Source organism: Papilio machaon, chromosome Z (assembly GCF_912999745.1).
Source record: "Papilio machaon chromosome Z, ilPapMach1.1, whole genome shotgun sequence".
NCBI classification, from domain to species: Eukaryota; Metazoa; Arthropoda; class Insecta; order Lepidoptera; family Papilionidae; genus Papilio; species Papilio machaon.
In genome coordinates, this window is record NC_060016.1 from 6,219,069 (window position 1) to 6,363,247 (window position 144,179).

At 32.4% G+C, this 144,179-nt stretch overlaps 9 protein-coding genes and 2 non-coding genes across 15 annotated transcripts in view; 6 read left to right on the forward strand and 5 right to left on the reverse strand.

The window, feature by feature from the left end:
• The first annotated feature begins 7,461 nt into the window (after positions 1-7,461).
• Positions 7,462-23,368, forward strand: LOC106717296 (roquin-1). The gene is made up of 16 exons (XM_014511116.2): positions 7,462-7,571; positions 11,817-11,979; positions 12,412-12,601; positions 12,974-13,137; positions 13,566-13,703; positions 13,938-14,045; positions 14,197-14,530; positions 14,754-14,894; positions 18,030-18,150; positions 20,439-20,725; positions 20,861-20,924; positions 21,171-21,373; positions 21,559-21,656; positions 21,870-21,926; positions 22,805-22,891; positions 23,180-23,368. Exons 2-16 carry the CDS (start codon positions 11,818-11,820, stop codon positions 23,246-23,248), a joined length of 2,223 nt encoding a protein of 740 aa, XP_014366602.2. The 5' UTR covers positions 7,462-7,571; position 11,817; the 3' UTR covers positions 23,249-23,368.
• A 7,436-nt stretch (positions 23,369-30,804) lies between these two features.
• Trnat-cgu lies at positions 30,805-30,876 on the reverse strand. The gene has a single exon. It is a non-coding gene; the product is annotated as a tRNA-Thr (tRNA).
• A 273-nt stretch (positions 30,877-31,149) lies between these two features.
• On the reverse strand, positions 31,150-31,221 carry Trnat-ugu. Its single transcript has one exon. It is a non-coding gene; the product is annotated as a tRNA-Thr (tRNA).
• Positions 31,222-34,825: 3,604 nt separating this feature from the next.
• On the forward strand, positions 34,826-43,249 carry LOC106716997 (neural cell adhesion molecule 1-B). The gene is made up of 13 exons (XM_045686233.1): positions 34,826-34,875; positions 35,606-35,759; positions 37,450-37,622; positions 37,745-37,858; positions 38,149-38,349; positions 38,638-38,792; positions 39,113-39,257; positions 39,485-39,636; positions 39,819-40,032; positions 40,280-40,495; positions 40,622-40,783; positions 40,964-41,055; positions 43,091-43,249. Exons 1-13 carry the CDS (start codon positions 34,833-34,835, stop codon positions 43,196-43,198), a joined length of 1,929 nt encoding a protein of 642 aa, XP_045542189.1. The 5' UTR covers positions 34,826-34,832; the 3' UTR covers positions 43,199-43,249.
• Positions 43,250-45,225: 1,976 nt separating this feature from the next.
• On the reverse strand, positions 45,226-46,524 carry LOC106717194 (succinate dehydrogenase assembly factor 3, mitochondrial). The gene is made up of 3 exons (XM_014510930.2): positions 46,410-46,524; positions 45,983-46,168; positions 45,226-45,550 (listed from the first exon to the last, which is right to left on the reverse strand). The coding sequence occupies exons 2-3, from the start codon at positions 46,157-46,159 to the stop codon at positions 45,380-45,382; spliced, it is 348 nt and encodes a 115-aa protein (XP_014366416.1). The 5' UTR covers positions 46,160-46,168; positions 46,410-46,524; the 3' UTR covers positions 45,226-45,379.
• A 2,201-nt stretch (positions 46,525-48,725) lies between these two features.
• Positions 48,726-54,607, reverse strand: LOC106717300 (serine/threonine-protein kinase prp4). Of its 4 annotated transcripts, none has more exons than XM_014511130.2 (10): positions 54,508-54,607; positions 53,104-53,150; positions 51,799-52,915; positions 51,528-51,665; positions 51,145-51,438; positions 50,892-50,980; positions 50,277-50,423; positions 49,856-50,124; positions 49,193-49,569; positions 48,726-48,972 (listed from the first exon to the last, which is right to left on the reverse strand). In XM_014511130.2, exons 2-10 carry the CDS (start codon positions 53,112-53,114, stop codon positions 48,766-48,768), a joined length of 2,649 nt encoding a protein of 882 aa, XP_014366616.2. In that variant the 5' UTR covers positions 53,115-53,150; positions 54,508-54,607; the 3' UTR covers positions 48,726-48,765. The 4 variants fall into 4 exon arrangements, with proteins under 4 accessions (XP_014366616.2, XP_045541949.1, XP_014366615.2 ...); XM_045685993.1 differs by having other exon boundaries at positions 51,528-51,668; XM_014511129.2 differs by having other exon boundaries at positions 51,787-52,915.
• Positions 54,608-57,127: 2,520 nt separating this feature from the next.
• Positions 57,128-66,882, reverse strand: LOC106717278 (importin-7). The gene is made up of 14 exons (XM_014511090.2): positions 66,782-66,882; positions 63,991-64,542; positions 63,640-63,824; positions 63,300-63,473; positions 63,074-63,219; positions 62,190-62,993; positions 61,893-62,116; positions 60,218-60,394; positions 59,942-60,078; positions 59,649-59,851; positions 59,403-59,545; positions 58,403-58,514; positions 57,743-57,886; positions 57,128-57,249 (listed from the first exon to the last, which is right to left on the reverse strand). Exons 1-14 carry the CDS (start codon positions 66,863-66,865, stop codon positions 57,194-57,196), a joined length of 3,141 nt encoding a protein of 1,046 aa, XP_014366576.2. The 5' UTR covers positions 66,866-66,882; the 3' UTR covers positions 57,128-57,193.
• A 1,975-nt stretch (positions 66,883-68,857) lies between these two features.
• Positions 68,858-79,764, forward strand: LOC106717290 (phosphatidylinositol 3,4,5-trisphosphate-dependent Rac exchanger 2 protein). The gene is made up of 19 exons (XM_045686028.1): positions 68,858-69,260; positions 69,411-69,566; positions 69,816-70,007; positions 71,892-72,043; positions 72,264-72,425; positions 72,509-72,864; positions 72,939-73,129; positions 73,407-73,563; positions 73,887-74,080; positions 74,762-74,877; positions 74,956-75,327; positions 75,684-75,849; positions 76,190-76,374; positions 76,480-76,691; positions 77,200-77,296; positions 77,423-77,609; positions 78,335-78,457; positions 79,024-79,159; positions 79,607-79,764. The coding sequence occupies exons 1-19, from the start codon at positions 69,143-69,145 to the stop codon at positions 79,737-79,739; spliced, it is 3,405 nt and encodes a 1,134-aa protein (XP_045541984.1). The 5' UTR covers positions 68,858-69,142; the 3' UTR covers positions 79,740-79,764.
• Positions 79,765-86,151: 6,387 nt separating this feature from the next.
• On the forward strand, positions 86,152-88,188 carry LOC106717215 (probable NADH dehydrogenase [ubiquinone] 1 alpha subcomplex subunit 12). The gene is made up of 4 exons (XM_014510949.2): positions 86,152-86,266; positions 86,571-86,696; positions 87,133-87,325; positions 88,117-88,188. The coding sequence occupies exons 1-4, from the start codon at positions 86,165-86,167 to the stop codon at positions 88,146-88,148; spliced, it is 453 nt and encodes a 150-aa protein (XP_014366435.1). The 5' UTR covers positions 86,152-86,164; the 3' UTR covers positions 88,149-88,188.
• A 2,759-nt stretch (positions 88,189-90,947) lies between these two features.
• LOC123723468 (LIM/homeobox protein Lhx6-like) lies at positions 90,948-110,626 on the forward strand. The gene is made up of 3 exons (XM_045686131.1): positions 90,948-91,082; positions 99,864-100,186; positions 110,398-110,626. The coding sequence occupies exons 1-3, from the start codon at positions 91,047-91,049 to the stop codon at positions 110,624-110,626; spliced, it is 588 nt and encodes a 195-aa protein (XP_045542087.1). The 5' UTR covers positions 90,948-91,046.
• Positions 110,627-127,626: 17,000 nt separating this feature from the next.
• LOC106717322 (protein apterous) overlaps positions 127,627-144,179 on the forward strand; it is a 20,455-nt gene continuing 3,902 nt past the window's right edge. The window contains exons 1-3 of one of the 2 annotated variants that reach the window (XM_014511168.2): positions 127,627-127,799; positions 127,947-128,203; positions 139,188-139,390. In XM_014511168.2, coding sequence (XP_014366654.2) covers positions 127,687-127,799; positions 127,947-128,203; positions 139,188-139,390 — 573 coding nt within the window. In that variant the 5' untranslated portion in view covers positions 127,627-127,686. The remainder of the gene's footprint in view (positions 127,800-127,946; positions 128,204-139,187; positions 139,391-144,179) is intronic. The other variant, XM_014511170.2, reaches the window with a different exon arrangement.

The window sequence follows — 144,179 nt, forward strand, 5'->3', positions numbered from 1 at the left end:
TTAACATACTATAGCAAAACGTGTCGTGACAAGTTTTCGTAAGAATTTTTTCCGTCTAGCCCCCTTTCACAACGCGCGATATGGAACTTCGTTCCAACACAAACCGGTCAATCCTAAGATTTACCAACTAGGTATTAAAGTGGTCAATGTTCGAAAAGTTACGTGATATTTATTGATTGCGAGCACTTGGTGAATAGAAAGAACTTTAATCGAATATAGAATAAATGTCGATAAACAATCGAACAACACTATGATTTTAAGAATATAGACATTAGACACAAATAAAAGAAACAGAGTTTACTTGTACATACCTCAGATGAAGAATTATATAGATATGGCATGCGCGTTCACCCGTAAGGGACAGATAGAGAGTACTATAGACTATACCTATATATAAGTAAAAGGATTGGGGTTACCAGTTATTTGTTTTGTCCCGAAAATGAATAATCCTTACTAATATTATAAATGCGAAAGTAACTCTGTCTGTCTGTCTGTCTGTCTGTCTGTCTGTCTGTCTCGCTTTCACGCAAAAACTACTGAACCGATTTAAATGAAATTTTGTACACAGATAGTCTAGAGCCTGAGGATGGACATAGGCTACATTTTAACGCGAAAAAGGGGTTGTAAGGGGTTGAAAGTGGGGGTGATAGTTTGTATGGAATTATCGTCATTTTTACAGGTAGAAGATTGAAACTTATTTTCAAGGCTAATTTGATAAAGATAAATATGAAATTAAATTTTTGGAAAAATTTTACCCCCAAGGGTGCTAAATAACAATAGGGGATGAAATTTTGTTTGGCAATATATTCGGTTTTTGTGAATGTTTTGTTTAATATGCTTTGCTGTAACCCTTACCAATATTTAGTCTAGAGCCTGAGGAAAGACGTAGTCTACATTTTAACCCGAAAAAGGGGTTTGAAGGGGTTGAAAGTGGGGGTGAAAGAGGGGGTAAAAGTTTGTATGGAATTATCGTCATTTTTACAGGTAGAAGGTTGAAACTTATTTTCAAGGCTGCTAATTTGATAAAGATAAATATGAAATTAAATTTTTGTAAAATGTTACCCCCAAGGGTGCTAAATAACAATAGGGGATGAAATTTTGTTTGGCAATATGTGAGGTTTTGTTGAATGTTTTCTTTAATATGTTTTGCTATTACCCTTACCAATATTTAGTCTAGAACCTGAGGAAGGACATAGGGCACATTTTAACGCGAAAAAGGGTTTGCAAGGGGTTGAACGTGGGGGTGAAAGTTTGTATGGAATTATCGTCATTTTTACAGTTGGAAGCTTGAAACTTATTTTTGAGGTTGCTAATTCTATATAAATAAATATGAAATTAAATTTTTGTAAAAAATTTACCCCCAAGGGTGCTAAATAACAATAGGGGATGAAATTTTGATTGGCAATATGCTCGGTTTTGGTGAATGTTTTGTTTAATATGTTTTGCTGTTATCCTTGCCAATATTTAGTCTAGAGCCTGAGGAAAGACGTAGGCTACATTTTAACGCGAAAAGGGGGTTATAAGGGGTTGAAAGAGGGGGTGGAAAATTGTATGGAAGTATCGTCTTTTTTTACAGTTAGAAGCGTGAAACTTATTTTTGGGGCTGCTAATTTGATATAAAGAAATTAATATTCAATATTTGAAAAAAGTTTACTCTTAAGGGTGCTAAATAACAATTAGGGGTGAAATTTTGTTTGGGAATATTTTAGATTTTGTTGGATGTTTTGTTCAATATGTTTTGCTGTTACCGTTACAAATATTTAGTTTAGAGCGCGAGAAAGGATAAAGACTACTTTACAACGCGAAAAAGGGTTTGTAAGGGGTTGAAAGTTAGGGTGGAAATTTGTATGAAAGTATCGTCATTTTTACAGTTAGAAGCTTGAAACTTATTTTTGAGGTTGCTAATTCTATATAAATGAATAGGAAATTAAGTTTTCGTAAAAATTTTGCCCCCAAGAGTGCTAAATAACAATAGGGGATGAAATTTTGTTAGGCAATATAATATGTAAGGTTATGGTGAATGTTTTTGTTTAATATGTTTTGATGTTACCCTTACCAATATTAAGTCTAGAGCCTGAGGAAGGACAAAGCCTACTTTTTAACGCGAAAAAAGGGTTATAAGAGGCTGAAAGTGAGGGTGGATTTGTATGGAAGTATCGTCATTTTTACAGTTAGAAGCTTTAAACTAATTTTTTAGGCTGCTGATTTGATATAAATAAATATGACATTTGAAATTTGTAAAAGTTTTACCCTCAAGGTTGCAATGTAACAAAACGGAATAGGGGATGAAAGTTTGTATGGGAAGATGTTTATGTGAATATTTTGTAAGTTTAATATTTTTTGGCATTTTTTATAAGTTTAAGTAAAAAAAAAACAACAACAACATAATTCTCGACCCGTAACCCAGAGGGGTAGGCAGAGACCCAGGACCTACATATGGCGCGGTCCGGGCACACCTCTTTCTATGTTCTTCTACATACATCAAAGCATAGCACGTTGTTTAAATAAAATAATTAGCTCAAAAAAAATGCTACCCAAAATAGTATTTCACGCGGACGAAGTCGCGGGCACAGCTAGTTACGATATAATTTAATATATACCAATTTATATATTCCCAATTATATTGTAATTAATAAATGTAATAAATATAATAAACAATGCGTAATTTTTGTTTATGTGACTAAGATTACATAAACAGATTTTTTTAGTAATACTTAGTCAGGTCATAAATTCTGTTACATGTTTAATATAAAATAATTGAAACAAGTTTATTCATTATGTGACCATTTATATACCAAAATGAACTTAACAAAACATAGATTCTTATGACACTAAAGTTTATTCAAAATGACATCCGTGATTTTGAATACAGGCCTTCAATCTGCTCGGCCAGTCGTCTATCACAGCACGAACGAGGTCCATGTCAATATCGGCGGCTGCCTTAATCAAGGATGTCTTGAGTGACTCCAAAAAAAGAATTTCCCGATATTTTTTTCCCGCGTACCGCTTCAACAAAGCGCGGCATCTCTTCAGTCTTAGGTCCATTAGACGAGCATTCAAACGATGTCCTATTTTTCTTCGATATGCACGAAGCCCTAAGTCTTCATAAAAAGCTACAAAAAACATACCAATATTATAGTCATATAATTTTAAATTACTCTGTATATCATTACAGTGAACACTACATGTAAAACTACTTAATATTAAACTATTTTGATTGTAATTTCTAAGAAACAAAATTTACATGGGACAAATTAAAAAGCATACTCTTTAAAATCAACGGGATAAGAAAGTATCAAATATTTAAAAACACAGCATATACCAGAATTAAAAACTCCTTTTGAAATCTGTTGAAAATAGTATAAAAAATGTGAATTGTTTCATTTATATACATTATACATACTATAATTTATTTCCCCTAAATTCAGGGTAATTTTTACAACAAGATGGTGGTATTATTTTTACGGGTAATAACCAACCAATTTGAAAAGAAGTTTAATATGGCCGCTTGTTTCCCAGATCTACAGTATATTATTTGACACAAATGACATCTGCGTTTGGGCGCATAATGTTCGAAAAATACTATTTTATTTTAGCTGATTTTACCCGTATTTTAACATATTAGTTATTACAAAGACTGTAAAGAACAACTAGTTTGTATTTTCTTCCTTATTTTGTATGAATACATGTGAATAAGTGCGTAGTTTCAGTACTTACGAGTGAAAGGTTATGTTTTTCTCTTTTCGCTCACTACGGCTTTTACAACCGACGATACAGCAGTATACCATGTTTTATAAACTTTACCTTACTAAAACTGTAATATCAAAATATTTTTGCACAATTACAGCCACTAAGTACTCACAATTTTCGAAAAATAGCACGAATGTCAAACTTTGTTAGGGACAACCTAGGTTGTTTGTAGGGGACAACCTTTGTTCCAAACAAAGCCCAAACCCTGGTACGCAGAAAGGGACGGAAGATAGTTATCCCTGTCTTTGTCACGTCACAGGAATTGTGTATAACTGTATCTCTCTCACTCACGGTATTATTATTACCGTGTCATAGACTTGGTACATACGGTTTGAAAATAAATAAAAATTAAGTGTCAAAAAATTAACTTCGCAACTCGACGTTGACTTTAGGGGTGTGTTCCGATATGCACTGCGACCACCGTAGAGTGTGACGTCAATTCAGTATACTGTGAAGCCGTTCCTTTATAGCCAGTTGTACTGGTTACGAGTTAAAACGGAACGCAATCTCGTATACTGTCAGCCGCATTTTTTGACGCGACATTCAAATGAGTTTATTCAAGTTTTCTAGTACATTAAAAAAAACTGTTTTGGAGTACTGTCTAATTAAAAATATTTTAATTAATATTAATTATAAATTGAATTTATAATGTAATAAAAATAAGTACTTTTTCATAAAAAGAATATGTTTTTCATTATCAACACAGTCTAATAAGGTTAATTTTTGCAATTCTTCCATTGTTTTATTTATTAATCCAAACTAATTACAGAACTTTAACATTTCTGATTAAACTGTAGTTTTGTTTATAAGATGTGAGGCACTCGGGTGGTTTTGACTGATCACGTGATCAAAGTACTGCGAGTACCTTACCTCGAAAACGCCAGTGCTCACAGTAGAATATGGCGGCGATTTATGACGTCATATATTTCCCTAGGGTACTGCAGCAGTATACTGGCAGTCCATAACGGAACGAATTTTTCTACAGTGATAGCACTGTGCAGTGCTCGCAGTGTATATCGGAACATACCCTAGGTTTACCACATAATGACATTTCGAATAGTGATGCAACGGAAGTGTCTTAGCGGAACCAGAAACGGAAACAGATGTTAAAAATAAATTTTAGCGGAAACGGATGCAGAAACAGAAGTGTAAATAACGTGAAAAATACACATTTACAAATATACCTAGTCAGGTCATAAATTCTGTCACATGCTTAATATAAAATAATTTAAACAAGTTTATTCATTATGTGACCATTTATATACCAAAATGAACTTAACAAAACATAGATTCTTATGACACTAAAGTTAATTCAAAACCTCCGTGATTTTGAATACAGGCCTTCAATCTGCGCGGCCAGTCGTCTATCGCAGCACGAACGAGGACCTTGTCAATATCGGCGGCTGCCTTAATCAAGGATGTCTTGAGTGACTCCAAATTGGGATGAGGCTTTGAGCACGCCTTTTCATCCAAGTGTTGTCATATCTTGTAATCTAATGGATTCAAATCTGGACTGGAGGAGGGCCAGTCTTCGTGCCGGATGAAGTCGATTTCACGCACCGCCAGCCAGTCTTGTGTGCTTTTCGCTCTATGAGCTGACGCCGAATCTTGTTGGAATACCCGGTGCCTGTTATTGAACATGGTATGAGAAACAGGTTCCACAATGTTCGTCAGGACTGTATTTTGATACACAACTGCATTCGTTTTTACACCTTTCTCTCAAAAATGTACCTCTTTTAAGCCCCAATACGAAACTCCCAACCGTACTATGAGCGAGGATGGAAAATGTTCTGGTTGGACACGCGGAATACGGTTGCTTGCTTCTTCACTACTGTGTGCGGACACCTTATCATTTTGTTTGTTGTAGCTCTCTTCTACGGTAAAAATTTTTTCATCCGAAAAAAGAATTTCCCGATATTTTTTTCCCGCGTACCGCTTCAACAAAGCGCGGAATCTCTTCAGTCTCAGGTCCATTAGACGAGCATTCAAACGATGTCCTGTTTTTCTTTGATATGCACGAAGCCCTAAGTCTTCATTTAACACCCTTTTCACCGTGGTTCTGCTTAACCCCATCTGAAGGGCCAACAGTTTCTGCTTACGTTTGGGATGTCTTTGAATTCGCGCCCTCACAGCTTTTATCACTGCTGGAGTCCTAACAGACCGAGGGCGACCACTTCTTGACCTGTCATCTACACTAGAGTCTTTATTGTATCGTTTGATGGTACGATAAACGAATCTTTTGGTTATATTCAAATTTTTCAGTATGTCAAAAATTTTAATTGGCGCGTAACCGCAACGATGCAACGCAATAACTGCAACACGGTCTTCTTTAAGCGTCCACTTCATATTTAGAAATGAGTAAAATTCTAAAAAGTATACAGTTTTATTTTCATGAACAATTCGAAATTCGAATTCAATAAACTTTTTCGTGGCCAGCATTCTAAAAGAAAAGTTTTTACTGTGTGACAATACTTATGACCTGACTGTGTATATTTTTATTAAGTATCAAATACACCAAATCTAGATTAGAAATATATTTAATCATTAGGCGTCGGTGGCTCGTGGCACTTGACTTGCAATCTGCAGGTCCTGGGTTCGAATCCCGCCATGTACCAATATGTTTTTCGTTGTTTGATTTACATATGTACATTTATCCGAAATTCTTACGGTGAAGGAAAACATCGTGATGCTGCCTGCACATATCTGAGAAGAAATTAAATGATTTGTGTGAAGTCAACCCGCTCTGGGCCAGTGTGGTTGACTATAGCTTAGTTGTGACTACTGAGGTAGGCTCCGAGCACCTCAGTAGGGAGCTGATAATAATAATGATGATGATATATTATATGGTTAGCAGATATTCAAAAGTACATTTAATAACTCGTAAGTGTGAAATAGTCACATTTTGACAGTTTACTCCAGCAAGATATTACGCGCTTAAATTCACGAAAAAGTACGTAAACAAACAAATGCGACAAGTGCCGAAAGGCCGCGCGCGGACTGCGCGTCTCGCGCCTCGCATTTTCAACTCTCAGCCGTCGTAAAGTTCCGTTTTATCTCCGTTATAAAAGTTGCGGAAACAGAAACAGAAACGGATGTTGAAAAGCGTGCGGAACTTCTGCACTTGCGGAAACGGAAACAGAGGTCCGTTGCATCACTAATTTTGAATAATTGGAAATTATCGTCAACATCAGTTGTTTTGACATGCCTGCCAGGGTTTCCAACTTATGGATTTGTCCCAAAATTGTTATTATGTGAATCGGAATTTATAAAAATATATTTTGCCATTTTCTTTACTTAATCCCGAAGATCCTTTGTGGCCACCATTTCACAAACTAAAACTACGTTCTTAGTTTTTCGATATGTTAGATCTAAGACTACTATTGAATGAAATCCGCAACTTTCTATTCAAATTAATATCAGTCTTTATTAATATTTATGAACTATACACCACAGATTGTTTTGGCTTCCAATAATTATCATATAAACCTCTCCCAGTAAGTTTTTAACTAGTGCTCTTTTTTAAAATTAACTATAAATTCAATTTTTTTCTTCTTCCTCCCCTTCTCACTTTCGTTTCTGCCGAACATTTTCTATAATTTGTACTCGTTGCAGCAAATCTGTTAGTATTGGAATGGATTACATTGCGTTTAATATTTAAACGCAATTTATAAAAAAAACCGTGAAAAGAAATATTGTCTATGTGAAGGTTGCTGACGGATCATGATTTGATATTTATGATAAGTTATTATATACTCTTTGATTTGAAGTGGATCCCAGCCAAATGTGTTATTTTTGTGATGATTGTTCGTTTTATTTTTAAGGTAATATTGAAAAGCTAAAAAATGAAAGCGCAAGTTATTTATAAACTTTTCATACCATTGACAGAAAGTGGTAAATCGCAGTTCGCAATGTAATGTTTGTCCAGTTGGCAATTTTCGTCTGACAATATTTTATATAATTTTGTTAATTTAAGCTACAATAATTTTATTTTATTAGACAATTTGTAAATATAATTAAACTATAGCATTCGTTTGATAACATATTCAAGGTATTCTTATCACATTCCGAAGAGGAACGTCATATGCACGAATAAAATGCCTTTGACGTATTATCCAGATATACAAAAAAAGTTTACGCTTATCCTTAGTAAAAAATATAGAAACAATAACCCAAATTCTAGGTCGACTGGTTTGTTCATATGATATTTATTTAAATAGTCAGGGATAACTACTGCCATATAACTAACTACTTCATATATCTTGATTACAGAACGGAATTAATTAATTTTAAAAATATTGGAAGATGTTTTTAAAGAAGGATCTTTAATGTTACCTATTTACCAAAGGAATCTTAATATTGGGAGAAATTCTTTCGTTTACTTTTACTGTATGCTTCACTATGTCATAACTGCTTTTTTTAAATTGCTTAAATATATAAATTATATACAACGATAATGCATTATAATGACATCAAAGAACCCCTCTTCCCCAATCTTTAGTCATAACAACTAATGTTTGTAATTACAGACAAGTGTTTTATGTTCAAGGTTACCAAGAACCCCTATAAATTTAAAAATAAATCTGTAAATATTTTTAATTATAGCTTTTTATCTACAAGCTATTCTAAAAAAAGGCAAATGCTATTTATTACAAAACGTTAAACTATTCTCATAAAATGTGTAACATTTGGTTTGCAACACAATATGCAAATTTTATGTTTAATAATTGGATTTAATTTATCTTAATAAATATTATACAATGGTGATCATTAAGATAAATCCAATAGCAAGGTTAAGACAGGACAATAAATTATTTATTGATGTCTCCTACATTTTAATAAACAATTGTGGAGATAAGAGATTGATTTATAAAGTAATGAAGTGTGTTTAATGTTTTAGTATTGATGTTTTAGTGTATAAAAAACTAAATTAGTAGCCTATGTATGTCCATGCCAAATTTCATCCAGATCCGTTGAGCCGTTCTGGAGATACCTTCAAAAACATCTATCCATCCAAACACATTTATAATTTTAGTAAGATTATTTATATAAACAAAATGTTAGAAACAATTGTACTAGGCTTACATTATATATATAGATAGTGCGATGAAGGTGACAATTAGTGTAGAGTGAAGTAAATCTACACTTATAGAAAGTGCCTAAATCTATATAAAATGCCTGAGATCGGCAGTTAGTTCTTATAATTGGTACCTACTATTGTCATATGTGAGCCACAAAATAGCATATGTTATGTATGTTATAATTTTATTATTGGTTGCAGCTTATATTGTATTATTATGCTCTGTTGTATCATTATGTCGCACATGTACTACATGTGATGTGACTAATAATTACGTCTCGTCTTTTTGCTAGTGCATATTTTAATTGATTGGCAATTTTAGATAAGCTTTCAGAATTTCTTATTATATTCCAGTAAATTGCTTTGAGTTCAATTAATGTATTACATTTATTAAAATACTGCCTTTTGAAAAGACATCAAGTGTGTGTAGTGCGACATTCCTCTACTCTTATTTTCCCCTTCCTACTATTTCCTTCCTTGTCTATCTTTGCTCTGTTCATCAACTGCTGGCTATGCGAAGTGTGGAAGCAAATCTTTGTGTTATGTTAGTTTTTACTAAACTGTATCTCTTTCGCTAGCCTTCTTTCTCTTTTGGAGCTAGTTACATGGTTTGTGTTTAAACTTCAAGGCAACGATAAGTCGCTTTTTAACGCCTTGTCGAGTAGTAATGCGGTGCGAGCAGAATGCGAGAGTTATTCACTTAGTAATATTATCCGTCATTGTAATTTGTCATTTCATAAAGCATGCCTAAGCTGAGCTGTTGATTTAACTGTAAGTTTAGGAAATAATGTGCTTCTAGTATTTACTTTGTTGACATCTGTTAGATAATATATTTAAATTTGACTTGATCTACTATATTCATATTTCTTTTGTTTTTATTTATTAAAATCAAATAAAAAGATCATCACACAGAAGACATTGCACTACATAAAAACTGATTTATTCTATACTATATGAGTACATACCTATATGTTTAAAGACCAATGTCGATAATTTTTAAAACAAAAAAAAAAACAGTAGAATGAAACCCATTAGAAAAGGAGGGGGATATTATAAACATTAAAGGAAAAATAATTTACGGGCGATCTGAGGTCGGGAAGGGGTTTGGGGGGGAGCTTTTAAGGGTAAAAACGGTTTATCTCGATTTCCGGCAAAACTAAAAGTCCTATGGAAAGAAGTTAAATGCAAAGTTGTAGGTAATAAAAAGATCTAAAACTTTTGTATTTACACTTTTTTCATATAACCTCAAAATTTATGTGAAAAATTCAAAAAAACAAGTTTTTGGTTTTTTATTTTTATCTTTTACATAAATTATTTTTTTTCACAAAATTTGGTAAAAACTTACCTTGTCATGTCCCGAATACGCTTGTAATTAGAAACATTCATTTTTTCACCTTATGTTGAATTAATATCGAAAAAGGACCCTAATTTTGAATCGAAAATTCATCCGTCAAAATATCAGCTTTTTTCAAAAAGTTGGTATGCTTTCAGTTCGTTAAAATCTCTACTTTTCGATGGTGAAATAAAAATTTGTACCATAGTAAATCTTCTCATATTATATACAATTTTGAGCTATTTATCAAAATTCATACTTTAATTACTCGAAAAACGTAAGATTACATGTTGCATTGATAAAAATTAATTGCAAATAAAAATGTACTAATATAATTAACAAACAAATAAGCAGAGTTGGGCATTAACTCGTTAATCCGTTAATCGTTAATTAACGAAGTTAACATTTTGCTTAACGGATTAACTTTTTAGTTAACTTCAAAAAGTGTTAACGCTTTTGTTAACTTCCGTTAAACTCAACTTCCGTTAATAAAAGTCCGTTAATCGTTAAATTAGAAACTTATAGACGTGCTGTCATATTGTTTAAATTACGCGCCTCACCACGCTCGTAAGTTGACAGGCTAACGGTTGTTACAGCTGCTCCGAAATAGTAGGTACCTATGTATGTAGTAAGACCCAGACCCGCCTAGCCCCTTCCCCCACTACTCTATGTAATACCTTGTGATGGGCTAAATGTTTTCGTACGTCACTAAGATAATTTCAGAAAAATACTACAACTTTCTTCAAATATTGTAGATGTCTTATTAAATATTAATTTTATTAACTTATTTGTTTGTTAATTATATTAGTACATTTTGATTTGCATTTTTTTTTTATCAATGTAACATGTAATCTTACGTTTTTCGAGTAATTAAAGTGTAAATTTTGAAAATAGCTCAAAATTGTATATAATAATTTAAAAAAATTAATTAGAATATTTTCGATTTTTTGCATTTTCTGATAAGATTTAATATGGTACAATATTTTTTTTTTTCACCACCGGAATGTAGAGATTTCAACGAACAAAAACCATACCAATTTTTTGAAAAAACTGATATTTTAACGGATGAATTTTCGATTCAAAATTAGGGTGCTTTTTCGATATAAATTCAATATAAGGTGAAAAAATGAATGTTTCGAATGAAATAAATTACAGCGTATTCGGGACATGAAAACGCAAGTTTTCACCAAATTTCGTGAAAAAATAATAAGTTTTGTAAAAGATAGAAATAAAAAACCAAAAACTTTGTTTTTTGAATTTTCACATAAATTTTGAGGTTGTATGAAAAAGTGTAAACACAAAAGTTTTAGATCTTTTTATTGCCTACAACTTTGCCATTTAACTTTTTTCCATAGGACTTTTAGTTTTGCCAGAAATCGAGATAAACCGTTTTTTACCCTTAAAAGCTCCCCCCCAACCCCATCCCAACCTCAGATCACCCGTAAATTATTTTTCCTTTAATGTTTATAATATCCCCCTCCTTTTCTAATGGGTTTCATTCTACTATTATTTTTTTCACTTTTTATTATTTTAAATAGCTTCTACACTGGTCTATTATGTAACTTATTTAGAATAAACTTAATTAATATCTTTAAGTTCTAAGTATCCCTTTTATGTTTCAGTTCATTATAGATATGTTAAAATATATTGTTACAGAATGCCAATTCAGGCTCCGCAATGGACGGACTACCTCAGCTGTCCAGTGTGCTGCCGAGAGTTTGGTCTTCCTCCCCGGAGCCCCATTAGCTTAGGATGTGGTCATACACTCTGCAAACAATGCCTCAAAAATTTACACAGAAAACAATGCCCTTTCGATCAGGTACATTAATTTTATAATTATGATCTGACGCAGCCATAAATCAATTTCATAGAGCATTTTCATCCAAAATAAAGATATTCTAGATACTGTTAGAGATAAAAATCAACACTGTGCCGGTGTATCGGCGCAGCACTAGACTACAGCTATCTGACACTTGGTTTTGGGTAACTTTAGCGCGCAATACGCTCGAGATGATCTTGACTAATAATTCTCTAAAAATACAGAGATCATGAGATTATTTTTTGTATTTCCACCTTATTAAATTATATTGTACAGACAAAATAGAATGTTATATTTTAACTAACCGAATTGTTTATGAATAAATTAGGGAAACTTAGTTTTGCTACTAAAATAATACTAAATACTATCAGGTACATTTTATAAAGTAATAATTTCTAACATGAAATAAAAATATCAATGTATACATTTCAGACCGTAATCCAAACAGATTTGGAGGAGTTGGTGGTAAATACAGCGCTGCTTCAGCTCGCCGGGTACCGGCCGCCAGCGGTACCCTACCATCCGCCGTGCATCCAGGCCCTGCCGGAGCACGAGAGGAGGGCATACGACTCTATAGTACGCTGCTTAGAACATCTCGCACTCTACCTCTATTGTAGTAGTGGTAAGCATTTCGTTTACTTGAATCTCAAAAATAAGGCTACAAAGAGAAGGCTAAATAGAGAAGAGACTTTCTGTTACAAGAAGTAAACCTGCATTCACAAGTCAGTGGTCAACTCTGAATGTGGCTGAAATAGCTTTACTTAATTTTTTTATCTACTTAAATATTTAATACTAGCTTTTACCCGCGACTCCGTCCGCGCGGAATAAAAAAAATGCACACAAGATAAAAAAGTTCCTATGTCCGTCTCCTAGTTCTAAGCTACCTCCCCATAAATTTTCAGCTTAATCAGTTTGACCGATTTTGAGTTATAAATAGTGTTACTAGCACGACTTTCTTTTATTATATAGATTAATATGATTTGATGATTTTCAGGCAACAATGGTATGACCGGTACAAGATTATCAAGGCCCATGCAGCGTAAGCTGGTGACCCTGTTGCAATGTGCAATGACTGATGAAGAAGGCAGGGGGCGAGCGGCGCGCGCTGCCAGATCCTTAGGCGAGAGAACTGTGACTGAACTAATATTACAACATCAAGTAAATAATACATTTTATTATGAAGTAATTATAATATTATTAAGTATATTATAAAAAAATGAATTTAACAGTTGAATTTAGTTGTACATAGTTTTTATTGTGATGTGATTGTGATATAGTGCCATCAAATGATTACGGCGGCTCGGAATATCGTACAGAATGCAGTGCAGAACGTACGCGCACGCTTTCATACATCCAAGTAGCTGCAAGCGCATGATTGCTCGGTTAGCTAACCAAGAGTCCCATAAAGTTTGATTTTTAAAAAACTGCTTGATATTAACGAGTTTATTGTTTTTTCTTATATTGTAAATATAAATACAGTTTTAAAGAATTTGAATTCATTTTGCTTTTTTTTAAATATAATAAATAAATAATAAAAGTATTGTTGGTACATTATGGTACTAAAATCTTCCATTATATAATTTCAGAATTCCCAACAACTAAGTGCAAATTTATGGGCGGCTGTGAGAGCTCGTGGCTGTCAGTTCCTTGGACCTGCAATGCAAGAGGAGGTCCTCAAATTAGTATTGTTAGCCTTAGAAGATGGTTCAGCGTTATCTCGAAAGGTTTGTACTTTTTGATTACTTAAAAACTTTTAATACAAAACAAAAATACAAAAAATATATATATATTAATCTAAATACATATTGTTATCCCATTCATTGCCTTTACCAAAACAGAGACTAAAATATGTATCAATACTCACAGTTATATTATCTGTAGAATTGAACACCATGATTTCCTGTTGTGTATATGACCTACTGTTTTTTTTTTCAATATTATTATATTTTATGTTTCAGGTTTTAGTGATGTTCGTAGTCCAAAGATTAGAACCTCATTTCCCTCAAGCTTCCAAGACTAGTATAGGTCATGTTGTCCAACTACTCTACAGGGCTTCCTGCTTTAAGGTAAAAATAATCATATAAATATAAATGGTATGAAAAATTAATCAAAAATGAAAATTATTATCTACATTAAATTACAAAATATTAGAAATTATCATAATTATTAATGACATACAAATTGTTTGAAATTAATATTATATATGTCACATTACAGGTATCAAAACGTGAATGTGATTCATCGTTGATGCAATTAAAGGAAGAATTTCGAACTTACGAGACATTACGTCGCGAACATGATGCTCAAATTGTTCAGATAGCAACGGAAGCCGGTTTGAGGATAGCACCTGACCAATGGAGCGCTCTCCTATATGGTGATACGGGGCACAAGAGTCACATGCAAAGTATCATAGACAAACTACAAACACCACAGTCGTTTGCACAATCTGTACAAGAATTGTACATAGCGTTGCAAAGGACAGGAGATATAGCACAACTGGTTGCTATGAGCCGGCATCTCAATTATCTTGCTAACATTGATGTAAGCCCAGGTTAGTTATCTTTTACATTAAATTTAACTTTACGCTTTAAAAAATAAAATTTACACTCCAAGTAAAACCTATTCAGACTATAATAAACGAATTTTTTTTATCAATAAATAGATAACATATATTAATTTAGTACATCTTAGTGATAAGTAATTTGTTATTGTATTAAGAAAATATATGAAACAACTGGAATAAGTATAAATGTACAAAAAAAATACATTTTCAGAAACAAAGAGCCCTTCATGGACACAATTATCAGAAATAATAGCCTCGATAAAAGAAGTGATATCCTGTCTGCATTTTTGCCACCATATAACTATTAGAGATGGCAATTGTGCTCTCAGACACAATGGAATAGATCAATCGGGTAAGGTTTTATTTGTTATTTTTAGTATCCTTACATTATTAATCCAACCTCTTTGGTAGTGACATCAAAGCAGCTGGCATACTACCAACAAGCTAAAAAAATAATTAAAAAGAAGTTAATATGACTGATTGGATTGTAATTAATATAAACTAGCGCAATTGAAAAAAAGCGCGGTAACTTTCGAATTGGGCGGGTGTTTTTTCTTTGGCTGCTGAAAATTAAATTGTAAATATTTAGTGTTGTTACTTAATTTTTAATACTAATTGTTAATAAACTAACTTTAATTGTTAATACAAACAGTTCTATAGTATAGAACAATATAAAAAGATTTAAAGATCCACCATAGCAAAAACCACACATAAGTATATCCCCCCTTCTTTAATAGAAAAAATTCTGGATAATCTCGCACCACCTTATGTACCAGAGCAAATTAACTTATGCATCTACCAAGAAATTGATAGCATACCTTCAAATCTGAATAAAACAATTTCTCTTTTGGAATTGAAAGCCGTTTTATCTAAAATAAAGGACTCTATACCTGGACAAGATTGCATATACTCTTTTTTAGTAAATATGTCAGATATATCTATTATGTACTATTTAAAACTAATCAACTCTATTATTATCTTTGGTAACATACAGTGGAAAACTCAGTTAATATTACCAATATTAAAACCAAAAAACCTCCATCAGATGTATCATCCTATAGGGCTATTGTAGTTAAAAAATAGATTAGAGTGGTTTGTTGAAAACAATAATTTATTGGCTCCCAATCAGTATGGTTTTCAGAGAGGAAAAGGCACTTTAGATAATTTATCAATTTTTATTACAGATATTTTAGCATTTCTAAATATATCATCAGCATATGATAAAGTCATTATCCTATACTTTACAGGAAATTGTTACAATTCAAAATTCCAACATTATTATCCAATTTCATATTAAATTTTTTTTCCTAAAAGAAAAATTATATTAAATGTACATGACATGGACTATAACAAAATACAAAGAACAACCTTGACAGGATTGCCTCAAGAGACCATCCTCAGCCCATTCTTATGTAATATATATACAGCAGATTTGGAAACAGCACTTGGTACCACAATCACAGTTCTTCAGTATTCTGGTGATCTGTTGATATATGCTACAAGCAATACGGCTACAGAGGCATTTGCTCAGTTAAATATAGCGATGGAGGCACTTAAAATTTGGCTAGATGAGAATGGATTTGAAATATCTGTACCCAAAAGCTCTGTAGTTCTGTTTTCCCGCATGAGAAATCCTCCTAATATCTGTGTTAATTTTAATGATTAACCCATACCTATGAAAAAACAAGTAAATTTTTTGGGAGTTATATTGGTCGATAAATTATCAGGTTTACCACACTGTTAGTATTTAGTAACAAAAATTTAGTGAAAAACATTTAAGTGTTTTGAGATGTTTGACAGGTGTCTAGTGGGGTTCCCATCCTTATAATTTAAAATTATTAATATAATGCATTAATCAGAAGTAGGATAGAATATGCTACATTTCTACTGTTTCCCATTTTAAAATCTGGCTTTAAAAAGATAGAATCACTTCAATCTAAAGCACGCAGAATAGTTACTGGTGCAATGAAATCCAGTCCTATAAATGCCCTACAAATAGAATGTTCAGATCCTCCGTTAAACCTTAGATTTCAATACCTTTCAGATAAATTCTTCTTCCGATGTTTGAAATTATCGCAACATCTCTTTAATAAAATTCAATTTCTTAATGACAAGATTCCAAATTCTAAATACTGGTCACATAAGTGTGCCCCACACTTAATTGTAAGCTTTCAAAACTATCTTTTAATCAATGCCCGATGCGATACCCAGCCATTCAGGTATCAAGGGCAATGAAAAAGTTGATGACATTGCTAGAGAGGCTGTGAAGTGTGGTGACATTGCACCTTTTACAAATTTCTTCCAAGATTTAGCAAATATACTGAAGAAAAGCCTATTTGAGGAGTGGAATAAATATTGGCAAGAAATCCAAAAACAAAAGCAAAACTATATTCTGTGTTGGCTAAAAATATTGTCCAAAGACCTTGGTTTTTTTACATTAAATTAAATAAATCAGAGACTAGTGTAATCATTAGAATGAGACTGGGACATCACTGTACACCTGTTCACCTGGTCAAAATCAAATAGATATCTTGTGGTACTGGAGTGAGGGATTTGAATCACATATATTTTTTTCCTGCCCTCTTTATGATAGATCTTCCTTTTTGAGCAATTTAGTTGTCTTTAACGTCCCATTACCGACCTCTGTTACATGTCTTTTATACAAATGCATCAATAATATTTATAAATTGTTATCAAAATTTATAAATGACAATAATATTAAAATTTAACATATCGACGCTGGAAAGCATAAACGCTGTAACCCTTGAAATCGCGAATATGTTTTTCACACGTTAATAATTTCAACCATTATCAAACGATAATGATTTTATTATAGGTTAGCACAAACTACACAACATTGCTAAATACCGCATGCTTGTAGGCGTATCAGCTCACGAGTTATCATTTTTTGGCTCTCCTGTAAAGTTCATACTTTCGGGGTTACAGCATTTACGCTTTCCAGCGTCGATATATAATGTACATAATATTAGGGATGTTAACATTGAGTAAAAAAATCGATTTTTGTAAAAAAATTAATCGTTCCATAAAAATCGTAAAAACACGTATAATAATCGATTTTTTCATAATCGATTATTTTCTTAACATCCCTACATAATATCTTTATCTTGTATATACATATTTCATTTTCTCATAATTTATTACAATTTATGTTTTTGTTTGGTTATAAATAATATTAATTTTATTTTTTTATGCATGTATGAAATATTCCTTATTCAGGAAATAAGGAATATTCTCTTTTCAAATTTCTGCTCCCATATACGACTTTTGCGCGAATTGGTTCCCGAGATTTTATACTTCTCAGTTGCTTGTCAGTGGCTGAATACACTTGGTGTGAAAGCCAAGAACAGAGAAAAAAAACGCGTAATTTGTTCTCGCTCTTTTCAGTAAAGGTTTAGTAGGTGGTATTTTCTTTAAAATAAGTAAAAAAAGCAAACAGTTGCTCAAAAGATTAATATAATTGTTTTAGGCAGGGGTATTAATAATAAAATAAGTTACAAAATGCTGACCTGCAGCGATTCAGCTACTAGAGAGTTTTGTCCGAGACGAAACTTGTGTCCTTATTTACACATTGAAGATGAATTTGAAAGGTAAGATTTTATTCTTAAGTTGATTATTATTTATAATATAGTATTTAAAAAAGATTTTGAGTATTTATTTTATTTGCATTGTCGAAAAATATGTTCGTGTACAGTTTTTTCTTAGATTAGGATTCGTTCAGTTCGTTCGGTGTCAAGCAAATTACCTCTGTCTATTTTTAAAACATTTAAGTGCTTTTCTATACGTTCTTATCAAATGAAAACATAGTAATACCATCAATAATAAAGTGACAGTGTTATCTTGCATTAAATCAAAGTAACATTAAAATTTTAAGCTTTAATACGTGTGTGTAAAACACAAAGAAACTTATTCAAAAACAAAGTTACTGTTACAATTGAGTAAATTGAATGTCAAATGTGTTTGATTTTTAAGAATATAACCATCTGAAGTATTCTGATAAGTAAATAAGCAGTGTTTTTAAATGTGATGTCAAAAAGATTAAATAGTGAAAAAGGCGGTAAATACCTCAGATCATACACCATTCATTCATTCATTCGCTTCAATAATGTTGAGATGGAATTAGGAGTAAGTTTTCGTTGAACAAACAAAAGCTAATTTGGCGCAATTTGTAGTGCATAGCACCTCTAACGATATTGACTAAGTTTCAAGACCCCGCACGGTAATGCTTTAGGTGTGTTTTTTCACTTGGATTTTGTAATAAATTAAAGTTGTAGGTATTGAAAAGATTTAAAACTTTTGTGTTTACACTTTTTTCATATAACCTCAAAAATATGTGTAAAATTCAAAAAACAAGTTTTTGGTTTTTTATTTTTATCTTTTACAAAAATTATTATTATTTCACGAAATTAGGTGAAAACTTACCTTTTTATGTCCCAAATACGCTGTAATTTATTTGATTCGAAATATTTATTTTTTCACCTTATGTAGTGGACTGTTTTAAATTAAAGTTCTTCTTGATTGGAGATACTAACGCCTTTATTGCTCCCAAACGATTGGACAATTTTGACAATCAACAAACGATATTTATACTAGTTCGCCGCGGCTCCAGCAAACGTAACCCTGTGCTGCACCGTTCTTTAGCGGGCAGAAGTTAAAACGACGCCGCGTCTTTCGGCGTAAGCCGACAAAGGATTCACAAAGAATCCCGCCCTTTAGCGGCCCGCTGTGGCGGCACAGGATAAACATTGCCGACCCGAGGCGCGGTCCTTGAACTCTTAAACTTGTTGCGAGGTGAGTTCAAGGACGGCACATGTAACATGCGTTGGTAACTATGTCGCTAACACCTTATATTGAATTAATATCGAGATAACAGCTTAATTTTGAATCGAAAATTCACTCGTCAAAATATCAGATTTTTTCAAAAAATTGGTATGCTTTCTGTTCGTTGAAATCTACTTGGGGAAAAAAATATATATATACTAGCTGTCGCCCGCGACTCCGTCCGCGCGCAGTTAAAAAAAAAACTTAATTGGGGTATGAAAAATAGATAAAAATAAATGTAGCTTATATGACACGTTCGTAGATTTACCATAGCAGCGCCATCTTTTGATTACTTACTCAACCCAGTCGAAAGGTATCGACATCTGTTAGAATCATTTGGAGTTAACAGATAATTGTGACTGTCAAATAATAACAGACAAATAATTAGCAAATTAGCAATCCTATCTCTCAAGTTGGATCGAACTGCACATGGTGTTTATTATAATCGGTTAAGTGGTTTAGGAGTCCATTGAGGACAAACATTGTGACACGAGATTTATATATATTAAGATTGTACCATAGTAAATCTTAGAAAATGCGAAAAAGTAAAGATACTCGAATTCAATTTTTTTTTAAATTATTATATACAATTTTGAGTTATTTATTAAAATTTACACTTTAATTACTCGAAAAAAGTAAGATTACATGTTACATTGATAAAAAAAATTGCACATCAAAATATACTACTATTATTAACAAATAAATAAGTTAATAAAATTAATATTTAATAAGACATCTATAATATTTGAAGAAAGTTGTTGAATCTTCTTTAAATTATATGCGGAGATGCCTCTTTATAACTATCATAAAGAAAGTATGGATGGATTGTGTGAAGGAGGATATGCGTAAAATGGGGGGGAATTCAGATATGACGGCTGACAGAGATGTATGGACGAGTATTACATATTGTGCCGAACCTCTGTAGGGATAAGAGGAGGTTGATGATGATGTAATAAGAACAATTTTTTTTGTTTTATATGTGAATTTTTCGACAATCTCACGGTATTTAAATTCATTAAAGTATTATATTTCAAAAGGTTGTATTATTTATTTTTAGGAGTGAAGGAAACCAAGGATTAGTCAATAACGACGGGGCAAATAACCACACTGTACCGTTGGCAATTCGGATGCCAGCTCCAATTCCAATAGCGGCAATGCCACAGCGGCAAATGACACCACAGTTTGTGCAACCGATACCACTTCCGTTACCGTCGCACGTGCCACTGACACCCATGCAACTGCCGGCAGGTGTGCCATTGCACCCCCACGTACCCTTGCCAGGACATATGTACGCGCAATACCCTGTTGCGCCAACCGTACCGCACACATATAACTGTGTACGGCGTAAGTACTATATATTTATTTATTTTATACAATTTATTGGAAAATGATGAAAAAAAAAATCGTTCTTATCAAAAACTTACAAATAGTAATAAACTTTCTTCTTGTGTAATTAATATAATGATGACTTATTTCTAGCAGTTTCTGCCGTTCCCTTGATGCAGCCAAATGGTGCTGTGATGCAGAACCCGACCGGACCTATGTGAGTTTGTTTACTGTTTGTTGATTGTTAGTCCAGAGAAGGAGCTTAGAGGCACAAATAAGGAAAAGGGTGCTTCAGAATTACATATATTTTTGTGAAAACTTTTAATATGAACCCTTTCTTTTAAATATTATCAACATTTCAGTGAACATTTAGCCTTCTAATAAGAATATTATGAAACAGTTCATTTTTTGTTTCAGAAATGTATTTAGGCGAGTTGTAATTACAAATAACTATTATTTTTAGGTGGTTTAATCCTTTTTATGCGGGTTATTACCCACAACCGGACGGGAATTGCTATCCCGCTCCAGAGTTTGTGCCGGGGGGCGTTATGGTGCCGCCTGGTGGATATCAAAACGTCGAAGCACCGCAGCCATCGGCTGGGGGAAATGCTTTTGTCCCTCAGCAGTATGATCCAGCAAGAACTAGTCCATACAGTATTGATGGTGGTGAGTATTCCTGGAATCCAAATAATAATATTTACGATAATAATTTGTTTGTTTGTCTGTACATCTTTGGTGATTTTTGATTGAAGCTCATATTTTTATCAAACAAATGCACAAAGCTAATGTAACCCAATTTATAAAAATAATATATAACATTATCATAACGACCAGTGAAATTTTGGTTTCAGGTCAAATGGAGTGCTCACCGGATTATAATGTTAATCCGTTTAGCTTTCACCAAAATAATGTGAATCAAGTCCAATCCACGTGGTCACAGCCTAACAACGTAAGTATTTTGTTTCAAACTCTAGATTTCCATTGCCGAAACATTCACATTGTCATAGATGTAGAGCATAATTTGAAAGACTAGACTACTTAATAATTTTTTTAATACCGCGCGGACGGAGTCTCGTGCGGCAACTAGTAATGAAACATCTCTAAAGACATGTATATTAAAATCTAGACTTATGAGATTTTAATATAGTTTGTTTTATTACAGGTGTATAATTTTGCTGATGTGAGAAATGCACTTGATGCACTAAGTGCGGTGGACGAGGTAATATTGCTGTTGGCGACGTAGTTACCAACTCATGTTACACGTGCCGCTCTTGAACTCGCGTCGCGACAAGTTTAAGATTTCAAACAGTTATCGTCGGTTCTATGTTTATCTTGTGGCGCCACAGCGGGCTGCTAAAGGGTTTCTTTGTTAAATCCTTTATCAACCGATACAGAAAGACGCGCATTGTTTTAACTGAAGCCCGCTAAAGAACGGCGCGGCACAGTGTTACGTTTGTTGGAGCCGCGGCGAACTTAGTATAAATAGATATTGTAAGTTGTCAAAATTGTCCAATCGTTTGGGAGAAATAAAGGCGTTAGCATCTCCGACCAAGAAGAACTTTCATTTATACAGTCCACTACAATTGCCTTGTAGTAGATGGTCACAGTAGTTAATTGTTATTTTTTCCATTAAATCCCCACATTTTGTACGTGAAGTAAAAGTAATAGTTACGAATTTCTCTTCTCTTGTATCTATGGTAATATTTGGAATGTACTGAATTATTATCTAAGGTTTATCTTTTTTTTTTGGTTTAAATTGTTTTACGATACTCTTGATTGCTTAATTAATTCGATATAATTAACAGTCGCTGTTAGGTAATCGAATAAGTGATATAATTTTATATACAGTCGAACCTCCTTAAGCGAAATTCTCGGCTTAATGAGAAACCTCTATAGATTAAAAAATCGCGGTCCCTTAGACTCTAGATTATCCAGATTCGACTACAGACGGCTCTATAGTCCGCCTTATTCCTTGATAAGTAGAAACAGTGTTAGATCAGTTAAACATTTTTAATGACACTTGTAACATGATGAATTGTATGTAGTTATTGATATAATGGAGTAAATTAAAATTGAAAATACATTTTTTTTTCATAGATCTTCGCTGGTCCTCCAACATCAGCGACAACAAATAACTTGGTTACTACGCCCCACATTGCAGCTGACCTCGACGGCTCTGATGATGTAAGTTATAAAGACTATAACTTCATATAACCTGGTAGTAATCATCGTTAACGCAGATTAAGTGAAGTAGATATATAAATTTCTAAATAAAAATATGTTTGTTTCTCTCATCCACTGTTGGTGTTACGTTGGCAGATCAACTATTTTTTGCTTATAGTTGGCAGATCTGAGTATAAAATTATAAAAAAAAAAACAGTTTTGTTTGTTTCTATATTTTTCGATCGCACAGATTTATATGTCCGACATAACCTAACAATTATTTTAGTTGTAATTTTTTTTAATTTACAGCAAGAGTTAGAAGAGGAAATGCAAGCGTTAGAGATACGTATCGGTGCCGTTTTGAAAAGCGCCGAATAGATGCTTTAAAATATAATATTTACAGCGTGCCCGGAGATTGCTCGCACAATCTTTGTTAAAAACGTCCTTTGCATATGTTTTATACAAGTATTTCGACAGTGGACATATTGATATTTAATTGAACATATAAACAATATTTTAATTGCATTATATATCGACACTTATTGAAAAAGTATCAACTTTAAAACTAACAAACTTTTTGTTACTCTTCCTGTGTAGTGTTACAAGTTTCTTTGCAGGGTTTTAAGTCTTTATATTTTCGGAAATATAACTTCTTGTTTCATCGTATTACCGGACGTCCGGACACGTTGTATATCAGGTGTATAACAACAAAGGCAGATCTAAAAAAAAACGTAAGATGTAGGTATTTTTAAAAGAAATTAGTAAGACTGTAAAGTGTTTATACGGGTACTATTGTAATGTATTCCATTGAAAGTGTGATATTTAAAAGTTGGATTTTATGAAAACATTGTATGTACATTACATTAAAAAAAATTTAGGCTCTGAAGCACACCTGCCTTTGTTATTATATACATTGTGAGAAAAACTCTATTTTGTGTATTTAAAAAAAAAAGAATGAATTAGAAAATTTTCAATTTAACAAGAAGTGGAACAAATTTTAAATTAAACTATTGTATTTGTGATTTTGCATGATTACAAATTTTATAATTAATAATTTTATGATATGTTTTATTTGTTTTGCCTAAGAAAGAGAATGTCCTATTTCTATGTCATAGGTAAGTGAGATTTCTTAAACAAGAAATGTTGAAAATCTTCCTACTAGAATAACGGACGAACGGATAATAATCTTACTAATATAATATATATTATATCGTTAAAATTCTGTATAACAAATATATAATTATATGATTTCCGGACATTTTTTTATAATTTTCCTATGAATTCTAAATTTTTATGGTATCATATTTCATATTTAATAATTATTTTTGATTTTTTTGAATGAGTCCTATTAGATTGTTTGTTTCACATTTTATTAACTGTAAACAAAAATAGAATTTATTCATTAATTATTTTTTAACAATATTATAAAATGTATGTACATTGAATGTGTCTTTATAATTCTATTGGTAAATAATAAATAAGTTATTTATTTACCTTTAATAACTTATTTTATAAATGATAATAAATTTAAAAAATATTACAGACTAATTAAACGAATCAGCTTTTTATTATCTTAAATTAATTCTGTTAAAGCTGTCTTTGCGCTGAAATATTTGAAATAAACATTTAAAAAAAAAAAATTGTGATTCACATATTTTTTATTCGAGATTGTTAACCTAATGCGTAATAAAAAAAATTGTTTCGTTAAAACTTTCATACACGATATAGACTGAATTAGTTCAGATATATTAAGTATTTGTTTGTATATATTGACTTACCGTGGATTTCTGAAACCAAAATCTTTGTATGAAACATATTGTCATCCCCATCATCTTTGACAAAACAACTTTCTTGTGTTTTCAAAGGGGCTTTTGATCTCAAAAACCCACGGTTAATGAACCAAATTGGCTTTGCTAGGTCTGGAATTAACGCTGCTATAGCTTTCATTTTCAACTACATATGTAACAAATTTTTATTGATTAATAAAAAAAAAATATTATATGATATAATTTAGTTCCTAGAATATATAAGAAATTATAATTTATGCTTGAAAATGAATTGTGTGTATGACACACTTATTTGTTTTGAATGCGGTATTTATAATGGTTCAATGTTACTTTTTACTTGGATTATAATTAATTGATATAAATTCAATTCCTCCCACTTGATATAGTCAATACGAGTGTTTTCAATAATCTTAGATGCAGTCCACACGAGTGTTGCGGCGACGGCGTGACTTAATAATACAGAAAATTATAAAAACTTTAAATTTTCATTTAATACATTGAAAGTCATACTCAGTGTTTTCCTACAAATTAACCGTCTCAACGTTTAAGTTGTTTTATTTTTATTTATTCGTTTGTTGCTGCGCGTGCGCCGCAACATCGCCGCAACATCGCCGCATTGTTAGTGTGGTTTCTCTTGTAATTGTCAATGGTTTGCTGAACGGCAACAGTTCTAGCAGAGTCCTATTTGGTCAATGATTAATTATAATGATAGGGTTATTTACTTGGTATATTTGAAGCGAGGTTTAAGGCTGGTGATACATCTATATATTTCTCTATGTACAGATAAAAATATATTTTTAAGATTATAAAACAGAAACAATCTGAGAGATTCAACTCAACGCCAATATAAATATCAATTGTATTATTTAGAAGCGATATTTGTGAATCTGTGACCATGATATAAATATGCGTAGATTCAACTTTAAGTAACGAATGTAGCTTGTCTGTTTGAAATTATAAGTAGCCCGAGTAAATGCTTTATGATGTATAAAGATAGCAATCGATGTTTTTAACTTCAGACTGATAATATTAATATGTTTGTCGAAACATTAATTATATATTATTTGATCTCAGAGTATTCTGTTAAGGGTGTTATATAGTGGGAGCGAGTTTCTAGTTGCGGTCGCTTGTAACAAACCATCTTTGAACTCGTGCAATAACTCTATATAGTGAAGGATGACGTAACGGAATATTGCACAGAAATCTGTCCGATAGATCTGTTATTTATAATATGACTATGAGTCATCATTTTGTATAGTATTTGCCAAATTTATTTTGGTACTCTTCGTCCTAGAAAGATATTAATTTATAAAGAAAAATTATTTTATAAAAGGTCTGTTTAAAGACCCGAAAGATTCGAGCTGAATTTGCATGTTCCGTATGCGGAGTGATTCTAGACTCTATGTCGAACCTCGAAAGCACGGAAACTGCACATTTACTTCGTGATTTCGAAAAAAATTAGACTTAATAAAATATAGAGAGATATATTTATTTGTTTAGTATAAGTTAGTGACTGTTCCAAGTTCAATTTTAATAGTTCCGCTTTATTTCTTTTTATTTAAATTTCTGCAACACTATAGTAACATTGGATTGCACTTTTTATTAATAATAAAGCTACGAACATACTAAAATTGTAGGTAATCCGTAAATTTTGCATAACATCGATTTTTCTTGTCCATGGTCACCACAATTGTAATTCTGAACTATCCGTTACTTTTGTATATTTGTTATTTTTTTGTGAACATAACTTTATAATTAAAATATTTTATAACAATATTTATCATTATTATTGTTTTATTTTCATTGTTTAATGAATTCATAAATTGACGCTTTGGAAATGTTTTAATTGCATAGACATTCGAATATAAAGTGAAGTGGTTTACTTTATGTATAACACAACCACAAAAGACTTTTTAATATTTATTTAGCCTAATTTATTTTAATATTGAGCGTGGGGTTGTATCTTTTAGTCTTATTTTTATAAACAATATATAAGAGTATATGTAAATTGGAGGCGCAATAATGTCCCCAAATGTATACTTTCGTCTGCATTTGTTTAAGAATGCATACAAATTCTTCCTTTTATAAAATATTTATAAATAACGTTTAAGCAAAGAAAAGCAATGTAAATGTATTAGATAAATATTATTCATATATGTATTTAAGCTATAAAACCTTGTACTAAGTTTGTGATGTATTTTTAAGAAGTCAGTACAACTAATTATTTGATATTAGACTTTGTAGAATTCGCTTTTGTCAGAAAAGAAATATTAAATGATTGAAATGTACAAGGCGACATTTCGCCACACATTATAGAACTGTAGTAAATGCTGTTTGTTGATGTTTAGACATTCTTTACTAGAACGGGATTGTGACCCGTGTATGTGATGCATTTTCCTAATGAGTTTTTTTTTTTGTAATACTTGTTTTGTTTTCCAAGCTGAAAATTAAATGTTTTGATTAAAAATTTATGTTGTATTTTTTTTCGCCGTCCTCAAGTACATGGTATTTCTTTAATTACCCGAAAATATACATAGCGTTACCTATTGCCGGTACTGATCATGTTTAAGAAATAAAAAAAAAAACATAGACCAAAAAAACTACTTTTTGGTCGATTGCAAAAAATATGATATTGTGCGCTACGGCTTAACCATTTTCATTGATAAAATGAAAAGTATTGTCTATTTTTTTACAGTTTTTTAATTTAAATTTGTATATCAACAAAAACTTTATCATTGACTACCTTTTACCCGCGACTCTGTCCGCGCGGAATAAAAAATAGAAAACGGGGTAAAAATTATCCTATGTCCGTTTCCTGGTTCTAAGCTACCTGCCCACCAATTTTCAGTCAAATCGATTCAGCCGTTCTTGAGTTATAAATAGTGTAACTAACACGACTTTCTTTTATATATATAGATGAGTAAGATAAAAATAACGACCATACATTTAAAATCATAGAAGTATTCTACTTAAGTTCCTTTTTTCTTGATACTCAAAAATTAACCCTGTATTTTACTGTAAACAAGTTGGAACGAAAAATTTCTCGCAAAATGTACGGTGGTGGATTCTGCAGCAGCGTTACCTGGGCTACGACAGTTATTGCATAACTTATTGAAAAATCAAATTGATTATTACCATCATAACTAGGAATAATTTAATTTTTACACTTTACTACTTATTTTTTTTTCCACAAAATATACATGTATGAAGAATTATTTATAAAGAAGAAACAGTTACGTTTATAAACAGTTTACGCAAAGCTTCGTAAACAGTTTAATACAATTGTTACTGTAAATAACTAAACGATTATTAGACTCTAGGCTGGTTCTAAATGCAAATAGAGAGTGATTCACGTGTATGACTCATCCAAGTTACCCCTTGATAACGCACCCCTGACTCACAGCTTGTCCCACAATAGCATGCTTTATGAGCGTAGGGTATAGTTTCTCACTTTATAGGTAATCTTCGTAATTAGCAATATAACTTTATGAAAATTAAATGATACAAATGTTGAACAAAAAAGAGCATAACTACAAGATTACAGCTACCTATAGAATACTCCGTCTTCAGCGGTATTTACAACAGTTATGACTTGCCTTCAAGATTCGCAATCATAATGCATCACAATCAATCCGCGGTTCCTCCGGTATTGCGGATGTCCATGGGCATCGGATCAACTAATAGATGGCGAACCGATAGTCATTTGCTCCCTTCTTTTATATAAAATAAAAAACAAAACATTCATTTAAATATTTTGCTAAACTTTTTTGTGTTGGTCAAATGCAATTTGAAGCATCAATGGCCCAATGACAATGTGTATGGACATCCAACCACATGCGATTTGATTCCCACCATTCGATTTATACCCAGACATGCTAGCAAATCTAGATTTTGGAACAGCTTTTAATTTTAATTAATCTCTTATTATAAAAAAATGTGATTTTATATGAATAATATTAGTAACTAATAATATTAAACTCTTAATTCTTATTGCTGTTAACATATGTTTTACTAGTTGTCACCTGCGACTCATACGGCGCGGAAACAAAAAAACTTAATTATTAGCCAATGTGTTCTAGACTATGTTCTACATCTATGACAAATTTTATCGAGTTCCGTTGAACCGTGAGATACCTACCATTAAACATCCATCCATCCATCCATAAATTCAAACATTCTCATTTATATTAGTAAGATTCGATCATTCTCATCCGCAACCGAATATTTTTAGAATTAGTTTTCGATGTTCATTTGGCACGATATTATGTGCGTCTTTTACTCTGTCGTTAAAACAGCGGATTAATTAAAATTTTAATAAAAAATAGTCAGATAATATGCATACACATACAGAGTCAGCTTCAAAGCAAACCCCCTTACGGTAAAAAGTAAATAAACTGCATGTGTACATGAGAAACGAAAAAGTTTAAAGGCCAGGGCAGGGTAATCAGGTGTGCGAAGCGTCTCACGCCCTTTTAAACAATCATAACACGTCTAAGAGAGCAAGTCTGGGTACATGAATAGTGCGTAATGCGTACAGAACTTTACAAAAAAGTAAATATAACGCAAAATATGCAAACCTATGAATACACGAACTACCGCCAGGCTATATGTTCCTTAATCAGTGTCTATGTTTTATACATTTTTGTCTATGAATAAAAGAAAGGTGAAGGTCCATGAAAACAAAAGAAGAATAATTAATGACGAACTACAAAAGTTATTTATTTGTAGTGCTTTTGTCTAAGGAATATTTTTATAACCGTAAAATACCTTTTGCGTTTATACCAAATTGAAAACTACTCACGTTTAAACTTTAAGGCCGGATTCCAAAGTGCATGATACTGTGGATGGTAACTAACGTTTTTATGGTAGCGACCACACAACGCGAGTCGGTGCGCGACGCGCCACTGACACCACCTTTAGCGAGATACCACACGGATGGTGCTTTGAAGGTTAGGTGCTGCAATGGTACAGCTTTATGCCACACGGTGTGTCAAAAGTATTTACGGAACGCATCTCGCGATGAACCCACATCCATTTTTATCTGTGAATAAACGACACAACAACAACAGGTCACGCTATATCTCAAGGGTCCAGTTCATCAATTACAGATGTAATAAAGTAATACAAACAAGATACATACATGCGGCATGTTTATATGGCTCTTTACATGTATACAGACTCAAAAATACGTTTAAGCTTTTTTGATAATGATATGATTCAAACATTAAGCAAAAAAGTAACATTTAATAAATTAAAGAGAATTTTAAATCCTTTTCTCTGAAATTACTGGTGAGACAAACAGATGTCATTATTAAGATACTAATGTTATAAATGTGAATGATGGATGGATGACACAAGGTATCTCCAGAATGGCTCCATCGATGGATCTCTCTAATTTGGCATAGATGTAGAACATAATCTGAACGATTACATAGGCTACTAATTACGTTTTTTTTTTAATCCCGCGCCGACGGAGTCGCAGGCGACAGCTAGTAAAAAAATCGTTTATTCCAAGCCTGTGCCCATATTTTGTTAAGAACATTATATCTTATAACCACGATTTATTTGCGTTGCTTGTAAAGAAATTCCAATTTTGAAAAGTCTTGTCTATCTGTCCGCAAATTGGAGTTTGATCCGGGTAATATACAAAACGGCTGGAGTAATTAAAAAAGGATTATCTTTTATTGGATGGTAGCTTATGAGTGTGGGAGTAACAATAGCTGATTTTTTAAAATTTCGCGCTGACAAAGTTGTGGGCGAGCGCTATTACTACCTCCTATAGAAGCTCGCTATTTGCCCTGGGATCGATACTATCGGGAACATTTGCGCAGGTCACTTCGTTATTTGCAAATAAGCTATAAATAGTATTTTTTTAAAACTATCAAATAACTAACTAAAACTATATTTCATATGCTGTGTTGTATTGACTTATTATTTTACAAAGGTTTTGCCCCAGCTTTTATATTAAACAGAAGGTGCTATCGATCTAAGTTACTTTTCAACTTCAACTTTGAAGTGAAACGCCCTGGAAGAGTGGATATCAATCTCAAAGGAAAGAGCGGTTTAAAAATCAATAGAAATTAAAGATAGAATTTTCACTTTCAGACAAAAGTTATCTATATAAGGCACTGTGGGCAAAAAAGCACGTGCCCCCTGTGAGGTTTGAACTCACGACCCCTGGTTTACGAGACCAGTGCTCTACCACTGAGCTAAGAAGGCCTTACTCGCGCTATCTAAATACTAGAAATAGATTCTTCTAACTTTTACAGATCAATACAATTATATAAACACTGAAATATCCCTATAGTTAAGTTTCCCTTGTATTTTCTTTAATTTTGACTGTAAACCAAATAATAAATGTTTGTGGTTGTATTGTAAAGGACGGATTTCATTAACGTAGTTTTTAATTGTTTAATTATGATTAAATAATAAGAATAACATAATTTACATCTAAAAGAAAATAACTTAGATTAGCATGAAAAATAATATTGATGCCCCCTGTGAGGTTTGAACTCACGACCCCTGGTTTACAAGACCAGTGCTCTGCCGCTGAGCTAAGGAGGCTTCGATAGCTTTAGTACAAAATGGGATATGATTGATAGCTTTTATTACTTATTTAAGCTTATAAATCTTGTAATTACTTACAAAAACAGACGGTTTGCACTAAAACGTAATGTACGTAGTTTTGTAAATTAGGAATCAACGCTTTCATTGTCACAAATCTTAAATTAAATTTTATTAAATATAATGCAATAATACCAATTAAAATATCGACTTAAAAATACCCTATATAATACTCACTTGTAATAAATAACATGTCGATTAATTTTAACTCTTTGATGTATTTTGATGTTATTGTATTGACTAGCAATCTGCAGGTCCTGGGTTCGAATCCCGTCATGTACATGTAATGAAAAATGTAATGAAAAACACATGTAATGTGTTTTTCGGCTTTCGATTTTCATATGTAAATTAATCCGACGATTGTACGGTGAAGGAAAACATCGTGATGCAATCCGCACATATGTGAGGGCCATACCAAGTGGAGGTCCGTGATTTCTGCCTGCCCCTCTGAGATACAGGCGTAAGTTGTGGGTATATTTAATATTTCATTGAATTCAAATTGTTCAATAACCATCAAATATTTCCGGAATATGAAAAGACGTAGTTTCTGATTAAATCTCGAGATGTACTTGTTTTACTGACCCTACTCAAAAGCCATTATACTGTAAGTACCCACATGTATATTGTGTTTTGTTCTAAGCACTTTTGATTCTTATAATATAGAGCTCTCATGGTAAAGGGGTTTGTTTGAGCATTCTATACATATACCTACTTTATTTGGCCCAGTCTTGGCACATCTCTGACAACTCTTTTATATCGGTCTCGTAGAACGCTCTTATCATCTTGTTAGAGTGCGTGCAGAATTAATTTCTAAAAGTAGTCCCGTCCCATATTGGATGTCAAAGTACAAAGATAATTCGAAGGTTTTCTTAATTAATATGTCATAATGGTAGGCATTTAGCTTAATGTACATGCAAAACTTTAAAGATAACGCTACAATTAAAATTCGTTTTTGTCATAGAATAATGTTGGAAATAATAATGTTTTAGAGATAACTGAAATGTATACAAGAAAATAATCTAAATATGTTTTTTTTAATCGTAATAAATGTAAAATATGAAAAGCTATTGTTTAATATGCGATGTTTTCTACGCTAAGTACTTATATTTTCTGACTGAAGTGTCCAATATTACAGCGTCTCAAAAGGCAAGATAAGTTTAAGGGACTAAGCATAATATAACATTAAAGTCCAAAATCACCTTTTGTCAAAACACGTAAACCCACAAATGTCAGACCCATCGCCCCGGTAGCTAACGAACTTTCAGAAAAATTGTCCAACAAGAACTTTTAATTGTAATTGCACGAATGCACATCTAATGAAAAGGGTTTTAATGAACTGACGATATGCGACCGAAGGGTAACCAGAAAACGCCCCCAACATACATAACCAACATAATTCGAACCACTCTTTCATTACTTTGGTTACTAATCAGAGACCATCTGTTATGGACGCTTCATATCACAGGGTTGTACCAATTTAAAGGTATTACGTCATTAAAGTTGCTTTGGTAAACAATATTTTATTCGGTAGTATTTTAAGTTCATTAGGATACGAATATGACGGTGACTTGGTGTCATACGGTAGTGAAATAAATATGAACCCTAAGTTTACGCGTAGCTAAAAAAATATAGAATAGGACTATTTTGAAACCGAATGGACATACGTTATAATTATCATTTACTAGCTGCTGCCGGTGACTCCATCCACGCGCAATTAAAAATAAACTTAATTAGTAGCTTACGTGTTCTTTTAGACTATGTTCTACATCTATCAAACTGTATAGTTGATACTGACGTGTGTAGGCAAATTAACTGTCAATTAAAAAGTACAGTTCTCAGTTTTGCCTACACACGTCAATTTAACTGTATAGTTCGACTGTTCAACATGTCCAAGTTCGATTATAAGAAATTTGAATTTGGAGTGCCAAATTCCGAATTTGATTTGCTAAATAGTATTTTAATTAATATTTTCTGCCGAAAATCAAAATAGTAATTTACTAGGTGTGGCCCGAAACTCCGTCCGAATTTAGAAAAAACTCAATTTGTAACCAGTGTTGTGTTCTCCTAGACTGTGTTCTAAATCTATACCAAATTTCATTGAGATCCATGCAGCCGTTCTGGAGACACCTTGTAACAAACATCCATCCATCCATCCATCCGAACATTCGCATTTATAATATTAGTAATATTTATTCGTAAAGATCAGATTTTAAAGTAACTAAACTTATTATTATAGTAAAACTTAAATAGTTACTATTCAGAATAATATATTTTTAATGAAAAATATTAAAAAAATATTCGGTCTCCATACTAATGAAACTGAAGCCTATGTTACCTGACGTTAAAGCAAAGCAGCATAGGTAAAAAGTTTATTTGAAAGTAATCTTTCGGCGAGTTCACTCGTGGTGCACTATGATAACATTTTGAATGAAATTATTTTAAAATAATTTGGTTCGTGATAAAAGGTGAGATTAATAATACTGTACATTTTATAATTAATTTTTTTTTTAATATAGTAATACGAAACATTATTTCAATTGTTTTTAATTTTTTTATATTAAATAAGATAACTGATATTAAATAAAAAGGGAGCTTTTGGAAAACTTTTCTTATTTTGGTCTGAGCTGTGCGATTTTTAATTAATATAGTTAAGATTTGTTTAGAAATTAAATTAATATTAATTCTTAAAATTAATTCTATAAAAGTTAAACTAATTTTTATTTTTATACATTAACTAAATTGTCATTTTTACAGTTGTGTTAAGTTAAAATATTTATCTTAGTCATTTTCTTTTAAATTTGTACAATTTTCATTACACATACAAACGCGTTATTTAGTTATTTTATTTTATCTGATGTTATTTATATATTTTTATTAATTCGATAATTCGATTCTCAGATCATATTATGGATTCTAGTTTATTCATATTTTTTTTTAAATTAACTGTATCCGTCGGATTAGAGAAATTGTGAAGCCGCGCTCTGTTCTTATTTATAAAATACATATTTGCAAACACGTTATCTTCCAATTTTATCGCTTTAAAATAATTTGTGTCCAAATCTTTTGTTAATTATATCGTAACGCATAAATGATGGCCTTTTTATTGAATAAAAAGAAAGAAGAAATAGTTTTTACTTGTTAATTGGACTTAGTAAAAGTACTCGGAAGGCGCTAAAAGTTTTTAAGTGTTCTCTAACATTAGCTCAGTTTCCCTTTACTGAGGCAAAACAAAATATGACTCACCCCAAAATAAGGGAGGTTGCGTGTACAAATGCACTTCTTTAGCTCCGCTGTAACTTGAACCCCAACGCCCTCCTGGCGCTTTACTAATTGGATTACAAGGGAAGTTGAGCTTAGTGGACGGGAGATCATTTTATGCTGGCGTTTATTTTAAAGTTAATATGCTGTGCGTACAATTCTTTATTAAATTGTTTGTGTATGATTCACAGTTGTTGTTGTCAAAGATATGATCGTAGAAATCATACTAAATGATATACTTCATTTTATTTTTGTTTTTGTTGCAGTTCACGATGATATTCATGAGGGTTTTCATGTGTAGTATTTGGTTTGTTGGGGCGTTTTCTTTAGAAGCGGGTAAGTTTACAAAACAATTTTCATTTCTTACTTTTTGTTACTTTTTCAAATTATAAATGCGCATGTTTGCATGAATATTTATTACAAGGAGCGAGTATGCGTCATGGATCTGGGTAAATCTTTCTAATATTATATAAATGTGATGGATGGATTTGTTTGAAGATACCTCCGGAGCGACTCAATGGATCTTGATGAAATTTCACACATATGTCATACATACATCTGGAAGAACATATAGGCTACTTATTAAGTGTTTTTTTTTAATTCAGGACAGAATCTCGGGAGACAGGTACTCGGTACCAGCGGGATACGTTCGTTTTTTTAATATATATTTACTCCATAATTCTGCAGCGGTTAACTTATTGAACTTTGGTACAGATATAGAACATAGTATACTTCTTCTACTTATTCGTCGAGTTAACTTAAATTCCGCGCAAAAATCTAGTATAAAATAAAATATACTCGTACCTCAGAATAATGCTTTAGTATAAATTTAATTGATACAAAAACTTTTTTTCCCGACTAGTCGGAGGACAACTTTTTTCGCGAGAAAATATTTAACTATCTCTGCCACTACATAAATTAAATATTAACTTACTGGTCTAGTTTTAATTTGATGTTTTTGAAATATTCTCAATATAGCGTGATTTATTTAATATTCACGAGTCGGTTTTATTAGTGGTATTTAAATATAATTACAGTAAGGAAACAAACGATAATTACGTTCCAGATGTGGTGGTGTTAAGGGCGGTGCGTGGGAGAGACGCGAGGCTACCGTGTGGCCAAGGAAAAGTATTTCTAGACGGACCTGATTCCTATGTGCTTTGGCTGAAAAATGACAGAGATTTTCTATATCGTTTCCCCAACGAAAATTCTGGGAGCAGGTGAGCACTATAAGAGAAATCCCAAGTAAAGCAAACTATAAGAGAAGTCCATTGTTATAAATTTTAAAATAAAAATTAAATCCATCGTAAATAATCATAATTTAAGTGTTTTGTTTTTGACAAAGTACACTAAAAATTTAAATTGTTAAATCCTAATATAGTAAAAGAGATTTGGGTAGATGTTAAATAGGTCTAACGGTGGGTTTCCACTGCAATGACTCTTACATAAATACATATTTTTATCCCTTACATTCCCCTTGACAAAACAAATACTACTACATACACTATGTATTAATAACACGAGTGAAAACTAACTCTAATGTTCTATTTACTATGCACAAAGGTCTTCACTTATATTACTCGTATAGTATTAATGTATCTCGTCAAGGTGGCAAAGGTGTTCATTTTCCCATTACATATCGTAGTTGAGTGTTGACAGCTACTGCTTGATAGAAATCAAATATATTTTATCAATCTTAATAACTTTAACTAGATCCAGCACGCTTTGCAAATTCTTGGTAATCTAAAAAACTATCAAAAAAAGCCATAGTTGAAGAAGTGACATTAAAAACGGTTTACATAAAAACCCTTACGTCCTCCTCCTTACGTCCTAATTTCCTTCATTTTTGTCACAATTTGAATAATTGTTTAGAGACGCATATGGAAAAGCTTACAAATAATTTTATTCATTTTAAGATTTTTTTAAGTTTCAAACGTGTTAAATACACATATACACAAACGTGTTAAATACATATACACAGTCTTATATATAAAATTTCCATGACACAATGTTAGTTACCGTACTCCTCCGAAACGGCTTTACCGATTTTTATATGCGTATGCAGTAGGTCTGAGAATCGGCTACTATCTATTTTTCATACCCCTATTAAGTTTTTTTAACTGCGCGCGGACTGAGTCGCGGGTCAGCTAGTAATTTTGTTAAAAAAATATTTGATGATTAAAGATTTAACAAAATTTGCTTAGGATCTTAGTCTGTAAATTGTTCTTAAGACATCTCTAAATTCATAGGATATTCTAAGCTTCTTTGAATGCAAGAACAAGACAGTGTTAACCATTTTTTCATCATATTACATTAATATTTTTGTAAAATAACCAAGACTGATTTTTATTACAATGTTTTAAAAATGTTTTAAAATGTCATCAGAGTATTACGGTAAGCATCGTTGTTTGAAACCGATAAATCGATAGTGCATGTCGCTTCACGGCGAAGGTAATGGGTGACAATTAGGTGACAATTTATCCACCCCTTGTAAATCGTTCCACCCACCATTTATATTGGCAAGATCGTAAGGTCAAGCCGTACAACCCTTGCATCTCATTAACAATTGGTCAGCTTTCAGTTTAAGGTTAATTTGGTACAAGGGCACTGTAAACGCTTTGAAAGTTTTATGATTGTGGTGCTTGTAGAAAAAGAACAATGTAGGTATATCATTGTGAAGATTAATATAAACCAATCTAATACCTGCATTTACTTATGATTATTGACATTCCTTCTCTCCTATAATGACTCTTATAAGATCGTAGCGGTGTATTGCGTGTACCATCATTTGTTTTTCTTGTTCTATGTAAATTTCCTTAGCGTTCTATTTACTTTCATTCTGTCAGACTAAAATTATTATTTTTTAGTTTCAGTTAAAAATTTTCATTTTCACTTAAGCCCCCTTTTCAGGTCACTAAACCAGGACCGTATTTTCGGAACGTCCTGTGAATCCGGCTCGTGTCACGATGACACCTCACTCTTGCTCAAGCGGGTGTCTGACCAAGATGCAGGCATTTACAGATGTCGAGTGCATTACCAGGCTTCACCTTCTCAGGACTATGTCATCGACGTGAGACTGGTTGGTGCGTATACTCAATTCTGTACTACACGTGTGCAGGGCCTTCTCAACCCGGGACTGATGATAGGAATTTTATTTGTTTATAATTTTTTTTTATGTTATAAAACCTTTAATGTTTTTCTACAGAGAGTCCAGGCATGCCAAGAGTATACAGCAACTCAGGAGTTCTAATCAAACAGGGATACGTCGGCCCCCTCAGTCTAGGGTCTGATCTAACACTCGTCTGTGAGGTTGATGACGGTAAGTCAAGACGTTTTCTATTTCTTACCAGAAACACTATTCTATTTATTACCAGACATTACACATTTAATTCGATTTCAAAACATGCATCACATATTTCTTTTGTTAGCACCCTATTAGGTTACTTATAGGTTATAATATGCTTTTGAATTACTTCAACTGATATTATCATCTGGTCATCATAATCATTTCCCATTTTTTTCTGCTTCATATTTTGTTCGGACTTCCTTTGCAGTCAGACTTTGCTAAAGGTTTCGCCTAAATAATATTGATAATGATAAAATTGCCAGAACAACCGGACACACTGGTATACTGGCGTCGTAACGGCGTGGTGATCGAGCGTGCGCACGAGGCGCGGCCGGGCGTGCTGCGGGCGGAGGTGCTCGTGAGCAATGCGACGCGCAGCGAGCTCGATGCGCATTACGAATGCCTTGCGCAGAACGCTGACGTTACCGAAGCACTCACTGCCAGTGTCGTTATTAGGATGTACTGTAAGTTCCAGTGCTTCTTCAGCTGGCAGCTTAACTTTTCAAATGTATTGAAAGGTCATGATGATATGTCGGTCTTGGCGCTGGTGAAAAAGCTGTTCTTATATGAGTCATCTGCATGTAAGAACACTCTCCACGACCAGTCGGAAGAATTAAAGACCATTGGTTTCTGACTCTGTATATAACATATAAACAGAGATAACAATGTGTTTTAAACGGGAATTTTGGTCTCTGAAACAAAAGTGTATATTTTCTAATGAATAAGAATTTTTTATACATTATCTGTTACAGTGCCGCCCATTAGTGTAGAGATCCGTTTGAACCACAACTTTAACTTCGAGGCGGGGCAACCCCGAGTAGTCGACTGCGTGGTGGTAGGTTGTGTGCCACCTCCATCGATCACTTGGCATCTAGGAGATAATCTGCTCAGACCCAGTGTACACAAGGTAAGCTGTTTCCAAAGTGAGTTTAAAACAAAAGAAAAGTAACTACTTAGTCATTAAAAAAAAACAACAATTGACTGAACCCGGCAAGAATTCGAATCGAATTTAGCTTTATTAGATTTGCTCTTCATGATCCGTTCATTAGGTTAGTCCAGAGATTGTTTCAATGTTGTAGACGTAACTGATACATACGAGTAACGCAAAATATTGACATCTGAACTCCAGGCAGACAGTGACAATTTCAATTATGGTAAAGCTTGAATTATATGTAATTGGAATATAAATTTGATTGCATGGTTTCCATTCTGTACTCATTGCTGCAGGAGTTACATGACGGCAACTACACTGTGTCCTCGCTTACTTTGGCGCCGTCGCTGAGAGACAACAAACGCAAGCTAGTGTGCAGAGCTCACAATTCCCATTTGCCTGATGAAGTGTTCGAAGACGATGTCACTCTGAATGTTGGATGTGGGTGAACGATATTATGCATACTTAGAGATACCTTTCCAGTATTGATTTTTTTTTAATGTTCTTAGTTCATTTTCGTTTTGACATCAATGTCTTCGTTTTTTATTTTTTCACATTTCCTAATTCTAATTTAATTTATTTTTTATACCACGCTATTACTTTATGTACTTGTTTATTGACAATAAGATTATTACCATTACATATTATATAACGTATATTATGCTTAGATCGACCGTTGTGCTTAACATCTCGCGAAGAGACAGTGGGCGCTGTCCAACGAGAAGCGGAGACTTTGACGTGCATCGTCGAGGCTTCGCCAGAACCTATTCAATTCAGCTGGACTTTCGCTGATTCTAAAACTTTATACACCAGCGTCAAAGTAAGTTATGCAAAATATTTATTCTTAAAATTCTGGTTAAAAAACAGAAGTACGTTTGTTGCACCAAGCTGTTTAGAAAGTGTTTCAAATATATTAAATTTCTACAATTTTTTTTATCAATAAGGATAAATAAATTTTCATATTCTTTCTTCATTTAGATACCATCTTCCTATTGTTAACAGAAAGTACCAGGACATCATCATCGTTACTCTTCAACTTTAACATGGCTACCTCGAGACGGAGATTTCGGACTGCTTTATTGTCGAGCTACAAACAGTTTTGGAGAACAAAAGAAACCGTGCACTTATTCGATAACATCTGGAGGGCCGCCTCAATCCCCGGACTGTAGTATACTACGTTCATATCCCCACACTGTACGTGTTGAATGTCAAAAAGGTAAGTTCTTGTATGTATTTAGAAGTTTTTTTTCTACAGAATATGGGGCAAGAATCATAGTATGCGTCAAAATACAGCAGTGTAAGTGCTAGAAAGAAAGAAATAATTTAATGCATTCAAGACAGATTGTTATCTAGCACCATTAAAATCGTTACTCTTCACCGCTTCTTCTTTGACGCCCATTACATAAGATTGTATACTAATAATTTCACCAAATATGAATTAATGATGCTACGATTAATTTTAGGATGGGATGGAGGTCGGCCTCAAATCATCCATTTAGAACTATTCGGCAGCGAAGGAGGACTATTACACAACGTCTCCAATTCGGCTGGCCATTTCCACTTGTCTGATGTGGAGGAAGACAACAACTTGACTGCTATACTATACGCAAGCAACAATAGAGGAAGGAGTTCATCTAAAACTATGTACCTTCAGGCTGCCTCAACGTTAAATGCCTCAGGTACTTAAAAATTATCAATTATACAACATTAACAATTAACAAGCATGATTTTAATATCATATGTTATTAGATTGTGATTTTTTCCTCATGTTTTAGTTTGAATTTAAAACAAACTTTTATTTTAAGCTATAACAGAACATCCTACAGTTACACTGAAAGGGCAGTGGTTGCAAGCACTGGCGGGGTTGTTAACTATCATTGTAATCATCGCCATAGTTGGCGTCTGCTTACGGATGAGGTGTAAACAGGAAGACTCGGAGAGTCCCGACCTGGTTCTCCGTTCTGACGGTAAGAAATAAAGTTATTCTTTATTATTATAAACATTTACCAACACAGAGATATTAAACGACATTAACAATTTTATTAATCTAAAGTAACGATAAGTTTTTAATGTCAGTGAATGTTTGCTTTTTCTCTATTTATTGTAAAATGCCTTGAGAAATATATTTTTTTTCTTATAAATTTAAGGTGTATTCCACCGTGAACCAGATTTCGAACGTGAAGAACGACTACTCCGTACGACTAATATTACAGTCAACCAATTAGCCGCTTGCCAAAACGTAAGTACTCGCTGCCGAAGATAGCTACTGAAGCTTCACTACTCCTAGTCATCATCATTATTATTCATCACCCTACAGATATTCAACGCTGAACTAAGTCGTATGATTAAGTTAATGTTCAGATGCCAGTCGCCATTTTTACACCGCCCAATATTTAAGAAGACAGCGAAAAAATGCGATAATACCTGTTCATCAATTTGAATGTTATAGACACATTGGTACCAGTCAAAGATAAATTTAGACCCTTGTACAGGAAACTCTTGGAGAGACATTTTTAACAAACTTCACCACATTTCACCATTAATCATAGTTCATCATTCATTACATCACATATCGGTATTCACAGAGCTGGGCATTAACTCGTTAATCCGTTAATCGTTAATTAACGAAGTTAACATTTTGCTTAACGGATTAACTTTTAAGTTAACTTCAAAAAGTGTTAACGCTTTGTTAACTTCCGTTAAACTCAACTTCCGTTAATAAAAGTCCGTTAATCGTTAAATTAGAAACTTGGAGACGTGCTGTCATTTTGTTTAAATTACGTGCCACGCCACGCTCGTAGGTTCAACTATGTTGAGCGACTGGCGGCGACTCGAATGGTGAACGAACGAGTTGATAATTGATATATGTGAAATTCGCGTGCAATTGTGATGCATCAGAGCGTCCGGGAAAGACGTGACCAACAGGACAAAATCAAAAGAAGGTTCGAAATAGTATATATCATAACGAGTATATAAAAGCAAGAGTATGTAATAGCCCACATTCCGAACGCTCTTCGTCCCTACAATACCCTCCAATCCCTTTTTGAGCAACTGTATTAAAACATTTTTTTACTCGTGCTTTTTCTTTAGCTTTTCCAAACTCGTGCGATCTCTTTCCCAACTGTCAAAATAATGTCCATTAAAAAGAAAAAACCAACCACGAAGTTTTTACAAAAATAAATCATTGAAGTTTTTATGATTCATGCAAATATTGCTAAAAAGAAGCTCCTAATTTGTTACAATGTCAGATTTAATGATTTTATTCAATGAATTAGGTTAGGTTTCATTTTATTTGATCTCATTAAATTTCATTTCATATAAATAAAAATAATCTACTGAAAACTTGGCCGTTTGGGCATAGTTCCCTTTGCCTACCCAGAATGGGTGAATAAAACAAAAAAAAATCTCTGTTTGTATTCTTTTACGGTTGGCGCCATTTTTCAAACATTTGTTACAACACAACAGTTAGTTGAGTTTATTGTGTTTTTATTATTCTATTAAATTGCTTCATTTTTTCGCAACTGTATTAAAAATAGTTGTTCAGTGAACGTGCGGAACTGTCATTAGAACTTGTTTCAACTGTCAACCCTCACCTTCGGCTGCGTCTCGGCTCGGGTAGACATTTGTCGGAACTCTTTGCAATGACAGGCTTTCCGCACTCGTAATGAAATATACTATAATGCTCTAATACTATGTCTCTTCTCTGTCTCTTGTCTCTAATACTAATGTGTTATAGAATAAATAGTCAAATTACTATTTTAAACAAGTGTCGCCACAAAAGTGTGAAATTAGTATGTACAATTTTGGTATGGTTAACTGTTAACGATTAACTTTAACTTGCGTTAAATTTTCGAGAATTTAACGCTTTAACGATTAACGAAGTTAATTTTTTAATTAACGAATTAACGATTAACGAAGTTAACTTTTCGATTAACTGTGCCCACCTGTGGGTATTCATGATTAAGCGAAAGTAGTATCATGATGGCCTTTTCAGGCCACCGATCTTAATGGTAATGAATGTCCGTGGGATATTCTCATAAGAACAGCTTTCCATGACCTTCCGCAAGGTGTGTACACGGAAGAACAACTTTTTTCACACTTTACCAGAGCACGGAACGGCATTTTACAGGTGACAAAAAAGTAACCTAGTTAGTAGTATGGCACGTAGATTTCGAGTCTTCAAGGCGCAGTAGTTTACGTCGATGTGTGATGGTTATACTTTTTATGAAATATTCATTTTCGTTTATAATTAAGGGTATATGTTTTATTTACAGCAATACGCATCATCGCCAGTGCCATCTTGTCGGGTATTAGTTGGATGTGGCTCACGATTACCACCACAAGATACGTGTCCCGCAAGTCAGCACTCTTACTTCGTTTAAATTGGAACACTACACAAAGTTTATATTGAAATTAGTAACTTGAACCATGTGTGTATATCGCTCGGACACAAGGAATTAAACACGCTTCTTGCTAAATCTAGTGAAACTAGTAATGTTAGCAAATATTAGTAACATGCACTGGTTTTTGCGTAGGAGCAAACCTAGAGATATTCGATAAATGTCAAAACATCAGACATCTTTGGAAGTATTTCATATAAAATTCTAGTATACAAGTATCTATATACTTGTATACTACAATTTTAAAGCAAGCCAGGCTTTTTGGCTTTTATGCTAGTACTGCCATTAATAAAGTGAAATGAAATTTTTAGACACAATTAATTATTATACTCCTAAGTATAAGTTATAATCAAAATATCGTGTAGTATAATTTAGTGCAAAGAAATCCCATGCACATTGTAAAATGTAAAAATTTATTTTATTTAAATACCCAAAGCATTTTATTTTCTAATAAAAAAACAAAATAGAACAAGTGTAAAGCATTGTAAAAAATAATACTCGACCAGTAAAAGAAATATTAGTTAAAAATACTTAACTAATTCAAGATATTTTTGAACTATTATTATAAATCCATAAATTGTAACTACGCGGGTTAATAAAAAGTAAAAACTATCTTAATAATATTATAAATGCGAATGTTTGGATGGATGGATTTATGAATGTTTGTTAGAAGGTATCTGCAAAGCGGTTCAACGGATCTCGATTAAATTTGGTACAGATGTAAAACATAGTCTGGAAAGAATACATAGGGCACTCACAATTTTTATTAATACCAAAATATACAGACAGTGTCAATTACAACATTACTAGCTGTCGCTCGCGACTCCGTTCGCGTGGAATGAAAAAATATCCATGTGTTCATCAGACTATGTTCTACATCTGTGCCAAATTTCATCAAGATCCGTTGAGCCGTTCCAGAGATACCTTCAGACAAACATCTAGCCATCTAAACTTTCGCATTTATAATATTAGTGAGATGATTTATAATAAAACCCACCCAATAATTGTTTTAGTAATTTATAGCTAATACCAAACGTCATACAACATTAGAAACATGTATATGTAATTTGTATTAATTATATTTGAGTAAAACTTAAGTATTTAATGATGTTTTATTTTGTCTCTATACTTGCGACTCGTGATTTTTACTGTCATTTAAATTGAATTTCGCTAAGCAAAATAATTACATTGGATCGATCGCCGAAATACCACGACCACACAGAAGACAGATCTGAAGTGGAAGCAATTCCTCGTTTCAATTTTAGTCCTTACCCTTCCCACCCTTTACTTATTAGGAAAGGAAGAGGGGACGCATAGGAAGGGCAAATAGTCTCTTTCTGTGCGTCCCCTTCTCCGTTGATGAAAGGTAGGCAACGTATCTGCATTTGCGGATGTCTATGGGCAGCGGTCGCTTCGTTATTTCGGTGAATTCCTGTAGCCGTACGCTGGTTTACCACCTTTTGATGTAAAAAAATATGATTGAAGTAATTTAAAATGTACTTTTTATAAAACTACATTTTAACAGACGATATAATAAAGTATAAAACAAAACTGCATATAGAATTACAATAAATATTTAATCCTTAGTAATAATTGATATCTATTTTTATTAATGAGTTAGACAAAACTACTTTTGGTTTACAACACAATAAAACGGTATTCACTGCAGAAAAAAGTTTCAAAGATATATTATTGCCTCTTTCATTTGCACAGAAAATCGTCAAGTGATTATTTGCAATATTTCTGCAGTGGAAATGCATGATTATGAAATACTTTCTTAATATTATAATTCATAGTCAAATTGTACAGAAAACTATTTAATTTTTATTATTAAACAAAACTTATATATCACTTAATTAACCTGTTTTTTTTTCTTCTTTATATTGTAATAAATCTATGGCAAATATTATTGTATTATATTTTATTTAAAACAATCTATTCTAATATTTCATAATAATCATTTAATGTGACTTAGAATTCATTATATTTTGGATAAGTTACATGTGATAGTCAATAATAATAATCAATCTTGAATCAAATTTGCTTATGTAAGGTTTTTACTTTTTTAATTAACATTTTCAAACAAGTAATATTCAGATTTAACTTCTTTCAACTATATGTACAATACTGTCTCTAAAAGTATAATAATCAGCCTGACGCAAGCTAGTTGGGTTTCTTTGAATCTGACAATGTAGCTTGGTGTAGTTCATACAATTGAATAAGTTGATCTTCAGTCATAAAGTCGAGCATCTTTGGGTCAAGGTATTTTCCTACAGCTTTTTTTTTAGCCTGTTGCAGTGGTTTCATCTGTTGAGCTAGGCTTATGGCATAATCCTAAAAAAAAAAATTATAAAACTTAATATTACATTTCTATTCTTATTAAAATATAGAAAGTTTCAATATGCATATAATACTAGATATTTACTAAAAGCAGCAAACAACTTCTTTGATAATTAATTAGATACCGACATTATCAGTTCCTGAATTATACTAGCACAAAATCATTGGGACATTCTTGAGAAAATATTATAATTCAGCAACTTTTGCATATTGTTAGTATGGTGTTCAGCATAAACTTATTTTGATTCCTACCTAGTCATAACTCACCCTGTAGATGGACCTTCAGTGTATCTGAATCTTATTGTTACCAACACAGGACTAACTTTACATGATTAGCCAAAATTAATTAGGAACTACCATAATTTATTTCTCTGTTTTTAAATACAATAAAATCTTAGAAGGCAATAACAATAGTGTTCTACCCACTGTCCATTCATTGAGGAAAATTCTAGCTTCGGCAGGGTTGCAGTTTTTATGTCGTTTAAATTCATCACGTGCATAATTATCACCCAGGACCCGCAACTCTGCTGGCATTCCACGATGGACCCGGAGAATAAGTTTGTAGAGTCGACGAACTTTAAATACATGATCAGCAGGAAACATGGTTTTAAACTGAATATAAAAACAACTTTGATTTAATAACATTTAAGTTTATTTGGACAGTTAGGTACGGGAACATGGTCTGTTACTAAACTTTTAAAGAATACTAAATGAAGGTGAGATCCGCAATAAAATCATGGTATTTTTTTAAACGGGAAAAGATCTCAGGCAATAATCTACTTCACAAACAGATCAGATGTTTCGTTACCACTGTTATATCTACGGAGGTTGTTTTATTAAATGACTGTTTTACCTAAATACTGCAACACAATTTGAGCATCTGAAAGTGTTACTGCTCTTTCAAGTTTGTTAAAAAAAATTCTCGATTATGTAAACATCAAAAAGTTAAAATCCATAGGAATTTAGCCTAACTTAGATTTATTTTGATATTTAATTTGACATATGTCACTTTTTTTCTTGGTATTCACAACATATGTCACTGGGTGTGTTCCGATATGCACTGCGACCACTGTAGAGTGTGACGTCAATTCAGTATACTGTGAAGCCGTTCCTTTATAGCCAGTTATACTGGTTACGATTTAAAACGGAACGCAATCTCGTATATTGTCGGCCGCAGTTTTTGACGCGACATTCAAATGAGTGTATTCAAGTTTTCTAGTACATTAAAAAAAACTGTTTTGGAGTACTGTCAAATTAAAAATATTTTAATTAATATTAATTATAAATTGAATTTATAATGTAATAAAAATAAGTACTTTTTCATAAAAAAGAATATGTTTTTCATTATCAACACAGTCTAATATGGTTAATTTTTGCAATCCTTCCATTGTTTTATTTATTAATCCAAACTAATTACAGAATTTTAACATTTTCTGATTAAACTGTAGCTTTGTTTATAAGATGTCAGGCACTCGGGTGGTTTTGACTGATCACGTGATCAAAGTACTGCGAGTACCTTACCTCGAAAACGCCAGTGCTCACAGTAGAATATGGCGGCGATTTATGACGTCATATATTTCCCTTGGGTACTGCGGCAGTTTACTGGCAGTCCATAACGGAACGAATTTTTCTACAGTGATAGCACTGTGCAGTGCTCGCAGTGTATATCGGAACATACCCACTTTCTGCAATCGGCGAGTCGGCGAATATGTAAACTAACAATGTCATATTGACAGCGTCAAACTTTGGCCCTCGTTGGAGCCGCGGCTGCCTGCACGGTTTAATATTGCCATTTTCATAATTTTAAAATTCCAGAAATATCTCACACAAGATGTTAAAACATCTAGGTTAATTTATTAATGGATTTGGATGTATCAATTTAAATAGTAAGAAATTCGAATATTTTTCTTCAAGAACTCAAGTCAGATGTTAAAAATCAATTGCTTGGAATTGCAACATGGACGACTTTCGGAAGAAGTTAGAAAATTTTTCCTCACTGGTAAACCTTAAAACTTGTAGCCTGCCAATGTAAAAATCCTCTAAAAAATCCTAACATCCTTGTGTAACTTTAAAGGCTATTAAAAAGTCATAAAACTGTTCGATCCCCCCCAACCATTACCTAACGATCAACCATAATATCAATCTGACATTGGGATTTTTTTTAATCTTTGGAGTTTGGAATCAATCGGCCCAATGGGAAAAATATCCAGTGGAGCAGAATGATGTCTCGACCCAACGGGAAACACCCATCTTACTAATATTGTAAATCAATGTTTAGGTGGATGCATGAATGATTATTCCAAGATACTTCTAGAACGGCTTAACGGAACATGGTGAATTTGGCACTTAAAAACATCTATTTGAAATTTTGGCCGCGGGTGACCGCTAGTATTGTTATAATTACGGTTATGATTCGTTTTCGTATGTCAATGTGATCGGGGTTATAAAGGAATATTTCGTATAAAAGAGAAATGGGGAAGTCCACATAATACAGTCCTAATCTGACATAATTGTAATTATTTAGACTTTAGTATTGCAACATAAACCATGATAGCAAGGATATGGGTATATAAACATGCACAAAGTTGTATAAATCTATTTATTATTTAATTAATTATTAGTTATTACACATTGATTTATTACATCACATACAGATGACATAATGAACAAAATCAAGGCATATCAATCTTTTCACAAAATTTATAACTGTTTTCAAATTCTTTAAGTACTAATGAACTATATTTATTCTATGAAAAAAAAAATGGAATAAATAACCAGTGGACATTGTTATTTGGATGAAGAGATTTTTAGTGGATCAACTAAAGATGAATTGCAAGAAATATAATACACATGTGGAAAACTGAAAATATGTATCAAAACTGATGCATTCGCTCAAAACATACAACAAATATTATTATTTAATTTAAGATGTTAGTAACAAAATATTACTATAGCCCCAGTAGAATAATATGTTAATGAAATATGTACTTGTCACAATATAATATCAAATTATTTAAAATTTGATTTGTCCCATAGATAGTTATTATTATTAATGAAACATGCACACGCCACAACACAATACACATAATGTTATTGAATGTTTCATTTCGTTCCATAGATAATTAAAAATACAGTACAATATTACATTTATTCACTTATTATATTTGACCCATTGACAAATATTTTAAAGTAGGTAAATGAGTGGAAATTTAAATTTTCTCTTGTATAAATGGATGGGTGAGGCAATGGTTAACAGATGCTCGTTTTGTAGGATCAAGCATAAGCATCCTTTCGAGGAGATCCTTTAATTGAGCTATTTTTTTCGCCTCCGCTGGTGGTAGTCGATGGTGTGGTGGCGCTAATTCCAACTGCAAATCTCTAGTTGGCTTGATACTCGACATTATCACCACTTTTTCCTTTAATAAAAAAAAAATTATCTAAATATTCAATGTAATCAGTATTATACATTTTTACACCTTATACTGAATAACCTTTGATGAAATAAGTAACGCAGAAGCATATAAACTTTACTTTATTCTGAAAACTTTTAGTAATGCGCCTTTTCATGATTTTTGAATGACAAAATCTTTTATTACCTTGACTTATTCAATTAAACTTTTTGACAAAAAAACTTACCCTTTCTGTAATTTTATCCAGTTCATGATACAAAAAGTTGCAATTTGCATCAAAATGTTGATCCTTAAATTGACCCTTCTTAGCAATTTTGTTTGGAATCTTCCCTTTTAAATCCATAAAGTATTTGAGCATTTCATTATTAGATTTACCGCTGAACATTATTCTACCTGTAGATAGCTCATATATTGTGCAGGCGGTGGACCACATGTCTATGCCATAATCATAAGGTACCCCTAATATGATCTCAGGCGCTCTGTAGAATCTTGAGACTAGATATGGTGTTATTTCGTTATCAGTGATATGTGATGCTGCACCAAAGTCACATAGTTTTAAAACTAGTTTAGTGTCATTTACTAAAATATTATCGGGCTTAATATCTGGAATTAAAAAATAATAATGGTCATTAAGTTATGTTCACTGTATACATTTCTATAATGGACAGGTTTTGTTAAAACTTTGCTACAATGTTATGATGATGCTAGAGGTTAGTGCCCTAAACACAATCAAGGGTTTTAATTTTTAAGGCGATTGTCACAAATATTCGAGCTAGATATAAAAAATAAATCACCAAATGTCCATGACAGGTCAAAACAACAACTTACTTTAACAACTTAAGTTATACATTATGAGCAATAAATTGAATTATTATTGAATTAAACTCACCTGCATGCAAAATTTTAGTTTTCTTTAACAATTTCAAAGCTAGTAATATTTGTTGAGTATAACTTCTTACAGCTTTGATATGAATGCCGCTGTTTTTACCATATTTCTTTAAAACTTCCCTCAGGTTCATAGCCAAGGGCTCCAACACCATACATAGATGTCGTTTGTGGAAAAAATGTCGGAACAATCGAAGACAGTGGTACTTGTCTTCGGGGTCTGCATCATTTAATTTCTTTAACATTTCTAATTCTCTCAATCCAGTTTTATGCCTGTAAAATACAAAACGAAATTCTAAACATAAATTATATTATTACATTATACATACATACATATTTAAGACATTAGAAAAAAACAAAACAGAACAAATGAAACATAAGCTTTTTTTCCAAGCAATGTAAACATAAGTAATTCTACAACTTACATTATTTCATTATTTCTTATTATTTTGACAGCTACATCAGTGCTGCCTCGGATCAAATCTCTAGCGCGTACGACGTTGGAGAACACTCCTTGACCCGTGTACCCATATACGGAATATCTATTGTCGAGGGTCTCACCTATACGGACTCTGAAACAAAACATAAATATGTACACAAATTTTATGTGTTAATAAGTCTATTAACTTACACTACCAGACTTTAGTCCTTTTAAGGAGTGTGATGATTTATGAGGATATGTGACTATTGTGACATCTTGTATAAAAATACTTTGAGTTTGTCTCATTTTAAACTGTGAAATATAATTTTACTAGATATAGATTTAAAAAACAAACTTAATTAGTAGCATCTCCCAGACTATGTTCTATATCTACGCCAAATTTCATCGAGATCTATTGAGCCATGCAGCAGATACCTTCTAACAAATATCCATCCATCCATACAAACATTTGCATTTATAAAATTAGTAAGAAGTAAACGTCAGAGTGTCATAAATGTTGAGTATCTCTGGCTAAAACTTTTTAAAGTCATATTCATATAATATTACAGTTCAATATACTAAAGTGCTCATTGATAAATATAAAATAATTTTAACATACCTGTAGTAACCTTCTGCATCATCCCAATTATCATTGAGAGATGGATTCTCTATGGTATTTTTATTATTTGTTTCTCTATTGGTGGGAGTCTGTGAAAAAATGTTATCACTGAATATCTGACATTAAATTATAAATATTCGTCTCCTTTATTTCTTATTTAACAAGAACTATGCCACAATTTCTATCCTATCCCTATCGAATAATTTACCTGATGAAGATGTAAATCTAGATTTTTTACTTAAAAACCACTTACATCAAAACTATGGAAGTTGTCTTGATCGGCAAACATATCCCAACCTTTACTTTTCTTTTCATCCGCTGAAGAAGTTCCCGTTTTATCATTATCTGAATTATTTCCGTCCTCATTCTCTTGTGCTTTAGCATCTGTGTTTACATCACTTTTGGCTGGCTCTGGAGTGACCACAACTTCATTTTCTTTGGGAACACTAACAACTGTTGAATCTTCTTTTGGTGGTGTCTTTCGTTTAATTTCCGTTAGTGGTGGTGTAAGTTTGCCACTCAGACTATTATCTCTTCCACCCAATCGCTATAATTGAGAATAAATAACTGTTTATTCAAAAATTACATGCAATAATTTAAATAAAAAAATTACTAGGTTAATGATTGTTCTAATACCTTCATTAGCTGTTCCCGTTGTTTTCTCCTTCGCTCTATTATTTGTTCTTCAGTTTCTTCCTCTTCGTCAGTTTTAACAGATATATTAAGTTCTTCATCACTTGAACTAACAATAGTTTGTGTAGCTTCATGCGAAGACTGCTAGAATTAAAAACGTACATTTTACTGAATTAGAACACTACTTATAATAAATACTTCTTAAGGTTAGAAATAATGTTATTGCAAATATAATTTAAATATTTCAAATAATTTGAGTTACCTTATAACCTACCCTATGTCTATCTCTATAATCTAATTTGGAATCTCTTGAACGCGCTCTGTTATCCCGACTGCGGGATCTACGATAATCTGATCGTCGATCCCGTCGACCGGCTGGTGAATATCTCTCTCTTGAACGACGGCTACTTCTATCTCTTTCCTTCTTTTTATGTGCCAATGACCGTCGCATTCTTTCGCGATCTCGTTCCTTCTCCCGTTCTCTTTCTCGATCTGCTTCTCTTTCTCTTTCGCGTTTTCTTTCACGCTCTCGTTCTCTTTCTCTGTATGTGGGTGTATAACGTTCCATCTCTTTACGCATTCGTTGATCTTTAGCGTCTTTCCATTCTTCAGTTCTTCTTTCGACTTTTTTTTCTCTTTTTATGACATCTCTTAGATCTTCCTTAAGGTACTTGTATGAGTGTTTATCTGATTTCCTTTCCGAAGAATGATCTTTACTTGACTTGTGCTTTGTAGTCAGTTTTGTATCATGATCACGGTCTTTTGGCATCTTCTCAAGTGTTGGTGTGCAGCTTTCTTCATTTATGCAGATAACTTTATTATTTGTTGCTCCTAAACCAACTTTATCCTTACATTCCCCATCTTCACTTTTATCTGAATAGTAGGCAACTAAACGAGCTTGCAAAAGTTCTTTTTGTTTCATTAATTCTTCAAGATTTAAGTCATCTTCAATTAAAGCTAATTCAGGACTGGCACAATCTTCTTGATAATTTTCCGTTCCAGAATTTGATGAAATTGTTTCCAATCCATCATATTTATTCGATTTTGAATTAGCTTTCTTTTTAGAATTTTTATGTGATTCTGCGTCTCCATTCTTTGCCTTTGATGTTTTATTTTTTATTGGTTCTTTCTCCGTAACAGGTGAGGAATGTGATGATTTTTTGTTAGATATCCGATGCTGTGATTTAGTTATTAATTCTTCCACATCGGACAGGGAAGTTTCACTTTCTGGCTTCGGACTTTTATTTTTTTCTTTCTTTGATTTCTTCCTTTTCTTAGCGGATATGTCATCATCATTAACAGATGCTTTCCTTCTTTTCTTATGTTTTTTACTCTTCTTTCTTTTTCTTGTCAAATCTTCATTTTCTGACACTTCAACATCATTAGATTCCCTAAAAAAATTGTATATTACAGACTTTATTTAAAATTATAAAACCTATATTTCAAGTACTGTAAACTAAACTGTACTCTGGATATAAACTGTAACTGTACTTAGCATAGATTTGATTCAGCAAATAAATAATTTATCACTATTAAAATATATGTAATTATAATCATGATCAAATGATGCAATACTTACTCTTTATCCATTTATAGAAGAAGGTAATTATCAGTAAGTTTCTTAACCTGCAATAAACATAAATTATAATATTAAGTTCATATTTAACAAATTTCCTAAGAAATGTGACTTTGTCTAAGCACTCAAAGTAAGACTTGATTAGAATTACGACTAGTTGAAATGTATAAAAGTACTCATAGAGTCATACATCACTACTATGCATTTTTGATGTTTCAATTAGATATATTGCTAAATCAAATATTACTATGTCCATAAGATAAAAAATCATGGGGACGCAACATTTTCCGATTTAGTCCTACATTTGGAGTAAAAGAACCCATGTGGCAACCTAAATAAGTCTGTGGGGTTGTACAACATTAATTGGCGAAAAAATTTTGTAAAAATTGTGAAACCATCATCATCAGTTCACTATATGTCCTCACAAAGAGCTTGGAGCCTACCCTAGTTTAGGGTTAGCTAGTCAACCACGCTGGCCCTGTGCGGGTTGATTTCCTTCACACATATCATTGAATTTCTTCTCAGATATGTGCAGGTTGCATCACAATGTTGTTGTTCACCGTAAGAAATTGTGAAATAGTGAAGTGCAATAGCAAATGGATTGCTAATATCATAGGTAATGTGAGTTAATCTGTGAATTAAGTTATCAACATCACCTTAAAAACAAAACTTAGTTATTTTATTTGTTTCATACCAACAATGCATAATGCAATGAATTTACGCATTTTAAGTATAATATGTACCTAAGCTTTCTTTATAATATTTCGGTATTGATTTAGAATAACATATAGGTTATGATAAAAAATTGTAGCAAATATACAATGAAAACTTGTTTATACAAATTGTCATCTATGTCATTCATAATTGCAGTTTAGTATTTGTATCAAATTTTCGTAATGCCCGAATTTAGCTATTAGTTTAATAAATAATAACTAGAGTATTTTTAAGAACTACGATCACTTACTTTGAACACAGATCAGGGAAATTATAAATTAAATTCAGTTGTTTCAGGTTATTTGACTAACAATCCGTACATACGAACAACCAAATTCAGACAGTAAAGCATGCTTCATTACTGTAAGTTAATAGCGTAACAATAAAAGAGTCATATGTCTATATGTAATGCACAATTTGTATTTGTTGTTCAGTGTTAAAAGGAATTAGACATATAATTGTAGTACAAAATGCAAGCTAAACAAAACCAAGGAAGTATAAAGTAATTTTCAAGAGTGCGTGAGGTACGATTTAACCGCGAAGTAAACAAAACATAACTAAATAACTTACAATCGATTAAACAATATGAAATATTTTATTAATCTTTCTTCAAATACAGTAAATACAAATGAAACCAAGTTAGTTTATACAAAAACAAATGTATAAAAAGTAAATTACTTAATATGACATTACCTATTCTGGAGATTAGAGATGTAGCTTTTTAACGTAAACGTAATAATTAACAGTTATCAGGTTAGGTGAATAATAACCACGAATAACCTTAAACGAGTCAAAGGACCGCACAAAACTGTGATTGGCTCATTGTCATTGCTTGTCAACTTGCCACGGAAATTAATTTAAATTTAGCACAGATAAAAATTCCGTGATTTTGATAGCACTATGGTCAATCTACATACATTTTATAAAATTGGAGTGTCTGTGTAAATTCGAAAAAAATGTATATATTTCGGGTACAAAATGTATTTACTTTCTGTAACGAAAAAAATCTAAGAAATTTTCGTCAGTCTGTTTGTCCGCAAGTCTACGTGTGTTCCGGATAAATACACTCTGAAACGGCTGGGCCAATTTTGAAGAGACCAAAGAAAAAGTGTTAACTCTCAAACGATATTTCTTTTTTCACAATGTCTCTCAAACGATTCGTATTGAAAAAAATTAACTGTGGGAGTCAACTTCACGGAGGCAAGGAAACTGAAACTGATGTATGTTGGAATATCATAGGAAACATTTTTTACTTCAATGCTGACGAAGTCGCGGGCGAATGATAGGAATCCATAAAAGATTATATCTTATAAAGCTAGTTGAATATATTAAAAAATATATAGCACAGCTTGTGGAATTTGAAAAGCATCTTAGTGAAGGGAACTTCCACGCTTAAGGAGAAGTGTAATCAAAGTTGGACATTAACTCGTTAATTAATGAAGTTAACATTTTGCTTATCGGATTAACTTTTGAATTAACTACAAAAATCACTTATACTTTATCACTTTATTTGGTTTTAATTTCTTTATCACCAAAAACTGCTTAGTCCAAGCCTGGCAAGAAAATAATGAGAACTGGATGAGGGCAAAATAAAATAAGACCATGGGCATGCATTATGAAAATTGTTTATTTCATCTACTGACATTAAGTTGTATTATTTTAACACGCAACAAATAACATTCATTTCTAATTAAAATCATTTTTTTTATGTTAGTTGTAATAAAGAAATTTAATACAGCATTTTTTTGCAATTGATACATAAGGTAGCCTATATGGTAAGAAAATTATAGGAAACAATACACAAAATCTGTTTACATATTGTAATATTGAGTTCGTGTTTAGTTATTTCTAATAAGCAACAACATTTTCGATAATAGTAAGTGGAGAGATGGAAAACACTTGATAATACACATATCCCCTAAAACAATTAATTTTATCCTACACATACAAATGCCACTTTTTTTTTCTCATTTTTATAATTTTAAATTTCAACACCAATTACATTAATAGTATTCGGATCATATCCATTTTTACACATACATTAAGATATAAAAATGTGATTTAATATACAGCAAAATACACATATAAAAGTGATATTGATATTAAATATAAATGAAAATAACAATATTATGTGAAGTTTCTTTTTGACTCTATTACATTTAAAATACGGACTGTTTCATTTGTATTTTTAAACATTTATAATTCCTAGACGCCGTAAGATTATAAGCTGTAATGTAAATAGATTGCACAAAATGGTTGACATTTCAGTTTTTTTTTTGGCTGATTTAAAGTGTATTATTATGAAAAGGGCATTGGAAGCGCTTGGACATAAGTTGTTGAGATTAGGGATAAGTATTTTTGAAGATATTATAAAAAAGCATGTACTCATATTATATACACATGGGCATACAAGTAATGACTTACCGGGAACTACAAATAAGACTAACCATTATATGGTCAATTAAACAATAATATGTTTTAAATGTGAAGGAAAATCAAATGCATCTTGAGTTATGAAACAAAACTGTTATGGAATCTTACAATTTGTGAATAACATAAAAAATAATCAGACACATTAATCATATGTGATGTTTAAACTGTAAAGAAAAAAAAAACTAATTTTACATAAAATAATGTAATAAATCAATTAAACTACATGTTTTATTATATTGCATTGAAATTAAATTATTACAAAAATTCAAATTTAAATTATTACACAAATTCAAATTCAAATTAGAAAAAGTTTGAATATTTTTCTATTACATTGACATTTTTTATCCTGGTAAAGACTTCGATTTACAAATCTATTGTCTAAATGCAGTAATTTCTAATATAAATATGTGCTATTCTAATAAATAATTTGAATAACACAATAATTAATTTAATAGCGATATTGACGTTAAAATAATTTCTTACATTTAAAATAACATTATAAATGTGAAGTAAAAATGCGTCAACATAATATTTAGAGTAAAAATAAATATGTGTTTAAATGTGGTTAAATTTACTACATACTTCAGATAAACACGTCACATTTAGAGTAAAATTATATGTAGATTTAAAATGTTGAATGTACAAATTACTGCATTGATAATGTAGCATTGACCAACATATTTATAACTGTGAAAACTTTATTACAATAACGTCACAAGCAAGTCAAAATGTTCATTATAAAATATAACACATTTTAAAAAGCGAACCAAATCAAAGTACATAAATGAAATATACATCGAAATACATAAAATTTTAAATTGATAAAACATATAAAATTATTATAACAACATCAATACATGAATTATGTTTATAATGTGTGACGTAAAAATTATATTCCAATAGTATTGATTATGTTAATGACTAATCTTTTTTTTTTTTAAATAATTTAACCGCCGAATTTGAACGAGGTCGGAACTTGTGCTGGCACCGTGAAGGAATATCCTGAAAATAAAATTTAAAGTATTAAAATAAACTTAATATAAAATAGTCTACACTTATGTCATTTTAATTTTATTAGTCTATAAGGAAACCCATAACTTTATCTCGTATTAAACCTTGGAACTAAGTCAATAAGGGGGACAACAACACTATGACAGTTGGAAGAGAGTTCCAACCCATACTCCAACAACACATTCTCAAATTGTTTTCAAAGTTATGACATCATTCATTCTAATCCTTTTATTGAAATACTAGCTTTAACCCGCGACTTCGTTCGCGCGGAATAAAAAAAATGCACACAAAATAAAAAAGTTCCATGTCCGTCTCCTAGTTCTAAGCTACCTCCCCATCAATTTTCAGCTAAATCAGTTCCACCGATCTTGAGTTATAAATAGTGTAACTAACACGACTTTCTTTTATATATATAGATATATCAATATTCTCCAAATTATTGATGTTTATAATTTGAAAATTTGTATTATAATGATACACATACCTCCACTTTGTTCAATGCGTTTGCTATCTTGCTGAGCTTTACGTTGGTCGGCGAGGACGAACACTGCGTTCAATTCTTTCTGTTGCTCCTCAGTGAGAACGCTGGTCAAAGCATGATAAAGTGCTGGCTCGCGAGCAGATAGACCTAAACACAAAAGAAATATATTTATTTTTAAATTAATTTTTAAGATGGGAAGGGATCATCTATAAATCACCTGATGTTACAAAGGAGAGTTGAATTCCGAGAAAAATCACAAGGAGGGAGGATAAAATATCACGTGTATTTGTGTGTATTTATTTTAAATTTAATGTATAAATCTTACTAATATTATAAATGCGAAAGTTTATAGATAATGGATGAGATGGATGGATGTTTATTTGAAGGTATCTTCGGAACGGCTCAATGGATCTTGATGAAATTTGGCACAGATGTAGAACATAGTCTAGAACACATAGGCTACTTATTACGTTTTTGTTAATGCCGCGACGCCAGAGTCGTGTGCAAAAGCTAGTTCATAATATTTTAAAAATTCAGGGGAAAGGATAATTTCCCACCACATATCCAAGGGGTATTTTATAAAATTAATAAAACCATCACATGATTAATGGATGATTCTAAAATTTGAATTTAATGTTAGATAATAATACATTATGTAATTACCTAGCAGCGTATTCTTGAAGTTGACATATTCATCAACGGGACAGTCTTTATCATCCAAAGGAGTTGTGTAGCACTCAATGGCAGACTCATCTGGCACATAATCATCATCATCCTGGTAACAAAGTTTTTCCATTAACATATTTTTCGGAAACATGTTATAATTAAAAACATATTTGCTAAACATCGGTTTCTGAGACCAAAATCTCTGTATAAAACATATTGTCACCCCAGTCATTCTCTTTGACAAAACAGAAACCCAAGGTAAGTTGTATGTAGTAGTCAAATTCAAAATAAAAACATATTTACATAATATAAGCAATCAAAAATAACCTGGAGTGAATTAACCTCTAAGAAGAACATTGAAAAATACTACTGGAAATTGTGCTGTCCCAGTAAAAAGTAGCTTCATAAAGAAAAAAAATGTAAGAAAGTCTCAAGATATGCTTTTAAAAACAATCATTGTCCAAGTGCACCATGTGTCCATAGCCAAGGAATATGAAATTTGAGAAATATTCTGGTTGCCGACATCACTTAATTGGGATGCTAGTAAACTTCTGAATTGATTGAACAAAATTAAGTTTTCAATTTGACTTGAATTTGAATTATTATGGATTCAAAGTAACATAAATTATTACGCGATCTAGTCTCAATTTACACTAGTTGACACAAATTGACTTCAATATGCAGCAACAGATAGATAACCTTTAACCCGGCAAGGAAATTCCACACTGGAACGCAAACAGCTACCAAAAGTGGAACAATTCAAAAGATAATTGACCGTTATTTTTTCCATTTTTTCTTTCGGCATATAGAAAAAAGCTATTTTCTCAATTTTTGTATTTTCGTCTCTACAGACAATTATGTTTTGGTGACTCACCAATAGTCCCTATAGATTACATGTACATGTACATTTAATCATTGACATTCGAGTTTATCTCACAGTAGTAATGAACGATATAGTTATATTGCTTACTATAACTGGCAATTTATATAAACTTACGTCATCACTTTCTACTTCTTCTAATTTGGCTGTTAACGTGACATTTTGCTCGGCGCTGTTTTTAACTGCCATACGTGCGAGATTTTCTAAATACTCGTTGTTCATTTCTTCAATATCATCTTCATCACTGGAAAGCACTTCAGCTGAAAACCAAATAAACATTTAACACTTTGATAGAAATATACTTAACACTTTTAAAGTGTCACATGAACTCATTATATCTGGTCATAATTAAAAATCTTATACCTCCTTCATCTTCATCATCATCTTCCTCTGAAGAAGTGTCGTCGTCTGCTTCAGCTTTAGCTTCATACGCATGTTTCAAACCATCAAACAGCACTAAGCAGGATGGCAAAATCTTTGGCACAAGTTCATCAATATTTGGCCGCTGCGGTCCCATTTCAAGTAAAGTACAGATGCCCAGTATATATAATTTCCTGTCATGGAGACTGTCAAAACGAAATGTATGTTAATTTTACAATTGCCAATTATTTTTGTCGTAATAACAGCAATATCTGGAATATTATGTTTTATCTTACCCTAAAAAGCAATCAGTGTCATGTATCCATTGTTTGAAGAAATGCTGTGTTATTGATGCATTTGGTACTGATTCTTGCAACTTGTTGAGGATTGTGAATAGTAGAGGCGGGTTGCAATACAGGATGGCTATCAATACCTGATACAGAAATAATATGAAAGTTAGATGCAGACAAAGTTATGTTTTTTTATACTTTTGTACAATAAGATCAATATTAAAGAGTGAGATTTAATTCAACTCATTCTTTCCTGAAGTGTACAATTTAAATCATTCTCACCTGAAGTAACATTGTCCTCAGCTCAGACGTCTTGACTTTTCTGGTCAGTCTGTTTAGAACAAGCTCAACAAATGATGGGAGACAATTATCAATTTTTCCAGAACATTGAAGTACCATCACCTCAAGCAATTTAGCTGCATATGTCTCACTGTCATCTTCTGCATCAGAATTCAGTACCTGTAATATAATTTTGTATTTTTATTATAATCGACATTTAAATTAGTAATTATAATTTTTACAAGGTGTGTCTATATTTGTCAGTGATGTCATATCATAATGTTACGCTCACAGCACTATTTAAACAAAATTGCTACAATGAACAACGTTCGCGAAAATCAATGTTTGATTTTAGAAATGTTTTCTTAACTTCCCCAGATAGTGTATATGTAGGTGCTATAAATAATGTGACGGGACAAATGCGAAGTTGCCAATTCGCTTTGCATCGTAAGTTATGATAAAGGAACAACAGCTCACAATATTAACATATCACAATATTAACAAGGTACAAAATATTATACCAAGACCATTTTAAAATTCAATGTATCTGTATAAGATCAATACAAAATATATTACCTTACTATGTAAAAAAGTATAACAATATTGTTATAATACAAAGCAAAAGTCGCATACAAATTAATTTTTTACAACTTCAAGGTCAAGGTATTTAAATCTGTCCAAAGGATGTATTTTCTGGCATGGTGCAAACAATGTTTGGCCAAGATTGGCCGTTTTTGATACATAATGTGGTTTTAAGCCATGAAAGGCAGTTTCAATTTACTTTCTCTCACTTGGAGTGTTTTTAAAATAACTTTTTAAAAGTCAATTGAATCACCTCTAAGGTTTGGATATAGGAACATATCAAAATACAGTGGAACCTGGATAAGTGAGTGTCCAATAAAATATTTTTCTTGTGGATATATCCATTGGGGCCGCACAATGATTTTCCCTTATATAAGTTTTCTCGTTTATCCAGGTTCAACTGTATGTGATGCTGAGCATGATTAAGTCTTTATAAATAGCAAAGCGTAATTGTAAAACAGCATTTACTTCGCTCTGCCATTGTACTCTTAAGTACTTGTCAGTTAGTAAGATAACTAGGTAGGTTATTTATTGTTAGCTGTTAAAATTGCAGCAACTTATGTATGTATGAGATTTATAGAAGACCTCAAAGTAAAGATGTGTAAATAAATGCTTTCTTGATTAGCTTTTGCACAAAAAAAGAACACGCTCAGCTTTTTTTATTGTTAGCATATAAATATAAACTATATAAGAAATATATCTTAATATATATAAATCTCGTGTCACAATGTTTGTCCTCAATGGACTCCTAAACCACTTAACCGATTATAATAAAATTCGCACACCATGTGCAGTTCGATCCAACTTGAGAGATAGGATAGTTTAAATCTCAAATTTAGTTTTTTTTTAACTGCGCGCGGACGGAGTCGCGGGCGACAGCTAGTATATATATAAATTTTGATGATTTCCGCCATACGCTAACGCAACTTGTGTTTACTAATAGGATCACTCTTTTATTTATTAGATAATAAAATAAGCTAACTGTTTGACAAGTATAAGTTATTATATAATTATTTTATTATATAAAATTATATTATTATATATAAACCATATAGTTAAAGTATTCTATAAAGATATATTTTTTTTGTCAACTTACTGCTTTGGCCATGTTGAACATAGCAAGTATATGATTTTCATTAGATAGGAATGCATTCGTATCAACAGTGATGTAGTTATGGAGCACTGGCATCATGTCACCAAAGTAGTCAAATCCTTCCTTTTCAAATACTTGATACAGCAACTCCAAAACTTTCCACATATCTTCAGAAATGGATTTCGCAGTTAAGTTGCATAACAGCGTCATAGCTTCTTCGTAATATTCTAAAACAACAAAGAAATTAGTATTGATCCTGAATGTTAGAATTGATATCAAAATACTTTTTGAAGACATTACCAATTAAATTGCCTTGAAGGATGTATCCAACCACACGAAGTACCGTCTTTTCTAACTGTGCCATTATCTTGGGATTGTTCTCCATAACATTAAGAACAGTCTCCATGGTATTCAAAAGACCCATTGCAGTGATGGCTTTTTCATCAGTCCCAGAGTCTGTTTGCACAACTTTGCTAAAGGTTGTTGCAAGATGATCAGTGATTTCAAATGCCATCGGCATCAACTGTTCAGTATACAGAGGAACAATTTTTTGAAGAGCATTTGCTATGTTATCATTCTCTGTTTCACGTATAACCTTTAGCAGTTCTGTTGTAACAGCTTTGACTTGGGGTTCTAGATATTTCTGAACTTTATCTTGTAATACTAGTAGCATCTGGAGAGCGATAGCTGCCTCGACTTTCACAGGAAGTTCTGTGTCAGTCAGCAAAGCATTCACTGTTAGGTGAACAGCTTCCATTAACAGTGGTTCATTCTTGAAGGGAACATTTGCAAAGCAATGTAAAACCCAGCAAGCTCTTGCTCGCATGTAACCCAAAGGGTTACGGAATTCTGGGAACACATACTGACTTAAAAGGGAATCTATGTCTTCTTTGTAGAACTTCTTTTTAGTCAAGATGTCATTCAATGTGCCCACCATATGCAAAGCACCATCACGTTGTCTGGGGCCATATTCGCCATTTTGACTTGTTAACACTTGCATACAGAGTTGCATTGTGCGCTCCAGCATGTCCTTGCGTTTCTTGCAGCATGATACCAGCAAAGTCTGAGCACCAGATACGGGAGACAGGAAGTCTTCAAATATGTCTAAAAGCAAATACACATTAACTTATATTGTAACATACATATAAATATATGTATCAATTTTGATAAGAATGCTGACTTACCAAACTTTAATCGAATGTATTCATGGGGATCTGTATTCCACAATTCTTCATCAGCTTCAGAATAAGACATCAATGGGAATATAACATCTTGGATGATTGCAAACATATGTGGCTTAAGCAACTTCCATGAATGTGAATGGCTTACACTATTAAACAAATAAAAATATAATTGTTACGGAGTGAAAATGATACAACAATAATGAGTTGTCTAATGAATTTTAAATACCATTGATCAATGTAGCTAATTGTCAGTTGTAAAACACGAGGGGATACATATATCTTGTTGCGGTATTGATCCAGTACTCTAAGCAGCACCTCCAAAATACCACTGGTGAAAGTGCTAAGATACCATTCTGCAAATTGGACATATTCATCGCGAACATTGACCGGGCTTCCATATCTGTTAAATAAAATAAAAACCATTGAAACAAACGTATATTTGTAATACAGTAGAAATTTTACACCTAAATTAGTAATACTTGAAAAATACCACATGAAAAAAGTAAAAAAAAAAACACTATGCAAACAAAAAAAAACATAATTAAAAAACAAAAACCATTAATTACCTTTCAAAAATGCGGTATAATGTATGGACTGCCCACTTTTTACATTTCCACCATGGCAATTCCAAGCGCTCTTCTTCATCAACTTGAAGGGTGTGCTCAGGCACTGGTCGCTCCATTATAGCTCTAAAAACTTCCATCCATTTTGTAAAGACCTCTTTAGTGATCAGGTCTAATGGCAACAAATACTAAAAGAAAACCAAACAAAGTAATTAGTAAATGCTCTACATTAATTAAGAATTATTTGGAGTAAATACTAGTTAGTTTAAAAAATAATTTTACAATGTAAATATTAGGATAGCTTAATCAGTGATAAATAAATTCATAGTAATAACACTAATGAAGTCTCATTACCTTTATAAGACAATAGAAACATTTGAGTATTTGTTTTTGAATGAGTGCAGAATCAGCTGATTGATCAGGCTGGAGGTTCACTATTAAGTTATACATCATGGGTAGCAATAAATTCATAGCCTCCATGAGTGGCACCCTCTTGTCAGCTATATGATATTCATAGCACTTGATGAGTTGGTACAGACATAAAAGAGCTCCCATCCATCCACTGGCTTCAGGATTTTGTAAATAAATATGGATCTTGTCAACCACTTGTGTCCAACGTGATGGAAAATCATGTCTGATTATGGTCTTTAAGCAGAGACACAATTGAACTCTTATAATGTCTGGTGCTTGAATTACAGCATCAACAATCATGTCTCGAATCATGGCCCTGTCTTGCTCATGAATGCTGAACGGGATTGGTTCACCCTCTTCAGCCTCCTTTTCCTGCCATACTGATGTTATTAGGTTTTTCAGGAATACAACACCAGCTTGACGCACTGGAATTTGGACATCATTTGACATCACAACTTGTAGCAGTGATGGTGTAAATCCAATAATTTTGTGTATCTGGAAAATATCATACATCTTAAGTTTTAGTTTCAACAACAAAGTAGGCAAATCCTGTTGAAATTGTGGTAAGGTTTATGTTAAATAAGAGAAGATTTGTGTCCTAAAAGTTTTGAAAATTTTTATCAGGTATTTTTGATTTTGGCATTGCAACACACGGCGGGTACAAATAGTTGTTTGTTTAGTTTGGGTTTATAGAAAAATTTTCCAACTAACATCCTCTTAGGATCAGCATAAAGATAAAAGTGCTTGATTTGAATTACACTTAAACATATGGTTTCGAAAGCCAAGTAATCCTGAATAAAAAATCTGACAATAGAATATACGCTAAATAAAAATATAGTAATCAAGGTATGTATTTTTTTATTGTGTGATCAACATGCAAATACATGCATGCAAAAATAAAGTATAGTAGTATTACAGTATACTACTACTATAACAGTTTGTTAAAGTGTTGTTGGTTGTGCAAATAACAATTAGGTACAATAACAATTGTTACTTCATTGGTTTGAGTTGTCAAACTAACATTCATACTTAAAAGGAACGAGACATTGCTATAAATTTAGTAATAAGTTATTAATTTATCTACATAGACTGTATTTTTAACCAACTTCAGTCAGGTTACTGAATAATTTAACTATTTCAATTTTGTTCTGTGTTCATGAAACAAAATTGATAACAATCTTTTTGTCACTAGATAACAAAAAAAAAAATGTCTGTATATCTGCACATAAATCTTTTTAAAATCAGGACATTTGAAAACCAAATAAGAATTGTGTTCAGCTTAGTAGTTTAGCATATTTTTTTATTTGCTGTTGGAAGACAAAGGGATAAACAGATTCTATGTGCAAAGATATGAGGCCATTATATAAAATACACTGGTGAGACAAACCAGTATTCTCAAAGTTAAGAATTATGACTAAGTGAAATTTTTATCAAAAATTTTGAGTAAGAATAAAGTCCTGATATCTTCAATTTTGCAGAGAGATCAATATTTTTATACAAAACTAGCTGTCGCCCACAACTCCGTCCTCCCTTTTTCCAGACTGTGTTACTACTTCTATATTAAATTTCATCAAGATCCATGTAGTCTTTCTGAAGATACCTTGTAACAAACATCCGTATATCCATCTAAACATTCACACTCAGAAAGTAAGATAATGACATGTTTAATATGAAGTTTTTGTCATTCAAACTCATGTAAGACATAAATTTGTACAATTAAATTGACTAATTTGTCTAACATATTACCCAGTTACCCTCCATACCAAAATAAAAATGTATTTTTGTTTTCAATAAGTAGATTCTAGTTTGTTCCTGTAATCATTAGCTATAGCCTGAAAAGATTGGACAGGCGGTGACTACCTCAGTATCAGTGGTAACCTGGCATAGTAAGTTAAATAGAGAACATTTGTATTAGAGTACAAACAGAGATATTAGGGTACCATACTCTAGACTGATAACAATTTGCATATTGTCCCAAGATAACATATGCACATAACTTTGAGAGTCCCCAGTTTTATTTAAATCCTAACTTAACATATGTTAAAAAAAGGATCTGGTCAACATATTTACTGATTAAAATGCAGAAATTAATTCTACCTTACGATCGATATCGCGAATGTATGGTCCGACGATTGACGTTAGAATATTTCCAGGACCAAAAAAAAAATTATCCTTACAGCGTAAAATGTATAAGCTCTCTAGAAAATTCTGAACTGAGAAATTATCAATCTTGATATCATATAGGGACTGAGCGATATTAAAAACAGATTTTCAATTTACATTACATACGATAATTACATTCGGTTGACAAAAAATTAGAATTTACTAAAACGAAGTCGCTCAATAAGTATTAAGAAGCACTATCGCTAGATTTAACTTCGCGCATCATTCGCGGTCAATAAATAACTATCTAGGTTTGTGGAGTGTGGTTAGATATATGGCATTGTTATAGAAATGTTAATGTCGGTCCTAAACTAGTATTTATTCTTTAAAGCGTGTTATTAAATTCACTTTCATAAATAAAAAGTAAAAATTTAGATAATGTAATGCATAAACACGCCAAATTCCTAACCATACCATCGCGGCATGTTATTATACGAATACACGAGGAAGTCATGGATTCAGTAGTTTGTCAAAATGAAGGAGAACACAAAGGGTATCGCTTGTAAGAAGTACTATTGAATTTAGTTGTATTATAAATATGATGAACATGTGCATGATAATTTAAATTTACCTGTGTAAGTTGATCTTCAGCTTGCTGCCGTTGATTAGGGTCAATAGTTGCCCTTAATATTTCCGCCAATTTCCTCGTGTCCATTTTCTATATTTATTAATAATTAATAATTAAAAGCACTCCCGCAACGACCGTATGCTGCCACCGGTTCACGAATAAAAATGACAGAGTAATGAGGTATAGGGTTACCAGCACGTAAAAACTTATTTCGCGAAACCACAGAGTCCCGTCTCTAGGCTCGAAACACGAACAATCAAAAGCAACATGATAGAGTTGTTTAATGAATTTAATAAATCAGTTTTTTCTTAACTCTATACTATTTGAAGTTAAGTGTATTGTAACCTGCTATAGTTTGCTGTAATGTTATTTTTACAACAATATACCTATTTACAAGATTATATTGCAAAAGAAATTGTTTGAATTATCATTTTTAACTTTCGGGAAATGGGAAATATCAATTTCTGTTTCTTATTATGTACAATATTTTTGATTTTCCTTAGACTTGATTTTTATTTCATTCATAACGCACCTTGTTCTTCTTATTTCCTTCTTAAAAAAAGAAAGAAGGAAGAAAGAAAGTTTTTTATTAACACAAAAAAGATTAAACCAAAAAACAATAACCTTATATTAACATAAAATTACACATAATTAATCTGGATATTAAGTTACCATTTATGGTTAAGGGTTTCTCCACTTTTATTTTTAATATAATAGATTTCCTATTTCTAATTACGTTTTTTGGAAAGCTATGTTAGTTGAGATTAAGTGAGGCAGCTTTCAAGCGAAAAAGTTTTCTGTTTCTTTCAGTTTAAGGTTTTTCTTTTACTTGTTTTGGATTAAATTTACTAGTCCTAACTATATACCTATCTTACTAACAAACTAAAACGCAGTTTTGTTTCCCTTTCAAATACTGTAACGATTTCTTAGTATTAAAACCATGAAAGTTTAACAAATAAACTTTTTAAGAATTTTGTGTCTATGTTCATTTCGGAAAATTGAAAAAAAATACTCTTTGCCAAAATATCAAGGATACAGAAAACAATACGAATTATATGGGCCGGAACTAATTCTGCCAATGGCCATAACAATAATCCTTTCAAACTTTGAGTCAGTAGTGGCCCACAATATTTTATACCTTAAGGCAATAATAACTGTTGCAACATCTACGTAAATGAACACTAAAACATCTCTTATATCAAACATATTGTTGGCAGACCACTTAAAATTTGAATAAGTAACCAAATATCAAGATTTTAAAAAAAGCTTTCTAGACAAAAGTCTTAAAAAATATATAAAAATTAATTTCCGTAGATACGCGGCTGTTTCTTTTGAAATTAACAATTTCTGCTAGTAATATGGATGTGAAATGTTGGCATATTAGTTGTGAAGTAACTTTTATTTCATGTTTAAAGTTTTGTAAGAAACTTTTAAAATATTTTTCTTAGTAGGAAACTATTGCTCTTTCACAATTAGGATTTTTCATAGGTATATCAATTTATTACACTAAAATATTTTCTTCTTCTTCTTCTTGAAGTGCCTCTTCGACTAGCGAAGGTTGGCGATCAGTTCTCCATATTTTATTAAAATATTTTATTTAATTAGAATGTTATAGTTTTTTTATTACCATCTCTTAGAAAACCACCAATATAAAACCAATAAAATATGCATAGTATTGCATATTAATAATTAAAAATCCATACATTGTTTTTTTTAACAATTATATTCTACAATCATGAAAAGTTTGCTAGTTTTAATTAATTTCTAAAAATTCTATAATGTTTTCTTGTCCTAAGTGGGCCAAAATTATACCGTGGGCGGAATCTATCAAATCCACCCTTCTTGATTACTATTTTTAATTTATGTTTTTATGTTCAACTTTTTTTTTACTTTTGTTACGAAATAACGTAGAAGTCAAACTCCAACCTCCTCTTACCTATGCCTCTTACCCTTCCCAACGAGGAAATGACTCATAGAGGTAAAATATACATCCCTACAACTGCTCTCTAATTTCTTTATGTTGGTCAATGTTGTCAAAATATACTCCTTGATCAATTTGCTTATGGTTGATGGTTGGGTTGCAGGCTGCAGTTTATAAATGAATCTTAGATACAAAAATTGGTTTGAAAATCAACTAATAATACTAATCTTTTATCGTAAACATGTATAGTATTGAAGAGAACAGGAATTACTTTTTTTATTCGTGGTTTAAATAATCACAACAAAGTTTTCGTCATTTTGTTAAATTCCTTACAAGAAAATAGGAATAATCCTAATTGTAATACTCCAGAGCGGTCTCAAGTAACCTTCTTTTTGAGTGTGTTATATGTGACGAATATAGTTAAATAATGCAAGTATATAAATATGAGATACAATAAGCATGAATTAGCTGCTTTGGCCTCCCAAACTTCTCAAAATTTTGAACGTGAAGGAGTACTAGTATTAAAGGAAAAGCAGGATGGATTTTTTCGAAGATCTGATGGTAAGTACTAAGATTGTTACATGTGTTATACATTTATTAAAAATTTCAATCGATTTTTTCATTGAAATAAATATTATAAGGTTGATTTATCCATCTTTTCCCTTTTTTTAAATGTTAAAATGGAATATGTAAATTTATACATCATTACAGGTACCTCCATTCGATGGTTCCGTCTTAGTGGTAATCTACTGTTTTATTTGAAGGGCCCCGAGCCTTGGTATGAACCCATGGGAGTTATAGTGCTGGGGAACCATAAAATCAAGGAACAAAATCAAGATGATAATGGACATTGGCCATTTCAAATTGGTATTCATTTTTGTTTCAATTTTGGTCTTTTTTCTTACCACCTTATTTGATAGAAATCACAGTTTTGATATTGATGACTTCAATGGTAAGGCAATGTAGAAAAAAAAACATCACAAAACAAAAAATGTTCAGTAACCATCTCTTAATTTCAATACTTTTCCTCTGTAAAATCCTCTCTGAATAAAAAGTTTCTTAAAATAAATTTTAAATTCCCCTTATAATTCAAATAATTCTTTATTGTCTTCTCAGTTTGGGATAATGGCTTATGGTATAGAATAGCTGCCTTCAATGAATCAGAACGTACACACTGGATGAAAGCTATACAAAATGCACCATATCACGTTATACATTCTCAGTTTAATGAATTGAAGGAAAGACTGAATAAAATCAGGCCCATTGTGGATATTACAACTCACAGAATACAGAAGGGAATTGTAGCTGGTAAGTTTATTTAAATTATATCATTTTTTATCACATATCACAAGAGATACAACTTAGAACTTCTATACCTTCTGGAAAGTTGATTAATTTGACTAGTATATAAGAGACAATAATGTTTGTGAGTTGCATATTAACTCTGTGACCTGCCGGCAATTTCATCCATCCCACTTTTGTTCTATTTTTCACGTCACGGTCAATGTCGCCGTCATTTTTGATCAATGAGCCGAGGTACCGGAAGTCTGAGCAAACTGGAAGGTCAACGCCATCTAAGACAATCCAAATGTACATACGTGGGACACTCAGAAAGTTTTGCGACTCTAAAAAAAAATGTTCTATAGGTAAATATATTTTTATTACATCTTTTCAAAGGACTCTTCACTAGCCTCTATACAAAGTTTCATGCGTCTGAACAAGTTTTAGAAACACTTTTTCCAGTCCGCCGCAGACACCTCGTTTACAGCCTGCTCCAACGCTGAGAGCGCATCATCCGGCGACGAAAATTGAATCCCTTTGAGTTGATTTTTTATTTTTGGGAATAAGAAGAAGTCACACGGTGCTAGGTTAGGGCTGTAAGAAGGGTAACCCAGGAGTTTGACCGGTGTGCTGTCTAGGAAGTCCCTCATTTTGATTGCGGTGTGGGCGGGCGCATTATCGCGGTGGAGCAGTAGCGCGCGGAGACCTGTGTTTGGTCGCTTGTTGCTCACAGCAGAGAAAACTTCTGCCAAGTATTTGGTAGTATACCATTCGGCGTAAATGGTTCTTTGGTTTCGTAAAGGAATTGACACCAAGTAGCCAGTCAATTTGAAAAAATTCACGATCAAAATCTTCCCTCCGCTTCTAGGTCGCTTTACTTTGGTAGGCGTCGATTTGTTTTGAAACACCCTAACCGTCGACTGGCCCTTTGTTTCTGGATCGAATTGATAAATCCAGGATTCATCACCTTTAACGATGTCGTAAAAACGCCGAGACTAGCCTGCTTCAAATTTGTTTATCATATCATGGCACCAATCCACCCTTGCCTGCTTTTGAACATCGGTGAGGTTGTGCGGCACCCTGCGTGAAACTATGCTCTGCACCCGTGGATGCACGTGTAGAAACTCGTTAAGGCTTCCTGATCCAATCTGCAGTATATGCTGAATCTCTTGATATGTAATTCGTCTATTGTCTTGGACCAAATTTTTCAGTGCTAGCACGTCTCCTTCCGTAACAGCCGTCAAAGGGCGACCACTTCTTTCTTCATCCCCCAAAGTTAGTCGACCTCGCTTAAATTCATTATATCAACGATACACGGTTGCCTTAGAAGGGCCTTCATCCAATAATACCATTTGAAGTCTATCGTACGATTCGTCCGGTTTCAGGCGACATTTAAAATCGTAAAAAATCATAGCGCGAAAATGTTCTTGACGCAAATCCATTTTTCAATGAGACACGGTAATCTTAATAAGCTCGCAGAAAATGTGTAGGGTAGTTTTGAATTTAGAACGTACCTATTTTTACTTATAACTAATCATATTTTTAAATAAATTATAACAGACCAGTCTCACATACATAAAAACTTTTTTTCGCAATACTTTCTGAGTGACCTGGTATTACATGCTTTTTTACTTTTCCTTCCTTTCAGCCAGGAATAGAAAATTAATTAGACCATTGTTTAAATTACCACCATATTCAACTTGGCTTTATACCCTAAGCCGGGTCAACAGAGTATGTACTACTCTTGCATACATCTCTAACAGTCATATATATTTTAATTCACTCCCGCCTTGCCCATAACCTCTTTCCCATAATCCATCCGTACTTTCCTTGGCCTTCCTACATGTTTGTACACATTCATATTCAATCTCATTGATTGATTCAATTATTTAATTTGCAATTATGTTTTAGATATGACTGAAATTCCTCTATGCGAACTTTCACTCTCATGTGATAATCTTTTATGCGATGCTTACGGAAAACCACCTTCTCCATTGATTGTTGTTTATGTAAGATATTCTAAAGAGGTGTGCATCAAGTATGGTACAACAGAAGTTGTTGAGGTTTGTAAACATCTGAAATACTTTCAGTGCTAACTGATATATTAATGCATAGTCAACAAACTATTGGACCTAGAGAATATTCCACAGATATTTACTTATAGAAGAAGTAAAACTTTTTACATGAATTTTTTTTTTAATAATCGTTTGAGTTGGTGCTGACTGTTTGTTTTATTTATGTAATTTGAAAGTGTGACTTATAACTTATGAAATGTTATTTTAGAGTTGCAGTAATCCTTTCTTTTCAAAAACAATACTTTTTCGTGCAAGCGATGGTTTGACAGGCGATGTAATGATCAGAATTGTCGCCTACAATGTAAAGGAACGAGTTACTGAAACCGCTGTTCCCATGGGTTTCACCTCATTACAACTGAGTACTATACAGGTAAATATCGCTTTTGTAATTATCACTATTATTGAATTAAGGTTTAATAGGAAAGGATATTAAATTTATTACTATTTTTGCAGGAAGCCCAAAGACTTAGAGTGGCCTTAATGACTCGTGAAAATAAAACAGTTGGTTTTGTAACCATTCACGGCTGGAGTCTAGAACCTTCTTATATTGGTACAAGCCCCAGTCATTCAAATGAAAAGAATTGCATTGATATACCACAAAAAGTTATGTGCCATCGTCGTTCTCAATCTTTACCTCCGAGATTGGGTCTGAAGTTAAAGTTTCCTTCCTACAGTAATTTATTGAAGCGCAACTTTGTGAATAGCCATCAAGTGACTTATAGATTTCATTCAGGTCTGGGTGGTGATATCACTGTACATGAAATCATGGCGGAACCAAAACTTTGTTATCAAGTGCCCGTGCAATTGTTGTGAGTACATGTCTTTAGTGTTTTAGCATAAGTGTTGATGAATTATATTCTACTGGTGATATATTTGTTTTTAGAGATATTTATATTCAAAGAGAAAAGGAGCTTTTAGAAGAGATTTTGTCTGTTGGAACTATAAGTGGACAGTGGCAGACTCGGCAGCTAGATTTGGCTAGCACACATGTGTCCTTGTTGAAACACTACTGTCATTCTAAACGATGTCTTCAAATTGCAGAGAATCCCTATTTTAAACGAAGTTCTAAAAAAGGTACATTACATTACATACATGTTATATTTAGAATTTGCAGAACTCACACATTTAGAGTAAAATGACATAATGTGTTTTGCATTGCTTATGTTACAACCATACCCATAAATAATTATATTTGAAGTAAAAATGTATTTCTAAATACATACAGTTGTATTTAGAACTCCATTGTTTAAGGCAGCCATATTGTGAGTTTATTTTTTAAACTGCTTGTTAAAAAAAATTCTTAAGAAAAGTTTTCATGTCTTCAAATGTTAATTCCAAATAATTTTTTTAGATGATTCCAGCTTAGAATTTGCAGCTGTAAATTTACATTTGCAACGAATGTGGGTACACAATGATACGTTGAACAGGACCGGTTTCCACGACGTGATAACGGCTGGCGCTTTCGCCGCGCATACCCATAAGGCTGAGAGAACCGGAGGTCTGATTAGGTAAGACTTTAGAATATAATTTAAATATAATAAACTAGTGGTTGCCCGCGACTTCATCAATGGATAATTAAAAAAAAGCATGCATAAGCTGCCTTACTGTCCCGTCTAAATCAATCCAGATGTTCCAGAGATTACCCGTAACAAACGCGGCCTTGCAGACAGACAAAAATTAAAAAAAATGTATTTTTGTGAAGCAATGCTAATACATTGTTATATGTAATAATATGTATGTACTCATTATAATCAACTCTTAAAAAGTGTTCGGTAAAATGTGTCTAGATGTTTTTTAAATATATATTTATGAATAAAGAACAATATTGTAGGTTAGTGCAGCAAGTGAAAGATATAAACAGTTCAAAGGCGGCGATGAATTTGGCAACCGCAAATAAAATACAAGTGGAATATGACAATGTTGTTGCACTGAGGCGACTTTGTGAAGAAGCAAGTCACGATATGGACAGGGTATTAGTTCTTCTGCAAGCTAAACAGAAGGTAGAAATAGTTACGGTCATTGAAGGTAAATTAAAAGTATAAATTATCTTTTAAAATATGTGAAAGCTATATTTTCTAATCCATCCATGCCTAAGTAGTTGATTAAGGCGTATGACCCCCAATTTATTGTAGACTTAGCCTATCAGTGGGCACATATATGAGTTGGTGAATGTTTTTTTTGAGAATAAATGGACAAACAGTAGAAGGAGTTATTTGCCTTTCTTCAAGTAATCTTTAAAGTTATAGCATACTAGCTGTCGCCAATGAATCCGTCCGCGCGGAATTAATAAAAAAACTTAGTAGTGTATGTGTTCTTCCTGACTATTTCCTGCGTTTTGGAGATACCTTCAAACAAACATCAATCCATCCATCTAAACATTCGCATTTATTAATATAAGTAAGATTTTGACCACCTGTATTCGTCGAAATAGTGAAGTGACTGCTACTTATAGACATCTGTAATTGCAGATCCTTTAATCGACGGAGAAAGGGATGTATAGACAGAATATTTCACCTTCCTATGAGTTTAAGTCAAAATCCACTTCCCCTGCTCATACTTTAGAGCTAGTTAGTCTTCTGAGTGGTTGTTGTACTTCTCCGGTCGAGCTGGCCCATTCATGCAACAGATGTTGTTTATGGCTCTACTACAATAAACTAGTTAAACTAATAAGTTATTTTTTAGTGTAATATTGAATTTCCATTTCAGTTATAAAGAGTAAGATAAAAAGCATTCTTGCTTTATGGGAACCATGTGTAGTTGAAGAGATGTTAGCCAGCATTGGTTGGTCTAAGAATAGTTGCACTGATATATCTGAAGACCAGGTAAGATTCGACTTAATGTCATAGGTAAATGGGAGTAGGAAAATGGGAGATGATTTTTACTAAGATCTTGTTTTTCAGACATTGTCAACAATTTTACGTCTCACAGAACAACTTAGTATATTCGATGCGACCGGTTCAGATTGTGATACTTACGATGCTTCCTCAAGTTCTAGTTCCAAAGATACTTCGCCTACTGGCGATGCTCCTTCTCTATCTGCCACGAATGTATGTCCTGGCCCTTCTAAATTTTGCAAAGATTCAATCAAAGATATTATAGAAGGAGCTGAATTGAATTTCCATAATGATTACTTCGACAGTGAAGGATGTGCTAATTTGAATTCAATAAATATTCCTTTATCTAGTAAGTTAAATTCTATAGAGACGCAAACCTCAACCTCTTTCGAACAAGTCTCTTATAGAAGTCTGGTGGATAGCTTGAGTCGAAATAAGGTAAAGTTTAAAAATTGACTATTACTTTGAAGCGTTTTGTTTTTGTATTTGCGAAGTTTAATTATATTTGCTGTTGCGACATCTTCTACTCCATTCTATATAAACTGTTTAGGTGTTAGTTTACTTTATGAACTGATTTTGAAATTGTTATTATTTATATGTGCTGTTGTTGGTAAATGTAACTTTTTTTTAAAATATTTTCTTAGAAAAATTAAATAAAGAAATTAAAAAAAGCTGTAAACAAAAAAACCTCAGAGATTGTTAAGAGCTTAGCTTATTTTAAAACAAAGTTAAGTTGCAATATCCGCTGTCATGATAATATAATTTTTTGTGTGATTGAAAATATGGTATTTCAGAATACTGAGGTAAAATCCAAAAGTGTTACGTTGCCAACAATAGGTCTTTTGGATTCAACCGCAAGAGAAAATAATCTATTGTCCCTGAAAAGTTTCGGCAGTAATATAGAGACCTCGTTTGCTGCATTTGTAGAAGCTACATTGAAGACTTTGGAAAATAGCACAGGTTTGTGTCTTGTATTTTTGAACACATACTCTAAATTAGGAATCCCCAAACTATTTTGACAAGTGACCCCCTTTTTCAAAACGAACCATTACCTCAGACCCCTATTGCCAAATTATCTACTTTTAAGATCAATTATTATTATTAATTCTGACTTAGGTAAATGGAAGAAGGCAGAGTGAGAATTAGCAATGCTCTAAGTTCAATATCGATATCGACCCCTTTGGTAACCCCTGCTCTAAATCATTAAAGATAAATACAATTTTTGATTATATTTATTAATTGTAAATGCAAATAACAAACATTTAAATGAATTTTAAGTGATACTGAACACTGATTTTAGATATATCAGAAGAACAGTTGGATAGTTTGCGTTCGTTAGTGGAGCAGATCAAAAGAGAAGCGGAGACATTGTTGCGTTGGGCACGCGTATCACACGCGGCTATGCGGATACGATGCGAATCACCGACGTGGACCAAGGAACATGCCGCCTTACAAACACGACGCGATACATGCTTCTCACAGGCTGTAAGTTATTTTGACCCTTAAATGCATTCTGCCACACAGCTTCAAGTAAATTTCTATAATAATTATATCTATTTTATATGTACTGAAAGATTATTGTTTTCACAGCTGGCCACAGTTACTACAGGTCTGATATGTTGGTTCAATTCTATGCCTGCGGAAGTAATTGTGAAACTGTTGAGTTCAGATCTAGGCCCTCTGTGTGGTTTTGAGGCTTTGCTTAGCCTGTACTCTACAGAAAAGGCTATGTGGGGTGATATGGTGGTTGCCGTTGAGGATTTACAAACTGTGCTTTTTACACTCACTAAAGTTGGACACAGGTAAGATATAAGTAAAGCGCGGCAAAGTTACTTGCCCCATAGGCATAGTGAAAATAGTTTGGTGACACACGCTCCAAGCCAATGCCTAAAAGCTTATGTTGGCTCTTACTATATCTTGTTTAAATTTAAATCGATAATACTTAAATTAATTTTCAAATTCACATTTTTATCCGAAAATTAATTTCAGCGCCATCTATTTTGGATTAGTACCACCTTGAGTATTGCGGCGCCTAGTGCAGCTTTTTAGTTTTCAAAGACATACCATAGATGTTGCTTTTTTCAATTGAAAGTAATAGAAATAAGCGCCATCTACCATCAATAGACGTCATCTTGTGCAACTGCGACTCTTCGAGTATCTGTTTAGTTGTCAATGAAAAACCATAGATGTCACTATTTAATAAAAATACCAAAATACATATTAAAATGTATTTTTTACTTTTTGGTCTGCGTAAAAATTGAATTTATATTAATAATGTATTATGATAGAGGTTATTGTATTTTTTTACAGTGCAAGTGCCATACCTCAAGTAAGTGGGTCAAGAAGTGCGCTCTCTGTGTCTATTCCTATTTCGGATTCACTCTATTCAAAATTTACATGTAAACAGGTAATTAGACTAATTTTACTTGCCTTAATGCCTTTAAGCTTTGAAAACTCACGATATGTTTTACAATAGTCTAGTATTGTCTTTGTGTAAGTTTATGAACCTTGAAATATTTTTTTTTTATTTCAGCATCTCAACTTCACAATCACCGCAGTGTTCTTCAACATAGGTATAAATGAGAAAGCCACTTTAGCTGAAGCTTTAGGAGAGACCACACCACAATATCAGTCAAATTGTGACAATCTGGAAAGATTAAACAAGTACTATTATAAATATAATAAAGTGTTTCCAGCAGATGTATTAGCAGCAAGCAGAGGTGAGTTTCTCAACTATTGTATGTACCAATACAAACTTAAATGAAGTCATATTTTATACTAGATTAAGAAAAAAAAAACTTGTGAGCCGTCATGGGACGCCTGCCTGATGTGAAACATCGTGTGTGTACAAGTAATATGCATAAAATATTAAATGTGTAATTATTGTATAATTAAATGAATAATAATGATCATGATAATGATAATTATGATAATAATGTCAATAATGATAAAATAATGTTTAAATAATGATAAAATAAAGATAAAATAATGATAATAATGACAATAATTACAATAATGATAAAATAAAGATAATAGAATGATTAAATAATGATAAAATAATGATAACAATAATGTATACCTCAGTATAGCGTGGCGACCCGTCGCCACACCGTACACTCTACTACACATAAAATATATATATGTATACCTCAGTATAGCTTGGCGACCCGTCGCCACGGCAAGCGTCGCCACGCCAACGATTCGGTTTACAAGTGATCCTATAGATGTTTCACATCAAAATTGTGCAATATTTAACAATTAGTAGATTTAATAATTGTGTTATCTAAAACCTTTAGTAATCATAGAAATATGCCTTTTAGTTCTGGAGATAAGTACATTTATAGAAAAACTTTTAATTGATATACAAGATTAGTTATGTCTACGATTCAATTTGATATTATAAATATAAATTAAATGAAATCTGAGTGTAATTTTTTTTTCATAGCATCTTCAAGAACGAAACCTTTGGAGGAGGTTATGGAAAATTTGAAAATATCTGTACATAAGAAAATTCCGAAGAATATTGAAGTGTTACATTTGTCTTCGTTAGCCACAAGACTTATGAATGGTAATTGAAATAGTTTTGTTAATGACATTTTTATTTATCTTAAATCTACACATTTACTTATACGGAGTGCACTTTATTATCTTACTTCTTATTAATATATAAATGGATGGATGAATGAATGTTTGTGTGAAGGTATCTCCGGAATGACTGATTGGATCTTGATGAAATTTGGCACATATGTAGAACATAGTCTGGAAAAACATATAGGCTAAATTTCAATTACTATTGTATTCAATTTATTGTTATAGAAATAAAGAATAAATATAGCTTTATTTTCCTTACAACGAATTACGAATGTGATTAATATTATGAGACTAGCTGTAGGCCGCGACTCCGTCCGCACGGAATTAAAAAAAAACCTAATAAGTAATCCTCCAGACTATGTTCTACATCTGTGACCAATTTCATCAAGACCCGTTGAGCTGTTCCGGAGATATCTTCAAATAAACATCCGTCCATCTAAACTTTTGCATTTATAATATTAGTAAGATTGTATGTCTACTATTTTAAAGATATATTGGTTATAAAAATTCTTCATTTAATTCATATAAACTTTGTTTTTACAGGTGTTAGGTTTACGTCGTGTAAAAGTGCCAAAGACAGAACAGGGATGTCGGTGACGTTAGAACAGTGCTCTATTTTAGCTTCAGAGTATCATTTGGCAGAACATGAAATGAAGAAAGCATTAAATATCATGAGAAGGTAATTATTACGTTAGTTGATATAAATTTATTACAAAAAAGTTGGTTTACATAACCAAAAAAAAAAACGAATAATTTTATATATTTCTTGATACACGTATTCTAATTTATACTTCTATATATATAAAAGAAAGTCGTGTTAGTTACACTATTTATAACTCAAGAACGGCTGAATCGATTTGACTGAAAATTGGTGAGCAGGTAGCTCAGAACCAGGAGATGGACATAGGATAATTTTTACCCCGTTTTCTATTTTTTATTCCGCGCGGACGGAGTCGTGGGTAAAAGCTAGTATAAATTAAAGCTGGATGTTAAATACATTAAGAAGAGAGAGATTTTTTCCAGGAAATCTTAGAAGTTCCGTAATAATTAGAAATTTCTAGTAATACATCATATTAAACGTTTAAAAATGAATTAAATAATGTGTTTATATAAATTTTGATTACAGTGAAGGTTGTCGCAGAGAGAATACGTTTAAGAACATCGGTGTGAGAAAATATGCGTTTACGAAAAAGCAAATGATGGCATTACCTGAAGAATATCGACCACCTCCCGGCACATATGGATCTACACAAACTTAGACTATAAAATCAGTTTGTATTTTTTTTTACATTTTTTTATTCCTTTAATGGAATCTGTAACTTTTATACACTGTTGCCATAGTTTAATATAGATCATAGACATCATAGAGAAAACTTTCTAGACGAGACTTCATAGACAAAATCTGTTAAATTTATAATTTTAAATGAAATAACTTCATTCATAGTAAATAGCATATAATTTAGTACATGGTACATATGATATGATGTTTTCTATTTACATATATTTGTGAAATAGGTTTGATATAATATTTTTTTTACGATCCAGTTTCATTGAAGTACGAAAGTGAAGCAAATTCAAAAAAACAGATTCCGTTTCGCAATCGCGTAGTTTAAGCTTGTGTAAGGTATGACGGGAAAAACGGTCTAATGTTAGTTTCATATCAAATAATGCTTTGGATAAGTATTTATTACAAAGATATAAGTAACAATAACGAAATCGGAATTAATCGCGTAACAAAATCGGAATTAATCGAGTAACAAAATCGGAATTAAACGCGTAACAAAATCGGATCCGATTACGTTTCGTATTCGTTCTACTTTGTGTGTGAACGATATCAACCTCTATCAAAGTAGACAACAATTCTATCAAATAGACGTTATTCTCGTTTTCTGTTATATGTTTAATTTTTTATAGCTTTAACTACTATCGATGTAAACTCACTGTACTATATGTGAATGTTTCTCTAGTGAGAACTCGTGGCAACATTGATACGATGACTCAGTATTGTTATGTTAAAAATTAGAAAAAAAATTAAAAATTAAAGATCTTGATATTGTTTAAATAATGAAGAATGAGGCTGATCGATTCGGACCAATTGGCATTTTATTACAAAATTTATGGTAGGTCCTTTACTATGATGTTATTTTTTTTATAATTATTTAATTATTCAATGTTTTGGCACTCATTATCGTAACACTTTTGTTTCTTTCCCGATATTTATGGTTCGAAAGTTACATCACCGTTTTTTTTTTTCAAAAAAAAAGGAATGAAAGGCACTTGATGTTAGACCCTTATTAAAATCTAATTTTTGATGTGTCCACACTGGCATAACGGAATAGATGTGGTTGTCATGGAAACGGGAGTATTAAACGAGACGTCAACAGATTACAGTGTTTCCACCTCTTGGGATTAAGATGTTTCGTCCTTTGTGTGCGTAGGAATAACTCCGCTTTGGAGGCTACTTAAAATTTTGTTAACCGTAAATATTGCTACAAGCTGTATTTAAAAATTAACCACACGGTTGTTGTGTGTTCGAAACTGGGTATATTTCCTAGGAAACAAATGATTTCAATCCTAATCGCCATTAATAAGTTTAATTCATAATACCAAATTGATAAAACACTGTAAAGTATTTTAAGATCTCGTTTATTACTCCCGTTTCAATGACAACCGATGTTTGAAGGACCTAAATTTTTATTCACAGAAGTACTTACAGTGGCAACACTATTGTTATTTATCTGTATGAATATTATTTTTCTTTCTTTTTAACTTATTTTAAGAAACCAAGGCCAAATGTTTTGTCATAGTTGCCACATAGTACTTAATATAGTTATTTAATAACATACTATTTAATATATTTATTTTATAATGGAATTATGAAAATGCGAGAACTCATTAGTATTCTAATAACATTCATTATATTTTTATTTAAGAAAAGGCAAATAAATTGATAAAAATCTTTTTTAAATAATAAAAAATTTGTAAATGTCTTTTAATTTTAATTTATTCCACATAAAATGTACTTTTTAATGCCTGATATTTCTTGGATTTATACTGAAAACGTTATTGATGAAGTATTAAAATTAAATGTTTTTCCTCCTCAATTAAATATAATCGTATATAATGTCGCAAGAGCTGAATAAAAATATATATTCAGTTTATTTTAAGAATTATTCCAATTAAATAGTGCCAAAATTATTTTCTATTCCACCTATTTTTATGGGGGATCTGAGTAATAAAAACTTGTTTATTAGTACATATGTATTTAACAAGAAATAAAGCTCGTTTTCCACTGATAATTACTGTATAATAATATTGCAATGTTCTCATTGAATAAAAACAGATTTTATTATGATTTATATACAGGTGGTACTTGATATTTACATTAATGTGAAGTTCTTTAATAACCTTGCATTATCTTTTTAATATTTATTATGTTACTTATATGTACTTAAAATTTAGTCATCTAGTCTGCATCTAAGTAATTGGACTATTTTGCAACGATATAATACATTAAGTTATTGTTGATATTGTTTTCATTGTTGTTTCGTGATTATTTTTTTACGTTTTAAAAAATGAAATTGAATGAACTGCATAGTTTTGTTCTCTTGTGTTGAACATTTTATTTTTACATTCAATCTTTAATCGTTACTTTATTAAATCTATTTTTACAAAAATCTTTTTTTTTTTACAAGTGTATTGGTTTTTTAAATTTTGCAATTTGAAAATAATCACAGCATTGTTTTTTAATTAGAAATGAAATTAATGCTTAAAAATACATTTATATTTGAAAAATATTAAAATGTATTTTTAATTCTTGTTTTGAAAGTACACTTTTTTAACATAAGAATGGAAATGTTACAAATATCTTTAGGAAACCAAGTATTTTTTTAATAGTACAATAGAATTGTCACTGTGGGTTTCCATGGTGGTCACATTGGTAATGTTTGAAAAAATGTTTAAATACGAGTATTAAAACAGTAAAATTTCACGGTTAGATTGAGTAGTTTTATACATGATAAAGTTTGTATTGGTATATATATATATATACATACAAAATCTGTTATAACGACATCGAAGGGACTACTCATATTGAGTCGTAAAAACCGATAGTTGTAACAACCGGTGACAGGTATTAATAGGAAAGATATGTAATAACATTCAGCCAGGACCTTTGATTTTGGTCAATTTAACCGGTATGTTGTTCTAAACGATGTCGCTATAAACGGTTTTGACTGTATATATATATATGAAATGTTGTTAATACTGTAGACGTTTAATGACGTTGAATGGCGTTTAATGCACGCATATTGTTGTCACTGTTACGTCAAAGATAATGAAAGGGATAACAATATGTATTCTACTCTAATGTATTCTTTTATCCCGCGAGGAGTTTTTATATATAATGTTTTGTGATAGATTAGATATTGATTTTAGATGATATTAAATCTTGTAGTGGAAAACAGAATATGTTACTCTTTCCATAGTTTTTTGAGACTGTCAACATTGAATCAATAAAAAATAAATAATTATTTTATATTTTAAAATAACGTTTCGTGCAAACAATTTAAGAATTTGTTCCGATGTTTTTGTATCAAATATGTCACCATTCGGATGAACTATTTTAATTGTTGTTCAAACTTTACCTACTTACTCATTATAATTAACTTTTTATAAGCGAGTCAAATGGAATTTTAAAATTTATACTATTTATAAACTTTTCATAAAAGGGATAGGTGTCGCCTGAGGTTGATCAAGGGGGTGGGGGTGGCTGGCAGTGTAAATTATTTTTTTATACTTAAGAGAATGTTTTTAACGTGGTTTATTTTTGATTTATCTATTTATTATTTTTTTTCTTCTTATTTACTAAATCCATTTTGATGTATCTATGTGGTTATATAGGGATTGTAGGCTTTTTTGTATTTCGAATCTCTAGGAGAGGGGAGGACAAGCTGTCCCCCACTTATCGACGACCATAGATTAGGTATGTGTAATTGAATTTTAAACAGTTGAAATTTACATTCGATTGGTGACATATGTTTCATACGAGTAATACATAAACATACTTTTAGTATAGATTTGTTTTTTTATAATTAAAAGAACATACAATAATAATTAATATATTACGATAACATTGTACATTATCTCTATCTATATCTCTATCCTGAAAATAACTGGATTTAGTAATTAGTAACTTTGTATCCCATTTATGTAAACAATATATTGACTAGAACTAGTATTGAAATAATTCAATTTGTAATTTGTAGAAACAACATATATTATTATAATATAATAATAATGAAATAATATAGTTGTAAAACTCATTGACTTGATAACAGTTGTGTTTTGGTTGTGTTTCTTTCTCACAAAATGTTAATTTATCTAAAACTTATTATAATTTTGTTATTTAATAGCAAATAATGTGTTAAAATTTGTTTACATTACATACTGCAATTATATATTTATATGCAAATGGTAAATATGATATTTTTTATTATGTAATTTGTGACAGAAAAATAACTAAAGCCACCTTATTTAAATAAGAATTTAATTTATATATTTTTGTCAATTATATTAAATCTCCATGTGCCGAGTTACATAAGATCACGAATAATCATGTATTTTTCAGTTATAGCTTTAACAAACGCATTATAAATACATACATCGTTCTGTGCCAACTATAATTATTTCTACTGATAGATAAAACATTTTATTTTTATAAGTACGAAATATTCTATAATCTATTCCATTAATTTTAACTTTTATTAATGTTGCCATATCTTATTTTTCAAAAATAAATCGTCGTGTGTAATTTAATAATTATATAAAATATTTTAATCCATAGATGTTGTATATTCTATGTCTATCCTAGGATTTGTTTTTATTTTCTATGTATAATGGTTAGCTTTTTAAATGTTTCTATTTTAGTCTTAACTTTAGATGAGAATATATCGACAAACGCAACATTACTCGTTTTATTAATTGTAAGATTAAATATGAAATAAATGATATACAACATGATTTATCAGTTATAACTATTATTATAACTATCTTGAAAGAAAACTATAGTTAAATGTCACCCAATTTTTAAAACGCAACATTTTTTTTTAGTTTATAGCTTATTTCAATATCTGCATCCAGTGAACACCGCGTAAAATCTGTGTTACCACAAAAAAAATAGTTTAAATACTTTGACCGCTGTTGACGTTATGGCAATAGAGAGCATGTTTGGGTGTTTTCATAAATTTAAATATTAGCAACTATTATTATTTTAAATTTGTTACCGCTCCCAATGATCTTTTTCCCAAAAAAAAATTCAGCATTTTGAATTTATGTTTAGGATTTTATTTCTACCAAACGTACCATATTATTTATCGATGAATTTAGAAATGTCATACATTTAATATTCAACTAATTTTTACATGAAGGGAGGGATGGAGGGATGGCCAGTTTGGCTGGTCCACAGACTAGTCAGTTTGGCCGGACATTTGGGTAGAAAAGTCGGACACCCGGTATTATTTTGTATTTTGTCTCAGTATTAATAGGTACACTCTCGTTTGGGAAATGTAATTTTGGCCGGACACGCAATCAAAAAGCCTACCTATGTCCGGCTTTATCCGGACGCCTGGCAACGCTATGCGCGAGTGGCACTGTATAGTGATGAACATCAGGGAATCACGAGTCCAAACATTGACATAAATATCCTTTAGCACCACCAGTTACATACTGCTACTGAATACTTTACACTGCCACACTGTCACTTTACCACTTGCACTTTCACTTCTATATGTTCTTCACTGTTCACTTTAAGACTGCCCTAGTTTGGATGTGATTCCCCCTATATAGGAGATCCTCGAACATTCGAATTCCATATGTTTTTCGACAAATTTTCTAGGGATCAGAATATTCCAATGAATGAACATTCTAGAAGTCCTTATTGTCTTAGCGATGACGTCGCGACAGTATCATGTATGTATCTTTCTTTAAGCAAGAAGCATAATGATAAAACATACCAACTCAAGTGGAGTTCGTATGTTTTATCATTATGCATCATTATACAAGGTTCGTTATAAAAATCCTTATCACCACTTTCTAATTAGGTAATGATGGTACGTATTCGGCTCTTTTATAGGCACAACGGCAATTTATCACCAAGCGGTCAAAGGGTTAACAAATCTGAAATAAAATCTCATCTCAAAGATGTCTAAGATATTTGTAGTAAGACAGTATCCGATTAGGCTGTGAGTAAATCTGAACGAGAAACAAATTATTGTTATTATTAAATTTTGTTGCTATCTTAATGCGTGTTTATTTTATTATTCAGAAACTATGAAGTGAGAGACAGATGGAGGGTAAATTATGTAACGAAGTGAAAACAGAAATTCAAGCTCATTGTTTCATCCATTTTTAATTAAAATATGTCTTTGATTATTTTTAACGACAGTGAGAATGGTTTTTGTACATTCGACAGTGGAGATCCACGCTCAAAGCTCAGAGTGATAAACATTTGCAACAACTACAATATTAAGAAGAGTTCTTGTGTAGGAAAATGAGAGGTTTTAAAAAAGTTACCAGCCAACAACAGCTTTGTTGTCAGCTATTAAGAAACATTGAAAATAAGATGTCAATTTTCAGATCAAAATCGTGTCAAAATCGCTAAAAGTTGACTTTTTGAACATCAACAATGAATCCGATATCAAAAATACGTTACTTCTTTACAATTATTTATAGGAACGGTGGTGTGTGGAAGTCACTTTGTAAATTGGGTCGATTTGATACTTTGAAGGTGTTGTATAAATATTTATAGATAAACTAGCTAACGCCCGCGACTCCCTCCGCGCGGAATTAAAAAAAAACGTAATAAGTAGCCTGTGTTCTTCCAGATTATGTTCTACATCAGTGCCAAATGTCATCAAGATCCGTTGAGCCGTTCCGGAGATACCTTCAAACAAACAACCATCCATCCATCTATATAAACTTTTGCATTTTTATAATATTAGTAAGAAGTAAGACTGACTCAAATCTAGGTATGGTACAAAACTGCTGACCATCAGTGTAATGTTTTAATCTTAGTTTTGTAATAACTATAGGATGGTCGTTACGTAGGCTGCGATGCTTTCGGCAATCAATATTTCGAGAATCCTTATTACTTCCTCGGCCGAAGTCGCTGGGTTGAATACAACAAGAGCGTTAAACTTGAATATGATGCAACTCAGGTGAGTTGTTCAATATGATAGATAGTAGATTTTCAATGATTTTGCCATGGGCCGCATGGGCTTAACTCTGTAAATTTGGCCTAAAACTGAAACGAGAAGGAAATTATGATGTGAGCTTAATAGAGTCATTACTCAACTGTACATTTACATGTTCATGATAATAAAGGTGCTACTTAGGCATTCTTTGTTAGCGCTTTTTTATCTTTTTAATTGTTTTTTTTTATTTATTTTATTACAACAATATATTTATTCAAATAGACTAGCTTTTACCCGCGACTCCGTGCGCGCGGAATAAAAAATAGATAACGGGGTAAAAATTATCCTATGTCCGTTTCCTAGTTCTAAGCTACCTGCCCACCAATTTTCAGTCAAATCGATTCAGCCGTTCTTGAGTTATAAATAGTGTAACTAACACGACTTTCTTTTATATATATAGATAACGCCGGAGTGGTATGGCTGGTTACATTATAGAACAGATTGTCTGCCCGACCAGGATTGTCCGAAGTTTTTGCTCAAATCGTCTTGCAGAAGCCAATGTTGGCTACTGAATCACGAAGAGAACTTGTCAGGCACCCCGTCGGCTTATTACCCTTATGATACAACAAGGAGTCGCATTGAACCTTGGGATGGTATAAAATATTTAGTATTATTTAAAAATATTGGAACGGTGACCTGTTGAAAGGATGAATGAAAAAAGATTAAAAAAAGTATGCGGATAAAGTGAGAGGCAGTTACGGTCGGAGTCGATTTAGTAATCTCTTTTATGTTTTGTAGTACACCTACTAGGATAGATATTTATACGTACATATTTTGATAGACTTATTTGTAGACATTTTTTAAGATCTGGGTAATAAAAATCCAAATTTGCGCCATCTATATTTTAAAGTTAACAGTTTTTTTTATTTCTATATAAACTGAATAGATGGCGCTAGTAGTCATATGTTGTGCTTTAATGAAATTAATTTTTTTCGCACATTAGATGGTTTTAAACTAAATGAGTAATAGAACGTCCTATATATTTCTATTCGTAAGTATATTAATTAATTTAATAAAATACTGCTTGTATTCTTTGCGATTGTAGTCCTGAACATGTTCTTAAATAAAGGGACGGATTATTTTTTAGTCGGAAAACGTCTTCACTATATTATGTTTTTGCTTGCACTATGACATAATCTTACTAATATTATAAATACCAGAACCAGAATTCTTGAACGGCTCAACGGATCTAGATGAAATTTTTCATAGATGTAGATGATAGCTGGAAGAACACATAGGCTACTTATTATGTTTTTTTTTAATTCCACGCGGACGGAGTCGCGGGCGACAGCTAGTTTTAAATATTTTGACTTTTGATATTTTGGCATTTGCATTGCAGCGGGTGCGGGGTCCAACTAATTGCAATTATTTTTCTTTTTTGCAGGAACGTCAATATGCAGTCGCCGCTCAAATTAAAGTTAAAAACAGCAAAATTTAAAGAATGTTTTCGTTATCGCAAAATGATAAAGTTTTTAGTTATTTTGTCACAAATAATAATAAATTTATTTATAAAATAAACAAATAAAATTTATTTCAACTTATTCTTTTGTCTTTTTTCACAAATCACATCTTATTAATTATTATAAATACGAATGTTTAGATGGATGAATGGATGTTTGTTACAAGTTTCTCCAGAACGGCTGCATGGACCTCGATGAAATTTGGTATAGACGTAGAATATAGTCTGGAAGAACATATAATAGGCTACTAATTAAGTTTTTCTTAATTTTACGGACGGAGTTACGGGCGACAGCTAGTATAAAAAATTCATACGCGGGTGTGTAGTCGTATTACATGTAAATGAGGAATATTATGAACACATGTCACTAGCTGAAAATGTCATTTATGGTGGAAATACTAATGTTAGTGCTCACATAAAATAATAAATACATTTAAGAGTCGCGAAATTATATTATTTTCTATAAAAGTAACAAAAAATAATCTGGGGACGCAGTAGTGCACGTACAAGAATTATCCTTATTTCCAGACAATTTTATTATGGCTTATAGGTTTATTTAGGGCGGATTGTAGTTAATTTAAATGGTTTATTGTGTGATTATATTATAGTTATAGTACTATGATTTAGAAAGTTGCAATTCTAGGCTAAGAATTGGAAGAAAGGTGATGAGTGAATAAAGTCAGAAAATAAAAAGAAGTTACGATTGAATGCATTTCTTATTTATATTTTTCCATGAAGTTTTTCACTATGCTAAATAAATTTACGGAGAAAATGAAAACTTTTTCTTGGATGGAATATTCCTTGCAAATTTTACGACGGCGCCGCGTAAAATTTATTTCAATTGCTTCATCCAATGTTTTTTCTTTTTTTTATCCCCCAGTAACTTCAGAGCAGCGTCAAAAGCGCGTTGGCGGCAGTTTCGCTCACTCTATTTTACACAAAAGTAGTTTAAAGATATTTTCTTTTTAACTCGATTAGTTTATAAGCATTGGAAAGTATTTTAAAAATGGTAAGAGATTATTTGAGAAGATTTTTACTTTACATACTCACTTCATACATGGACGACTGATAAAATTTCATGCTTTTATAACATAAAGTGTGCAATTTGAACTACCTAAAGCTATTAGGCAAAAATAAAAGGAAAAATTCTTAAAAAAGGATAGTTATTTTATTAGCTCAATACAATAAAAAGTATTAAGAGTTTACCAACAGTTTTATGGGTTGTTCAATCGCTAAAGATGTATAAAATTGTTGAGTAATAATCACGTGTACTGGTAAAAGCGCGACATTTAACTCTTCTAATATGAGTACTGCACGTGAAACTTGATAAATTATTTTATTGCCAGCTCGAAAGTGCGTAAAATATAAATCTACTGTAAAATAAATCCAGTCAATGTTTTCTTAATTTTTTTTTTATAAAATGCAAAGATATGATTATTAAATTACTAATATTTTATAACTATTCCAACTAAGCTCTAGACTTGTACTAAGATGGTTTAAGACAAAGGTTTAATCTTTAGCGGAATAGACTTAATACATCTACCATGTGATCGGAATTCCGTATTTTAAACATTAGTATTGTCGCTTTAAAAACGTTTACGGTCCTTTAAAATACTAAAAGACTGATCTTTTTGATGATTATAAACTGAACCTGATTTCATAACGTTTATTAGACTATCAATTTCAAATTCTCAGAAATATGAACGATTATTTACACCTGTTTTGTATTTTTTTACATAACATAACAGTATTCGATTTATTTGTAAAATGATAGAATTATTACTAAGCGTGGTCCACAGATAATATACTAACAAATTGAACCGGACCGAATGGTTTAATTAGTTTAGTTAACATTATGGTGTGATTGCAAGCAAATTCTAACTGAATTCACGACTACGTCACTTTATTAATAATCCATGAGATATGAAGCAAATTGCTACGAATTTAGCTTTGTTATAGTTTCGCTAGTTTAGCGACCGTGAGAATTTAATTAAGTATTACGATCGTTTACAATATTCTTAACAAAAAAAAAAAAAAAAATAACAGTGTAACGTTTCAAATATATATATGAATATTATTATTTTAGGGCAATGTGTTTCGAGGGTGTGTATTGTATGGTTGTACGTAGGTGCACGTTTTTGAAACTTCATTATGATACAGTCCCTCGAGTCTACTGCGTTTTAAAAATCGATTATAGCTCGTTTATATTAAAATTTGTTTTTGTTCTAAAGTGGTTATCGTCATTTAAATATTTAATTAACGTAATGTAACTTTCGATTTTTCGGCCCTTTAATTATAATAGTTAGTGATTTAACACAATTTAATAAAGAACAAATTTAAAGTAATCAATGCTCAAAGACTAAAATTAACAAATAGTTATGTTCGCATAATTGGTTTATGTCAGTGGGGTCTAAAGTGTTGTCTTGAGCTAAAAATGACGTTGAGATACATATTTTTAACCAAATGTTTTTACTACTAGACTAGAATCAGTATACTTAAAAAGGTACAAAAATAAACAAGACTTTTTCTATATAAAATTTAAAAAATGCTTAAGAAAAGGACTAAATGTTTTAAAGAATAACCATTGAGTAAAGTTTCAGAAATTCAGTAACGGCGCGTACGAAAAAGTAAAAAAAAAATGAATTGCTATAACCCACCATCGACCCGGGGGCGTAGCATGGGGCGTCACCATGTGCCTCCTGCCCACGAAGCATCGAGACCGTTGCACGGCAGTCAGTAGCCCGTCGGACACGACGAAGTGAGCACGGCTGTTATGCCGCGTGTGTTGGTGCGGTAGTGCAGTGGGGCATAGGCCCAATCGTTCGAAAATAGAAAACGGAAAAATTGACCCCCAGATGGGAGTATACGAGGAGAGGGGAGCGATGCACTGGGTGAGATTTTCACAAAAGTTTGTTATAATTTTTTTCCGAATTTTTTAAATGCCTTTGGAACACCTACGATAATTATTCTTGAGACAAATACATAGTTATTTAAATTTAAAGTGTACTCAACAGAAAGCTTCGTTTTGAGAATATACTAAATAGCTAGAAAGCTTTTTATCGTTATTTATAATTAGCGCGGCAAATATGTTATCATTAAACAAATTAAAGGTTACTTCTATTTTAGTTCAAGAACATTTAATTATACCAGTTATTTGGTAAACGTTTTTTTTCTTAATAAATAAACAGTAGGCTGTAGAAACATATGTTTAAGTATATTTTAAAATTAAGTCACTTCACGGATGTTTGAGATTATGTCAAATTTGATTTTTTTTAAATTCATTTTTCATTTTTTTTAATGTTCGTAAGTGTAATATATTGCTTGAGGTGTTTAAATTTATTTATTAGAATCATAATATAATTGTATGCAATCTATGCGTTGAAATCTTTTGTAAGATGATGTCGCCACAGAGCCTACTTATGCCCTTTACTTTTGTCTCTTTCAAAAAATGTAATTTATTTTTTAAATACACGTTCATACAAACATTTTAATAGTTTAATTTTCAAATAATTATTTATTCAAATCATTTTCTCTCAGAAATATGTTTGTTAAATTCTGTAATTACTCCTCAGTTAACATTGTAACGAACCTTACCGCGTAATGTTTTGAGCCTACACGTATGCAACCGCGCATACTAATCTTTCATAATAAGGTATATAATATATAAACTTAAGCATTATTAATTGTGCATGAATTAAAATGTTTTTTTTTTCTTTTCAACCTAAAATTTTAATTGATGTTAATTGGTAAAACCGGTGTTGGTTTAAATTAAGAAATCTTACTTTTATCGTTGAAAAATATTTATTTTTTGAATTACGTATTTTTCCAACCAATAAACCAAAGATGTTATAACATCTTGCTCTTTAGTTTTATTTGATACTTCTTTTAATTTTTCTTTTTATAATGAACTAGCAGTTGCCCGCGAATTCCATCCACGTGGAATTAAAAAAATAAACTTAATGAAATTAAACAAAAATATAGCCTATAAACCAGGTTGTGTGACGTTCAGTTTCGCGGTCATCTGGAAGATAAGGCCAAACTGGCCTCCAAAAAGCTGCGTGTACCCGGCAGAGCGAAGCAGTATTTCCAACCAGGCCATCGGCTTCAGCTGTATAAGGCGCAAGTTTGGCCCCACATGGAATACTGCACCCATGTCTGGGCTGGAGCACCCTAGCACAATGTCTTCCATTTGACCGCATACAACGGAGTGCGTTTCGAATCGTCAACAATTCTTACTGATCGGCTCGACACTCTAGCGTTGCGGAGACACGTTAGTTACCTCAGCATTTTCTACCGCATCTACCACGGGGAGTGCTCAGATGAATTGTTTGGGACAATTCCTGCCGCCGAGTTCCGTCATCGAACGACAGGACAGATCGCCAAGTTCCGTCCACACCATCTCGATGGCTGGCAATCCTCAACCGTGCGGTTTTCGCTTAGCTTTCTACTGCGTACAGCCGCGTTGTGGAATGGTCTGTCCTCATCGGTATTTCTAATCCGCTAAGACTTAGGATCATCTACGATTACCCTGATATTGCAGACGTCCATGGGCGTCGATGAACACCTCGGTGATGCTGCTGCTCGTTGGCCCCCTTCTCTTATATAAAAAAGCTTCCTAACAGTAAAAAAATGTTTCAAATCGGTCCAGTCGTTTTGGAACCTATTCAATGCAAACAAACAAAGAAATAATGAAATCCTTGCCCATATACTGGCTCTGGTCCATGAACCCAAGGTCACTTTAAGGGGCGATGTGGTCAAAAATTTCGCGAAAGTCACTGAAAGTTAGTACCTACTTTAGTTCATTCGCTATTATTTTAAAAAATCTTTCTTTCCCAGTATTTCCACAAAGCTTCTCGTTCAGGTTTTAAGACATCATCAGTCTATAGAGATCCACAGGCAAACAAATGCCTTTCCCAATGCCTTCCGCAGATAGTTTTATGAAATAAAGAATTATATTTCAGAGTTTATAAATTTCTTGTCTATGTAATATTCAACATTTGCATATTGCGGGGGATATACGATATGTATATTTATCCATTAAAGTCAATATTGAAGGTTGCAGAACCTTCTGCCTAACTATTACACATGTTTATGAGTTATGGTCACTTCGCCGTTTTAGCGAATTTAGGTGACCGCTCGCTTAGTTGCCGCCTTGTGCTTTAAATGTAAATATATAAATATTATAACTATAATTTTAACCAGGCCGCTGATACAGAAATATATGACATGTATACGACTATGTACCGGATATGTTAACAAACTTAAATTAAATTTTTGTATAATAAGTGTTCATGCTGTTCCTTTCAAAATAAATTTATAGTGTTAATAATAAAATCCAGAGCATAATAAAAAGATAATTACGTTAATATTATTTCTGCTTATATATTTTTTTAATATTATAAGATTGCAAACGAGCGTTCTTAATGTAGTTTGCAACATGTAGACTTAGCAAATGTCCAAAAAAAATAATGGATGCAAATTGAGCATATGTTATTTGAAGCGTGGTTTAGCTTTATGTACGAATGATGTATTATTAACATAGTTACAGTTCTCTGAATTACTTTATTTAAATTATTTAATCTCAACCATCGTTGGATTGCTTAGAAACTACTCAAAAATCAACTTATTATGAGTTTTTACAGTACAAAAACACTTACGTTATAAACATAGAGATTCCGATAAAGTTGTTTCAGTAAGTTATTCTTTTTTTTTCCAAAACACTACACTTATTAATTTTATAAGTGTAGTATTAAGTGTCACTTTATTTCTAAGTAAGAAAATAATTACAATCGAACGATTACTTTAAAGATATAATAAGCTGTATTGTAATTGTAGGGAACATACATTTTTATAAATATTTTCTGCTGTACTGTATGTTTATTCTTCTGCTATGTACAGTGCAAAGGTAATTTATCGCAAATGTTTTAAGAACGCATTAGTTCTAGATCTTTTAGAAGTGGTTGTTACAGGAGAAATATATAAATTTCAGATAATATTACAAATATAATTCTCTTTTGTAATATGAAATAATGCTAATTAATTGCTTCATTAATGTAATTTTGAATAATAGCTTTAAATAGCCTATCAAGTTATTAGCAAGTACAGTCAATAAAAGCTTTGTAATACAAATTGTTGGTATAATAAAATTAGAGAAGTTTAAAAGACACAAGTATTCAATTTGAACTTTAGTTTTATCTGAAGACAGCCGCCGTCGGCGATTCGGGACGTTAATGTAGCTCCTGCATAGGACCTTCTAACCTTTGTTTTTTTATACACCTTTTATTTATTGCCGTCATTAAACAAATTAAAATGACATTTTGTAAAAATACATATATTTTTTTTTGTTTAAAGCAACAAGTTTGTAATGTATTATTGTGTAATCGTAGATTACATTTTAAAGTTATTTAGTGATTTCAAATAAAAAAGTACAAGTATAATATATTAAATAGAATTCTAATTTTTAATAAGAGTTTTTGTGACCGCTTTATACTAAACAAGTAGTCCGCTTCGGTTTTCCACGGGTCTAAATTTACTTTTCACCATTTTATAAAAAAAAAGCCTCTGTATTATTCAGGAATAATGTAACATTCTAATGATGAAAGAATTTTGAAATCTGTCCTGAATTTCATGAGCTATTTTGTTACACACAAAAATACAAATGAACCCATCCGATCAATAGAGTTGTATCTCAAGCTCATAAGGTAGGTATGTAACTTTTTTCGTCAAGTCAAGGATTTTTTTTCAAAATTAAACAACATAAAAGAACGATGTACCAATGTAGTTTTAAACTCTAGGTCATTGAAATTTTATAAATTTAAATCTAGATTTTGAGATAGATAGAAATTTATTTTGGGAACACTTTAGTTACATTTTATGTACATGTTTAATTTATACAGATTTATTTTTATTTTATTTTAACTATTTGAGGTTTTTTATTAGCTTGTAATATTTAAACATTAAGACCGACACATAATATTTCGTTATAATTGCTAAGTACGAGTATTTTGTTTTTATTATAATATAGTATTTAAAAAAAATACAGTAGGAGATAGCGATTCTACAGACTTTTCTTTGATCTTAAGATAGAAATATAAAAGGAGTTAATTAAAAAACTTGTGCTAGGTAATTAAGAATAGACCCGAACCCGCTTGTAGTTTCTGAATTCCAATGTTGTTAGTTTTGATTTAATTTTAGTAGACTGCCAGGTCTATTCAATTAATTTTAAAATTGCCTTATAGCAGATTATAAATGAAAGTGAAATAAAATCATCAATTGTTCTCTAATCCTATAAATCGTTTAAAGTGTGGATTTAAAGCATAAATGATTTTAATAATGGTACGGTTGGTTATTCAAAGTTGAAGTTGCGGGATTGTGTGAGCCGGATTTAAATTTACTTAATTTTAAATGTATATAAACCGTGCTATATTTATTTTGGTCATAACGTATTCGTTTTGTTATACAGTTAATTATAACTAGCTGTGTATTGAGCTATTAAATTAATACATACTTTTACTTATCCTTACCTACGTAAGGGTAAGTAAAGACGATGATGGAAATAAAATATTTTCTTGAATCCAGAATCCATTATTGTTTATTTAGATACGACTTTTTTGATTGTCCTAACATGTTTAATTGGGTAGTAATAAAGAGATTTTTAGTTTTAACCGAACGCGTAATATAATATCTAGTGTATTCATTTAGATAAAGACTTACATCCATAATAATAATCATTGTTTAAATTTCGACTGAGGGAGACTTATCACGATATTAAGTGAACGATTCTGAGAGTATCTGTTGAGACAAATTTAAAGAATATCATAACAGAGTATTATCAAGTTGGCCACAGGTCAATGCATCGAGCATAAATCTTTAAGCTAAGGATTTCCCCTTATCAAGATGGAAACCCGGAATGTTACGCTCTGAAGATCTCGTTCATTCCGTAACAACGATTCTCTTTGCCGTTAGTTAACTGTGAGTGAAGCAAATAATTTTAAGTCCATTAAATAAATTGATTTTCATTGTAAAAGCTATGAGACTCTTCCGTGTTCCTGAACAATACAACATGATTATTAACAAATATACATGATTATTGATTATTTTTCTTTTTTAAATGTAATAATAGTTCTTTGAAAATCCTTAATGATTCAAGACAGGTTCGGTAAATTAGACATTTAGCAACATTATCACTGTGATATTTCACATATGAGATTTTTTAAATATATTAACCTATATATATACGAAACGTTGAAGATGTGAGTTCTTGCTTAAAGTTTTAAAGTTAATATTTGTAACATACTATTTTTAAATATCTTATAATTACCTTATATACCGTAGCTGATTTAGAAAGTATCGACAGTTTACTATCGATATGTAATATTCATATTTAATTTGTAATTGTATCAGGGAGAATAATTCTACAAATATTATTTCCGGGAATCTTAATTGGACGTGTATGGTTCAGTGTTCGAAAGCAAAATAAATTCATTACTTTTACTTCAATATTTTACAATTTGTTTACAATAATTTCCAACAAAATAGTCTCCGATTGCGAGAATTACAGTCGACTTGAAAATTCAATTAAACAGCTTAAGATACAGTTGCGTAGTGAAAAGTCAAATGCCTCCATTTAAATGAAAAAAAAAAAAGAAATGTAAAAGTGCAAAGGAAATTTTCTCAGCGCTTCAGTTGTAAAATTGATGTTCAGTTTAAAATTCTTATTTAAACATAGCACCTCCTGCATTCACTCCTTGAGGGTGCAAAAGTTATCCTTTTACAAGAAATTCAATAAGGGTCAACTGTAAGTGCAATTAGTTATTACTCATAACAACTTTGTAAAAATCACTGATTATATCTGTATACCTATAGTTAAACAATTGTAGTAAATGGTTGATTTATTACCGAAAAATCATTTAATTTTATGGCATTGAAACTATTATAAGCTATGTGTATATTCACATCGTGTTGCTGTTACTTACGACTTTGTCCGCGTTGAATTAATTACATATTAATAAAACGGAGTGTGTATTTCGTTAGTTGCTTAGTTACTATATGAAAAACGAGTCTATCCCTTGGCATTTATACATTTTTCGGTATGAAATGTAGCCTATACGTTATACCGAATGACTGAGTTACAAATTTACACCAAATAAGTTTATTTATTTGAAGTAGCAATAATCTTTACATCTATTCAAACTTTCGCATTTATAATATTAATATTGTAATATGTAGTATGTAGATAAATAAAGTTAGAATTGGTTTGAATAAAAGCGTAGTTTGTAAGTGGATAAAATCAAAAACGATAGACATATTGGTGTAACATGTCACTGCCAAGATGTTGGCAAAGGCCGCTAGCGCGCTGCAGCATTAATTAATTGGCAAGTTGCTTAAACGCGCCAGACATATGTTCGGTGTTGTATTGAAACGTATTAATTGCAGTTATTTGTCCTTTTGATACAAGTTGGTACTAGCTATGGTGTTGGTGGTGTACTCGTGCAATGCGAAATTATTTCGACTCTATACGTTCCAGAAATAAGAAAAGTCTGTCGTCCCAAAAGGGTGAGCTGAAATAGATGTCCAGTTTTTTTAAAACACTACAATGAAGTTGAATTAGGAAGTAAAAAAGTACCTATATATCATGTAATTAGTATTCTTATAATTAAAAATGAGTATTTGCATCACGGCTTTGTAATTAATAAAATGAAAGTATGTATGAATAACTAAGGGGATAGTAGCGGCGGCTGCCCGAGGCGCATGGCCACTTAAAGGTTAAAAACCACGATCCCTCCTTCAAAAAGGGGTGTACACTAAACCGGTCCATATGTTTGCTTAACTACTCTCCGATACGCACTAATCTACTTTCGTATATTTGTATACAAATGATATTTAAGTTCAAACAGCTGCGACTTTTACGACCGTAAAGATAACCTTAGATGTCGAAACGATGTAATAATCATTATACCTATACTACATCTGTATGTAGTTTTGTATGTCATTGCGTAATAAAAATAAAACATTTAAAGTATGTAAGCGTAAAATTATTTTACAATATGTATAGTACTATGTCTTTAATACCTATATAATGACATTTGTTGTCTAAACTATTCTTCCTCGTGCGATCTTAGAAGTACAATTGTTTGTATTAATTTGGTATCTCCCATCAAAATGGAGTAAGTACATAATTTAATAGTTTTATCGCATACACGTAGAAACGTGGCAAAGCAAGTTTGCTTAGAAGTATTTACAGACTGTCCTCATAGATAAGTGCTAACAAAGTTCAAGTAGATACATTATTTTGTTTATTGTGTTTATCTGATATTTAATTTCTAAAATTGTATTTTGATTCTATTTCGGATTATACGTATATAAGTAGTATGATATTTTTTGTTTTAAAGACAAACTAGAAAAAATTGTAACAAATATATACAATTCTTTTAACCACCACAACTCACGCCACTTATATACTTTTGATGATAATTAAGATTTTCATGTTGTGCCATCATGTCACAACTCTTTTGCCTCTTTCATATTGATTATGACATAAAATTTCATCGATTCATATAAAATTATGATAACATTTCATTATTTGATAGAAAAAACAACTCGTGTGTAAAAGCTTTGTCATTAAAAAAGCGCTCGAAAGAAAATTTCCTTTTAATCTCCACTAAAGGTTAATTAATGAGCCTACCGTTCCCGGGCCTTTATTTATTCTCCCATCTCTTTATGCTAGTAAGCTACGAGCACGTTTCATGGAGAGACTCGACGGAAGTATGATGGATGCAGCATCAAGTGCCCCTGTAAAGCATCTTTTCTATTAACTATAAAATTTTGCAAAAAAAAATGACGATAATGAAAACAAAATTGTTTCTTTTTAACAATCAGACCATACTTATATACAGTTTTCAATTTATATTTCTAGGTTCATAGTTTTTACTTTAATATAAATATTACGGATTTGAGTTCAAGCTATGTACCTATATAGTTTTTATTATGTCCTTATGATCTCAAATTTTAAATAAAAAAATAAATATAGCTTTATTTAAAGTATTTTAAATAATTTGAAATTGAAATTTGAAAATTTGGTGATATAGCTTCTTAACAAAGATACTTTCTAATAAAATTTTTTGTTGTTGTAACTAACATTTTTTTTCCAATTATATGAGATATATAACGATGCGGGAACATTTATTTTTCTTTAGAAATCTTTGTAACGCTCGAATGATTTCCTTGCTTCTAAGATTTGTTTTTCTATTACGAGTGTAATAGCTTAACTTTAAATCGCGCCTGTAAAAAAAATAACAGCAAGTTTTTGAAAACATGTTACCATACATAAACCCATAGTTCACATTTAGATGATAAATTCCTGTAATTAGATATAGTAGGCTTCCTAGGACTAGAGAAAGAGCCAATGTACTAATTTCTGACACTTTTCGCAAGGAGTGAGGTAGGTAAGTATCTGCATGTCATGCAGATCCGTTATTTTGATACTGACTCAAAAAAGTACACACGTAAATAATACGAGTACAAAACTAGCAAGTTTAGAATTGTTCATTTTTATTTGACAGAAAGGAATGCGCTCTTGAAAGATCCTGCTTCTTAAAAGTCTAAGTATTACGTCTTAGGCCTAAATGAGACAATTCTATGTTGTTGTATTATAACGGGTGTTATTGTTTCAGCAACAGAGTGAGCGGTATCTGCCTTCGGCGTACGAGCAAGGGGGCGAGTTGTCGCCGGTAGCGACGGCGACTTCCCCGGCCTCCCCCCGCGACTGCACCTCGTGCCGCAAGCGTGAGCCGCCGGACGAGCCCCCCGCGCCTCCGCCGGAAGAGGCGTGCGCCGGCTGTGGCTCCCGCATAACCGACAGGTTCTACCTCCTGGCCCTCGAGCGCCGCTGGCACACCCCCTGCCTCAGGTGCTGCGAGTGCAAGATGCCCCTTGACTCAGAACAACGATGTTACGCTCGCGACAGCAATATATTCTGCAAGAACGATTATTTCAGGTACTACTTTTATTAATTCATTTTCAAGATGTCCGTTTTCTGAAAGACTTGTCAAAATATTATTCTAATAGCGCTGCTTTCAATTTCATCGTTACCTCACATAAGTTAGCAATTATTTAAAAAAGAAAACAGACATTTCAGCATTGTAAATGAATATATTGAACAGAGTTTAGATCTCAGATTAATCGAACATTAAATCGGTATATCTTTCAGGAATTGGGACATTATTGCTTTCTCATACCTATACATAATTGTTTGTTATTATTTTAATAGCATGACGCTTACATCAAGAGAGAGAGAAAATACGTTTTAATCATTATAATCCTGTATGAAGTATTTTTCAACAGTTATTTTTATATCTGAACACAGAGAATTTTTTATTTTACTTTAATACTGGGAATAGCATATAAGTGTAGATGAAACTAATATACGTTATACCAACAACTCGATAGCAGTAGCAGTAACAGATTATTTATATGGTGAATTTATGTTAGTACGGGAAAAAAATCTCTTTGGAAAACTTCATAAATAGTATAGTGTTGCGTGTCGAGATAACGTTATAATGCAAGTTCTTTGTAAATGTGTTCATTAGTACAAAAAGTTAAGAATTAATTTTAATTGACGTTGTGAATTAGGACTGCAGTAATATTATTTTTTGAAAACCTGGCAGCAATTTAGAAAGAATTTCATCACTGCATTATTATGTTTAGGCCTAGCCAAATATACAAATATACCTATAAAGTTTAGTTTTATTTATTAATGAACTAGGTGTCGCCCGCGACTCCGGCCACGCGGAATTAATAAATAAAACTAAATAAGTAGCCTATGTGTTCCTCCAGTCTAAATCTACATCTATGCCAAATTTCATCGACATCTGTTGAATCGTTTTGGAGTTACCTTCAAACAAAAATCCATCCATCTATCTTAAACATTCGCATTTATAATATTAGTAAGATAAGATATGTGAGGGAAATATTCGTTTCAATAGATTACATTTTTTATAAAATTATCACTAAAAATAGTAGAATTTTCAATTACATCAGCGGTTTATAAAGAATACATAATACTATTAGTAATTGCTTTGGTACCGTGTCCACAACTTAACCAGGGCTTACGCTGCCGAAATAAAAAATATATGTTCATCTGTCGGATGATCGGATGTTCTTCATTCGTGTTATTATATAATTTGCAACATACTTTTAGTACACAATTAAGTATAAGGCTTGTTTCTGTGTTGTAATTTTTTATTACACTCCGCACATATCAATGTCTCTACCATCAATTGTAATTGCTGTTTTATAATTTAATGCTATTTTATCTTTAAAAAGATTTTATTAAATTTTAATATTAATAGTTTTAAAGGGAAAGAGTAGATGAAATTAGGGAAAAATAGTAAGAAGAGTACTATATTTTATGTAGTTAAATTTATCGTTTAGATTTTTTTTTCAAACTAAATGATTAAACAATATATCAGCAATGAACAGTTTTTTTGTAGAGCTGTCGGTTTGTTATGAAATACGTTGCTCATTTTAGTTTCGTGCGTCGCGTCGCGTGATGTGCTAGGCTGAAAAACATTTTGTCTTTTTTATAAATGAAAAAATTCCACTGTTCTAATGATACAATTCAATGGAGTACAGATTAAAAAATACTTTAGAAATTAGCAATGTTTAGTGTTACTTAATTAAAATCTTTTATCTGTGTTGTGTTTGGACGGGTCCGAATCTGGACCATAATATATTTATGACTTAGGTATATATCATTTTAACATTTTCGTAAATGTCTTACACTAAATATTACTTATTGCATCTCATTTTAAATGATGAAATATTCATAGTGACACTATCTTATATAGAAGTCTATTCTAGCTTTTTTTTATGGAAATACATATAAAATTTGTTATATTATGTTGATAAACCTATACATATGTTGTAATTGTTACTCACCTATTGTGCTCATGGAAAGACTGTTGCAGCTTGTGTATTATCTATGCACGAGGTTTAAGGACGCCGGCGTTGTGCGAGTTTACGTCATAAAAGTTTTAGAAGACTCTCTGTGTAAAGTCATACTCATGTCTCTTCAGGAATTTTTGATTATATATTCTCTATAGCTTTGGAATACTAATGTTTGTTGTAATGTAGAACACAGATTGGAAGTAATGTTATTTTAAAAAGGAGGCATACAGTAGAACCGCTTAATACACCGGTTAAAAATATATCGGTTATGGCGACCAAATAGATCATGGAACCGTCGTTATAAAAGGTTTCGACTATAATTATATTGTACAAAGATTTACACGTATCGAAAGATGTACTCGTATATTTGCATTGGTATTTGTTGTTTTCAATGAACCTTCGGTCCCCGGTCAAAGATTCAGTGCAATCAAGTACGATCCATCTGTCTTAATTAATATTTATGTATGTCATATCTATTTGTGCAACGTCGAAGATATTGATTTGCAATATTAATATAACTATTTGCTCCAAATAGACTTGAGCGATAAGTAATGTTAAGATGTAATAAGGTAAAATGTCCGACTTTGACTGATATTGTTAATTAATAAATCATTATATTTTACGCTACAAACTAGGAAGATTAGAAAAAAATAAACCCCTGAGAATGCGGTATATGTTTTTAGAATTTATATCGTGCGATTCGGTATTTCTCGCTCCAGAAATACCTATGATATTAATTTATTACGTATTCCAAATTCAAGAGGCCGAATTTTAAAAAAAAATGTTTTTTGTCTGCTGTTTTTGTTTTTCGTATGCTCTATGTATTTGGTATGATAATAACAGAATTTTGTTTTAAGTTTTTTGTATATAATTATACTCGTAATATGTACTTTTATTTTATATAATTTTATTATTAAGTGAACATATTAAATATCAAATTATTAATGTTGCAATTCATAAAGATGGATAGATTATTTTTTAAGACTAACACAACATACCTCACATATGAATATACTAATTAGCGAAAACAGCAGGAATAATAATTATTAATAATTATAAACATTTCTAGCTGATGTGATGTCTGATGATATATGTAATATCAAATATACCTTTGTGTTCTTTGGACAGAAATATTTTAAATTAAAATGTTAAGTTTTACTGATGGTTGGTTTTTGATAACAAAATCTTTATATAAAACATATCATCATCCCTGGGTTGATTAATGTTTGTTAGAAGTTATCCCCATACCGACTAAACGGATCTCACTGAAATTTGGCATAGATGTAGGACAAACATTGGAAGAACATTTATAGGTAACTGTTTGAGTTTTTAATTCTGCGCTGTCGCGGTTAAGTAAAGTCGCGGGTGGCAGATAGTATATTATATATTGTCTATGTGTTCCTAAAGCACTGGAGAAAATAGTGATGAACCTTGAATGGCGTAGACAGCGGAATTTGAAAATTTGTATGCTTCGTGTACGTTCAACGTACTAATGTTTATGTTTTAATACGAATACAAAACAGCGAGGTAGAGTAGTAGATAAATGTACTGCTATTGTTTAAACGCATACTTATTTCATAGTAGACTTATTACCTCTACACGGAGCGTTCGGAGTTCAAAAGTGTGGGATGTTAGAAGCCCTCTCTTTTTTCATGTCTATATTTTTTTTTTTAGTTTTTAGTAAATACAATTGCGACATTTTTAATGTACTAAATAATAATTTACCAACAACAAAACGCAAAATTGTGTTCGAATTTTATTGTTTTTTTATTGTGTTATTTAATTGTTTATTTTAAATTTGGTTTAGATCTTTATAACAATAAAATAAGAATAATTAACATTTCAACAAGTGTTTTAGTTTTTTGATTTATTTTTATACACCACTTTTTCCCGAATTCTAATTTTTTTAAACATTTGCCTCAACTCCGCTAATGACATTTCGAAAATACTCTTACGACTAAACGTACATTTATATCTATAAGTACTAGTCTTTCTCGGTGTTGTGCATGCTGCTACTATTTAGACGCACAACATAGACAGTATGTACTGTTTTGTGTGTGTTCAAACAGAAGCAATACTGCACTGTCTTCTGTTGTTGTACTCGTGTGAAAGTATTAGTTTTGGGCGCGGGCCACGTGAGTCGGCTGTCACCCATCTGCGCGGCTATCTGATGTACGTTTTACAGCCCACCTCGGTCACAACTCACTTAGTATTATCGCCGCGTCCAACTTGGACACGTCCTCATCTCAATAGCACATCTCCACGGGACGTCGGAGCTAGGATATGCGTACGGTGTCTTTTACAAGCGAAAGCGGTTTCCATTGAATTATTTTTTAATACCATTTTTTACAGTAGGGCAATATTAATTAATGTTAATTAATCTTAGCTTGTAATGTTGTCATATTATTATAGTTAAGCAATTTATTATAAATTATCCAGTTTTTTGCACTTCATATAAAAATGATTAAATAACGATGAAGTTAATATAGTATTATTTTTGGTGTAAAATGGTTAATTGAAAAATAAAATATTCATTATGTAGTTCATTTTATAAAGCATGTGATTTTAATGCTGATAATCCGTAATTTGAAATCTACAGACATATCAAATTACACAATAAACTTCATAGTTTTCTTTTAAAAATAAATTAGGTTGAGGTTTGAGTTTAGAGACTAACCAACGAATGTATGATTACTTAATAGGCTATGAAATAAAGCGTGTCTTCATAATTAAACAAAGTTGAATTAGAAAGTATCTATTAATTAGTAAAATTAATAGATAATTTAAACATTTGGCAATGTTAATAACATTTTAGGATTTAAAAGATTATCATTCAATATTAAAAAAAATTATAAAAACGCTCATTAATTAAATTGGACCAAAACAGAGGTATTAGCTAAGTTTCTTTTTTATGGTTCCCGTAAATTTATTTTTTATACTGGACTTTGTCGTCGATATGTCTTATTGATGCGATAACAAATTCTAGCAATAGATTTACCAAAATCCTTTTGCAAACGTATTTCTACATATACGTACATCGTCATCAAAAACTTGGTAAAAACTAAATAAAGGTTTACCGTTTACGCAAAATTCGTTAAACCCAAAATAAGTATATGCAGACTGAAACTTTTTCTCAAATTAGCCAGATAAGACATCTGGAAGTATAATAAATGTTTACCTCCAGATGTGTTTGATTCTGTTCAGGTACGTTTTTTTTTTATCTATGTCAATTATCAAAAGTCTAAAGAGTTATTATATAATATTGATATGTTCTTTTTTAAAAGTTACTATTATTCATTTCTCTTGTTATGAATAAAATTTATTTCACTTTTCTACGAACAAGTGTCTTCTAACCGACGATTTTTTTGTTGTTTTTGTCATCTTTCGAACAATATAATGTTTGAAATTTCTGATACTGGTGAAATGTATTCATTGTTTATTTGGTACTAGCTTTTACCCGCGACTCCGTCCGCGTGGAATAAAAAATCGGAATAAAAAACGGGGTAAAAATGATCATATGTCCTTTTCCTGGTTCTAAGCTACCTGCTCACCAATTTTCAGTCAAATCGATTCAGCCGTTCTTGAGTTATAAATAGTGTAACTAACACGACTTTCTTTTATATATATAGATTTCATATCAATATATCTTACCAAAAAGTTAAAATTACAAAAGTGTGTTTCAAAGTATAACAATTTTTTCTGCATTTAGAAAGAAAAAATAACGAAACATGTTGAGATTTGATATAATTACGGAACTTTTGAGTTTTGATATAATCAAAGAAACGAACCGTCACGTCAATGCCGTTATTTTTCGTAATTATTATTATAAAAGATTATACCCGATACTCACGCGAATCCTTAATTTCGTTGAAACTGTTTTGATATTGCGTCTTTTTGAGATTATACTATGGCTAACCAGTGGCGCAACGAAACCACGCGCGCTATTAGTCATTGGTTCGCCATCCCCACTATAGTCTCTCCCGAAGAACTTACTGTAGAAATGATCCTTTGAAGCCTTTACTATAGAGAGTAGAAAGAATTTGACTCAAAACCAATTTTTGAGGCAGAATAAACATTATAATAAACAAATAATTCGGGTCACATTGTTGTTCTGAAAAATACAAAAGATTTCTTCAAATACACAATGGTCAGTAATAATTGTTAAAATGAACATTTTTTATAACTCTTTTTTATTACATGAACAAATTATTCGCAGACATTACAACTGTTATTGTTCAATAAATTAAATTGATAATTATGCATGTGATTACTTTAACTTTGAATTAACTTTTAAACGCTTATCAGAAATGCGGGAAACAGCTGTAAAATTATTTTAGTTATTTAATGTTTTTACTTTTTATTTATAGTGACAACTACGAAATACGCATGTTTGATAAGCTAGATGAAGTCTTGTACTCGTAGTCTTCGCTTACGATGTTTTGATACTGACCCACATTGAGCCCGGACGGCCCACACCTTTTGCACTCCTCGGTTAAAATGTTAACCTGACATAATTTTCTCAATTCTAATACCTCATAAGCCAACAGTCTTTTAAAGGTGTGTCCACATCTGGTGAATGCGCAGAGCGGATGCCGTTCGCGAGCTGCTTTAGCACTTCTTGCGAACTGCACAACTTCATTTTTGTACATGACGTTAAGCGCACAGTTCGCAGACGGCCCGCAGACTCTGCGTTAGCGGTGCATCCCCCATAATATGGAGTTATATTTTGTAAATTCGTGTTAGTCGTTTTATCGCCATGCCTTTACTGACGGAATTGACGACGTTGAATTGTTGAACGCGAGACGCGTCGTGCGTGCGGATCGCGCGCTACTTTATACACGCAGCTCAAGTATATACAATATTTGTTTCGAACATTTACGGTTCCTTCTATGCGAAGTGTCAAATAATTAAACGTAAAGGAAAAATTTTCCCATTTCACATCCATTTTTGAAATATCAATATCAATATAATTAAAATTGTTGATTGATTTTACAATTTAATCATGGATGTGTACACGTGACTGAGCAATGATCAGCTCACGTTGTCGCAAGATAGTGCAGTTTAAAGTCCACAGATATAGAGACGCAATCGACTTCGATATACAAAGTTATAGTACAAAGGACCTTGGTTGCAATGTTTGCTTAATTTTATAATTTTATGTATACTTGATACAAAAGGTACATCTCATATAAACTTCTTCAATTCACATTCATGCCCAATATGGGTTCATCATCATCAGCTCACTATACGTCCCCACTGAGGGGTTCGGAGCCTACCCTAAGTTAGGGGTGACTGGGCCGTAGTCAACCACGCTGCCAAGTGCGGGTTGGTCGACTTCACACATATCATTAAATCCAAAATAAAATTAATTCTCAGATATGTGCAGGTTGCATCACGATATTTTCCTTCACCGTAAGAACGTCGGATAAATGTACATATGTAAATAGATAATCGAGAAACACATTGGTACATGTTTCGAACCACCCCTGAGCCACCGACGCTCCAATGTGGATTGGTAGCCTAAAAGTAAAAGGAATAGACTATCGTAGATTCGATCTTTGCAATTTAACCACATCCTAGCGCAAACTTCTCGCTTATTTATTATGGTTCATAGAAACATTGATAAATTTCTTGTAATAGTAACATTCATAATATATAAAAAATACTTGTAGCTTATGTTAAATTTATATTTTCTATGTAAATAAAAAAATACGTAAGTTTTGTTGTTGGGTGGTGAGTTAATGTTTTGAGTTGTAAGATATAATCCGATATCGCAATATCGTAAAACGAAAATGTTATTCGCTTTGGTAAGCGCTAATGAAGCTATTTTTTTAAGGTACGTGTTATGAAAACGTTAAAATAATTTAATCTGCTCACGCGAGAGCCGACCTAGCCGACAACGGCGTAGAAAAAAGTGTCGTATAAGAGGTCGCTTTGCGAACTCTAAAAAAGTGTTTCCCGCTTCGGCTTTATCGTTTAGTGAAAAATTACTAACGCTTTTATAAACTGAAATAAGTGGCTTTCATGCGTTTTGATTTAGTATAGGAATATTAAAACGGCTTCTTAAGCAAATTCTTCTTATTTTGTTCAGGCGCGGTATTTTACTGGTGCTGCCCACCCATTTATATAAAAACTGCTTCTTAATATAGCGTTGTGAAAAGTGTATATATAGTTATTAGATAGAAAATATATTATAGATGTAATTGTAAATCTATATATATAAAAGAAAGTTGTGTTAGTTACACCATTTATAACTCAAGAACGGCTGAATCGATTTGACTGAAAATTGGTGAGCAGGTAGCTTAGAACCAGGAATAGGACATAGGATAATTTTTACCCCGTTTTCTTTTTTTTTTTTTTTTTTTATTCCGCGCGGACGGAGTCGCGGGTAAAAGCTAGTATCAAATAAGTGGTTAATTTTCTCAGTAAAATCATTTTTATTAGCTTTTTCATACTTGAAATCAGGTTTCAGATTCAACGACATGATTCTCTAAATCCAAATGGGAGTACCTAAGTAAAGATATCTAAATAGCTACAGTAACGATAAGGTTACTATATTTAACGCATATTGAACTTTAAATGCATCTTCGTTATCAGTTGCTGAAGACATTACAGACTTGTTGATAAGTTTGAGTTAAATTTAAATGTTAAATAGATCAAATATATTAGATCTTGATTCGTCCAGTATAATTATGGTGATATAGAACGAAATGGAAATTAAGTAGTTGTAAGAGCTATGCATATTTGGAAATCGAAGTCTTAAGTTTAACGTAAAATTTTGGTAAGATAAAAGTTCATATCGAAACTAATCAGTTAGTTCACACTACTTGACTTTAACATGAAACTAGCTGTCACCCACGACTGTGTCCGCGGGACATTGAATAAAACTTCATAATTAGCCTTTGTGTTTTTCCAGAGTATGTTCAACATCTGTGCTAAATTTCATGATCATCCGTTGAGCCGCTCCGGAGATCCCTTCAAACAAACAACAATCGATCCATCCATCTAAACATTCGCATTTATAATATTAAGTGAGATAACATGCGTACAACGTTGTAGATCGGTACAATTTATTCAGTCATCGACTAGAGACCGTTTGTAGGGCATCGCTCGGCTTTATCTCGGCGTCCTTTGGTTCTCAAATAACATTATCAGCTCCCAAACCGGGTGGAATATAAGAAACAATAAACGTACATCGTAAACGTTCGTTATGTGGACATAAATCAAATCCGGCCCTGGCTTCGAGACACTTGTTAAATTGCTCATAAAAGTCTTCAACGCAGCGAATACGCGTATATTAGAGTAGGTTTATGGCAGCTCGGAGCCAAGGCATCGGTGCTTTTGATAGCTTTAGCACTGGACAATAATCAACTCTCTTTATACCTTTCCTTACACATACTCTAATTTTTGGAGAAAAGATATTGTGAGAATATCTTGTCATTTTTCAACTATCTATGTTCAAAATTAAATATAAATTGAACATGCGTTATTTTTAATAATATTTGGAGAATTCGTAGTTAATTTTAAAGTAATATAATTTAAAATTTGAAACTAGAATGACATCGTTACGCGGCCTAGAACATCAATTTTACTTCACGTATGTGAGAATGAGTTACGATGGTCTTTGTTACAAAAGTTATATTCTTTTTTGCTCTAGAATTAGTATTAAAATAAAATAAAGTATAATATTAGTATGGGCGTTATTAAGAATAGCCGGAACCGAGGTGCATGTGGGCGAATGTGAAAGAAGCAGATGTGTCAGAACCGCGCCAATTGTAGGTCCATGGTCTCTGCCTACCCAGGTTGCAGGCGGAAGTTTTGTTGCCATAAGTATGATTTCTGCTTTAGCAGATAAAATAATTGGAAGCAATAGTAAACATTTAACTTTATAATGCAAAAAATTAATAACCGTAATGTGTAAGTTTTAAGAAGATTTTGCAATTGAAATGAATAACTACTGAAAGCAAAAAAATTACATAAATTATGTTCATACTGTAATTGCTTTGATTGTATGTAGCAAAACAAGAATATTTTTTGTGCTTTAAATACAACATAATTTTTAGTGCGTTTAATTATTTTTATCTGAAAATACTATAGCACGAAGCACAAGCAACGAGCACAAAATTCCTTAAAGCACGTGGAGTATTATTTGAATATATGAAGTTATGCAAAAAAATTATAATTTTACATCCATTGGCATTTATATTGTTACTCGGACTAATACTTTTTGAGTAGTTTCTCTGATTATAAATTTTGTAGGTATTTAGAAAATATTAAGGGAAACAAAGTTGTGGTTTTATGTCAGTTGAAAGGATCTAACCAGTGGTCACGTGTGGAACAAACCAGAGTCGGCGCGGCGTCAAGCTGGGCATTGCTTATACCCGTCATTGTGATGCTGAATGTGTGCGAAATGCTATATTTTCGACGGTATTATTGTTATACGGGTGTTGTGTTCTGCCCCAAATGTAATGCGGAAGCCGGCATTTAAAATGTGAGAAATGAACTGTGCGTTGCTCAACTGTCTTGCACATCGAGATACAATTCGTACAGAATTAAATTCGTAAATGTGAATTAATTCGTGAGGAGCGTAACACGACAATCAAGCATTTCCGTCAAATTAATTATGATGAATTGTAAATCCTTTTTAGTTTAAATACTGTCATTTTTTTTCAAAATAGCGCCAATATCACCTAGCTGGACTATAAGTCATACATTATTTGACCATTTCAATTGTTTTAAATCTTATAACAATTGCATATTTAGTTGGCGCGATATACATATGTATAAGTATTACTTCTGAAGTAAAAGTTGTAAGCTGATATTGATTGTGAAAAGACGTCAACTATTACGTATACTTATAGTATAAAATGTTAATTACATGCATAGCATCTTTTATTGCCTTCCCGCAGCGTTTTATCTGATCATATCAAGAATCATATTTATTTTTTTGATGGAATTTAGTCGTCTTAGTATGGGAATGGACTGCGATGTCACCGCGTACAACGGAGTATTTTTATTAATCAAAATAATATTTATTTGTATAACTTTTATATAGACAACCGTCGACGCAAACGAATTGCTACTGAAGACGTAGTTGCGTTAATCTTTCTCATTTCTGCCGTTGTAATTATATGATTAATAGTAAAATAGTAATACAAACATTGAAGTACACCTTATCATTTACATATATGTGTTTGAGCATCACATCTAGTATTTTGTATTGGCCAATTATCTAAATAACCTTATACATGTGCAGGAAACATTACGCGATAACGGTATGTAACTACCATATTACTAAAATGGCAATATTATCCCATGAAACTAAAACCACAGATAATATAAAAGTTCACCTATAAATGTTCATTGTTACAATTGAAATAAGTGCGGGTTAACTCACATAAATAATAGCTTGTATACCATCCATGTTAGGAGGTAATCAATCTGATAGGCAACTTTTAATATTAAGACTCCAAGATCAGTTTCCCTATCAGACCGTATCATCAGTATTAAGCAAATCTATTCTTGCAGTTGTTTTGAGAAAAGCATTCTTATAAGCCTCCATATAGAGTTGAATATCACTCTATTTGATTGGAGTGTTATGAGAACTGAGTGCATTCGAACAAAAGTTATTTTCCCGTCGGAAGCTCGCGTGACGTCACGGCTCGTGCGCCTGCGCAAAGTCTGACGGATTATACGATCAAACACCAGGAGATCACGCGAGCGTTAATTAGCCTTTTTTTGGCCAAGTATAAGGTCATTTAGTTAGGGCTAGAATAAGCAAGAGGTATAGCGGATATAAGCGATAGAGATCTCGCTAAATAACGTTTTTTCTATCAACAATATTCGATTTTCATTTGAAATAAATTGTCATTGTTAAAAAATTTAAGGATTAATTTGAATGCCTATACAAATTATGATATAACAGATAGTGATACTGCTTGTTGTGTATTGACAACTTTAGGTTTTATGAATATGTGGTTACCTACATAATTAACATATGTGTCATGAAAGCTAGTATAGGTGTATCTTCAAAGTGAAGTTAAGATTTTTTTTTATATTCGAATTTTATAACAATTGAATATGCAAATAAAAAGAGTATATAATTTTATTTTATATAATTAATGCTTACATAGTTTCGTCGCTAGACAAATACATATATACTTTATTAAGATATAAAGAAGTACATATGAACTCTATCAACGCCTGATTGTACCCGTGTTAACGTTGTACTATTTATCCTTGTAGTACTAAAATAATCTCTAATCGATGAACAAGTAAAATTAACTTGAAATGAAATAGCAGTATGCTCTTTGAAAACTAAGTTAATATATTAAAATGAAAGTTAATATTGTTTGATTAAATAAAAAAGACAACTCAGGTGTTAAAATGAATTAGGATGACATTCTAATCTGATATTTTAATTTGATAGATATGTAAAATGGCATTATTATTTACTATAACCGGAGATAGCAATCACTTAAAGTTTATAAAAGTAATTATTAAGCATATTAATTTTGTTAACTAACTAATTAGTTAGGCAGTCTAATTAGATAGGCGGTCGCCTAATAGGATTTAGGTTGGGACCACTTCCTTATTAATTTCACACGATCTAACAATGAAATTATAAATAAATAAAAAATACGAGAACACAAATCATTCAATAAATATAATTATCATCACATTATCATGTTGCCACTAACATTATAGAGAAAAACATAAAAATGTCATCATATTCCTCCATATGATATGATAAGTTAAAAGTTTACAAGGTAAGCTATACGAGAGATAATCTGAGATTGTCAAAGGGTAGGTATTTTTTATCTATTAACATACATAATATAATTAAGAACTAACATTTATCGATTGTCGCCGATCACTGGTGGTCTCGAACGCTGGCCTGGATATATTCATCATTTATAATTCATTGCCTAAGTGTTATCTAGACCGCGATCACGTCGGGCGGCACAACAAGTTCATTCATAAGAATGATCATTATCGTATGTGGGACCGTCCGTGCATTGTCTCTCAGTTCTCACTGAACCGCTGGGGCGATGACCACCGACCAAAATATATTCAAATTCCGCTATTTAGCACCACTTTATCTGTCTCATGCCATTTTTTAAAACTGTTTATGAGCCTTCGTACGGTATATCGGTCGTTTTTCGCTTATTAGATGAGCCTAAAGCATACCGCTTTATTATTAAGACAATTTTTAGGATTGAGAAAACAAAAAAAGTAAAATAATTTATTTTACTTAAATATAATAAAAGTTATAAATTTATCTAAACTAAGTAACATTAAAATAGTATTATTTTAATATGTGAAGCACTAAATTGAACCGAGATTTATCATTCTTTCACCATTGACAAGCCGAGCTTGAAACAAATAAACAGTGTCCTAAGTATTTTTAAGTTGCTAATCTATTAAGTGGCTACAAATTAAATTCTATTTTCACATTTTTTTACCAGAAAACATGAGTGACATAAGCAAATGATAAAGTTATAGTAATCTAATATATAAAATTCTCGTGTCACAGTTTTCGTTGCCATACTCCTCCGAAACGGCTTGACCGATTTTGATGAAATTTTGTGAGCATATTCTGTAGGTCTGAGAATCGGCCAACATCTATTTTTCATAACCCCCCCCCCATTTTTTAACGGCGCGCGGACGGAGTCGCGGGCGACAGCTAGTTTTTTTATAAATATTTGTGTGTAATATTTGTGGCTTACTTCGGTTGTGATGTAAGCAAAGTGTAAAGCGTTTGTAAAGCAAAATAGTATACGAGGATATTCCGAGCGCTCGATATTGGCCCGGAACTGCGCACGAGTCTAACTATAAACATAAACAGTGTTGTCACGCGTTGAGCAGACGGAGTTATCGATACCGCGTCCGGGTCACCCGGGCGTAGTACGGTTTGATATCGGTCAGAAAATATCTATATTATCTCGGCGTTCGCTGTAAGTTATTGATTGACAATTGCAACGTGAAAACTTCGATCAAGGCTGCGACACTTGTTTTTGTTATCGTTTCACTTCATTTTATAATTAATTGTTAATCAAGTTAATTATAACCTGTTTATAAAATAAATACTTTGTTCATATGTTATCTTGATTTTATGCGTCGTTTCACCTTACTGCGCAGTTACATAGAAAGTTGCAATTCGTGGATACCTACAATAGAGTTGGGTAAATCTAAACGTATCCGTAGTGACTATACTAGTTATCTATAACCGAGCGTCACTTTTACATGTACATATTTGGATAGTGCCTAAATGGCAATACAAATGATTTTTTTTTATTTCTTATGTATTTATCGTAGTCAGAAATGATGAATGCTAGATGAATATAAACTCATTTAGACACGATCGAGGGGAGAGATAAATCTATTCATATTTAAAAAAAAAAAATATGCATGATTTCAATTACCTACTAATTTTGTGGAAGAGTTAAGGTACAAAAACCTGTTTGGAGAGATAAGACAGAAAAATGAAAAACATTCTATTGGTGACTTTTATTGCTGTGTTCATCAACTCTCTATAACTTTATTATAGATAAGGCGAAGTAAAAGCCAAATAAAGATTTAACTAAGTATATTAGCATTACGCGTGCGTTACATTCATAATATATATACATAATTTTAGACCAATTGCTTGATCTTTGAAGTAATAAAGGTTGCTTTAACATTCGTTTATTCTGATTACTTATAATGCAATAAAATTAACTGTTTTAAAACTGGAAACAGCGAGTACGTAATTACTTAAGCAATTCATTAAAAGATAAACTTTCGAACTCGTAGCACGTACAACAATGCTGTGTTATATAGGAATATTGGTTATATCATTGTTTACATCTTTACCCGACTACGTCGCACGTGATATCTTGTCTGACATTCTTATTTAGCATAGAGAGCATGATTGTATTTCTGCGATGCGCATTATTGTATTCTGCACAATGTAACATGTAATTAATTGCAGTCTGAAGATGTTATTATCATTAAATTAATTTGTTTACGATTCCTTACTAAAAATAAATAATATTAAAACATTTGCTATGTTAACCACCAAAACATTTGTGTTTACAAAACATTTGACCTATTTAGTAAGCAGATGTGCTTAGCGGAAGCAAAACTTTTTTTGTTGCGATTTCGGAGAACAAGCTTTCAGTCAATGTAATAAGGGTTATAAATATCAACAAGCGGACCGTTGTGAACTGTGGGGATTTGTTGACAAATGAATGATGACAATTATATTGTGTGGTTGGATCCATTGTGCAATTGACGTCTCTGTTTTGTTGTTCCCTGCTGTTGCGGTCTTCACGTTTCACAATTTTTTAGTGGTGAAATATTCCCCAACTATTATTACTTCATTGTAGCAATAGAACATTTTCGTAGATAATATCATTTACGTGTATCAACATTCAGTTAATATAAGTATGTCAATGAACCAAATTTTATCGATGAAAACCCCCGCAATTTGTAATATTTTTAAAGCTGATTAGGCTAAATGCACTCACAACACAATGGAGACGAGCATATACTAGACAACGAGTATATACTAGATATAGCCGGAAAAATACTACTTTTATTAAAATCGAATATTGGTCGTTTGGACAATTTTTAAAGCTCAAAAACATAGTAATTACATAATTCACTTTCAAGGGCATTGTTGCAAAGTTAAAGTCGCGACAATGCATCCGACTAGCAAAATAATGCGATTTACTGCCTCACAAACCATAAATACCCTATACGTTTGTGGAACTATCAGATTCATCGTAGCATGCAACGTGAGTGCGCATCACTACCACTTCAGATTTGTTTCCTCACGGCCTTATTGCACCGGACAAGAGTCGGTAATCCCATAGGGACATGGTACAGTTTTTTTTATACAACGAATGTAGCAGTTGGTCGAAGATTTTTAAAAGGGTGAAAAGCTCTTGACTGCATATATGTAAACAAATGAAATGAGTGGTTTTATTAACGTTTTTTTTTAGAGATTTTGAGTAGTTATACAAGCGTAACGTCAAAGATAAGTTGAAGTCGCGCCGAACGAGTGCTGTTGTTGTTTTGTTATTTGAGCGTTATTTGATTGTGTTTGTTGAAGTGATGTAAATATGTACGACTATTGTTTAAAACAGACAGAGTGTTTATGAATGTTTTTAAACTTGACATCTTATTAAGAGAAAACATTGTGTTTTATTGATGTCTCGTACTTTGCACTTTGTAACTACATTGTTATATTAAGTACTTGTTATTGTTATTAAAAAGTACTGAGAATACAATATTATAAAACATTAAAACGAGACAACTAATTTATAGTACCAATGATAGTAATCATTCTTTAGATACTTCTCTGTACTACGATATCGATTTGAAACGATATGTCGTTTACGTTTTTTAGAGGTATGGGTAAAAAGACAAATTGTCAAAAGAATAATTTTTTACGTTGCCAAAATGTAGGAAAGTGTATTAGAAAAGGTAAACAAGAAAGGTAGATAGGTTGCCGAGGTGAGCGTGCTTTACACTCCTTGATTACTTACATGTCCTTATTTTACGTTAGTTTATAAATACTTTGATGATGTCGTTTTTCTAGTTCTGATCATTTTTCTTTGTGTTTGTCGCTGTGTGTGCCAACAAAAGTAACAAAACATGACCCATAACTGACACGAACTGCAGTAACTAGTTTTTGTCACATTTAAAGTAAAAAAATACGTTAAAAAAACTAACCTACCTCTGAAAAAAAACAGTGTATGTAGTATGATTTTATGTCGCCACCCAAACATTCAGATTTCTTCTGTTTAATGAGTTAAAAGGAAGTTTTACAAAAACTATTATATTACCTAGTCGATGTACGTAGATGTTATGATAAGAAGAGCGACGGGAGACCGCGGCGTGGCGTTTATGAATAAGTAATGCGCGTTAACAAAATACCTACGTAGGGAGGTACGAGTATATTCTGGTACCGAATTCCCATAGATGTGTTTCCTATTTCACGTGTGAATCGGAGTCGAAACGACAACTCGCGGGCCCACGGCGGCGTCACGCTGGCTACCATTGTGAGGTCCCGGTTAGCGAGGTTCATTGTTACCGCACCGCGCCCCGGCTCTCTGGGCCATGAGCTCCTGCCGGGTGTATATTTGCAAACACAGCGCGCGCCCACCCGCTGCGTCGAACCCCTCGCGGGTTGATATCGCAATTTGTTACGAATTTAGTAATACGATACGCGGCTCGGCTCCGGACTTACTCTATTTTTAATCTTTACACGTTACCACTTTCGAGCAGTAGTGGGCGTTACTGGTAAACTTGAACATTTTTTTAAATACTGTAAGGTAGCAAATAAGCAAGCGGTCACCTGAATTCGCTGAAATAGCGAAGCGACCGATGCCGATAGACATCCGCAATTGCAGATGAGTTTCCTATGTTTAATCGACGGAGATGGAGACGCACAGAAAGAGAATATTTCTACTTCCTAAGCGTCCGGAGTGGACAGAGTGGACTCCATTAAATTATAAGGTCTATCACTTCCAAAACCAATCCTTCCTTGTCGAAAAAGACGGCGTTTACACTATAATTGGTTATTTTTCTTATAAAGTCTGGTAATACTAAATATTTTATTAGTTCGTACTTTATATATTCAGCAATAAAATATTTTTACATTAGTGGGTTTCGATATTATCGAGACGACACTGTAATAAAAATGTAAAACGGTAGGAATCAAACATATAAAAATGCATTTAGATAAAATTGATGGGTATTGTAAAATTCGAATGACATATCCCATCGTTTTACATCAGATTTTAATTCCTCTTAGTTTATGACCGTTGTCGGCTTCTTTGCGGTCAAACCGTCAAGAGCAGATCGGAAAACATAGAGCTGGTTCATTAGAAATAGCGTATAGTAGCTATATTTTTATATATAGTAGCGATATATTTTAGAATTTTTTTACTTTACAGTGCACGATGACAACTAGCAAACAGCCAAGTGATATCGACAAATTAGCGAAGTGACCTTTGCCTGTAGATCTGCGATAACTTAGAAGGTTTCAGATGCACTGTGCACGTTTAATGGAAAGAGGAGAGGATGTAAAGGATAAGTATATGCATATGCATAAGAAAGAACGCGTAGACGAGCGCAGGGAAAGCGCAAGAAAAGAACGCAAAATGTTAGGACCGAATATAGGACTAGAGTTTGGCCTTCGTCACCACACTCATCAGTTGAAATGCGGATATACTTGATGTCTGCGCTCATTGTGGTTGTGGTGTTGCTTTTGAAATTAAACATAATTGCTCTCTACTATCTCGATTTTCGGTTTTTTAATTCAACTAAAAATAAAGTGTACGAGTGAACCGAAACAATTTACACAATTAGAACGTTTAAAACATATATCAAAATAACTCTAATAACATCTTGAGTAAGTCAAACTGTAAATTCCTCCCGTTGGTTTCAATTAACACTCATAAATGACACTGAATTTTAATATGTTTACTTCGAGCACCAATAAGACGCAATAAACATAAACTTAAGTATTTATACGTAGATAATAATGTTTTGATTGAGACTGAGGAAAGTTCGATTTGTTGTTGACGAAGAATAATTTTATATTAAGATTAATTACCAACTTAATGTTTACTGGTATAAGTATCTCGTTATTAAACAACTGCCGTATACTCAATAACAAATGAATTTTAAATTAATATATTTAATGAATCTTTACATTTTAACCACTAATAGAATCTTAATAGTGATTTAAAAAAAATCGTTTAGTTTTATCGATATATTTTTGTACTCTCACCCATACAAAAATAATAAAATTATTTTAGATTAATGTTAAAAATGGACAAAGAAAAATGACAATTGATAAGTTCCTACAGACTACAGAACTATATAACGTCTCAATACAATGTAATGGCATGTTTTATATGTTATACCGGTAGTGTTAAATGTTATGCGATGTTGATTTACCGGACCATTAGCGTCGGTTAAAAACAATTGATATCAAAGAGCGCAAAAAAGCTGCCGTTAAATCAACAATTACGAAGCGGAGTAACACTCGGGGAAACTAGTATAGTGTTTACTTATTAATGCAGTCTGTAAACATTTATATTTAACCGTCGCATTTATATTCTATAGAATTTGCAAAAATATGACATCAATTTTAAACTGTTAACACATTATTCAAAAGAAAATGTACACAGGAATCAATCTTGGAAGGAAATGTAATTGAGATCTAATAAATACCTACTTATTTACTTCACACCTTTAGTTCCAAATTTGTCTATTTACAGTTCGTATTCTCTATTTCCTATGGCGTTTTTGGTCTTTTGTACTTTGATAACAGGAAGTGACGATGTTAATAAAGTTCATTACAACTTAGAAACTGTGTCGCTTAACAATTAAAAGATATCGTGTAAGGTATGAGAAAATCAACTTGCTCCCGTTAATAAGCACTTCCGTCCGATGTCTAATTTCGCCGGTTATTTTTGACATAGTGAGTCCTGTTAAGTGTTAACTTTGTCAAAATGTTGTGCATACTAAAACATCCTTGATTAGTACACCTTAAAACAAGTAAATGTTAATATATTTACTATATATGTTAGTATATATACTAAATTGATAAATTTTACTTTTATACATACTTAGAATTTTCTAGAATGTTCTTAGTTATCCGTACAATTCAACTAATATACAGTAATACTTTTAAAAGAAAAAATGATAAAGAAAATTTGTAAGAAAAAATGAGAGGGACGGTAATATATTTTTATAAATGTGGGATCATACAGTTAAATTTAAAGGGTAATATAACTGTAGTCATGTGAAAATTTGAAAAAACAGTGCTTATTTTCTAGTATGATGTGAATGTAGCGTGATCAAGGTGAATCTCTTACTCTGCAACAATTTGGTTAGAAGTGGGCGGCTGATTCATATCTACGGACGTGTTGAGATAAAACGGCATTTGCACAACATTTATTTCATTTATATACAATTTGTATGCATATCTGAATGTTAGTCAGAGTACGCTCAAGACGTAAAAGCGCGAGAGCAACGCAATATGTCATTAATTAACTTAAATACTTAAATACTAATCTTAATGATTTATGATATTAGTCTTGTGGAGAACATCCATTGTGTTTTTGTGAACCATACAAAAAATAATATGACTTATTTGAGAAAATATATTTTATTTATATTTGATAACATATATCAGACATTAAAATTCTTATTAAACATAGAGTACATTTACTTTCAAATTAAATACAGAATGTGTTACGTTTTAATTAGTACTTTCTTCCACATTCTTGCGTTTTTTTAAGTGTTTGCTTTGTTTCTAACATTTTTCTAATTAAAATATTTTTTTTTTAGTGTTTTATACAATTTTAAAGAATTATATTATTATATCTATACCAACAGAGATGCGTGGGCGTTTATCTTTTTCATTTGAAGTATATTTAAGCCCTACAATGAAACATTATTCTCAATGTTGTAGCCACTTTGGCCACACAATCTCCAGTGGGTGGTGAGACAACGTGCCTAATCAAGAAACTACGTCATCTTTCGTCCTATCTTAACTTATGGTTACTTTATAAATTAAAGTCATATTTACTAACTTTAGAACAGTCTGAAATTATTTTTAACGTCTATTTCCACAGCACATATCTCATTCATATCGAATAAACATATTATCACACATATAATCATCAAACATATAATTATTATAAACATATAATATTTTTCTAAATTCATCCAATACAAAAGTTCGTGTCAATTATTTACTACTAATTACTTGAAAATTGATATAAACACTACAAACTAAATCAATAGAAAAAAGCTTACTATGCCAGTCGAGCGTCAGTCGGTTAGGTTAAGTTAGGTTTTATAAGTCAATGCTTTTATGACAAATATTTAACAAAAATAGTTCACATCAACATCGGTCGCTTCAGGTGAAACAGCGCGCTATCAATTCATTCCAGTTTAGTTATGCGGCCTCTATTATTATTGAGCTAAGAATATATTAGTTCACATTTTCCCCTACCATCGTCATTGCCTTAATTATTTGCAGCTAAATACTATGAATGTAATTATTCTATTTTAAGTATTTTATTGTTTTTTTTGTTATTGTGTTTTTTATTACGTTTTAATATATTTACGTAAAAAAAATTGTATCTTTTTGTTGTATGTATTTCTTAATATAAAAAGTTAGCGAACGGATATTTCTAATGACGTGATTGAGAATAAAATAAGTCATTGATAATAAATAGTTACCTAGAAATTATTAATTAGAATGCAATATACTAATTACTTAACTAGCAGTTCCCCTTGACTTCGTCCGCGCGGAATCTAAAAAAAATTTATTAATAAAAATAGCTTATGTCACCTTGGAATGCTTCCCACCATTGAATACATTTTAAAATTGGTTCAGTAGTTTCAGAGCCTATTCAATGCAAACAAATAAACAAACAATTTTTTCCTTTGCAATATTAGTACAGACAAATAATAATTTTCAAGCCGGAGAAATTGTACATAAAATAAAAATAAAAATTATGATTCTAAAGTGTCTCTTGGTTACACATGGTAGGGGACGGGTGGGGTTTCGGTCGATTGGCATGCGACACTGTGACGACTTGGGGCGAAGCTCAAACGTGCGGTGTTAATTAATGGCAACTGCGTCTATCTATCGTTGACGCCCTATCAATCTCGGCACAGCGCGCCGCAGAACATTTGTACTCATCATGGCGCGTTTAAAAAAGAAAGTTTCGTTGTTCAAAACTTTATATGTTTATTTTCATTGTAACATGTTCAGTAACTGTTTATTCTGGGATTTTTGTAGTTAGAATTTACCTCTAATGTTAAATTTGATAAGAAATATGTAATCCGATTTAATATTAATTCGTATGCTAGAGTCGAGCAAAAACATCAAATTTACTCGTTAACATTTAGATACTTACATAGTTTAAGTTTTTAATCTCTTTAATGTTTCATGATGTTTAATCTGGTCATTATAACATTAATAAAATCAGCTAACAAAAGACTAAGACCATGTAAGATAACGAGAGAGGTAAAATAAATCGTGACATGGTTCATAGCTCCTGCGTTTTAACCAGCTACTGTACTTAAGAAATTGTTAAAGCGTGAGCGAAATTAACTCATAAATGTCAAATAACAACAACAAGACTATAGTTTTATCATTCTGTTTTAACATAAAGCTCTAATAAAATTCAATGAAGGTAAGGTTAATCACTTTTTTAAATTGTTTGAGTTAATAAAGATGGGCCGGGTCGACCGGTGCAATACCACGACCACACAGTAGACAGGCGTGAAGTGGGGTCCCGGAGGCCTAATTTTAGTCCTCTTCCCCTTCCCACCCTTATCTTATTACGAGAGCATGGGAAGGGGAAGTGGATTTGGCGGAAGAGAGGACTGTACGTCCTAAGGGGAAATATCCTCTTCCTAGGCGTCCCCTTCTCCGTTGATTAAAGGTAGGCAACGCATCTGCATTTGCAGATGTCTATGAGCAACGGTCGCCTCGCTATTTCGGCAAATTAAAGTGGCCGTTTATCACCTTTTTATATACAAAAAAGATTTCGTACATCGGTAATAAACCTGATCCTTAAAACAAACTGATTCAGTCAAGATGGGATCACAAACTCAATAAAAAATGACTCTATGCTTATCATATGAGCTAGATAAACTGAGATTTGTTAGTGGTTGTGGGTGAAGATATGCGAGGTCGAACATCTTCGTATCTTACATAGTGTATTAATTAGAATACTTGTCATTCATTGGATGTGTTAATTGATAAGTGAATATTGCACTGACACGTTCGGATCCGTGGGAAAGATCTGCTCTACATTCTTGTACAACATCAGTACCCAAAAATTAATACATCTTGATAAAGCACGCAGTAATTTCCGCCGAACAAGATTTTTAATCATATTATTCAATACGTGTGCAGGATATTTTTTTAATTAATATCATTTATTTTTAGGCCCAGTTGGATTTGCTGCATTTGGGGTTAGACTGATTGATTGTAATCTCGATTAATCTGTTAAAAGCAGCAAAACTTTCCGTCAACATGACTTTTGACCGGTGCGTTATACATACGTTATAAAGATTTGTTTTCCGAGCGCATTCCAGTGTGAGCAGAAATGTCGGCCGCGATATTGCGTACCGCCATTATCGTCGGTGAATTGGCGTGTTATATTCGTTTGGCGTGTCACATTATTAACAAATAAAGCTTGCCGCGGTCCATTGTTGACTTCGGTGTGACGAATCGCCTCGTTTCTTGCGTGAAACGTGCGTGACGTCACTGCGGCTTCGAACCGATAAAGGGCTGCAGTCTGAGACACCGAATTTTTTAATTCGATCCTCGTTAGCCTAACATGTTGACCGAATCGAAGGTTACTGTTCGAAATTTACTGTGGTCGTTTGTTATTTTATGAAACATATTTGTTATGCATGCCTTCTAAACTGAGTTGTGATTTCGCTTTTGCCGAATTAGTAGTTAGTTTCTTGTGGAATATATCTACGCACTAGTATTGTTGCAAATTAGGAAAAACAACATTATACAACTAAGCAACATATACATTTCACAATTTTTGTCACTGTTTACCAACTTTTGTAATTAGAAAGATGATTAGTCAACAGTCAGACTATAACGACTTCTGGCAAAACAGAAGATATATTACTGTAATAAATGTCACAACATTTTCAATAACATAAATGTTCGCAAGTACCGCGGTACGATTGCAAATAAATGCAGGCAAAGGTATATTTTAAATTCAGTTACGTTTTATTTATGAAGTCGAATAATGCAGTTTATCGAATGCGAAGAAACAAGAACTGCATTGACGAATTTAATCAAAGAAAACAAGAGAAATAAATAAATTCGGTGAAACTTGAATGTTACTGGAGTCTTCGTCGTTCGTTTCTTATCTCTCTGTTACTGCAATTGTCGCCATGAACTTATGTATATTTAAGTTTTTTCTTTGTGTCTCCTTTACTTGGTGTATTAATAAATTGAATACCTTTATGTCTTTTTATACACTTTATTTTTACGTCTACATACCAGAGTTATACGTATTTTTTATTTCTTAGGTACTTTATTGTAATCTGTTTCTTTTATTAACCACTAAGTAATATTCAGTTTTAGTTTATGAATCTACCTAAATTTTATAACCAATGCTGGACTTCTTCCGATTGGGATTAAAGGAATACGAAATATAATATTTATATATTTTTGCGACTCCTTAATCTTAATATTAATTGCTTTTTCTTGAAAAGTACAATAATAAGTATTTTTTCATCCATTAAAACCATATTTTTTTATTCATGCCAAATCGTTAATGTGTAAATGTATCTGTTATTCGACAAAAAGTTATATTTTAGTAAGTGAAATACATAGGAATGCCTAGGTCAGTAACAAAGGCGGTCCAGACTGTGTGGCCGGTGATTGCATCTTTACTCGTGACCGAAGCCCACGACTGTTACAACACTTCGATGGCTTCATTTTAACCTTACCTAGCCACAGGTCAGGGCGGGAGGGGTATACGCGGTCAAACATTATGCTAATATCAATCCATTAATTTTCATATAAACAGGGAGAAACTAACGCACCTGTCATTCGTGATCGGTCTTTTGAAATTCGAAGCGCGATTAAGTGAAAAGATAGAACGTAACACGATAACTATTATTAACATTCTTGATTGTCGTAAAATTTTAAATTTTAAAATGTTTGCACTTCATTAATTTAACGAGATTACCTTCCACGGATATCGTATTTGACATGTGGTATCGTAGGTTGTAGTAAGCAGTATTTTATTTCTAAAATCTTATTAACTGTTGATTGTGTTTTCAGGTGAAAGGCCATTTTACTAACTTGGTTGCATAAAATTAAAAGATAAGGGTACACAAAGTTAGGATCCGACAACTGGCTCATTGGTCTCACACGAGAATAAACATTGAAATCGTTGTATCTTCATTGTATTATTTTATTGAATCATGTGTTTATTTGATTGTGTTACTTTAACTTTTATGCTACAGGGTGGTCCATCTTTAATTATTCATTAATTTTAATCCGTAGCATTTAATATGAAAGCGTGTATTCGTATATATTCCTTAGGCGATTCTGAGCTGCAAACGTGAGAAGAATAGCCACGTTACATTTACATAATGAGACTATTTATTTTTACGACCTTCTTATAACGGTTGCCAGTATTTTTTGGCGCATATTAAAGTTCTTATGAACGTAATACTTAAAATATTTTAATCGTTTTCATATCTTGCAATGAGTACTCAGCCACTCTCTTTTAACGCGACAATTGTACGTAATTTGCACAGTCAAAGAATTAAATTCGCTTCCCACCTTAGTGTTAAATATTGGACAGCAAACAGTCACCATACTCATAACACTCAAGCATGTTGCTGTCACAACTTGTCGACTTAATTAAATTATGAGCGTTTAATGAAATTTCATTGATTGTGGGTAGGAAATAAACTTCTTCGACTGTATATAACGCAGTACAAATGTCATTAGTTTCATGCCATATTTACCTCTATAACTTTGGGTTAAGATCCTAATCTCGCTGCAATTTGACATGGAGGCGGGTGATAGCGAGCATTCACGTGACTCGAGTACGTATTTGTTCATAATGTAAATGCATATATTAATGCATATATGTTATATTTTTGGCTTCTAATGACATAATGTTATCGTAGTTTTTGCTCCTATTAAATTATTAACTGGATTATCTTACTAGTGTAGATTCTACCAGCTAATTAATAAATTAAATGGAAGAGGTTTTTCTAGAAAAGAAGGTTCATTAGAACCTCAAGTTATTAGGTGCAATATTTTAGAACATTATTTACATCTGTCTTTATATCTAAAAAAGAGATCCAAACATTTTCTTACTCTACGTATACACACTTGTTGTGTTACTGAATTTAAAAATAGACGATATGTTTTAATTTAAAGACACATATCGAGGGTGAAGGAATATCACTAAAGTAGTTATGTTGGTGTTTTAGAAAATAACTTAGTGAAGTTCAATCGCGATATGCGAGAGTCGTGGAAGTGGGACCACACTGGGATGTCTCATTCGGGAGTCCAACTCGCTATCTACAATCTCGACCCTTTACCGGTTTTAATTATTTAAATTAAATTGCTTAGAGTCCACACATGTATAAAAGATTCATGTAATTTTGACTGGAGTATTTATAGTACACCTCTATTAGTATGTGACATATAAGTCACAGATATTAATTGGTTTTCTTAGTAATGTTTCTTGGCTTGAAAGTTTTTGTTATTGTTTTTAAAGACAATTCTTATAAAAGCAGTCAGAAATATTTAGTTACATCCTTTCTCATGATGATATTCATTTTTAAACTAACGTATGACACAGGTTGTGCTTACAGTTTTTCTAAAGTAATGTACTTTCAGAATAAATTAATTCAAGATGAGATTACATTTAACTTTTGAAAATGATAATCTCCAATTCTGAAAATGGATTAAATTTATAAAAGAATATAATCAGAACTTTATTCTGATTATGTTCTATTATAAAATTAGTTATAGTACTTCAGTTATGTTTTTTATGTCGTAAGTAGTCTACTAGCAGTGGGTTTGTGACCAAAATGCCCGTTTAAAACATATTGTTATCTCTGTTTTTAGCCGACTTCAAAAAGTAGGAGGTTATGGTAAACATTATGTCAGGGATGACGATATGTTTTATACCAATAATCATATTTTTATCGAATCATTAATCTTTCTAATGAACTTGATTATTTAGAAATATTAAAATGGTTGTATCACATCCATTTGACGAGCTTTTATCGTTTTATGTAAAACTAGCTGGATGTCTGTCTCCTTGCAGGTGAACGTTAAATTTTTTCTCTGAGACAAAGTTGCGTTCTAATTGTCAGAGAGTTTTTGGAATTATACTAAAAATAGTAATATTTTCTTTCTGTAACACAAATATTGCATTACGGTATAGGGATTACTACAACCACAAACAGGTGCGGGCAGAATTTTTTATCCTTAGTTGACTTAATATTTTAAGTACTTGTTTAGAAGTTGTTATGAGTAAAACAACCTTCTGACAAAGTCTTGCATAAATTACAATGACACTCGTCATGTTGCTTAACATTCATTAGTAGGTAGGTATCGGTCAATGACATTGAAAACATAACCGAACCAGTTTGTTTGCTCTCGATTTTGATTTGTGTAGTTATATAATGACAAAGTATCTTTGCCGGTCTATAAACTTAAATCGTTTTATTTGATGATATTTCTAATTATTAAAATGATAGTCAAAAATAGACATGTACAAATTTAGCATTTTTGAGTTGTGAGAAGTTTGTTATTTTGATAAAACGTTCTTAAGATACCACTGCGCTTAGTGTAGGTTTGCGATATATTTTGGCTCACTATTATCTAAGTTAGTTAAGTCTTTATTAAACCTTACTTTGTTCTTATATTATGTTACGTTACTTTGTTATAGGTTATATGGTTCTAAGCGGTGTGCTCGCTGCAATACACCGATATCTGCGTCGGAGCTGGTGATGCGTGCCCGAGACCTTGTGTTCCACGTGCACTGCTTCTCCTGCGCACTCTGCAGCACGCCCCTCACTAAAGGCGACACGTTCGGTATTAGGGAGTCTGCAGTGTATTGCAGGTGAGTCTCAGAAGCAAATGATATTTTCATATGAGTTTTGGGAAAATGACTCTTGTTCTACTACTACTACTACTAATACCAATTAAAATATTTCTACTATTGGTAACTTCTTTAATTGGATTTTTTTGAGGTATTCTTTCTTTTTAGGTTGCATTACGAAACTATGCCGGACTACGGGCCTCACATGGCGGTCCCTGGTCCTCCTCAAATGTGTCCAGGACCTTATGCGGTGCCGCCTACTGGTTCACATTACCCGCCTTATCCATCTCCTGAATTCGCGCCGGTCGAACCTGATGTTCCTAAAGGACCCTTCTTTAACGGGGCGGCAGCGCCTCCGCCTCGACAAAAAGGGCGTCCGAGAAAAAAGAAGCCGAAAGATCAGGAAATAATGACAGCTAATCTCGGTGAGTTCAGTGAAGTGTTTTGAAATTTTGCGCACGCGCGAAATTATATTTTCTATTAATTATTGTTCTTATAATTGTTTTACTAGTCGTTATATATAACCAGTCAATAAATAACGTGCTACCCCAAGATTGATATAAAGTGGTCGTAAATGATTGAATTGAAATTATATCAAACCTACCCCCGCCATTTTATAACTGCAAATTTATAATAATCATACATTAGGGTCGCTTTGCCGACAAAACGTTTACAATTTTGTTAACACATTAAAGTCAAAACTGCATTTACCTCACGTGATTATCGGCGGCGACTTCCCGTATATTCGTTTTATAAAAAAAAAAAACAACTTTTTCCTTTTTACAAGATATCGAAACCAGTCCGTTTATCTGGCCGGCAGCAGTCGCGCGGTCGACTCTGCATGCCTCGTACCTTCACAAGAATTCCATGTCAATTTTAAAATTAGATCTTACTTGAATGCTTTTAATGAATAAATCACGTATTGGCAACAGCACAATACTCGTAGTTTATTTGAGTTTATTAGCGATGTCAATCGATATTAAATAACAAAACACATTTTATATCAATTACCGTAAAGCGGTTGTTGTATGACTACCAAAATATAATAAGGAGGAAATATAATATGGGATGAAAGTTACACAAAAATATTCGATTTACTTTTTCATAAATTTGTAAAAAAATCGTGTATTATGTGGTATATAAAAGATAATCAGACTAACTAAAAATTGTATTATATAAAAATAGCAATCCTAACATACGGAGCTGTTGGTGTAATAAAAGATCTAAGTGAGTAACAAAACATATGCACAATTGCACTGGTTTTCAAACGATTTATCAGTGATTATTGTTTACATTTCACGATCAATTGATTACATTTCTTGTCTTAATTATTATGTGATTTCAATCGGAACCAAATGACTCAATACACTTAAACGATTCTTCGCTGAATGCGAAATTAAATGAACACCTTGTATTAGTATGAGGCTGTAAGAAATATAATTATTCATTTAGCATTTACGAGTATTACATAACCGTGACTAATTGACTAATATGGTATTATATTAACAAATTAATTTAAAAAATTGAGTATCGAACAGAAAATCGGTTTAGAAATTCAGGCTAAAAGATATTATAATGTACATAGATTACCCTACTGTCAGTCGGGTCAAAACAATCCCTGTATCTCATCTGAAAAAGCGCAAACTGGTTTCTCACGTGTTCGCAAAACCGCTCGCGTGTCGGACGTAATCCAAAGTTCATCATACTAGCCATATTTCAATGAACCGATGTTCAGTCCGGCTCTTTACCAACACTTTTCGTTCGAAAATGGAGATGCATAGATTTTTAATTCAATGAACAATTCGTTAATTCATTTTTAATAAAGCAATTTATTTCCGAATGGTCACTGATCTCCCTAAAATGACCGATTATTTGTAAAGTAAAATTATTTATATTAATGAATGCTCTTTTTCAATTTCCATTACGTAAATATCGTTTTATGTAATAATTTCCAATAAATCGGCAATTTTACGCAAAATTTATTTGATTCCGGCTCACAGTTACGTAAAATATCAAGTATCGTTTTTTATACGGTATAGCAAATATTGTCATTGGATATTTTTTATCTTTAAAACAAATGAAAAGACCAGAATAATATTAGAGTTGGTCAAATGGACTTTACTAAGCGGTTCTATGTTTCATTTTCGGTAATACATACTGATTAAGTAGTAAAGGTTACTAGTAGAATTTGTGTAATGGAAATTTAGTTCCAATAATAATACATTTCGTTCGTTGAACTTGACAGCGGTGTATCTGAAGTGTTAATAAACGCAGCGAAAGATCATAAAAATATTGAGGTAACACGGCCCGACGGCGCGCCCGAGCTCAAAGCAACACTTGCGAAGATATTTACTGACTTGTTTATAATACATTGAGAGCTTTCGTTTCAAAATTATTTCCTTATACGGGATAGGCTAATATAACTGAAATAATCGTTTATTTCTTCTCTAAAGAGTTGGACCTAATTCGTTTCTAAAATTAATTTAGTAATTTATCCTCTGGGGTGTTATTCTGAAAGTCACATGTTGCTTACTCAATTTATATCTGAAGAAATAACCATTCAAGAGATTTATTATTCTTCGCGTTTTTCTTATGGTCATTAATAATGGTAAAAGTGTTTGCAATATTAATCTAATTACCGATTATTGGTTAAACATAACTAATCTCACGAAAGAAAAGCAGAAATCAGACGCTTAGGTACTTAATACAGAAAGGTCTTAAATATCTACGAATTATTATTTAAAGTTAGATAAGATTAGAGCACGTATACTAATTATAATGGGTAAACGTCAAACTCATCAGTTATCTTTTTATTAGGACCATTACGTATATTAGATATATGTTTTGTTCAAAGTATTTCCTATTATATTACATTCTATTATGTTGTCTTTACTAGATAACGTTTTGACGTAAACGTTGATATTAATGGGTAACAATATCTCAGATCTGTAATATAAGCCTTTTTAGAGTTTGCAAGTATATCGTAATTGTGGATCCTCTTTATAGTACTACACCCTCGGGTCTAGTAGATATTGAATATTACATGTGTTTTCTTAGTACATGAAATATTTTATCATCTAAAATTTTAATCGGAATTGTACAAAATTGAATAATTTAAAATTGTATGCGTATGTGTATGCATTATAGGTAAGAAGATAGCTATATATAGATATATACATTGTCATATGTGTTTATTGAACCTGGTGATTTAAAGTTGGAATGGGGCGCGTCTCCCCATCTAATACGAAGCTGAAATATGAAGAACGATTCTCAGTTTATATAACATCATAAATCTGTTACCGGACGAGGGCGGGATTCGGGTTTTTATTGCTACATGAGTGTAATGGTACGTCTCCTTTAAAGAATTAAAGAATAGGTATTTTAGTTTACAATTTAAATGACGGGGACGCAATGCGTGCCAGTTTATAGCGTAGGTTGTTTAGTGAGTAAAATCTCCGGGTTTCGACGATTTTCTTTCCTTGTATACGAAGTCGGTTTATGCTATCAAACAATAACAGTACTGTTCTGCCTTCGTGTGAAATTATTATAAGGCAGTGTAGAATGATTCTGACGATTATGGCGCTACACTACCACGGTCCGACGGGTCATCGTAGTGCTGTCGTTCCGGCGCCCAGTTTGGTGAGCGGTGAGGTTGGTTTTTGCTACGGTGGCCATTTTCGCGGGTCGGGTTACTTTTTTAGCGGCCAATTTTGGACCGCCATAATTAATTACAAGGGAACGTTGGTTTGCGTAACGCCGCGAATGGCAGACTGTGGGATCTGCGACCCACGCCCCAACGAGAGCCGTCCGCCTGCTATATGTAATGATTGTTGTAAATGTATATTAAACAAATTGCAATACGTACATTTTTAACTTTTTTATAATTATAAACGTACATAACTGTCCATTGAATGTTATCTAACATAACTACGAAACCATATTAAAAGTAGAAACAATGATCAGATAAATTACATCGACAATTTATGTTAAACGCCAAATTAAGGAATTAAAAAATAAATCAAGAGAAAGTAAACCAAGAGTATTTTAATATAAAATTATTTTACGTGTCTAGAAACTTAAGTAATTTTTATTTCGAACAATACCTACTAAAAAAATCTATTCGTTTGTTTCTGTTTAGATCAGCTAAGACTTTACAACAACCTTTAAGATATTGTTATCTTATTACAACGGTATTAAGTTCCCAGCACCACAGCACTATAAGGCGAAGAATAAGCTCGCTATCAGATCGTGGGAGGTTCTGATGTCAACAAAATAACTACGATCGCACGTGAATAAGGACACAAAGTTGTTTACTTAAAAATAGTGTCATCACGTACCATGACGTGATGTCAACTTAATGTATATTCAGTTACATACTTAAATTTTATACTTAAGTATTCCAATTTGGATATAACTTGCAACGTTAAGGTTAACGGGCATTTGTTGTGGAGATCGCTAGGTGGGTCGCTGCTTGTTGTCGTGCCGCTGCCACACCAGGTGGATGTATGCGCGTTAACATTTATTGTTAAAGATAAAACTAAAGTCAAATTAACGATAAAAGTTTGAAAAATTATTTCTAATAATGTCATAATGTCAAAAAGAAAATAATTTTTATTTGAGTTTTTTGGGTAATCAAAGAATCCTAGCTTAGGAATGTATAGGGCGCGCAAATAAAAACAATTTTTACACACGTATGTAGCCATATTAAAATTATGATTTCTTATATTATTTATACTTATGTAATCATCAGGTTAGATCACATGAGAACGAAGTTTAGATAGAATGGATGCCACATGTTCCGAAGCAATCGTTTCGGGCGCTGAGTTAATGGGGCATAACCGCTGACATGCGCCTCATATATGTCTAGAAATAGTTCTACTTTGGTTTATTATTGATATTTAGAAGGTTTTTTCGTTATTAATAAACTTTACTTTAATTAACTACGTCAAAATTTATTTATAGTTCGTACTCATTAGAGTGTTAAATAGTATTTAGACATATATACATTTTTAAGTAAAATGTTGTGATTTACTTTGATAAATGTACTCTACATGTACTTAATAAATGTATTTAAAATGGAGTTATTCAAAAATCTGCGTTAGGTACTCTTACTACGAACTAGTTGAACTAGAAATGCAATGAAATATTCAGTAAAGTTTTATTGAAAGGAAGGTTGACACATGTTATTACATTTTAACACAACAATAGGTTTTACGATAAATAGCTAATGCAGTTCGATTATCTTCATGTGATGATGATGATGATGATGTTCTCCGTCAAGTAATCTGTCAATGGCAAACCTTGGTATCTTGCTACCTCCGAGAGTGCTATCGGAGATAACTGGCAAATCCGAACATAGCTTTGAAGGTCCCGTCGCACGCATCTTCATGTAGAGTGACATTCACACAATAATATTTATGTGCTTAAATATTTTTTAATTAAAGTAGGATAAAAATGTCCCCAATCAAGTATACAACAAAAATATCGTTTCATAACTCGTTATTCGAAAAACATTCGCAATGAAACTTAAAAACATTCCCGAGGCGCAATTATTTCGCAGTGCGCTGAACTTAATTCGTACACATAATTATAATTACATACTCGCTTCGACATCGGCAAGATTGTCAGCTCGCCCTAACTTTTGGAGCGGTGTGTCCATAAATTACCCACAAACAGGCGGATAAAAAAAACGCTTCCTACTTCGGTAACGGGAGCGAAGTAAATTATATGCCGTAATGAAGTTGTCCCATCTGCTCCCCGGGTCACGTGGTGTCACCTTTTACGTTAACTTTTTTACTTTTTGTTTTAGAAGTTTTCTATCAACCAGAGTTACGGACCGCCATAAATTTAATATAGCCGCATCTACAGCACCGTGATTTATTTCCTGCCAAAATGTGTGCCTGTGTTTTTTAATATCGTTTTCGGCATCGGATGTGTCGAGTAGCGTCCGACGATCATACAGATAGGGTGACCGCGCGCTCCCTCGCCGACGGTAGTTGCTTTAAAAAAGTTTCATCTTTTTTATTTTTACTGAAACAAAAAGCCGTTTGGGATACTTTTAAGTTTTCCTCTGACATTTTTGTTCTTTTTGTACATACTGATAGTAGATTACGCAGTCACGAAAGTTAACAACTCAACTTGGTTTACTGATTAAATAATAATTGTAATTGTAATTCCACAACTAAGTTTTAGAAGGAAATTGAAATTATTTTAATAGGAACTTATAATGTTACTGTTATTAAATTACACGATGACTTTTTCTGCATTTAATCGGTTCTAATTTATGATCATGGAAGAACCATATTTTCATTTAGTAGACACCAACCAGACCCCATAAATATACACTTTGATACGCATAAAAATGTGTGGTCTTAGTCTCATGCATGTGAGTAGTGTAGTGTGGTGTAGTGAAAGAGTGTACTGGAGATTGAAAATTAAAATGTTAACAACTTAGAATACGTATTAAGTTATGAAGTAACTTTATGATACAAAGTTCAACTTTAACTAACATGGGCTTTAATAAAAGTGCTTTTAGAATTAATTAAAGTAATTAATCTTAGTAAAGTAACCGTTATATGACGAACATATGAATGTGAGAATAATTAAATAGAGTTTTATCATTTATTAATGAGGAGTAAATTTAAAAAGGTTATAATATCCCCTCGGCGCATGGTTTCACTACACGTCAGTCGGCTAATGTGATATCCATGTAAGTTCGTTTTGTAAGCGCCGCTATCTCGTCTGAGACATCTGTATCAGTGGCACACCGACCCAATAGCTTTATATTGAAGCCTTATTTATTACTCGAGCCTCTCTCAAATTTAGAATAACAAAGTTTTACAATGGCAACTTCTCTATTGAAAGCCTGAAAACTATATCCTAAATGCCACCGATTTTAAAATGTTTCATGTAAAAAATTCAATAAAGATTAATGCTATTTTGTTTAATGTGTAAAGTTTCTTGTTTTGTTTGGATTGCTAGTTATAATGTTATACTTTTTTTCTATTATTAAATTAAATTATTATGCCTTATCATATGAAACAAACAGAGCCGGCACCAAAAGAAACGTCATGTGCTAGAGAATCACAATTAATTATCATTCAAATTATGTCTCACTTTAAATTTCATGTTACTTCGCAAAATATTAACATACTCTAAATATAAAAATAAAACAAAAAAAATACATCGTTTATTGCGGTATATGGAAATTATATTACATTTAATAAATCTTATTAGGATCCAGATATGACACAGAATAAGGCCATTGCCATCTGAAATGGTATTTTGAATTTAATAACGCACTAATATTTAAACGCGACGATTTAATGGGAAATGGTATAGTATTACTAACCTGTACTGGGTAGTTTTTTTGTTATGTTTCTGTGTAATTTCTTACATTTATAGTCCTTGATATACAGGTTTCGGTAGTAGCTTATCCTAGTTATGTTAATTTAACATTGACAGTGTGATGCAATTTTGAAAAATAATGGTACTAAATCTATGACTGCTAGCTGTTTAATAACTTCCAACAAACTAGCTTTTTCATTTAATATACAATAAAATTATCTAACATCAATAGCCTTGATCGTCATCATGGAATATACTCGTAATATATGCAGCCGTTACAAGTTTTGATATCTATCGTCTGCGTATAACTTCATAGTTGTAGAGTAATAACAGTTGAAATATGGCCGGCGCTCGACTGCTTCGCGCCACCCGACCACGTATGAGTTAAAGCCGCCAGTAGCGCCCCCTGCTGATGCGTTACGTGATACTACATATGCGTCGATTAAATTAATATTTTTATTCGTATCCGAGTCACGATGACATCTCGAAATTTTTCTCTTGTTATCCGTAAAAAATCTATTCTGGTATTTATAAGCTTCCATAGAATTTACAACGTGTTTTTGATACAGGTCACTCGATGAATTGTATTGCAGTGTCATCAGTAACAACGAAAATATCCCATACATATAAAATGCCAGTGGCCACCGGACGAGATGATATCGCGTAGGAAATCTCATTTTTTTGGCCGACTTTAACATGAATGGTGCTACGATTTATGAGATCACAGCGATCTTTTATAACCCACCCACTTTTTACACGGATTTTTTCTAGCCGTCGACGTGTTATCTGCGTACATTTTGTGTCTCAATCTATTAATAACGTCTTCTTTTAGCGGACGTGACGTTTTCGTGCCGTGATCTTATTTATCGATAAGTGCCGGAACCGCACCACTTGCAAATAGCTAACGTAAAAAATAATAAAATAGTAGAGCAGCGACAAGATAAATGTCTGCAAAAAGATCTTTCCTTCCTACGATATATCTATAGGAAAGTGTTGAGCACGAAATTGAACATGAAAATTCTCCGCTTTGCAAATATTCCTAAGCCCGAGAGACCGTATCAGGTGCCTAGTGGATGCACGACCGCCTGAAGCAGGTCACTGACCACCAGTTTCGTTAGACCTTCCCCAGCCCCCTCTCACTTTCCTGTAGCGGGGCACGAGGGGATATTCAACTGTTGCGGAGGCTCTTCGTGTTTTCTCACTAGTTTTATTGTTACCAGAGGGTGCATAAATCATGTCAAGTAAACACAAACGTTCCGTCAACGTGGCAGATCGTACCTGCGATCTCTTAGAGACCACCTTTATTACCTTCGTATTAAAACTTGTAGTTGAATGTTTAATTATATTATTTTTCAATTAAGCTCATAATTTACTGTCACTATTAAAGTAATATTTAAATCATATGTAAAACTGGGTGCACCGCTCATTAAACTTTCATTTCTCAACGGGCAAACTTTTGACTTGTTTTATCGCTTTTAAATCTTGCATTAAATGAACGCTATGAAAGCTTATGGATATAAATTTATTTAAGCCCTGATATTTATCAACATTTAGATTTCACGATAGCCACTTTACGGTACGCGTCATATCCTCAGAATCGTTGATATCAACCAATGATATTTTAAGTAAATTGACATAAAATTTGAGATGTACATACGAGTATTTCGTTGTACCTGATGTTCGCTCTAGTCCCTAGTCAAATATTATAGTAGAAGGTTTCGTCAACGTTGAGTACTTTCCTTAATAGTCTGTCTAGGTCACGGAGTTCACATTTTACACTTGGTAACATTTGCACTCGTAGCAAATGCATCTTTTGTAAGGAACATTTAAAATTTCAGTAGCACCTTTACTATTACCACTCGTTCTTTAAAAGATTACATATATATATAGTTTATTGCTATCAAATTAGGTATCTTCTAGTTGCCTTAACGGAATGAAAATGAGTCAAGATAGCTTGAAGGCAGGATGTGTGGTAATTTAAAATCTTTATAAATGGCATTACTGCGGGGTAAGTAAACCTCATCGACGCTAAAATTTCCGTTGTATAGTTCAGTGGGTAATGTAATGCTAGTGTCAAACAAGGGCAGAAGAGTAGACAGTACAGTACTGCTTTTGTTCAAACGCACACTTTCAAAACAGTACTATCTGACTTGGTGTTGTGCGATCTGTTCTGTTCAGCAGTACTGTTCCGTCCTACTGATCCGTCTGTACTGCCCTCGTGTGAAACCAGTATAAGCACGGAACGTTCGCTAGCGGCTTGCTCAAAAGCGGTTGCATTTTACGCGTATCGAGCTCAACGATGATAGGTGTAATGCAACGAATCCTTGTCTAATTTCCTACGGTTCTAATTGTTCGTAGTCATTAATAAGGAACTAATTAGATATAACACATAAGTTAGTATATATGTATGTATTTTAAAGCGGGTAGTTATTAATAGAATAGTTTACAATATTTCATATAGTAACATGCTTGCATGTTTTTTTTTTTGGTAATTGTTTCAAAAGATTGAAGACAAAAGATTCACGTATGAATTACACTTTTTTTTTTAAATTATAAATAATAATTTTAAACATGTCAAAACACTTTAATGTCTTAAGGCATTCTACTCCATTCTATGTTCCACTCGATGTTTCGGAATATTTATTGGCAACAATCTTTATTGGTCGTTAAAACCTCGACGCGGCAGCCGGCCTTTCCCGTCACGGATACGTCACGGTGACGTTGAGAAATCGTAACTGAAAACAATGAGCGGTATGCAGCGACCGATTTACGAATGAAAAAAAAAATATTTTTGCCGACTGTTTAACAGTTGTAAAACTGCTTTGTCAACTTTTCTATCTACATGTTTAAATAATTTTTATCCTTGGGTTTCCATTTTAAATACATATTGTCATCTAGTTCATTGTCTTTGAGAAAATAGAGATGATAATATTTTATAAAATTATAGCAATGGCTTTATTAATATTATAAATGCGAAAGTATGGAAGAACAAATAGCCTTTTCATTAAGTTTTTTTTTAATTCCACGCGGACGGAGTCGCGGCTTACAGATAGTAATAATTATAGCCTATGTCGTCCGAGAATAGTGTAGCTTCTCTGCAGTGAAAGAATTTTTTAAATCGGTTCAGTAGTTTCAATGCAAACAAACAAACAATCCAAACTTTCTTCTTTATAGTACTAGTACCTGTAGAAAAATAAACATTTGTAAAACAATCTTTACTCCTTTATAAAAAGCAAATATGTAGTTTTAATAATTTATTTATGCATTTGTAACAACTTATAGAAGGTTTACAGATAATATTCGGCTAGTGTTTCAAAGTGTTCATTCTTTGTTATACTAAGCTAATCCATAAATATAAATAATTAAGATTAACATAATCATGTTAAACATGGAGTTATTTGCCTCAAATTACTAAACTAATTTAAATGTCACGTTAAGGTTAATTGGTGAGGTGTCTGGTCACAGCAAAAGGTAAATTTTATTTAACGACATATAATTTTATGTGTGCGAATTAGCAATGCGAATTGTATGTATATCTTAATTTAAACTTCGTTGATTGTTATTGGGCGTGCTTTGCCCGTTTATTTTGTAATTGCCATCAATTGTTTTATAATCCCATACAAAAGTAGTATAGAGCAGGGTAAAAAGTTTTAATTACACTTACAAAATTCTTGGATCTTTTACAGAACGGAATTACATTGTAAATATTTTACATTGTACCACGTTTACAATGGCTTTATAAAATTGTAAAGTAGTATTGTAGTGAGGTATTTGATGGTTGCTATTTTACAGGTATGTTTTGTTGTTAGTCCTTCATCATGGAAGTCCAGATGCCTTTTTATTAAAGTAGATTAAGCCATGATAGACTACATTGTATACCTCACTCCTAAAGAATATAATCAATTTAATTCCGATTTCCTAAAGTACTTTCTCTAATTGTATTTGCAAGTATGGAGTATTATTTATTATTTTAATATATTTATTATAATAACACAATATTCTATATTCTAACAATTTCATTGTGTTACATTGAGCAGCGTGAATCTTCTCTTCTCGTATCAGATCTGAATCCTGATTACCTGGAGATGGGATTCCGTGGCGGCGGCGGTCTGGGCGCCACCTCGCGCACCAAGCGCATGCGGACCAGCTTCAAGCACCACCAGCTGCGAACTATGAAGTCATATTTTGCAATCAACCACAACCCCGATGCTAAGGATTTGAAACAACTCAGCCAGAAAACTGGTCTCCCTAAGAGAGTTTTGCAGGTAATTTATTCCTGTTATTTAATTATCTAATTATATGTTACTACGTAATTGTCAAAGACATTTTGTTAATAGTTTTTTTAGTTGCCATTCATTCTGGAAGAAGAATTCTTTAATTAACATATCGACGCTGGAAAGCATAAACACTGTAACCCTTGAAATCGCGAATATGTTTTTCACACGTTAATAATTTCAACCATTATCAAACGATAATGATTTTATTATAGGTTAGCACAAACTACACAACATTGCTAAATACTGCATGCTTGTACACGTATCAGCTCACGAGTTATGATTTTTTGGCTCTCCTGTAAACTTCATACTTTCGGGGTTACAGCGTTTACGCTTTCCAGCGTCGACATGTTCAATGTTTTTATGAGTTTGATGCTTTTGTGTAGTTCCCTACGTATCCGCTATTTCCAACGCGTAGTTGACAATTACTTAGATCTATATTTGTAATTTGTTAATCTTGAGAATTTCCTTTACAAAGTTACTGAATTATCCAGAAGCTAATGCGATTTTAATGTAGTAAGAATATCGCTCGCTTTGTTACTAATGTGCTTATCGAAAATGCCGCTTTGCGAACGTATTTTTTTTAATAAAAAAAGTGGTAAAGGTAAATTGTATGCGTCACGACCACTTTATTCATTCGTGATTTTATCACCCCAGTTATAAGATACTATTTGAACAAATGATTGTTGGGCGTTTAATTTTTTTTACAGCATATAATATTTATAACATGAACATCCAATTTCTATAAACTCATACATCATATGAGTAGCACATTTCTCGGTTATTTAAAATTGTAAATTTAGAAAATAGCAATGGGTGTCAGGAGCTGTCTAAGTGTAAGGATCAACTTCTCACATATGAAGTTTTGGTAAGTGACAATACTACTGTTTTTTCCGGTGAACGGAATTATATTTACACATTTATTCACATGATAGACCTTGATTATTATTCAAAAATTGTGTTAAAATTTATGAATGTTTTAATAAAAAAATGATGTTAGATTTTGTTATGGGCGCGGTGTCGGGCCAAACGAATTTAAAGGGCCACAAGCCCATCTGCGCAGCCATTACCACCGACCGGCTCGGGTACTAATAGATTGGACACACCGCGGCACAGCTTTGCCGTTTAGACCTTTATATTGCTTTTAATTTGTTTACCGAGTGCGGCCCTTTAATGTGGATCTTACACGGTGCCTTCAAAGAGCCTTCCTTTGTTTTCGTAATTACACCATTTTTGATAGTTCGCTCTGGTTTCTTTTTAATACACCTAGTGGAATTTTTTATTCTTTGTTATTGAAATGGCTACTACGTTCAATAAAATTCTCTACAATTTTATTATTTATTTAAAGTCAGATTGCTAAGTTGTTGTTATATAATGTAGAAAGCTTTGGTGACTAAGTCCTTTTCGCAATAAACCAAGTAAATCAGTTTTTTGCTATTTAAAAAACTTTACTATTAATTAGAATAATTATTATAGTTGTGACTTTTTAAAAACCTTAGTAACTTACTGAACTTAAATTTAACTCGATCATCAATATTAGCTCTAATATTTTTAAAAGCAATGGCGGATTTAAAAGAAATCTGAAAGAACCTTGAGGATAAATAAATAAATGAAGCTTACAAACGCGGTCGAGATATGCCGACGAAGTTTAGCTATGTTCTTTTTGGAGTATACGTATAACAATGGCTTCATACATAGCCAAGAGATGTCGTCTTCGTAACATAAGATCGGTAGGCAGGGTCCCCTTACCAGTTATCGACATACCGAGCCCAGCCGAGCTGACCCGACGCAGATAGCGCGCGCCGCATAAATTTCCCTCCAACCAATTATAGGAAGGCAAAGAGAACCTCTCCCTCCGAACCTCCGAATATTGATCGAGATTTTTTTGGAAAAAAGCTTACGGCTTGCCGTCGCCATTTTGCCGAGATAAGGGCTTTTTCGTTTTGTATATACCGACTTTTGGTTGTACGCTCCCGTGGAGAAATGTTAAGAGACGCATTTTATTTTTTAAAGATAGAATCTGACAGAGTTCAGATAAACAATACCCGCATGTGGTTTATTTTCTAAATTGTGAAATGTATTGTGAAATTTATTTTTAAGTATGAAACATTTATAACATATTGTATTTAATTCAAGGACGGTATAATATAGGTACAGTATCAGATTCAACAACCTAAAACTATTTTACGGCTAACAAATTACCATTTCTACTTGTTTTTTTCATAAAATTGAAATTAAAATAAGATATTAATTATTGTTATGATGTAGTCTATTTTTTTATGAACAATCTTAGTAAATGGACTCCTTCCCGTTATTCTGCTAATCTCTTATAGTAAATTAAATTAAGAAAAAAAATTAAGAAAAATATGGACTAGTCTACATTTTTACTACTACTTCTAACAGCGAATTAAGATTTAAACTTAAAGCAATTTCTTTAATAAAAAAATTATAAAAAACATAAAAGCAGGTGCGTGTTAGTATGGAGAGAGCGGGTGTCTAATTGGCCCGGGCGCCTCGGTAATATATGCGCCCGCGACGACTCCAAGCCGAAGCGCTGGCGTATTTAGAACAAACCGCACCATATTTCTCTCCGTGCGTCCGCAATTGCGTGATTTGTCACTCGTTCTGTTCTTTTTTTTCTTCTTCCCTTCTGAAAAATGACTCGGGTTCAAGTAGCGCTGCGTAATTAGTCGATTGAAAAAGTACCTTTCCTTGCTGGGGCGTGTCACCCGATCAATCGGCACAATACACACCATAAATGCTACTTGACTTTTTATTCGTACCATTCATTTTAATGACATGACTGCTAAGATCGCATATGCAATATATGATAAGTTAAATCTCAGTTAAAATAATACAACTTAGGACGGTAATCAAAGTTTCAATAAAGTGTTCGAAGCAAAGGGCAATTACTGTTTATGTAATCATTCAAACTTCTATTTATACACACAAAATTGCTTGGTTATTTTTAAATCATTTTCATGCCATGATTCCAGATACAATAAAGATGCCTGCAATGGCACACAAATAACCAAAGAAATGTTGAAGGCGTCTCGAAGCCAGCAATTAGTATCGGATGGTCACACCTCGACATTTGGTCTGATATAATTTTACTTTCTAAGTACATTTGGTGACAATAATGAATGCGGTGTCTCGCTTGAAAATGAATTTAAAGAATGTCGTTTAAAGACGAGATCTGCTTGCGCGGGCGCGTGGTGATCACAATCAAACGCTCTAGTAATTAGTACCAACGCATCGCCCTGAGACGCTCGGTTGGGCAGATAATTTCCGCCGCGATTTCAAAAGGCATCCATTTGTCATTCGGTCGCGCGCACTCGCGCCAAGCGGACGTGCCGTGTCTACCTCCTAATTTATTTAAATATTATTTATATAAGGAAACGCGACTATTAATCACATCTCTACAGTTTTTATTTACAATACGCTGAATATTTGAGCGCCTTTGATCACATCGTTGCTTGGACATTTATTAGGGTCTCCTTATGAATTCCTTTTGAAATTCGTTCTCAAGTGGGGAAATCTCTTTACTTAAATTCATTTTTCATTCATTTTATTTCATGGTGATCACATTTCTTTTGCCCGAATACTGAAACGTTACTTAAATATCTCCTTTCGTAAGCATTGCTTACAATTTAACAGACGTCAAAATTTAAGTGGTATACACAAACGCAAATCAAGACATGTAAGCGCGTGATTCCGTAAGTAGACGTATTATTTTTACGTCATGGCAACATCCTTTGTTTTCAGTCAAAGAGTGTATAAAAAATACTTGTTCTCGATTACGTTTTCTTAAAATTCACTTTACGTATCCGTTTCACGCAGCATGGCTTGGACAACCTATAGTTGTAAGACGTGTTCATTCCCAAATAGTAAAGAAATTTAAAATAAAAATACTAAATAATCAAAAATCAAAGAAGGTTGTTAAAAAATATCCTTTCTGTTTAAAGTATTTTTAAATAAAAAAAATTAAAAAAATTTGACCATACTTTTGTAGAATGGAAAGCATCTGGCGTTATGTTTTGACAAGTTTAAATTAATAAAATTTTAATAAATCATAATATCATCAAGACACTTTTTAAGCAGTTTAAGCGGGCGCAGACAGATGTCGCTACAAACCTATTTGCGATTTCGATATATTCTCGTTCAGTCGGCATTTTTATATAAATACAAGCTGTCGCCCGCGACTCCGTTCGTGCGCAGTTAAAAAAAACTTTATAGGGGTATGAATAATAGATTTTGGCCGATTCTCAGACCTACTGAATATGCTCACAAAATTTCATGAGAATCGGTCAAGCCATTTCGGAGGAATACGGGAACGAACATTGTGACATGAGAATTTTATTTGTCCGAATGCGATGATTATGATGAAGCAGACATGTTAACACCTTAGATTTTAACTTTTAAGATAGCTCGCGACCACTCTTAAATTGTTGGCGTACTTAAGTCGACATGACAGTTCTTTTGACAGCAAAATGTCGTTGAGTGACGATCCAGTATAAGAAATGTGATATTGAGTGGCCTTTAAGCATGGTACGACTTGAGTGGCATCAAAGTTGAGATACGTCTTTAACTGACTTACGAAAATTCCATATTGGAGTTTAAGCGTGGTCTTATAATTTAAGACGCTCTTACATATTTAAGTGACGTTTCAGTATTCGGGCAATCATGTAAATAAATGTTCAAGGCACCATTTAAAAAGTTACTTATCGCGGATTGCAAGTTAAAACTTAGTGAATTTTTTGCACATTTTCATAATTAAGTA

Excerpts from the sequence above, each read along its gene's own strand:
- LOC106717296 (XM_014511116.2), top strand. The coding sequence starts at position 11,818 with ATGCCAATTCAGGCTCCGCAATGGACGGACTACCTCAGCTGTCCAGTG. Across the intron at positions 14,046-14,196 it reads ACAGGGCTTCCTGCTTTAAG|GTATCAAAACGTGAATGTGA; the intron begins GTAAAAATAATC and ends GTCACATTACAG. Across the intron at positions 20,726-20,860 it reads CACATATAACTGTGTACGGC|CAGTTTCTGCCGTTCCCTTG; the intron begins GTAAGTACTATA and ends ACTTATTTCTAG.
- LOC106716997 (XM_045686233.1), top strand. The coding sequence starts at position 34,833 with ATGTGTAGTATTTGGTTTGTTGGGGCGTTTTCTTTAGAAGCGG. Across the intron at positions 39,637-39,818 it reads CTTTATACACCAGCGTCAAA|AAAGTACCAGGACATCATCA; the intron begins GTAAGTTATGCA and ends TATTGTTAACAG. Across the intron at positions 41,056-43,090 it reads AATTAGCCGCTTGCCAAAAC|CAATACGCATCATCGCCAGT; the intron begins GTAAGTACTCGC and ends TTTTATTTACAG.
- LOC106717194 (XM_014510930.2), bottom strand. The coding sequence starts at position 46,159 with ATGTTTCCTGCTGATCATGTATTTAAAGTTCGTCGACTCTACAAACTT. Across the intron at positions 45,551-45,982 it reads TTTTCCTCAATGAATGGACA|GATTATGCCATAAGCCTAGC; the intron begins GTGGGTAGAACA and ends TTTTTTTTTTAG.
- LOC106717300 (XM_014511127.2), bottom strand. Across the intron at positions 49,570-49,855 it reads AACTAAAATTTTGCATGCAG|ATATTAAGCCCGATAATATT; the intron begins GTGAGTTTAATT and ends TTTTAATTCCAG. Across the intron at positions 48,973-49,192 it reads TGGATAAAATTACAGAAAGG|GAAAAAGTGGTGATAATGTC; the intron begins GTAAGTTTTTTT and ends TTTTTATTAAAG.
- LOC106717278 (XM_014511090.2), bottom strand. The coding sequence starts at position 66,865 with ATGGACACGAGGAAATTGGCGGAAATATTAAGGGCAACTATTGACCCT. Across the intron at positions 63,220-63,299 it reads ATTAGCTACATTGATCAATG|TGTAAGCCATTCACATTCAT; the intron begins GTATTTAAAATT and ends TTTGTTTAATAG. Across the intron at positions 57,887-58,402 it reads CTTCAAGAATACGCTGCTAG|GTCTATCTGCTCGCGAGCCA; the intron begins GTAATTACATAA and ends TTTTGTGTTTAG.
- LOC106717290 (XM_045686028.1), top strand. The coding sequence starts at position 69,143 with ATGAGATACAATAAGCATGAATTAGCTGCTTTGGCCTCCCAAACTTCT. Across the intron at positions 69,567-69,815 it reads ACATTGGCCATTTCAAATTG|TTTGGGATAATGGCTTATGG; the intron begins GTATTCATTTTT and ends TTGTCTTCTCAG. Across the intron at positions 74,081-74,761 it reads AATAGTTACGGTCATTGAAG|TTATAAAGAGTAAGATAAAA; the intron begins GTAAATTAAAAG and ends TTTCCATTTCAG.
- LOC106717215 (XM_014510949.2), top strand. The coding sequence starts at position 86,165 with ATGAATCCGATATCAAAAATACGTTACTTCTTTACAATTATTTATAGG. Across the intron at positions 86,697-87,132 it reads TTGAATATGATGCAACTCAG|ATAACGCCGGAGTGGTATGG; the intron begins GTGAGTTGTTCA and ends TTATATATATAG. Across the intron at positions 87,326-88,116 it reads TCGCATTGAACCTTGGGATG|GAACGTCAATATGCAGTCGC; the intron begins GTATAAAATATT and ends TCTTTTTTGCAG.
- LOC123723468 (XM_045686131.1), top strand. The coding sequence starts at position 91,047 with ATGGGAGTATACGAGGAGAGGGGAGCGATGCACTGG. Across the intron at positions 91,083-99,863 it reads AGAGGGGAGCGATGCACTGG|CAACAGAGTGAGCGGTATCT; the intron begins GTGAGATTTTCA and ends TTATTGTTTCAG. Across the intron at positions 100,187-110,397 it reads TGCAAGAACGATTATTTCAG|GTATTTAGAAAATATTAAGG; the intron begins GTACTACTTTTA and ends TAAATTTTGTAG.